The 129062-nt window shown below is 43.2% G+C and overlaps 2 protein-coding genes and 1 long non-coding RNA gene across 5 annotated transcripts; 2 read left to right on the forward strand and 1 right to left on the reverse strand.

Annotated features, from left to right (window-relative positions):
- Positions 1-47513: 47513 nt before the first annotated feature.
- LOC118357509 (neurogenic differentiation factor 2-like) lies at positions 47514-48424 on the forward strand. The gene has a single exon (XM_035734666.2). The coding sequence runs from the start codon at positions 47600-47602 to the stop codon at positions 48260-48262; it is 663 nt and encodes a 220-aa protein (XP_035590559.1). The 5' UTR covers positions 47514-47599; the 3' UTR covers positions 48263-48424.
- An 82-nt stretch (positions 48425-48506) lies between these two features.
- Positions 48507-101345, reverse strand: LOC118357508 (wings apart-like protein homolog). 3 transcript variants are annotated; one of them, XM_035734662.2, is made up of 20 exons: positions 99890-101345; positions 98645-99129; positions 76679-77396; positions 76225-76586; positions 75201-75334; positions 70737-70829; positions 67731-67898; positions 64986-65122; positions 64295-64406; positions 63833-64066; positions 62406-62517; positions 60272-60369; positions 57625-57701; positions 55003-55181; positions 53957-54072; positions 53263-53427; positions 52853-53072; positions 52582-52670; positions 50974-51069; positions 48507-50742 (listed from the first exon to the last, which is right to left on the reverse strand). In XM_035734662.2, the coding sequence occupies exons 2-20, from the start codon at positions 99105-99107 to the stop codon at positions 50677-50679; spliced, it is 3639 nt and encodes a 1212-aa protein (XP_035590555.1). In that variant the 5' UTR covers positions 99108-99129; positions 99890-101345; the 3' UTR covers positions 48507-50676. The 3 variants fall into 3 exon arrangements, with proteins under 3 accessions (XP_035590555.1, XP_035590556.1, XP_035590557.1); XM_035734663.2 differs by having other exon boundaries at positions 76249-76586; positions 99890-101344; XM_035734664.2 differs by lacking the exons at positions 98645-99129; positions 99890-101345 and adding an exon at positions 83277-83298.
- A 2037-nt stretch (positions 101346-103382) lies between these two features.
- Positions 103383-106452, forward strand: LOC127911457 (uncharacterized). Its single transcript, XR_008078614.1, has 2 exons — positions 103383-103505; positions 104227-106452. It is a non-coding gene; the product is annotated as an uncharacterized LOC127911457 (long non-coding RNA).
- Positions 106453-129062: the final 22610 nt, after the last annotated feature.

A 129062-nucleotide genomic window follows, 5' to 3' on the forward strand; every position in this document is an offset into this window, starting at 1 on the left:
AACCAACCGGGAACACTGCAGCAGATCATTAGAAGACTCCCCAGGCAGAATCTGACTGTGAGCCCAGGTTTCCCAGATAGCAAGCATGCGCACAGATAGGACTGTGGCGAGCACACACATCGAAGTAGCCTAGCACCCAATACCATGTGATGTATAGGCAACTACTTAGGCAGTCAGGATAACGAGGTTCTGGAAAAGACCATCTCTGGTCCATTCGGATCCAGGTCTAATGAGTCAATTAGCTCCAGAATTAGCCTGATTAAATACTAAAGTGACTAATCAAGCTGGTAGCGCCTAGCAGACCCGGAGTTTGCCAAGGGAGGTGATAGGTGGAATCCCATGGTTGTAGAAAAACTGTACTTGAATTTATTGCAGTTGAAGAATTTCAGGATTACATGGCTTGTCCTGAAAACAGTTGTCCATAGCAGCAATATCCAGGTTACAACTCCGCCCCCACAAAAATGGCGGATGACAGCGGGTCTGAAGCTCAGTCCTTCAATAGGGTTCCTGCTGCAGCTTAGACCCCATTTACACCTTGCATGATCCCTATCCGAACAACTGTGATAAGATAACATTGCGAACATGGGCCTTGTATTTTCTTGCAATTGCACCTCGTGTTAAAAATACGTGCACTCTGGATTGTATTCGGATCTCACTCTTCCCTCCCATTTAACATTTGTTTTGTGGTCATAATTCAAGTCGTGAATGAAATCTTGCATGACATGAGGCTATTTCAATGCATTTTCCCATTTCCATCTTATTTTTATTTTACTAGGCAAGTCAGTTAAGAACAAATTCTTATTTTCAATGACAGCCTAGGAACAGTGGGTTAACTGCCTGTTTAGGGGCAGAACGATAGATTTGTACCTTGTCAGCTCGGGGATTTGAACTTGCAACCTTTCGGTTACTAGTCCAACGCTCTAACCACTAGGCTACCCCGACGCCCCATAAGACAAATGATTGACTACCACTGTTTCATTTTTGACACTTTTGTCAAACAAAATCACTTGGCGAATTGCTTCATAGGCCTAATACATGATATGAAATGTATTCATACATGATATTTAAGATACTATTAACATTGACTATCCAGCTATTTGGATGTCTGGTTCTCTATTTAGGACACTTGGGTGTGTCAGAAACAAATATGTTAAAAGGATGTTATGAACCTTTTGAATCTGACCTTATTGCCATTATCTTAGTAAAAGTTATGGCACAAAGATATGCCAAATCAGGTAATGGCATATTCCAGTCTGAAGGAAGTATGCTTTGGGGTGATTGAAATGCATCAGAAAGGTATTGGAAAACTCGGGAACACATCAGGGATCAGGGCCATGCACAGACCTTTCAGGGGGACAGGTGCTCCATTTTTTTTTTTAAAGGACACCCTACTTGAATAAAAAAGTTCTCATTATTCATATCTCATAATTCATAACATACCATTTGCATAGGCCTAGTTATTTCTGCAACAACACAGTCCCTCATTAACATAAATTGTAAGCAAGTCAGGGGCTGGCTCTCTCCAGCATCCAGCAGTATTGTTGGATGCAGAGAAAGCTTTTGATAGGATATAATGGCCTTATCTGTTTTGCACACTCTCTAAATTTGGTTTTGGGCCTGTTATTATGCAGTGGATTAGGACACTCTATCGTCAACCTATTGCTTCAGTTAAAACTAATGGCATAATATCTGACCTTTCAGCTTTTCCTTTCTACAAGACAGGGCTGACTGGCCTCCCCAAGCATATTCATTTTGGCACTAGAGCCCCTTGCCTGCACTATTAGAGCTAAGGAAGATATAAGTGGTATCATTTTGAGTGGTCATGACTTCAAAACCAACCTATATGCACCAACCATCTCCGTGGCTGACGTGAGTAAGACATTCAAACCCTTGCAAGGCTGCCTGACTTGTTAACCCTTGCAAGGCTGCCGGCCAAGACAGCATCCCTAACCTCAGAGCATGCACAGACCAGCTGGCTGGTGTGTTTACGGACATATTCAATCTCTCCCTATCCCAAAGATGGCCATCATTGTCCCTGTTCCCAAGAATGCAAAGGTTACTGAACTAAATGACTATTGCCCCGTAGCACTCACTTCTGTCATCATGAAGTGCTCTGAGAGACAAGAATCAAATCACCTCCACCTTACCTGTCACCCACTCCAATTTGCTTGCTGCCCCAATAAGTCCACAGACGATGCAATCGCCATCACACTGCACACTGCCCTATCCCATCTGGGATAGAGGAATGCCTATGTAAGAATGCTGTTCATTGACTACAGCTCAGCATTCAACACCATAGTACCCTCCAAGCTCATCACTAAGCTCAAGGCCCTGGGTCTGAACCCTGCCCTGAGCAAATGGGTCCTGGACCTTCTGACGGACCGCCCTCAGGTGGTGAAAGTAGGAAACAACACCTCCACTTTTCTGATCCTCAACACTGGGACCCCACAAGGGTGTATATTCAGCCCCCTTCTGTACTCACTGTTCACCCATGACTGCGTGGCCAACTCAATCATCAAGTTTTCAGACGACACAACAGTAGTAGGCTTGATTACCAACAACGATGAGACAGACTACAGAGAGGAGGTGAGTGCTCTGAAAATAACCTCTCGCTCAATGTCAACAAAACAAAGGAGATGATCGTGGACTTCAGAAAACAGCAGAGGGAGCACCCTCCGATCCACATCGACGGGACACAAGTGAAGTTCCTTGGCGTACACATCACAGACAAACTGAAATGGTCCACCCACACAGACAGTGTGGTGGAGAAGGCGCAACAGCACCTCTTCAACCTCAGGAGGCTGAAGAAATTTGGCTTGTCACCTAAAACCCTCACAAACATGTATAGATGCGCAATTGAGAGCATCCTGTCAGGCTATATCACCGCCTGGTATGGAAACTGCACCACCCACAACCGCAGGGCTCTTCAGAGGGTGGTGCATTCTGCACAATGCATCACAGGGGGCAAACTACCTGCCCTCCAGGACACCTACAGCACCCGATGTCACAGGAAGGCCAAAAAGATAATCAAGGACAACAACCACCCAAGCCACTGCCTGTTCACCCCGCTATCATCCAGAAGGCGAGATCAGTACAAGTGCATCAAAGCTGGGAACGAGAGCCTGAAAAACAGCTTCTATCTCAAGGACATCACATCATTAAATAGCCGTCACGAGCACAGAGAGGCTGCAGCCTACATACACAGACTTCAAATCATTTCCACTTTAATAAACAAATCACTTGTCACTTTACTAACGTCACTTTAATAATGTTTACATATACTCATCTCATATGTATATACTGTATTCTATACAATCTACTGTATCTCAGTCTATGCCTCTCTGACATTGCTCGTCCATATATGTATATATTATTCATTCCATTCCTTTACTTAGATTTATGTGTATTAGGTATTTGTTGTGAAATTGTTAGACATTACTTGTTAGATATTGCTGCACTGTCGGAACTAGAAGCACAAGCATTTCGCTACACCCACAATAACATTTGCTAAACACGTGTATGGGACAAATAACACTTGATTTGATTTGATATGCTGATGATATCTTACTAACACTGTCAAATTCCAGCTGTTCGATACCAAGTGTGCTACAGCTCATAAGAGCATTTGGCCAATTTTCTGGATATAAAGTGAGTTGTAAGAGTGAGGCTTTTCCTCTGAACCATCACACCTTTCCAACCCACCTTGGTACTGCTCCCTTCATATGGAAACCACAAGATAAATATCAGGTCACCGATCAATAAGATATTTGATCTAAATGGACCCGGTCTCCTAAAAACCATTAGGGATGACATTAACCTCTTAAGAGATGGATAGTTCTACCTTTATCACTATGGGGACGAGCAGAAGTGATAAAGATGAACATACTCCCTAGACTCTCGTTCCTTATGTCAACTATACCACTTCAGTTCCCTCAGTACTGGTTTAAAGAGATACTTCGTTTATTTTCTGGCTTCTTTTGGAAAGATAAGAAACCAAGAATTAACTATAAAAACACAACATCAATATCCAACTGCGTAAGGTATGAAATGATTCCAATTAAGGTCTTGCATAGGGGCTTACGTTACACCTCACAGACAGAAAAAGAAAATGATCAAAGCCTTTCAGATTTGTGTTAGCATGGCTGCGGTGAGGTTGGTACACTAATGTGTCTGTTATAGAAATGTCCAGCCGTCAAACAATTTGGACTGAGGTAGATGATATGTTGTCTGGAATTTTGAATGTATGTATCCCACTTGGTAGGGAGACATACATATGATTTACATCTGTTCTGATAATGTCCCAGAGACCCTCTAGACCATTGTCGTAGTCCTGGAGTCGCTGATGCCACCTGTAAACATGTTTGTAAGTGACAGTCATTCCCCATTCAAATATTTTTGTTCAACAAAGAGTTCAGTAATAGACACATGTAATACCAGTTCATATTGCAAGGTTTGTTTTGTTTGCGGAAAGGACTGTCTGTTCGTCAGCAGATTGTCTAAAAAAAAGTGGCTCTTCGTGATTCAATTTCCTTCCTCTAAAGACCATACAATAAAATACTTCAAATGGTAGGATAACCGCTGAGTCAGTCTCTCTCTCTCTCTCTCTCTTTGTGGTAACTTAAAGGAGAGTAAAGTTAAGGCCTCAACATCTTGCTGAATTTCTCTGAACTAACATCTATCAGAATTTCTGTCGCTGTCCATTTCAAAAGTGCTGAACGAATAGGCCTACCTCGTTGCAGCTCATTTCCTTGCACTTGCTTATACTTAGAGCTAAGTGTTAATGATATAAGAACAAAGCAGTGTTCATTATGACATTCTTTTTAAGATTTAGTCCAGTCTTAGTCATTTTGACAAAAATACCATTAAGTCTTAGTCACATTTTTGTCATTTGAATATTGATTTAGTCTAGCTACTGTCAAAATAACGAATACAGTGGGCCATTTTAGTCAACTAAATACCCTTTCATTTTTCAGGCACATCACATTTCTATTGCCTCATAAATCTATAGTAAACATAAATCACTGACTTTCATGTGCACAAACAAACACAGCCTTGTCCTACCAACATATTTTCTGCATAACATCCTATTCTCTTCCCAACAGAAGAAATGTTATGTTATAATATAGAAGAATATTCTAGCCATGTAAATTGTCACATCCTGATTGGTTTCACCTTTCTTTGTGCCTGTTTCCACCCCCCTCCAGGTGTCGCCCATCTTCCCCATTATCCCCTGTGTATTTATACCTGTGTTCTCTGTTTGTCTATTGCCAGTTAGTTTTGTTTGTGAAACCTACCAGCGTTTGTTCCCCTGCACCTCTCTGTTTCTTGCTCCTGTTTCCTAGTCCTTCCCGGTTTTGACCCTTCTGCCTGCCTGCCGTTCTATACCTTGCCCCACCTCTGGATTATTGACCCCTGCCTGCCCTGACTCTGCGACTGCCTGCTGTTCTGGACCCTTTGCCCCTTCTCTGGATTACTGACCCCTGCCTGCCTTTGACCTGTCGTTTGCCTGCCCTTGTATTAGTAATCAACTTTTGCTTCTTCGACACGGTCTGCATCTGGGTCATACCTGAAACGTGATATAAATTCCTAATTCAGCCTACATAGATATGGCACACTACTTACAAAACAGACAGGCACACACGAGTGCAGAGAGAGAAAGAGAGAGAGAGTAGCACAGTATTGACAAAGTACTATGGGTTGCACCTCCATCACTTGGTCGCGTCATTGCCATTGTTATCAATGTTCCACAGACACCGCAGCCAAATTGATGTCTAAAAGTGGAATGGGGGCTAATGACTGAACAGGAGCTCATTTTATACAACAAAGCTTTCTTAGAGTCCAACAAGCTTTTCCTGCCCTAACCTTGTTCTGAACACCTCCAAAACAAAGTGATGACTACCTCCGAGGGTCCCTGTGGCTAATGTCCCAGCGCTCAAATCTGAGTCTATGGGTCCACATTAACTCAAAATAAAGTTCATTTACCCAGTCAGATATAGCATAGTGGCAAGATTCATTTTTTTCAATAAATTGTTTGCTATCCAGTTTCCTTACTTTCTGTTTGCATATAGGCTACTTGTAATGTTAGCAGGGCCACGCTCAACAACCCTGCGTTTGGGCACTTAAATATTTGGAGGTTGTTACGTTCCCCAGTTTATGTGTTGTAGTTTGTGTATTTGCATGTGTATATTTCAGGAAATGGCTTCCTGAAATCCCTCAAGCAGCTGATTGGTCGACTCCATGGCTAATTGGAGAGCTGACCCCGCCCCCTCGTCAAAACGCAGCTGTCTCCAATTACCCATTCCTTCAGAAGCTATATAAAAGCCAGTGTTCTGTTCAGGAGAGAGAGATTTTTTGGGAGGTCATTGCAGAGATTTTGCTGGGAGTTCATTGCTGAGAGTTGGTATGTTTTGTGAGTTTGTTGCTCAGATGGAGCTTATTTGATGTCCTTTGTTTCTTAGTTTGTTTGTGAGAATGGTTTAATATTCTGTTTCATTTGTTCCCAGGGGAGAAGGGGAAGGCACCTAGGGAGTGCTTAGGCAAGAGGCCCGCGGGCATACATATACCCGTAGCATATTCGCTGTCTAGGCACACTAGGTAAGACCTGGGTCTTACCCCCTGTATTTTGGTTAGGGCACCAGGTGGTGCTAAATTAGGTAAGTAGTGGGTAGGCAGGTAAGATAGGAGAGGGGGGGGGCTTTGAGATCTTTCTTTGCTTTGGTTCCGTCCAGCCCCTTTCCCCCATATTACCGTGTGAAGGAATAAAGTCCTTGTAAACGGTACCACATTCTGTCTGTTGTCATCCTTACTCGCACCTACAGTCCATACCTTTTTCACTTCACGGAGAGTTTAGTTGTAGCAGGGTGTTTCATTCCCTCTTCATAGAGGTGTGCGTAACAGAGGTGCAACCTTTGATGTGCAATTATCAGAACATAGGTTGCGATATAGCTTTTATACTGGCTTAGCTCTCCTAGTGATTTTACTGCTTTCAAAACGCAGGGCTAAAGGTTATTCAAATAACTCTACAAATTCACTGCAGTTTACAGCCTAGTGGGGTGTACTCACTTGAAAACAAAACAAAAATGTGTTATTGCATTATATTGTTGGAGGAAGATGGGTAGAATAACTGTCTTGTCCCTAAAAACATAGGCCTAATAAATAGGGGTGCTGTGTCAGGGTCATTTCATAATCTGATTTTAAAAAATTACAGAACATTTGGAATACCTGCTCTTTCCATGGCATAGACTGACCAGGTGAAAGCTTGTGTCACTTAAAGTAAAATCCACTTCAACCATTATAGATGAAGGGGAGGAGACAGGTTAAAGAAGGATTTGTAAGCCTTGAGAAAATTGAGACATGGATTGTATGTGTGCAGAGGGTAAATGGGCAAGACAAAAGATTTAAGTGCTTTTGAACGGGGTATGGTATTAGGGCATCCAGCCAACTTGACAGAACTGTTGGAAGCATTGGAGTCAACATGTGCCAGCATCCCTGTGGAATGCTTTGGACCCCTTATAGAGTCCATGCCCTGACGAATTAAGGCCGTTCTGAGGGAAAAAGACTGTGCGACTCAATATTGGGAAAGTGTTCCTAATGTTTTGTACACTCAGTGTATGTACACTGAACAAAAATATAAACTTAACATGTAAAGTGTTGGTCACATGCTTCATGAGTTGAAATAAAATATCCCAGAAATGTTCCATATGCACTAAAAGCTTATTTCTCTGAAATTCTGTGCACTCTAAAATGGTCAGTTTTGTCACAAAACACAATGCCACAGCTGCCTCAAGTTTTGTGAGTGTAAAGTTGGCAGGCTGACTGCAGAAATGTCCATAAATTTGGCGTTGTCGGCGACTTCCGTGAACAAATGCTTAGCTTCGATGGACACTGGCATGCTGTGCTCTTAACAGACGAATCCCTGTTTCAACTGTACCGGGCAGATGGCAGACGTTGTGAACAGAGTACCACATGGAGGCGGTGGGGTTATGGTATTGTCAGGCATAAGCTATGGACAACGAACACAATTGCATTTTATCAACGGCAATTTGAATGAACAGAGATATTGTGACGAGATCCTGAGGCTCATTGTCGTGGAATTAATCCGCCGCGATCACCTCGTGTTTCCGCATGATAATGCATGGCCCAGTGTCGCAAGGATCTGTACACTATTCTCGGAAGCTGAAAATGTCCCAGTTCATCCATGACCTGCATACTCACCAGAAATGTTTGGGATGCTCTAGATCGACATATACGACAGGGGGTTCCAGTTTCCGCCAATATACAGCAACTTCACACACCTATTGAAGAGCAGTGGGACAACGCTCCACAATCAACAGCCTGATAAACTCTATGCGAAGGAGATGTGTCGCACTGCATGAGGCAAATGGTGGTCACATCAGTTTTCTGATCTACACCCTAACTTTTTGGGGGGGTATCTGTGACCAAAAGATGCATATTCCCAGTCATGTGAAACCCATAGATTAGTGTATATGTACAGGTGAAGACGGAAGTTTACATAGACCTTAGCCAAATACTTTTAAACTCAGTTTTTCACAATTTCTGACATTTAATCCTAGTAAAAGTTCCCTGTTTTAGGTCAGTTAGGATCACCACTTTATTTGAAGAATGTGAAATGGCAGAATAATAGTAGAGAGAATAATTTATTTCAGCATTTATTAATTTCATAACATTCCCAGTGGGTAGGAAGTTTACATACACTCAATTAGTATTTGGTAGCATTGGCTTTAAATTGTTTAGCTTGGGTCAAATGTTTTGGGTAGTCTTCCACAAGCTTCCCACAAAAAGTTGGGTGAATTATGGCCCATTCCTCCTGACAGAGCTTGTGTAACTGAGATAGGTGTAACGCTTTTCAGTTCTGCCCACACATTTTCTATAGGATTGAGGTCAGGGCTTTGTGATGGCCCCTCCAATACCTTGACTTTGTTGTCCTTAAGCCATTTTGCCACAACTTTGGAAGTATGCTTGGGGTCATTGTCCATTCAGAAGACCCATTTGCGACCAAGCCATAACTTCCTGACTGATGTCTTGAGATGTTGCTTTAATATATCCACATAATATTCCGTTCCTCATGATGCCATCTATTTTGTGTTGTGCACCAGTCCCTCCTGCAGCAAAGCACCCCCACAACATGATGCTGCCATCCCTGTGCTTTATGGTTGGGATGGTGTTCTTCGGCTTGCAAGCCACCCTCTTTTTCCTCCAAACATAACAATGGTCATTATAGCCAAACAGTTCTATTTTTGTTTCATCACACCAGAGGACATTTCGCCAAAAAGTACAAACTTTGTCCCTATGTGCAGTAGTGCACCGTAGTCAGTTTTTTAAAATGGTGGTTTTGGAGAAGTGGCTTCTTCCTTGCTGAGCGGCCTTTCAGGTTATGTCGATATAGGACTCGTTTTACTCTGGATATAGATACTCTAGGAGACAGAACGCCTCTCTTTCCTGAGCGGTATGACAGCTGCGTGGTCCCATGGTGTTTAGACTTGCATACTATTGTTTGTACAGATGAATGTGGTACCTTCAGGAGTTTGGAAATTGCTCCCAAGGATGAAACAGACTTGTGGAGGTCTACAATTTTCTTCTGAGGTCTTGGCTGATTTCTTCATGATTTTCTCATGATGTCAAGCAGAGTTTGAAGGTGGGCCTTGATATACATCCCCAGGTACACCTCGATATACATCCCCAGGTACACCTCCTATTGACTCAAATTATGTCAATTAGCCTATCGGAAGCTTCTGAAGCCATGACATCATTTTCTGGAATTTTCCAAGCTGTGTAAAGGCACAGTCAACTTAGTGTATGTAAACTTCTGACCCACTGGAATTGTGTTACTGTGAATTTTAAGAGAAATAATGTCTGTAAACAATTGTTGGAAAAATTACTTGTGTCATGAACAAAGTAGATGTCCTAACCGACTTGCTAAAACTATAGTTTGTTGACAAGAAATTAGTGGAGTGATTGAAAAAACGAGTTTTAATGATTCCAACCTACGTGTATGTAAACTTCCGACTTCAACTGTATATATACACTGCCGGTCATAAGTTTTAAAACACCTATTCATTCAAGGCTTTTTCTTTATTTTGACTATTTCCTACATTGTAGAATAGTGAAGTAATAATAGTGATAGTAATAATAGTAATAATAGTGAAGACATCAAAACACACATGGAATCGAGTAGTAACCAAAAAAGTGTTAAACAAATAAAAATACATAGTTAATATTTGAGATTCTTCAAATAGCCACCCTTTGCCTTGATGACAGCTTTGCACACTCTTGGCATGCCCTCAACCAGCTTCACCGGAAATGCTTTTCCGACTTCTGGTGAAGTCGGTCCCTCTCCTTGTTCGGGCGGTGTTCGGCGGTTGATGTCACCGGCCTTCTGGACATCACTGATCCATTTTTCATTTTCCATTGGTTTTGTCTTGTCTTCCTTCACACCTGGTTTCAATCCCATCAATTACATGTTGTGTATTTAACCCTCTGTTTTCCCTCATGTCCTTGTCGGAGATTGTTTGATTGTATGTTTGTGTATTATGTGTTGGCGTGTGACGTGTTTTGTACCCACTTTGTATTATTTTGTAATTTTGGTTTTGGAGTTTTGTGAAGCATTGATTAAACAACAACGTTTTTACCAAGTTCCGATTCTCCTACGCCTGACTTCCCTGCCACCAACACGCACCCATTACAGAATCTCCGACCACCTATGGAGTCAGCAGGAGAAGGTACCCCGGCCATGGAGGTGGAGAAGTTCGTCCAGGAGCATGCGGTTATGCTTCACCATCTGGGCCCCGCCATGGATTGCGTTGTCCAGATAATGGACCGCTGGGAGAGACGAGGAGATCTTCCAGCGCCTCCACCAGAACAACCGGGGTCTCTCCTGAGCGCCCCTTTCCCGCCTGAGCCCAGTGGGATCCGTCTCTCCTTGCCACATGAGTACGACGGGAGTGCTGCCAACTGCCAGGGGTTCCTCCTTCATCTAAACCTCTATCTGGCCATGGTCCCCCCAGCTCCATCGGAACATGAGAGGGTGTACGCCCTCGTCTCGTGGCTCACCGGGAAAGCCCTGGAGTGGGCCAATGCCGTGTGGAGAGAGGGAGATGCGGCGTTGGACCAGGTTGAGGAGTTCACCCGCCATTTCCGGGCAGTCTTCGACCACCCACCCGAGGGCAGAGCGGCGGGTGAGCACCTCTACCATCTGAGGCAGGAGACGAGGAGTGCCCAGGAATTTGCCCTGGAGTTTAGAACCCTGGCTGCCGGCGTGGGATGGAACAACAGGGCCCTGATCGACCACGACCACTGCAGTCTGCGCGAGGACGTCCGTCGGGAGCTGGCCTGCAGAGACACCACTGTCACTTTCGACCAGCTGGTGGACCTGTCCATCCGGCTGAACAACCTGCTGGCTACTCGCGGACGTCCAGATCGGGGTCTGGTGGTTCCATCCTCCCGCACCCCCTCTCCAATACCCATGGAGCTGGGAGGGGCGGTGCGCAGGGAGACAGGAGGGCGTTTCCGCTCATGCACCATCTGTGGCCGCAGAGGTCACACTGCTGGTCGGTGCCGGGTTGGTTCCTCTGGGAATCAAGGCAGCAGGCAGGGCGCTCTGGCGTCACCTAGAGTCCTCTGTTACACATATGTTTGTGTCTGTCACTTTTCCTGAGTTTTCCCCGCACTCCCAGCATAAGGCACTCATAGATTCAGGCGTGGCTGGGAATTTTATTGATAGAGTGTTAGCTCATTGTTTAGGGACCCCCATTGTTCCCGTGGATGTGCCCTTCCCCGTTCACGCCTTAGATAGTCGACCATTAGGGTCAGGGTTAATTAGGGAGGTCACCGCTCCTTTGGGCATGGTGACGCAGGGGGGGGATCACACAGAGAAAATGAGTATTTTCCTTATTGACTCTCCTGTGTATCCGTAGTGCTGGGCCTACCCTGGTTAGCTTGCCATAACCCCACTGTTTCTTGGCCACAGAGGACTCTCACGGGGTGGTCGCGAAAGTGCTCAGGTAGTTGTTTAGGGGTTTCCGTTGGTGCTACTATGGTGGAGTCCAGGCCAGGTCTCCACCGTGCGCATTCCCCCTGAATATGCCAATTTGGCTCTCGCCTTCTCTAAAAAGAAGGCGACTCAATTACCACCTCATCGACTGGGCGATTGTGCGATAGATCTCCTGGTAGACGCTGCACTTCCCAGGAGTCACGTGTATCCCCTCTCACAGGCGGAGACGGAGGCTATGAAAACATATGTCTCCGAATCCCTGCGTCAGGGGTACATTCGGTCCACCACTTCACCCGTCTCCTTGAATTTCGTTTTTGTGAAGAAGATGGAGGGAGGTCTGCGTCCGTGTGACTACCGGGGTCTAAATCAGATCATGGTGAGGTATAGTTACCCGCTACCGCTCATAGCCACAGCGATAGAGTCAATGCACGGGGCGCGCTTCTTCACCAAACTAGATCTCAGGAGCGCTTACACTCATTATACAGTCTTGGAGGAGTTCCCACATATGCTGAGCACTGGTTGGCTGCTTTTCCTTCACTCTGCAGTCCAACTCATCCCAAACCATCTCAATTGGGTTGAGGTCGGGTTATTTGGACTCCAGACCAAAGGACACATTTCCACCAGTCTAATGTCCATTGCTCGTGCTTCTTGGCCTAAACAAATCTCTTCTTATTATTGTTGTCCTTTAGTAGTGGTTTCGTTGCAGCAATTTTACCCTGAGGCCTGATTCACACAGTCTCCTCTGAACAGTTGACGTTGACGTGTCTGTTACTTGAACTCTGTTACTGTCTGTCTGTTACTGCTGCTCTTTAATTACTTGTTACTTTTATCTCTTATTCTTATCCATATTTTCTTAAACTGCACTGTTGGTTAGGGGCTCGTAAGTAAGCATTTCACTGTCGGGCACGTGACTAATACAATTTAATTTGATTTGGGCTGCAATTTCAGGCAGGTAACTTATCTTCTGCAGCAGAGGTAACTCTGGGTCTTCCATTCCTTCCATTCCTGAACTCATGAGCCAGTTTCATCATAATGCTTGATGGTTTTTGCGTCTGCACTTTAAGAAACTTTCAAAGTTCTTGAAATTTTCCGTATTGACTGACCTTCATGTCTTAAAGCAATGACGGACTGTCATTTCTCTTTGCTTATTTGAGCAATTCTTGCCATAATATGGATTTGGTCTTTTACAAAATTGGGCTATCTTCTGTATACCACCTCTACCTTGTCACACACAACTGATTGGCTCAATTGCATTAAGGGAATAAATTCCACACATTCACTTTTAAGAAAGCACACCTGTTAATTGAAATGCATTCCAGGGTGTGGAAGGCACACCTCACGAAGCTGGTTAAGAGAATGCAAAGAGTGTGCAAAGCTGTAAAGACAAAGGGAGGCTATTTGAAGAATCTCAAATATAAAATATATTTTGATATGTTTAACACTTGTTTGATTAGTACCTGATGAAAATAGTAAAAATAAAGAAAAACCCTTGGATTAGTAGGTGTTCTAAAACATTTGACCGGTGTGTATTAATATATATATATATATGCATTCGGAAAGTATTCAGACCCCGTCCCTTTCCCCACGTTTTGTTACGCTAGTCTTTTTCAAAAATGGATAAATGAAAATAAAAACTCATAAAAAAATATTTCAAATCAAATTGTATTTGTCATATGGGCGTGTAGATCTTACAGTGAAATGCTTACTTACAAGCCTTTAACAAACAATGCAGTTTTAAGAAAATACCTAAAAAAAAAAAACATTTAAAGAGCAGCATTAAAATATCAATAACAGGGCTATATATAGGGGGTACCGGAACAGTCAATGTGCGGGGGCACCGGTGTCGAGGTAATTGAGGTAATATGTACATGTATGCAGAGTTATTAAAGTGACTATGTATAGATAATAATAGAGAGTAGCAGCAGCATAGAAGTGTGGGGGGGGCAATGCAAATAGTCTGGGTAGCCATTTGATTAGATGTTCATGAGTCTTATGGCTTGGGGGTAGAAGCTGTTTAGAAGCCTCTTGGACCTAGACTTGGAGCTCTGTTACCGCTTATCATGTGGTAGCAAAGAGAACAGTCTATGACTAGGGTGGCTGGAGTCTTTGACCATTTTTAGGGCCTTCCTGGATGGCAGGAAGCTTGGCCCCGGTGATGTACTGGGCCATTCACACTACCCTCTGTAGTGTCTTTGGAGTCTGTAATAGTTTGCAAGCCCTGCCACATCCGACGAGCGTCAGAGCCGATGTAGTACGCTTTGAGCTTCATCCTGTAATAACACTTTGCCTGTTTGATAGTTCATCGGAGGGCATAGCGGGATTTCTTATAAGCTTCCGGATTAGAGTCCCGCTCCTTTAAAGCGGCAGCTCTAACCTTTAGCTCAGTGTGAATGTTGCCTGTAATCCATGGTTTCTGGTTGGGGTATGTACGTACAGTCACTGTGGGAGCGACGTCATTGATGCACTTATTGATGAAGCCAGTGACTGATGTGGTGTACTCCTCAAAGCCATCGGAAGAATCCCGGAACATATTCCAGTCTTTGCTAGCAACAGTCCTGTAGTTTAGCATCTGCTTCATCTGACCACTTTTTTACAGACCGAGTCACTGGTGCTTCCTACTTTAATTTTTGCTTGTAAGCAGGAATCAGGGGGATAGAATTATGGTCAGACTTGCCAAATGGAGAGTAAGGGAGAGTTTTGTAAGCGTGTCTGTGTGTTGAGTAAAGGTAGTGTAGTTTTTTCCCCCTCTGATTGCATATTTAACATACTGATAGAAATGAGGTCAAACTGATTTAAGTTTCCCTGCAATAATGTCCCCGGCCACTAGGTGCGCCACCTCTGGATGAGCATTTTCCTGTTTGCCCATGGCAGTATACAGCTCATTGAGTGCAGTTTTAGTGCCAGCATCGGTCTGTGGTGGTATTTAGACAGCTACGAAAAATACAGACAAACTCTCTAGGTAGATAGTGTGGTCTACAGCTTATCATGAGATACTCAACTCAGCCGAGCAAAACCTTTAGACTTCCTTAGATATCGTGTCTTACCAGAGGATGCTGTTCTATCCTGCCGATAGTGTATAACCCGTCAGCTGTATGTTATTAATGTTGTCGTTCATGTCAAGACTTCCGCCGAAGTCGGTGCCTCTCCTTGTTCAGGCGGCGCTCGGCATCGCCGGTCTACTAGCAATCGCCGATCCACTTTTCTTTTTCCTTTGGTTTTGTCTTTGTTTTCACACACCCATTTTCGATTTCACAATTATTTGTTTCTGTATTTAAACCCTGTTTCCCCCATGCTGTTGTGCAGGATTATTACATGTTCAGTTAGGTTTATTTTGATGGCTGGTTTTGTGATGGGTTCTGTGTTCACCCGTGCATTATCTTTACCGTCTTGTTTTGGTCAAGTGTAATTGTTAACTTGTGCCTTGTTGAGTAAAGTACGTTGCTCACTGATTCTGCTCTCCTGCGCCTGACTTCATGCACCAGCTACACTCACCTTCTGACAGTTCAGCCACGACTCGGTGAAACATAAGATACTACAGTTTTTAATGTCCCATTGGTAGGATATACGTGCTTTTAGTTCAAACCATTTATTTTCCAGCAATTGAATGTTGGCTAACAGTACGGATGGCAAAGGCAGATTATCCACTCGTCGCCTGATCCTCACAAGGTACCCCGATCTCTTTCTGCGAAATCCCAGTTTCTTTCTCTAGCGAATAACGGGATGAGGGCCTGTTCGGGTGTTTGTATATCCTTCCCATCCGACTCATTAAAGAAAAATTATTAGTCCAATTTGAGGTGAGTAATCACTGTTCTGATGTCCAGAAGCTCTTTTCGGTCATAAGAGACGGTAGCAGCAACATTATGTACAAAATAAGTTACAAACAATGCAAAAAAACGAACAAAATAGCACGGTTAGTTCAGAGCCAATAAAACAGCAGCCATCCTCTCCGGCGCCAGTGAGATCGAGACAAAGATGAACGGAGTACAGAGAGATCCTTGATGAAACCTGCTCCAGTGCGCTCAGGACCAGGCGATGGTTCACCTTCCAACAAGACAACGACCCTAAGCACACAGCTAAGACACCTTGAGTGGCCCAGCCAGTGCCCGGACTTGAACCCGATCAAACATCTCTGGAGAGACCTGAACATCAAATCAAATCAAATCGTATTGGTCACATACACATGGTTAGCAGATGTGTAAGTAAATGATTGTTCTTCTAGTTCCAACAATGCAGTAATATCTAACAAGTAATATAACAAATTATAACAAATACAACAACTACTTTATACACACAAATGTAAAGGGATGAATAAGAATATGTACATATACTGTAAATATATGGATGAGCGATGGCCGTGAGGCATAGGCAAGATTCAGTAGATGGTATAGAATACAGTATATACATATGAGATGTGTAACATAATATGTAAACATGATTAAAGTGGTGTTATTTAAAGTGACTAGTGATACCTTAATTAAGTAAATGTATTAAAGTGGCCAGAGATTTGAGTCTGTATGTTGGTAGCAGCCTCTCTATGTTAGTGATGGCCGTTCACCAGTCTGATGGCCTTGAGATAGAAGCTGTTTTTCTGTCTCTCGGTCCTGGCTTTGATGCACCTGTACTGACCTCGCCTTCTGGATGGTAGCGGGGTGAACAGGCAGTGGCTCGGGTGGTTCTTGTCCTTGGTGATCTTTATGGCCTTCCTGTGACATCGGGTGGTGTAGGTGTCCTGGAGGGCAGGTATACCCCCGGTTATGCATTGTGCAGATCGCACTACCCTCTGGAGAGCTTTGCGGTTGAGGCCTGTGCAGTTACCGTACCAGGCGGTGATACAGCCCGACAGGATGCTCTCGATTGTGAATCTGTAAACGTTTGTGAGTGTTTTAGGTGACAAATCAAATTTCTTCAGAAAATAGCTGTGCAGCAACGCTTCCCATCCAACCTGACAGAGCTTGAGAGGATCTGCTGAGAAGAATGGGAGAAACTCCCCAAATACTGATTTGCCAAGCTTGTAGCATCACACTACTGAGTGAAGGGTCTTAAATACTTATGTAAATGTAATATTTTTTATTTATCAATTTGCAAACAAATCTAAAAACTTGTTTTCGCTGTCATTATGGGGTATTCTTTGTATATTGGTGAGGAAAATAAACAATTTAATCCATTTGGCAATTAAGCTGTAACTTAACAAAAAGTGGAATAAGTCAACGGGTCTGAATACTTTCTGAATGCACTGTATATGTAGAAATACTGTCTCAAAAAGACCTAGCAAAATAGCCTTTCAGAAATAACCTTACCTGTAGCCTATCGGACAATGTAAAGACACGTGTATGAAATTAATTGATGGGGAAAGAGACACTGTTAGGCCTTATAGTGTGATAGTGATGATGAAGACGAAATTGAAAACCATTAAACAGAAATGGTATGCCACCTGTCCTGTAGCCTATAAATAACGAGCCGCCGTCGATACATTTGAGTAAATCTGGTGGTTAAGCGCTGACACCACATTTTCATTTGCGACAGTCTGCGCTGCCCTTGTGCTCTTTTTCAATAGGTGGAACACTGAGGCGGAGTTTGAATAACGCTGGAATATTTTTAGGCGAGGCACTGATGACGCTAACCACTGAACGTGGTCAGGCTGGTCTGATTGCATTTACACTGAGCTCATATAGGAAAACAATGCGAGCTCGTTCACTTCTGGCGTTGGTAGGCAAATCTGTTTACATTCCAAACATACAGTATATGCATATGCAATGCAATATAATGCAATGCAATATGCATTGTGGGCATTTAGACTTTGCATTAACATGAGTTTCCTGTCATGCGAATACAAATGTAGATACAGTTAATGGGGTTTAAGACCAGGTCTAAATGCTAAACAGTTTACCTAGGGATTACTCTTTTGCCAGCTCTAAACCGAGCCTAACTCTCCCGCTTGGCAGGACTAAGGAGAGTCACCCAGGAAAGCTAGCATAAACTGCCTGTACATACAGGACACAACAAACTGCTAGGGAACGAGTTGTAAATACTATTCAACACTACGCTTTACTTTGTGAATTAGACCAGGCAATACAATGGAAACCGTGATATGAGTTAATTGCATTCATTTGTTTAAATGTGCACATTTTAGTCAAGTACGCTTTAGTTTAAAAGACAAGAGCTGCATCAAATAGGCTGCATTTACACAGGCAGACCAATTCTCATCTTTGTTTCACTAATTGGTCTTTTGACCAATTAGATCAGCTCTGAAAAAGACGTGATGTGAAAAGATTGGGTCCAAAAAAACATCAGAATTGGGCTGCCTGTCTAAACGCAGCCATTGATAGATACTTTTAAGCATGGTAGATGATCATATTGTTAGAAAGTACATTTTAAACACATTTTAAAATGGTAATGAGGCCAGGCTATAGGCTGCATCATCACACTTAGACAGCCACTGAAATTGATTTCAGGAAATGGAGTTGGCAGGGCTGTGGCACGGCATGATGGGAAGGGGGGGGGGGTTGGGTCTGATGGAAGTGGAATCACAGTGGCACAATCCAATACCAGAGCTGTTGAATACTGAGTGAGACATCATCATCACAGAGCCTGTGCCTTTGAATGCTTGCTCGCTTGTCAAATATTCTGAGTGCACTGCCTTTTCAAATAGCCTGCCTGCCCCCAAATGTAATGAAAATAATGATCACATCCCTGTATTGATGGAGAGAGAGCGATGGAAATATTGCTCTCTCCTTTGAGGAGAGTGCATCTCCTTCCCTTGTGTGTTGAACCTTTCCTTTGACATACACAACATCCGTCACACATTAGTTGCAGATGGAAATTATGGGTCTAACGTGTGACGGAACCTCCGACACTCACACACTTAAAACAACTCTTCAAACAACCAAACGCACATGCAAGCACACAAAGGACACACACACGCACACGTAGACACACACGCAAACCTAGCCCTCACCAACTCAAGGCATGTTTACTTCCTGAAATCCTGCAAAAACATCCTCGGGGGCAGGCATTTGGTTGTGAGACGATCACCAAGAGGTATAGTCTATAGTGGACCATCTACTCATTGGATAGTACAGTGCTGTAATCTATCTCTCCATGATCCTGTCCGGATTGAATATGTATGGGAATCTAATCTATATGAGTACGATGAGACAGAGATCCAACAAGACCATTGTGAGCGAGGAGCCAACTCCTCCTTCTTTGGAGCTGTGGAGCACTACTGCCTGTGGGGATATAGTGCCCACTACTGGCCCCAAAGAGCAATTCAGGAACAACTGGTCCATACCCAGAGGTCTTCTGAATGAGAGGATGACAAATCCAAAAGGGTGGAAAGAGTGTGCACTCGCAAACCTCCCCATCATGGATTTAAAAGCATAGGATTGATGTAAGCATTGGCCTGAGGGAGTTTCCACCATTGTTACATCAATGTGAGAAAGTGTGCAAGTGCACACTTCAGAAGGAAGGTGGACAATGGGGGCTCAGACCCAGAAAGAGGTCTGTTGTTGTTGGAAAGTGGTTCAAATCAAATGTATTTATATAGCCCTTCTTACATCAGCTGATATATCAAAGCGCTGTGCAGAAACCCAGCCTAAAACCCCAAACAGCAAGCAATGCAGGTGTAGAAGCACGGTGGCTAGGAAAAACTCACCAGAAAGGAAGTAGTGAATGTACACAACAGGTTAGGAGTATGTATTCATGTATTCTTTGATCCACATCAATTCCTACTGAAGGTCTTCATTGAGGGGAACCAGTGCACACACACATTGTGAGATGAATAGCAGTTGAAATGTAATGATGGTTTGAGCAGAGCCTTTCTACGGTCTTCACATCACTTCACAGACCTCTAAGGACTTACTCGGCTACAGTGGTGGAAAAAATACCCAGTTGTCATACTTGAGTAAAAGTAGGACACCTTAATAGAAAAACATTACATTACATTTACATTTAAGTCATTTAGCAGACGCTCTTATCCAGAGCGACTTACAAATATTTGTGCATAAAGGCGTTTACACCACCATTCCTCGCACAAGTGGAACTGACAGTGGTTTAACTACTTTGCAGATATGTAACAAACAGACAATCATTATAAATCAGTAAAAAAATATCAAATTCCCATTTTATGCTTCAAAACCAACTTCATAAGAGGTTTTAAAAATAGGTTATATTTGACTCAAAATTACATGACAAGGAATTGTTGGCAGAATAGATGGATAGAGTTCAATGCATGATTAATGTAATTCACCAATACATTTCTTGGTAGTCCAAGAAAATATAGCTTTCAGGTTGTAAATCCCTGCTGGCCTGGTACATTGTTTGCTGGACTGTAACTAAGGTTGGGAATGTAAAAGAAATCTAACTAGCAAGGGCAATGATCACAAGGCCCGCGGCCCAAATAGGACACAAAAGAGAGTATAAATTAGTCTACAGCAACAACAAAAAAGTAAAACATGTTTTAAGTTTAAAAATTACAACAAACCTATAGCTACATTTTTGTTACTTTGAATTATTCACATCTGCAAGCATAACAGCAGAGGCTGGACAAATATATATATCTCTTATTTGTTCTAATATGTTAAAACGCTATATACAACATTCTATGTACATACGTGGGCATTATAAAGGGCCATATTTGGATCGCCAGTTTGGATCGCAGTTGTACTTTTTTGTATGTCTGGCCCGTGAATCCATTGCGTTTTTTCAATATTGCCCATGCGCTGATTGAGTTTGACTCCACTGGGATAGGCGTGTCTATTTATGCAACTAGCTATTTATTTAGCAAGCTAAAAACACGGAGCCTAATGTTAGCAAGCTGCTGGGAGGATGTCATATCATTGGAGGAGTGGATGAGTGACCGACTCTTCCCCTTATATATATCTTCCCCCTTATAAAAACATTTGTTTTTTTACATATGCTTAAGTATCTAAAGTAAATGTAATTGCTAAAATATACTTAAGTATCAAAAGTAAAAGTATAAATCTTTTCAAAATCCTTAAATTAAGCGAACCAGATGGCACCATTTGTTTTGAATGGATCGTCACGGGCAACAGTCAGAAACAATTTACAAGGGAAGGAATTACGTCAAAGAAATTGCACCATCTTCCAGTCCTGCTAATAATTCTAAATGTGACTAGTACTTTTGGGTGTCAGGGAAAGTGTATGGAGTAAAAAGTACATTCTTTTTTTAGGAATGTAGTGAAGTAAGAGTAAAAGCGTAAATAGTAAAGTAAAGTACAGATACTCAAAAAACCTACATAAGTACTACTATAAAGTGTTGTTACTTACAGTTGAAGACGGAAGTTTACATACTCTTCGGTTGGAGTCATTAAAATGTTTCAAGGCCTCCCTTCAAACTTCAAACTCAGTGCCTCTTTGCTTGACATCTTGGGAAAATCAAAAGGATACAGGCAAGACCTCGGAAAAAAGTGTGGACCTCCACAAGTCTGGTTCATCCTTGGGAGCCATTTCCAAATGCCTGAAGGTACCACGTTCATCTGTACAAACAATAGTACGCAAGTATAAACACCATGGGACCACGCAGCTGTCATACCGCTCAGGAAGGAGACACATTCTGTCTCCTAGTGATGAACGTACTTTGGTGTGAAAAGTGCAAATCAATCCCAGAACAACAGCAAAGGACCTTGTGAAGATGCTGGAGGAAACAGGTACAAAAGTATCTATATCCACAGAAAAATGAGTCCTATATCAACATAACCTGAAAGGCTGCTCAGCAAGGAAGAAGCCACTGCTCCAAACCGCCATAAAAAAGCCAGACTACGGTTTGCAACTGCACATGGGGACAAAGATCGTACTTTATGGAGGAATGTCCTCTGGACTGATGAAACAAAAATAGAACTGTTTGGCCATAATGACCATAGTTATGTTTGGAGGAAAAAGGGCGATGCTTGCAAGCCGAAGAACACCATCCCAAACGTGAAGCATGGGGGTGGCAGCATCATGTAGTGGGGGTGCTTTGCTGCAGGAGGCACTTGTGCACTTCACAAACTAGATGGCATCATGAGGAAGCAAAATTATGCGGATATAAGTGAAGCAACATCTCAAGACATCAGTCAGGAAGTTAAAGCTTGGGCGCAAATGGGTCTTCCAAATGGACAATGACCCCAAGCATACTTCCAAAGTTGTGGCAAAATGGCTCAAGGACAACAAAGTCAAGGTATTGGAGTGGCCATCACAAAGCCCTGACCTCAATCCCATAGAAAATGTGTGGGCAGAACAGAAAAAGCGTGTGCGAGCAAGGAGTCCTACAAACCATTTAAACGTGTTAACCCTCGCAAGGCTGCAGGCCCAGACGGCAACCCCATCCGCACCCATAGAGCATGCGCAGACCAGCTGGCCGGTGTGTTTACGGACATATTCAATCAATCCCTATACCAGTCTGCTGTTCCCACATGCTTCAAGAGGGCCATCATTGTTCCTGTTCCCAAGAAAGCTAAGGTAACTGAGCTAAACGACTACCGCCCCGTAGCACTCACTTCCGTCATCATGAAGTGCTTTGAGAGACTAGTCAAGGACCATATCACCTCCACCCTACCTGACACCCTAGACCCACTCCAATTTGCTTACCGCCCAAATAGGTCCACAGACGATGCAATCTCAACCACACTGCACACTGCCCTAACCCACCTGGACAAGAGGAATACCTATGTGAGAATGCTGTTCATCGACTACAGCTCGGCATTCAACACCATAGTACCCTCCAAGCTCGTCATCAAGCTCGAGACCCTGGGTCTCGACCCCGCCCTGTGCAACTGGGTACTGGACTTCCTGACGGGCCGCCCCCAGGTGGTGAGGGTAGGCAACAACATCTCCTCCCGCTGATCCTCAACACGGGGCCCCACAAGGGTGCGTTCTGAGCCCTCTCCTGTACTCCCTGTTCACCCACGACTGCGTGGCCACGCACGCCTCCAACTCAATCATCAAGTTTGCGGACGACACAACAGTGGTAGGCTTGATTACCAACAACGACGAGACGGCCTACAGGGAGGAGGTGAGGGCCCTCGGAGTGTGGTGTCAGGAAAATAACCTCACACTCAATGTCAACAAAACGAAGGAGATGATTGTGGACTTCAGGAAACAGCAGAGGGAACACCTCCCTATCCACATCGATGGAACAGTAGTGGAGAGGGTAGCAAGTTTTAAGTTCCTCGGCATACAGATCACAGACAAACTGAATTGGTCCACTCACACAGACAGCATCGTGAAGAAGGCGCAGCAGCGCCTCTTCAACCTCAGGAGGCTGAAGAAATTTGGCTTGTCACCAAAAGCACTCACAAACTTCTACAGATGCACAATCGAGAGCATCCTGGCGGGCTGTATCACCGCCTGGTACGGCAACTGCTCCGCCCTCAACCGTAAGGCTCTCCAGAGGGTAGTGAGGTCTGCACAACGCATCACCGGGGGCAAACTACCTGCCCTCCAGGACACCTACACCACCCGATGTTACAGGAAGGCCATAAAGATCATCAAGGACATCAACCACCCGAACCACTGCCTGTTCACCCCACTATCATCCAGAAGGCGAGGTCAGTACAGGTGCATCAAAGCTGGGACCGAGAGACTGAAAAACAGCTTCTATCTCAAGGCCATCAGACTGTTAAACAGCCACCACTAACATTGAGTGGCTGCTGCCAACACACTGTCATTGACACTGACCCAACTCCAGCCACTTTAATAATGGGAATTGATGGGAAATATGTAAATATATCACTAGCCACTTTAAACAATGCTACCTTATATAATGTTACTTACCCTACATTATTCATCTCATATGCCTACGTATATACTGTACTCTACATCATCGACTGCATCCTTATGTAATACATGTATCACTAGCCACTTTAACTATGCCACTTTGTTTACTTTGTCTACATACTCATCTCATATGTATATACTGTACTCAATACCATCTACTGTATGCTGCTCTGTACCATCACTCATTCATATATCCTTATGTACATATTCTTTATCCCCTTACACTGTGTATAAGACAGTAGTTTTGGAATTGTTAGTTAGATTACTTGTTGGTTATCACTGCATTGTCGGAACTAGAAGCACAAGCATTTCGCTACACTCGCATTAACATCTGCTAACCATGTGTATGTGACAAATAAAATTTGATTTGATTTGATTTTGACCTGACGCAGTTACACCAGCTCTGTCAGGAGGAATGGGCCAAAATTCCCCCAACTTATTGTGGGAAGCTTGTGGAAGGCTACACAAAACGTTTGACCCAAGTTAAACAATTTAAAGGCAATGCTACCAAATACAAATTGAGTGTATGTAAACTTCTGACCCACTGGGAATGTGATGAAAGAAAGAAATGCTGAAATGAATCACTCTCTACTATTATTCTGACATTCTTAAAATAAAGTGGTGATCCTAACAGATATTTTTACTAGGATTATGTCGGAAGTTTTGAAAAAGTTTCAATGTACTTGGCTAAGGTGTATGTCAACTTCTGACTTCAACTGTAAGTACTTTATACCACTGTTCAGCTCAATGATGGGGAAGTCAGTCAATCAAATGAACCTTGAAAAAGAACACTGTGGTAAATATATTGTCAGGATATTTCTTATGAGTCACCTGAAAAGAATAGACATCCTGGCATTCACTAGCTCTTATCCCCCTGTGTTTGGTGGGCCCGGCTTCTGTGATTTTACGCAGTTTCCCAGGGACACAGCACCATCCAATGGATAATTGATGAAATCATCCCAGAGATCCCCAAAATGGAGTCAGCCTGTCCTGGGTGTGCCCCAATACACACAACAAGTGCCATCATAGGAAAAAAGTATGAAAATGTATACTCTCACTACTGCAAATCACTCTGGATTAGAGCGTCTGCTAAATGACTAAAATGTAAATGTAAATCATAGCTCGTGGGCCAGTGACACGCTTGGGCTAAAATTTGACAATGGCATCCATGGGGTGCCGGTTTTGCCTGACGGCCACACACTGGGGAGTCTAGGATGATGGAGAGGGTGATTACAACACAACGGAGCCCTGTTAATACTGTATGAGGATGAGTGAGAGGGAGGGAGAGAAAGCTGGAGCTTGGCTCTAAATTGGACGGTATACACAACATGACCAAAAGCATGTGGACTTGTGCCCATCGAACATCTCATTCCAAAAATCATGGGCATTAATATGGAGTTGGTCCCCCTTTGCTGCTACAACAGCCTCCCCTCTTCTGGGAAGGCTGTTGGAACATTGCTGCGGGGACTTGCTTCAAGTTAGCCAAGAGCATTAGTGAGGTCGGGCACTGATGTTGGGCAATTAGGCCTGGCTCGCAGTTGGAGTTCCAATTCATCCCAAATGTGTTCAATGGGGTTGAGGTCAGGGCTCTGTGCAGGCCAGTCAAGTTCTTCCACACCAATTTCGACAAACCACTTCTGTATGGACCTCGCTGTTGGATGTACAGAATCATCTAGAATGTCATTGTATGCTGTAGCATTAAGATTTCCCTTCATTGGAAGTAACCTGAAGCATGAAAAACAGCCCCAGATCATTATTCGTCCTCCACCAAACTGTACAGTTGGCACTATGCATTGGGGCAGGTAGCGTTCTCCTGGCATCTGCCAAATCCAGATTCTTCCGTTGGACTGCCAGGTGGTGAAGCGTGATTCATCACTCCAGAGAATGCTTTTCCACTGCTCTGGATCCCAAAGGTGGCAAGCTTTGCACCACTTCCACCGACGCTTGGCATTGCACATGGTGATCTTAGGCTTGTGTGCGGCTGCTCGGCCATGAAAACCCATTGCATGAAGTTCCCAACGAACACCTCTTGTGCTGACGTTGCTTCCAGAGGCAGTTTAGAACTTAGTAATGAGTGTTGCAGACTATTTTTACGTGTTACATGCTTCAGCACTCGGCATACCCGAACTGTGAGCTTCTGTGTCCTACCACTTGGTGGCTGAGCCGTTGCTGCTTCTAGATGTTTCCACTTTACAATAACAGCACTTAAAGTTGACCGTGGCAGCTCTAGCAGGGCAGAAATTCTACGAACTGACTTGTCGGAAAGGTGGCATCCTATGACGGTGCCACGTTGAAAGTCACTGAGCTCTTCAGTAAGGCCATTCTACAGCCAATGTTTGTCTATGGCGATTGCATGGCTGTGTGCTTGATTTTATACACCTGTCAGCAACGGGTGTGGCTGAAATAGCCGAATCCACTCATTCGAAGGGGTGGCCACCTACTTTTGTATATGTATTGTATCTCTGGTCTTCCCGTCACCCCGCTTGTGACAGATGTGGGAAGCACTGGAACTTCTTCAGCATCGGCAGAGCCCACTGAAGGAATATCCCTTGTCCTATCATACAGTGTCTCCATGGATTATTTATTGAAATATAGTACAGGGATATGCTGGGAGAGAGATTTAAGAACTATTAAAAGTTCTATAGAGTATTCCTTTAAAATCAAACAAAAAATGCCAGCTTTAGATTATTTAGAGGTTGGTAGAAAATACTACCGGGGTTAGTATAGAAATGCTACTATTTGATCGAGACTGGACATTTTCTACTTCAAAAGATTCACAGATACCTTGGAAATCTGACTGACTGAATGTCTGACTTTCCTGTAATATTGGTATTCTCCCCTGTCTGAACATTTTTGGTCGACACCCTGAACAGCAAACCACGTTTTTATGAGAAAGAAAAAGGTGGAGATGAATTTCAAATGAACCCTTCTCCCATGTTCACTGGAGTGAAATCGGCAAGAAAACTGGAGAATGAGTCTGGAGGACAGACACACAGACAGGCAGACATATGGGACGGACGGACAGACTGCCTGACTGACTGAAGGACGGACAGACGGACGGACAAACGGAAGGATGGACAGAGAGGTTCACAGAGAAGGGTGTGTTGCTGAGCATGTTTCCTGCTCTTTGGAAGCCAGTGTACCCGTCTCCCTGCTCAACAGGAGTGGTCGAGTCCTCCTCTCACACCAGACAGGGTTGATAATAGGACTTGACGTATATGAGGCGCCAGCTCTGAACTCTCTCCCATCTGCCCTAGCAACTGCTGTCACCAAACTATTTTTTATGCAACAGCTCACTGCATATAGGCAGAGGAATTAAGCAGCGAGTCTATGACCTCTCTGTTTCTACCACCTACATCCCTGTATTGGAGTTCTACTCTATCCGTCCTACACTAAGAACCCGTGTTCCACCACGCATACATAGCTCAGTATGGTGCATCCATCTATTCAAAACGATTTACCAACCACACTTCTACCCAAAGCACAATCCAACCATTCATTCTGAATGGCTCATCCATCTGCCCTAAACAACAGTCCCCTTTATTGCAATTCATCTATGAACACAGTCAAGTATCCATATATCCATCCACAGCCCAGTCCATCCATCTATCCTTCCACACTTAGTGGTATTGTTCATCTGTCTAGTACCATTAATATAGTCCATCTCTGCCACAGACATACAGTGATCGATGGTACAGGGAAAATAATGCACTCCTCAAAAAAATGGATCTGAGTGAATTGTCCAGGAGGATGCAAATAGGGGTCCTTGGTGTTCCGGCCTCCTTTTGGAAATGATCTGTGGTGGGGGACGCTGCAGAGGCTTGGTTTGCTCTGAAATGAATTGTCCTCTTGTGGGAATATGCTAGAGGTGTGCTGCTGATGAAATGTGGGTAGAATAGTGTGTTGTGTCTCCTTATCAACCCGAGATGAGGATTTCACAGCTTTCCCAGTAATTTACGTTACATTGCTGTAGGAATCCTCTATATTGAGCCCTCTGCATATGAGGAGATAATGAGAGCAGAATTTGTTAACCAGGTAGGTGTTGATTCTACCCCAAGGCTGAAGACCGTATACTATTTAAACAGCTAGTAGTTTGAAATGAATTACAACATGGAATCTACTCTACTGTAAGGCCTTCCAACACTGAATAGCACATGAGAAACATGAAAATGCAGAATTCAATGAAGTCTGTTCTGTGAATTGGAGAAGGGATTCGAAGCATTTGCATTAACGCCTGAAGGTGTTGAACATGGATTCATTTGTTCTGCCCATGACCTGCTTTCATCTGCTTTCCTGCCTGTCTGAATGGCTAACCTACCTTGCTAATTGTAATGATACGGCTAATGTAAATAGTTCCTCTGCCTGTCTGAATGGCTAGCCTCCCCTATTAATGTCAGTAGTTTTCCTGCCTGTCTGGATGGATAGCCTCCACTGCTAATGTCAGTAGTTTTCCTGCCTGTCTGAATGGCTAGCCTCCCCTGCTAATGTCAGTGGTTTTCCTGCCTGTCTGAATGGATAGCCTCCCCTGCTAATGTCAGTGGTTTTCCTGCCTGTCTGAATGGCTAGCCTCCCCTGCTAATGTCAGTAGTTTTCTTGCCTGTCTGAATGGCTAGCCTCCCTGCTAATGTCAGTAGTTTAACTGCCTGTTTGAATAGCTAGCTTCCCCTGCTAATATCATTAGTTGTGCAGATGTGTCTGAGGTCTACTAATGGCCTACTAAACACATTGAACCCAGCTGTACCGGGGCTTCACTGTGAGCTGTCAGAAACACACACATGGCTTCCCATCACTTCCTCCCGGTAGAATAGCACTGTACTGCACCACTGGAGGGGAGTGAGAGTGAGAGCGAGAGTGAGAGACATACCAATTAGGAACTGCCTAAAAAAAATACTTGAATCAGTTATAGAACCCATTGCCCTTAAATGGTGGTTGTGAGGTCTGGGGTCTGTTCACCAACCAAGAATTCACAAAATGGGACAAACACCAAATTGAGATTCTGCATGCAGAATTCTGCAAAAATATCCTCAGTGTACAATGTAAAACAATGCATGCTGAGCAGAATTAGGCCGATACCCGCTAATTATCAAAATCCAGAAAAGAGCTGTTAAATTCTACAACCACTTAAAGGGAAGTGATTCCTAAACCTTCCATAACAAAGCCAACCAAATCATGAGAAAACAGAAAGTACCACAGTGTGCAATCCCAGCAGCAATATATATGACCTGTTGCCACAAGAAAAAGGGCAACCAATGAAGAACAAACACCATTGTAAATAAAACCTTGATTTGTGTGTATTAATTTTAACTATTTGCACATCATTACAACACTGTATATAGACATAATGACATTTGAAATATCTTTATTCTTTTGGAACTTTAAGTGTAATGTTTACTATACATGTTTTATTGTAAATTTCACTTTTGCTTATTAACTATTTAACTTGCCTTGGCAATATAAACATATGTTTCCCATGCCAATAAAGCCCTACCTGTAGTTTTTACCTTTTAAATCAAATCAAATTTTATTTGTCACATACACATGGTTAGCAGATGTTAATGTGAGTGTAGCGAAATGCTTGTGCTTCTAGTTCCGACAATACAGTGATAACCAACAAGTAATCTAACAATTCCAAAACTACTGTCTTATACACAGTGTAAGGGGATAAAGAATATGTACATAAGGATATATGAATGAGTGATGGTACAGAGCAGCATACAGTAGATGGTATCGAGTACAGTATATACATATGAGATGAGTATGTAGACAAAGTAAACAAAGTGGCATAGTTAAAGTGGCTAGTGATACACGTATTACATAAGGATGCAGTCGATGATGTAGAGTACAGTATATACGTATGCATATGAGATGAATAATGTAGGGTAAGTAACATTATATAAGGTAGCATTGTTTAAAGTGGCTAGTGATATATTTACATAATTTCCCATCAATTCCCATTATTAAAGTGGCTGGAGTTGGGTCAGTGTCAATGACAGTGTGTTGGCAGCAGCCACTCAATGTTAGTGGTGGCTGTTTAACAGTCTGATGGCCTTGAGATAGAAGCTGTTTTTCAGTCTCTCGGTCCCAGCTTTGATGCACCTGTACTGACCTCGCCTTCTGGATGATAGCGGGGTGAACAGGCAGTGGTTCGGGTGGTTGATGTCCTTGATGATCTTTATGGCCTTCCTGTAACATCGGGTGGTGTAGGTGTCCTGGAGGGCAGGTAGTTTGCCCCCGGTGATGCGTTGTGCAGACCTCACTACCCTCTGGTTGACGGGAGGAGCAGTTGCCGTACCAGGCGGTGATACAGCCCGCCAGGATGCTCTCGATTGTGCATCTGTAGAAGTTTGTGAGTGCTTTTGGTGACAAGCCAAATTTCTTCAGCCTCCTGAGGTTGAAGAGGCGCTGCTGCGCCTTCTTCACGACACTGTCAGTGTGAGTGGACCAATTCAGTTTGTCTGTGATGTGTATGCCGAGGAACTTAAAACTTGCTACCCTCTCCACTACTGTTCCATCGATGTGGATAGGGGGGTGTTCCCTCTGCTGTTTCCCTGAAGTCCACAATCATCTCCTTAGTTTTGTTGACGTTGAGTGTGAGGTTATTTTCCTGACACCACACTCCGAGGGCCCTCACCTCCTCCCTGTAGGCCGTCTCGTCGTTGTTGGTAGTCAAGCCTACCACTGTTGTGTCGTCCGCAAACTTGATGATTGAGTTGGAGGCGTGCGTGGCCACGCAGTCGTGGGTGAACAGGGAGTACAGGAGAGGGCTCAGAACGCACCCTTGTGGGGCCCCCGTGTTGAGGATCAGCGGGGAGGAGATGTTGTTGCTTACCCTCACCACCTGGGGGCGGCCCGTCAGGAAGTCCAGTACCCAGTTGCACAGGGTGGGGTCGAGACCCAGGGTCTCGAGGTTGATGACGAGCTTGGAGGGTACTATGGTGTTGAATGCCGAGCTGTAGTCGATGAACAGCATTCTCACATAGGTATTCCTCTTGTCCAGGTGGGTTAGGGCAGTGTGCAGTGTGGTTGAGATTGCATCGTCTGTGGACCTATTTGGGCGGTAAGCAAATTGGAGTGGGTCTAGGGTGTCAGGTAGGGTGGAGGTGATATGGTCTGTAGTCAATCTAGTAAAAAAAAACAACATTGTATTATACTCCTGTGAATTCTATCATAAAACAGGAAATTAAAAACATTGACAGGTCATGAAATCAGTCTCAAAATCCTTCATCGATGATTTAAAACACCAATCGGGACAAGTTCTTCCAGTTTAAAAGTACTTTGTAAGGCATACCAAGCCGACGGCGCAGAGTACTTATAATCCCTTTTTACCTAATTCTGTTCGGCATCTTTCCTCGCAATTCATTTAATGACACACAAACACACACACACACACACACACACACACACACACACACACACACACACACACACACACAAAGACTTCTTCATCCCCACACACCAAACTCCAAAGAAGAGTAAGGATTGTACTTTTACACATTTTGCATTTGTAAAGAACACATGCTCACATTAACACGAGCAATTCATGTAATCTGGAGGATTAGTCACCCTCCATGTGCGCTCTGAAAGGAAAGGCTTGGCTAGCTATCCTGGTGTGTTAACATGGTAGGCCGGCACCCACCGTGCTCCACAGTCCGCAGGCACCAAAAGAGCAGTGTGTACTGTGTGTATCCCTCCCCCCTTCACTCACTCAGCTTCAGATTAGAGCCGAGTGAGATTTGTTGGTGAGCAGAACAGGAGACAGCCCTCCAGTTTAGTATCGGTTTCATACAGCACAGCCTCATGCATATTTAATGCGTCAGTGAGTAGAGCTCAGCTTCGGCGCTGTGAAAATGGGATCGCAGTGAGTCCAATCTCTCTCTTCAACCTAGACAGATCCAGCCTCACAGGGATGCGTGGGCCCTCTTACTCATATGTACCTGCCTGTGGGTGCGCTCCAGATTTAGTGTGTGTGTGTGTGCGCGCGTGTGTGAGAGCACGTGAGTGCGTATGGGTATGAATTTGCGTGTAAGTGAGAGTGGATGTGCGAGTGGACAGTGTGTGTCTGTGTATGATTCCGTGATTAAAGATTGCCATTAGGGAAAGACCCAGATGAAGCTGACTCTTCATTCATTTTTAAACAGCCTCCAGAGACCTCGTCGTGAAGCACTTGCATTTATCTGCACAAGACAAATTCCCAAACCTTACTGGGGAACAGAGGCCAGCACATTACTGATACACTGTGGACAAAGCATTAAGAACACCTTCCTAATATTGAGTTGCTCTCCCCCCAGAACACTTTGCTTCAGAACAGCCTCAATTCATTGGGGGCATAGACTCTACAAGGTGTCCAGAGCGTTCCACAGGGATGCTGGCCCATGTTGATTCCAATGCTTCCCACGGTTGTGTGAAGTTGGCTGGATGTCTGTTGGGTGGTGGACCATTCTTGATACACACGGGAAACAGTTGGAAGTGGATTTAACAACTGGTATCAAGGGATCATAGCTTTCAACTGGATTCACCTGGTCAGTCTAATGTTTTGTACACAGTGCATACTTCCATTCATGTCCTTAACTGGTAACGGGCTACCTGGTAACGGGCTACCTTCAGAAGAGTCTTGTGAGGTGTGTTAGAGAAAAATATGTTTGTGAGAGTCTCCCCTTTCCATAGACGGGTCATATTAGTGTTTATCCCAAACAGTTCTGACGCTAAAGACAGATGTTGGCAGATCGGCAGTGCTGACTTAAGACAAGTCCCGTGATGCTTGTGGGGGTCGTAGAGCAAAACTCAGAACACCAGAATGTTTTGCGCACTCGGTGTGCATTTCCAGGAATAACGTTGACCAATTCTACGAGATTCAGCTCAGTACCCAGCACACTATTTGGAGAAAGCAATAATGTGATTCTTATATTCCAGTGCCAGGCTTAAGCACAACACAGGCAAAATGCTCAAGTGTGAAGATAAGAATATTTCCCAAGGTATTGTAACTCGATCCATTTTGTGCTCACTCACTGACTGAGTTACCTCACATGATTACTAAGATGACTGCACTCAGAACCCACATGCAGTCAGCCATGATCACACTGTCTGCACCCACACAAACACACAGAAATAAGGCTACACACCCACACACAAATAAACACGTGTACACTCACATGTCTCCTCCACACTTTTAATAATAATAATAATGCCATCGATCCACGTTGTTACTAATACATGGTCACTGCCATAATAATAGTTGGAAAGCAAGCAGAAATGTGATCCTGCGGATGATATACAGACTTGAAAAGTGCTTTGCAAATTAGCGACTTCTTGATGCATCCTAAAGCAGATATGTTACAGTAATCATGTACGTCTCTCAGGAGTAGATGCGGCGAGAGAGAGGGAAAGTAAAAAATGAAGAAAAAAAAGAGATAGGTGGAGAGATGTGAGGAAAAGAGAGAGAGGGGGGGGAAGTAAAAAATGAAAAAAGAGGAGAGAGAGAGATGCTTATTTATTTTATCTTGTCCTTTAACCATTTGTACATTGTTAAAACACTGTATATATATATATATATATATATATATATATATATATATATATGACATTTGTAATGTCTTTATTGTTTTTAAACTTCTGTATGTGTAATGTTTACTGTTCATTTTTATAGTTTATTTCACTTTATATATTCACTTTATATATTATCCACCTCACTTGCTTTGGCAATGTTAACACATGTTTCCCATGCCAATAAAGCCCTTGAATTGAATTGAGAGAGAAGAGAGAGAGAGCAGTGGGGAGACAGAATAAAAGAGAAGAGAGAGAGAGGGAGCAGTGGGGAGACAGAATAAAAGAGACGAGAGAGAGAGAGAGCATTGGGGAGACAGAATAAAAGAGACGAGAGAGAGAGAGAGCAGTGAGGAGACAGAATAAAAGAGAAGAGAGAGAGAGAGAGCAGTGGGGAGACAGAATAAAAGAGACGAGAGAGAGAGAGCAGTGGGAAGACAGAATGAAAGAGAAGAGAGAGAGAGAGAGCAGTGGGGAGACAGAATAAAAGAGAAGAGAGAGAGAGAGCAGTGGGGAGACAGAATAAAAGAGACGAGAGAGAGAGAGAAGTGGGGAGACAGAATAAAAGAGACGAGAGAGAGAGCAGTGGGGAGACAGAATAAAAGAGACAGAGAGAGAGAGCAGTGGGGAGACAGAATAAAAGAGACGAGAGAGAGAGAGCAGTGGGAAGACAGAATGAAAGAGACGAGAGAGAGAGAGAGAGAGAGAGAGAGAGAGAGAGAGAGCAGTTGGGAGACAGAATAAAAGAGAAGAGAGAGAGAGAGAGCAGTGGGGAGACAGAATAAAAGAGAAGAGAGAGAGCAGTTGGGAGACAGAATAAAAGAGAAGAGAGAGAGAGAGAGCAGTGGGGAGACAGAATAAAAGAGAGAGAGAGAGCAGTTGGGAGACAGAATAAAAGAGAAGAGAGAGAGAGAGAGCAGTGGGGAGACGGAATAAAAGAGGAGAGAGAGGAGAGAGCAGTGGGGAGACAGAATAAAAGAGGAGAGAGAGAGAGAGAGAGAGAGAGAGAGAGAGAGAGAGAGAGAGAGAGAGAGAGAGAGAGAGAGAGAGAGAGAGAGCAGTGGGGAGACAGAATAAAAGAGGAGAGAGAGAGAGAGAGCAGTGGGGAGACGGAATAAACGAGAGAGAGAGAGAGCAGTGGGGAGACAGAATAAACGAGAGAGAGAGAGCAGTTGGGAGACAGAATAAAAGAGAGAGAGAGAGACGGCAGTGGGGAGACAGAATAAAAGAGAGAGAGAGAGAGAGAGCAGTGGGGAGACAGAATAAAAGAGAAGAGAGAGAGAGAGAGCAGTGGGGAGACAGAATAAAAGAGGAGAGAGAGAGAGAGAGAGAGAGAGAGAGAGAGAGAGAGAGCAGTGGGGAGACAGAATAAACGAGAGAGAGAGAGCAGTTGGGAGACAGAATAAAAGAGAAGAGAGAGAGACGGCAGTGGGGAGACAGAATAAAAGAGAGAGAGAGCAGTGGGGAGACAGAATAAAAGAGAAGAGAGAGCAGTTGGGAGACAGAATAAAAGAGAGAGAGAGAGCAGTTGGGAGACAGAATAAAAGAGAAGAGAGAGAGAGGGAGCAGTGGGGAGACAGAATAAAAGAGAAGAGAGAGAGAGCAGTGGGGAGACAGAATAAAAGAGGAGAGAGAGAGAGAGCAGTGGGGAGACAGAATAAAAGAGAAGAGAGAGAGAGGGAGCAGTGGGGAGACAGAATAAAAGAGAAGAGAGAGAGAGCAGTGGGGAGACAGAATAAAAGAGGAGAGAGAGAGAGCAGTGGGGAGACAGAAAAAGAAGAGAGAGAGAGAGAGAGAGAGAGAGAGAGAGAGAGCAGTGGGGAGACAGAATAAAAGAGAAGAGAATGAGAGAGAGAGAGAGAGAGAGAGCAGAGCAGTGGGGAGACAGAAAAAAAGAGAAGAGAGAGAGAGCAGTGGGGAGACAGAATAAAAGAGGAGAGAGAGAGAGAGAGAGAGAGAGAGAGAGAGAGAGAGAGAGAGAGAGAGAGAGAGAGAGAGAGAGAGAGAGGAGAGAGCAGTGGGGAGACAGAATAAAAGAGAAGAGAATGAGAGAGAGAGAGAGAGAGAGAGCAGTGGGGAGACAGAATAAAAGAGAAGAGAGAGAGCAGTTGGGAGACAGAATAAAAGAGAAGAGAGAGAGAGAGAGCAGTGGGGAGACAGAATAAAAGAGAAGAGAGAGAGCAGTTGGGAGACAGAATAAAAGAGAAGAGAGAGAGAGAGCAGTGGGGAGACAGAATAAAAGAGAAGAGAGAGAGAGAGAGCAGTGGGGAGACAGAATAAAAGAGAGAGAGAGAGCAGTGGGGAGACAGAATAAAAGAGAGAGAGAGAGCAGTTGGGAGACAGAATAAAAGAGAAGAGAGAGAGAGAGAGCAGTGGGGAGACAGAATAAAAGAGGAGAGAGAGAGAGAGAGAGAGAGCAGTGGGGAGACAGAATAAACGAGAGAGAGAGAGAGCAGTTGGGAGACAGAATAAAAGAGAGAGAGAGACGGCAGTGGGGAGACATAATAAAAGAGAGAGAGAGAGCAGTGGGGAGACAGAATAAAAGAGAAGAGAGAGAGAGAGAGCAGTGGGGAGACAGAATAAAAGAGAGAGAGAGAGCAGTTGGGAGACAGAATAAAAAGAGAGAGAGAGAGACGGCAGTGGGGAGACAGAATAAAAGAGAAGAGAGAGAGAGACGGCAGTGGGGAGACAGAATAAAAGAGAGAGAGAGCAGTGGGGAGACAGAATAAAAGAGAAGAGAGAGCAGTTGGGAGACAGAATAAAAGAGAAGAGAGAGAGAGAGAGAGCAGTGGGGAGGGAGACAGAAAGAGGAGAGAGAGAGAGAGAGAGAGAGAGAGAGCAGTGGGGAGACAGAATAAAAGAGGAGAGAGAGAGAGAGAGAGCAGTGGGGAGACAGAATAAAAGAGGAGAGAGAGAGAGCAGTGGGGAGACAGAATAAAAGAGAAGAGAGAGAGAGCAGTGGGGAGACAGAATAAAAGAGGAGAGAGAGAGAGAGAGAGAGAGAGAGAGAGAGAAAGAGCAGTGGGGAGACAGAATAAAAGAGGAGAGAGAGGGAGCAGTGGGGAGACAGAATAAAGGAGAGAGAGAGAGAGAGAGAGAGAGAGAGAGAGAGAGCAGAGCAGTGGGGAGACAGAATAAAAGAGGAGAGAGAGAGAGGGAGCAGTGGGGAGACAGAAAAAAAGAGAAGAGAATGAGAGAGAGAGAGAGAGAGAGAGAGAGAGAGAGAGAGAGAGAGAGCGAGCAGTGGGGAGACAGGATAAAAGAGAAGAGAATGAGAGAGAGAGAGAGAGAGAGAGAGAGAGCGAGCAGTGGGGAGACAGGATAAAAGAGAAGAGAATGAGAGAGAGAGAGAGAGAGAGAGAGAGAGAGAGAGAGAGAGAGAGAGAGAGAGAGAGAGAGAGAGAGAGAGCAGAGCAGAAGAGAGCAGAGCAGAGAGAGCACAGAATGAAAGAGGAGAGAGAGAGAGAGGGAGCAGGGGGAGACAGGATAAGAGAGAGAGAGAGAGAGAGAGAGAGAGAGAGAGCAGAGAGTTGGGGAGATATAATAAAAGAGAAGAGAGAGAGAGAGGGAGCAGTGGGGAGACAGAATAAAAGAGAAGAGAATGAGAGAGAGAGAGAGAGAGAGAGAGAGCAGTGGGAGCGAGCAGTGGGGAGACAGGATAAAGAGAAGAGAATGAGAGAGAGAGAGAGAGAGAGAGAGAGAGAGAGAGAGAGAGAGAGATAAAGAGGAGAGAGAGAGAGAGAGAGAGAGAGAGAGAAGAGAGAGAGGAGCAGTGGGGAGCAGTGGGGAGACAGGATAAAGAGAGAGAGAGAGAGAGGGAGATAAGAGAGAGAGAGAGAGAGAGAGAGCAGATAAAGAGAGAGAGAGAGAGAGAGAGAGAGAGAGAGAGAGAGAGAGAGAGAAAGAGAAGAGGAGAGAGAGAGAGAGAGAGAGAGAGAGAGAGAGCAGTGGGGAGACAGGATAAAAGAGAAGAGAATGAGAGAGAGAGAGAGAGAGAGAGAGAGAGAGCAGTGGGGAGACAGGATAAAAAGAGAGAGAGAGAGAGAGAGAGCAGAGCAGTGGGGAGACATAATAAAAGAGAAGAGAGAGAGAGAGGGAGCAGTGGGGAGACAGAATAAAAGAGAAGAGAATGAGAGAGAGAGAGAGAGAGAGAGAGCGAGCAGTGGGGAGACAGGATAAAAGAGAAGAGAATGAGAGAGAGAGAGAGAGAGAGAGAGAGAGAGAGAGAGAGAGAGAGAGAGAGAGAGAGAGAGAGAGAGAGAGAGAGACAGTGGGGAGACAGGAGAGAGAAGAGAGAGAGAGAGAGAGAGAGAGAGAGAGAGAGAGAGAGAGAGAGAGAGAGAGAGACCAACCAGTGCATGCGGCAGAAAGAAAGAAGCAGCAGAGCTCTGGCGGAAAGAGGAAATATTGATCCCAAATCTAATTGGCTCCCCACCATCAGTGAGCAGCAGCCTTATGCCCACAGGCTGGTAAATAAACCCTCCAATCTGGCAACCTCTAGCTCTCAATATGCAGTGTTCCCCATTTATAATAAATCATGTTATTTCCATTTTAAATACAAGTATCTTCTTTAAACTGCAACAGAAATGTGTATTCAAAGTAGCCTTGACTTCTTTGTGCATAACAGTATGAAAGCCTTCAAACGTAAAATGCCTCTTGGGCTTCGTTATTTGTGTTTTCAAAGAAAATCTACTTTCGGGACAATAAATGGTATTTGATAAATGCACGCAAGCGGAAACAAGAGATCCAGCCATCATGAAGTCTCATTTCTGTGTAAGTAAGACCTTCTGGTCATGTCCTTTTTGGTTCTCTCTTTCTCTCTACCCTCTCTCTCTGTCTTTTTCTCCCTCTTTCCCCAAAGGTGCAATAACAGTTGCGGTTCATGATGTTCTGAGAGATAACAGAGATGTTCATCTAGCTTCTGAGTACTCTCTGCCTCACCACTACTGTTAAAATAATCATGCCCTTCGAATCGTGCAGAAATCACATTTCTTCATGCAAGTATACCAGTTCTTGGAACTAAAACAACAATACTGAGAAAAATCTCCAGTGTTCTGATTCGAAACCCTGTATCCAAGCCATTGTCTACATCCCAAATGGCAGTATATTCCCTATTTAGTGCACTACTTTTGACAAGGGACCATTGGGAATAGGGTGCCATTTGCAACAAAGACATTTTTCATCATGTACTTGGAAGAAATCCCAATGCCTATTTCTTTGGCACACTGATAACTCAGTAGTTGGTAATTGTTAGAGGTGTGATTCACACATCATGCTCACATGTTATCAAACACCTGTTGCTCACAGATAGCAACAGGATAGACCGCCGTGCCTGTGTGTCCTCTGCTTAGTCTAGTGTACTACAGTCACCAAAGCGTTCCTGGGCTGTATTGAACTCTGTAGTGCTAGAATGAGACAGTGCCAAAATTCAGAAAGGGAAATGATAGAAATGATAAGAAAAGCCTTCCGTAAAACGTTATTGGATCGTCTCTCATCTCTACCAGTCGGATTTGGCTTTATTCACTGTGGTGACGGCGGATAAAAACACATCTTAATATCCCAGAGCTTGAGGACTTGGCCCGGCCAGCTAAACTGTTTCTCATTTTCTGTACACAACATATAAATACTACAATAGCACACCATAGAATCCATACAGACATTACACAACCACTCGTTGAGAGGGTAAATATTACCACCATGTTATTACCTGGGGTTAGAACAAAACAGGCAAAGCTGAAATAACAGCTAAGAACAACCTGCCTGCCTTGCTGCGTCAACCCGAAAGGGCCTATGTCACCATGAATGGGAAAAGTAATTATCTTTCCCCAGAACAGGGCTGCTGTGTGCTGGGAAGGACAGTTGTGAGGACCAGGGGATAGGAGGGTTGGTCCTCCCCTGGTCACCCAGGCACAGTCTCAAAGATCAATCAGGAATGCATCACTGCTAAGCAACACAATAGCACTGCATGGCAGGCGTCGCTAAGCAAGCTGCTCATATAGGCTGTGCCTTCTACTGGTTTGGCATGCACTGGATGGCCGTCCACACGCATGTACAAACACACAGTCACACATACAGACTAGACGCATGCTCATACTCTCTCTTTCTCTCTCTGTCACTCTCTAGCTGTCTCTCTCGCTCTCCCTCTCTCTGTCTTGCTCACACATACGCACGCACACTCGCTCACTCACAGACACACACATTCCTATGTGAGACCAGCTGGAGCCCTGAGGAGGCGATAGGGGAGGCAGCTCTTTTCATTAGAGGAGTGGCACGGCTGATTAAGCGTTCCCCAGCCCACATGCCTGGTTGGCCTAATCGATGATTGGTAATTGGACCTGTAGGGAGGCGACCACCGAGGCGACCAAAGGCGGAGAAAGGAAGGCCCTCTGGTGTGAAATGAAACAAATGACACCAGCAGAGGGGGGGGTTGGTTGGTTGAGGATGACCACTCACGTCACTATAGACCTACTGGTCTGGTACTGTTTCAACACATCAACGTCTTTGGGCTGTTTTGGTTCACAATGACCCAGATGCTAAACGGGCCTTTGTGTTTTTCTTTTTTTTTGACAGGGTACCAAGGACGAGCGGTGGCGATGTACAGGTCCAATAGAAAGGAGATCCATATACAATTGCTATGTGCAGTTACATTGTATGTCCTCATGGAAAGGGTTCACCAATTAGTTACAAGCGACAGAAGTGTGAAACATTGTGTAAAAAGCTATTTCAAAATAGCCTCCTCACCTCAGTGTAGAATGGAGAAAGTGGTTATTTACTCATGTAAGTGAAGAATTTGGAAATGAGACAGAATATCCACAGTCCACGATTATGATCAAATTGGAAGGATAAACATTTTACGTGATAGCCAGACATGTTCTGTACCCACATAGCCTATGGGCCACCCCTCCTTCAGTGACCATAGCCTAATCTGATAATAATTTAATAAGATCCATAATTACCTCCACGAAGCCAACAGATTGGGTGTCGCAAAATAACAGTAAGCCTTCAGGTCATGTCCATAGTTGAATAGGCCTTACGATTTCATATTCTATGGGAACTTGACTTTGAACGGTCTTCTCAAACTTTCCTCATCATGAAACATAACTCTTGAAACATCCAGACGTATCAGGGTGACTGATCTTTATCGATTATGTGGTCTACTTCTGTCTATGCCTAGGATGATGGAAAGGGCTCGCTATCGCCATCTCTAGGCATGGTAGTCACAAGCACCGACAAGATTAAGCTATTAATGAAGTGGGCTCATAGAGAATGATAGAGGCTTCGAGAGGTCAAAGGGCAGTATTGACATAGGGAGAGCCATTGAGGGTTTCCACCATTTTATGGAAGTAAACTGGGTGGGCCTTCCAACTAAGAGGCCAGGGTTCCGGCCTAAAAACACAGTTTCAACTGCTCCTACAGTTTTGCGTCGGTACTGCAGTTTAACTGACGCCCGGCCCAGAAAGGCAATTTCTATAGACGGCCACATAGAGAAGTCCAATTTGAACATTTCTAATAAGACACTTTAACTCATCACCTCTGTGCACAAAACATCCATTCAATTATTAGAATAACTGTCGCTGAGGCCAATTTTTTCCCCCCAACACTCACAGCCGAAGATAGTAAAATTTTATATTCCTCCAATGTCGGCCATGTTTTTGGAAGACATGATGACGTTGTCGCTGCTCGCGCTGCTCACCGAATGCTAGTGCACATGTTATTTTGGTCCGTATAAACCGAATGCAACCCAGATAGAGAAGGTCCATAAATTGGCGTATGAGAAGATTTAGTAGATTACCTTGAAAACAACAGTCGACATCTTCGGTGCAGTCTCCAGTTCGTATTATACCTCAATGCGTCCCAACTTCATTGGGTGATCCCGCTCTGGTGACCCTGTTGAAATCATGTCCAACCGAGTCATCAGGAGGGAACAGTCAATCTTGAAGAAGAAAATTGACTACTTCAAAATAGAGATTGCATTAATGGCGTGGCCGATGTGGTCACAGACGCTATAATGGCACAGGTACAAAGATGGCTCCTCTATCTATCTCTATAAGTGGGCCCCGGATTATAGACAGAATCCAATTTACAACATTTTGACCCTATACAAATGATCAGGTAATAGCCTGGCAAGTTTATATTTTATAAAAGGTGCCATATAACCAATGCTCATTCTAAACGGTGCACGTGCGCGGCCGTGTACTTCCTCCAGGACTGCGCCACAGAAGAAATGCCATGCCGCGCAGGGGCAAGTTATTGAACTTCACTGAGTTCGCCCCATTAGTTTGCAATATCAACGTTTTTCAGGGATCGAATCAACATTATATCAGCCCCTTTTCAATGCAACAAACCAAAACAAATCTAACTTTGCAAGACTGACTCTGTGATTTTGTTGTAGGTAGAGCCAGAGCTCAACAGAGTAGAATTCTATTGGCCGGGGCAGAGCACCAGCGGTCTTTCAATCGCCCATGAGTGACTTTTCAGATCAGATCAGAGCTTTGCATGTGCACATTTGCTGATATTCTTTGCTATTTAGCTATTTATTAGCCCGGTTATAGATAAGTATAGGTCAGCAATGGGGAGTTACTGCTTCCTACAAGAGCACAAAACATGTAGGCTACATTTCAAGATGTATTTTAAAAGCCAGTCAGGTAAAAAGATTCTAGCTGTGTTCGAATACCCATACTAACATATTGTGTACTACATACAAATTAGTATATACACTACATACTATATACTATTAGTTCATTTTAGTATACTGTAAACTAAATGTATCGTTTCAGTTGAGCTTACTAGAAATTTGCCTGTCTACCAGAAGTTGATGCTGTTGCTATGCAACCTCTTGCTAGCTTCTTAGCATAACAAATGACTAGCTAAACATTTTATGATTTTGGGTGTGTTTGTCAATTCAATCTGGAGTTCCAGAGTACGCTCTGGAGGTTTGTAAATCCAGAACGTTGTCAGATTGTCCATTCCTAAATTCAGAGCGCATACTCTGCTCTGGCCGAGGAGTAGGGTTGATTTTGTAGTCTATCACAGTGCCATCCGTTTTGTCACCAAAGCACCACATACTACCCACCACTGCGACCTGCCTGCTCTCGTTGGCTGTCCCTCGCTTCATATTCGTTGCCAAACCCAATGGCTCCAGGTCATCTATAAGTCTTTGCTAGGTAAAGCCCCGCCTTATCTCAGCTCACTGGTCACCATAGCAGCACTCACCTGTAGCACGGGCTCCAGCAGGTACTGGTCATCCCCAAAGCCAACTCCTCTTTGGCCACCTTTTCTTCCAGTTCTCTGCTGCCAATGACTGGAACAAATTGCAAAAATCACTGAAGCTGGAGACTTAATTTTAAGCATCAGCTGTCAGAGCAGCTTACCAATCATTGCACCTGTACATAGCCCATCTGTAAATGGCCCACCCAACTACCTCATCCCCATGTTGTTATTATTATTTATTTTTTGCTGCTTTGATCCCCAGTATCTCTACTTGCACATTCATCTTCTGCACATCTATCACTCCAGTGTTTAATTGTTAAATTGTCATTATTTTTCTACTATGGCCTATTTATTGCCTTACGTCCCTAATCTTACTATATATGTATATAGACTTTTCTATTGTGTATTGACTGTACGTTTGTTTATCCCATATGTAACTCTGTGTTGTTTGTGTCGCACTGCTTTGCTTTATCTTGGCCAGGTCGCAGTTGTAAATGAGAACTTGTTCTCAACTGGCCTACCTGGTTAAATAAAAGGTGAAATAAAAATAAAATAAATAAAAAATCTGAGCGTTCAACGATAGTCAATCACCCAAGCTAACTGGCTAACTTTGGCTAGCAACTTCCAGACACAAACGAGAGAAATCCTCACTCTGACCATTTTACTCGCCCTAGCAGATCTGGTTAGGCTGTTTTCATGTTATCCAGAGGGTTGGTGGCTGTAACTGTGCTGCTGGCAATAATTTAATTACGCCTTTTTTTGCCAACGTTTACACCGGCCATATTCAACGGGTGTTGAGCGTTTGTAAATTCATCAGTTATTCTGCGCGAATATGCTCTGAAATCTGAATAGATTAACAATGTCCATTGAAACACACAACGATTATACCATTTAGCTAAAAATGATGTGAATAATCAAGTCAATAAACGTTGGGTAGTTAGTTAGATAGCAGATAGCTAGTTACCTATCGTATGTTAACTAACACACCGGTACATACCCAAGTAGCATAAAATGTTCCTGGAACCTAAACCAATGTTGGACTTAGGGAGGGTAGGGTAGGGAAAGGTTGTATATTGGTGTTGCAAAACCAAACGCTGTACCAACGTTCTCTCAACAAACCTAAATAAACGTTAAAAAAAATAATGTATTTGAAACATATTCCAAAGGTGCCAATTGGTTGAGATTTGGTACTGTTTGACACGTATGAAAGGGAACTATTGGCCAACATTTATAAACGTTGTCAGTAGTTTTCAAAATAAACGTTTCAAAATGAATGTATTTGAAACTTAGTCCAACGTCAACATAGCCAATAGGTAGGGATTTGGTACTGTTTGACACGTACGAAAGGGAACTCTTGGCCAACGTTTATAAACATTGTCACTAGGTTTCAAAATGAACTTTTGCTTGCACTCCACTCCCATTGCCATAAAAACGCACAGTTCCATCAACTTGTCTGTGGAATGCTGATATGCGCGACCACTTGAGACGCGCTTTTCTTACTGCCCCTTAAGTGAATTCACTGCAGTAACGTCTTCGGGTCACTTGGTAATTTGTATATGTGATAACATGTAACATTAGCTTTTCATTATGCAATCAGTGCTGGTGTTAAATTATTAAACAAATGAATGCCTGGAGTTAGCTAGCTAACGTTAAGTTTGTTAACGTTTTAGTACAAGGTAACGTTAACTTACCTAACTCAGTTGACTCACTTAACGTAACGTTAACGTTCGCTAAGTAGACTAACGTTAGAGTAAACTAGGCTTATCAACACTAACTTTACCGTTATGCTAGTTAACCAGCCAGCTGACCAGCCGTAACATTACGTTACCTCCTTGCCTTGTGTTCTTCGGATCATAATTCTCCTTTTGCCAAGTAAATTACTGCTGCTTCGGATTTCTCAAGCCAAGCCCAGGGTGTGTTCGCTGACACAGATGTTTCAAAGTAACATAGACCAAGTCACCTTGCATTGAAATACAAATAAATGTTACTAGTCCAATGATGAGTTTTAACACTCAGTTACTTTGTTTCAGACCACAGCACCGGAAATAATAGAGAGACAGAAGCCCAACAAACAAAAGGAGCACAAGCATGGAGTCCAGGGAAATAGTAATGTAATTAGTTGCTTATCCAATTATAGTTCATCAAAAGTTAGTAATTAACAGTTTTATATTGTATTTTGTATTTCCTTGTTGGTTAAATAAATAAAAGGTTATGTATTATTATAGTCCCCTTTTCAGTCATGTAAATAGTTATCAATCCAATCATAGTTAATCAAGAGTTAGTAATTAACACGTTTATATTGTTTATTGTATTTCCTTGTTGGTAAAAAAAAAATATATATATATATATATAGCTGAAATTTCCTCGCATATAACACCTATTACCATCGTTAACCAACGTTTGTTAAACATTGGTGAACGTTGGACGTTTGAAACCCAACCAAACCAACGTTGTAAAATCACCATTATAAACGTTTGCCAATGTTCATTAACATTTAAAAGGGAACTAATAGCCAACGCTGTAAATTACACGAATTACCAACGTTTACCAAACGCTGATGACACCTATGACAAACGTTTACATAATGTAATCTGTCCCCTACACTTTAACCAAAACTGAATATGTATCTGAATGCATTCAGAATGTTTAGACAACCAATCCAACACCTTAATTTTTTTTAAATAAAATCTGTTTTTGCTACCTGGGTACTGCTATAATGCTATGCGGTTCGTAACGTTACTTATTTCTTTATTACATTGCTCAACATTTCGTTAAAATGTATCATAATTAGTTAGAGCAACGAATTTTTATCCGCTCTCTTCGGACTTCAGTTGCATATTTTCAGACATTTTCTTCAAATCTGAAAACGTTGAAGCCACGCCCATTTATGAAGAATTGTATTATGGGCTCTAAAAGTACGGAAAAAGTGTCCACTGTATGTACACTTCATATTTTGGCGAATTTAGTACGTGAATGTGTAAATAAGCCAATATGCAGAGGGGTCTATTTCTCTAATTCTCTGTATGGTAATAATAATTAATTGTATGATGCAAGAAACCACTTTACAAAATACAACACAATACCGTACAATTTACAGTCATCTACTTGGCCCATGGTGTTACAGACCAAGTTTTAAAAAGTATGAATAATTGTCAAGCCCATGCAATGTACTGTACACCACTTATAGGCTACTGAAGGCTATATCATATAAATCAAAAGTTATGTCCATGTGAAAATGTTATGGGATTTGCTCCATTAGTTTTGTTGGTAGGCCTACATTATGCTCAAATAGCCGCAATAGCCCATTGACTACTGTCTAAAACTGTATGGGTACAGCCTCTGTGTTCACTGACGAGCAAAGGAAGTTGCACAAAATTCTCACAATGCTCAAATTTCCGCTCACAAGATCTAAAATTGACTCAGTTCCCTCCAAAATTTGAGGGAACATTGCGTGTAACCTCTAATGTATATAGCAACGACAATGGGTTCTGTTTCCTCTGTTATTATGAACTACATTTTTGTCCAATAGGCCTAGATGAATGCTCCCCTTTTCTTCTCCCAGTAAAATACTAATTTGTTTGAAGATTAGGCTAATTTGTGAAAATGAAACAAATCAGTTTGAAGAATATAGTGATGTTTTAATTATTCTTTGCTAAAAGCAGTGGCTTATTAGCCTGCTCTATCATGAATAATCAAATCATCATCACAAAATTATTTTTCAGACTCTTGATCCGTTTTAATCCAATAGGAAAGGAATACATTTTCTCAAATCAATTGTTTGTCTTGGCCTATTCAAATTCATATTTTGGGATTAAATCGAGTAGAGTTTGACAATTTACGGTTAAATCATTTGTTCATTTGAATGCGTTTGTTTTATTAGATCTACTTTACTTGACGCGCCGCCCAAGTTAATGATTTCTAACAAGCGTGTGCCTCTCCTTTCAATTTGGCTCGTGCGTCCGGTTTTAGTTTTATGTCGTCGATGGCAAACACTGAAAAGAAAAAAAATGCCCGTTATACCCTCCACCTTTAATCCCGTCAGTGAAATTTGGTCTCGTTTCTTCTTGTCTTGCTCTGACAGGCATGCATGCACCCCAATTTACCCTCGTGACGGGGGGGCTCTAATCTACCCATCCGGCAGGGTTTGATCGCAGGCCCGTGTCCTCGGTTCAATGAGACGCTTCATTAATTTTAATATGCGGAGTGTGCCAACAACTGTCAGGACCTCCTAGGCCTATACCCAACCTCACCACGTGTTACTGAAGCTCTCCAACTTGCAGACCAGTCTTCAATATATGTGTAGCCTGTTATTGGTTTATATGATGTTTTTTTGGAGAGGCTGTGGTATGAAAAGCATTACGGCAGTTACAATGTGCGCGGAGAAGAGGGTCACATCTCTTTAGTGGGCACCGGTAAACGGATTAGTTTAAGCACTGCGTATGTGGCAAGTCAATTAGCCTGCTGTTAATGTCGCGTTTTAGGCACATTTATGTATCATTATTTCACCTAAGGTTTTCCTCTCTTCTGTGAGCGTGAGGCGAGACCCTTGATTTCAAATATCAGGCCTGCAAATCACTTTGTGAAGATGTGTTTGTAGTCAGGATCTCATAAAGGCCTATATTATTTGATTACAATTTATATTATTCCATGGTTGCAATGATCAAAAAGGTATGTTTTAATTCAGTTATTTTTTTTGCAGAAATAACAAGACATTCATAGCCTATGCTCTGCCATTAGCCTAAATCTTAATAAAATAATGAATAGACAACGAGCTCTAAAAGTGGCCCGATCACACGCCTCCCCAGAGCCAAGCCCCGTGCACCCAGTAATCACTCAGATGGACCTAATCCACTTTTGATGAACTTGGTTAATAGACTTCCTGCTGACATTATCAAAGGGATCCAACTCTATTCATTAAGTGCACACGACCCTCGCCACGCCCATAGCATCCTCACAAGCTCTGGCGTTTGTCAATAAATGCTCCCCTTCACACCCAAAACTTTAAGGGACGGGTCTAGAAGTTCAGTTACACGTCTGCACCGTTGAATCTACACCCTACTCAGGACAATGCCACGACGCAAAAGTCTCTTTGTGCCATTTATTTCCAGAGACGCAGACACTGGTGCGGATTTGAAAGTGCAAGCGCATCGTATAGACGGTCCACATGGAGCTCTTATGCAGACCAGTTGGATAGAAGAGAGGGCAGAGCGCAGGGGAAAGTGTGACCCGTGCGCTATTGTGGAGCTCAGATTGCCAGGGCTCAGATACATTGAGCAGGACCGGAGCACCATCGATAGAGCGCAAAGGCGTCGGCGTATGGCTGCAAACTCCCGCGAGAGGAGGAGGATGCTCGGGCTCAATGTCGCATTCGACCGCCTCAGGAGCGTCATCCCCAACCTGGAGAGCGACAAGAAGCTGTCCAAGTCAGAGACTCTTCAGATGGCGCAGATATATATATCGACGCTCAGCGAGTTGTTGCAGGACAGGCCCTGCGGCACGGATTTCAGCACCACTGAACTTGAGAGCACCGAGCAAGTGCGCACGTCCCCAACTGGCATGCCAACAGTGAACGATACAGCAGAAGACTCAACTGTTGAGCTACCTGGGCCAGGTGCATACGATACCGCATGTAGAGACAGTGGGAACGTGATGCGTGCGCCCTGCGAAGACCAGAAGGCAGAGCTTAGAGGGTTTATGAACCTGTGGGAGAGAACTAGTGGAACAAAATAACTGGTTTTATTTGTTTGTGCTTCGTAATTGTTTATTTTATTTTCATAAAAAAACATGTTGATTCGTGTTTGATACCCTATGTAGATTATCTGGCTCAAGTAAAAACACATTTTAACAATTTGGCATCTGACTTTTTCTCCCCCTCACACTTTTGCACGTCTGAAAGTTATAGGGGCAGTTTATGCTGCATAAAAGAGCAATATATTATTCCAAAACATGGACACAAAAGTATCAGACACAGATGTACTGAAAGTAGCAATTTTTATTCAAGTTAAAATTATATACAAGTAACCAAAGACATTCTTGAAATTGGTACAAAGAGCATGTTCCTGCATTTGGCTTTTTACACCTTTTTAAATCTGTCTTTCAAATAACACAACTGAAAATGCTGTATAAAATAAATTGGATTGGATTCAGAAAAGTAGTCTACCATTTCTAAATTTCCAATAGGCAATATTTACAAAAGTATTTACATTGTTCCATCCATTTCCAGATTTGTGAATAAAGCTCTTGTAAACTTCAGAAGTGTTAATTAAGCTAAAGAAACGAGACAAAAAAAAAGACTGGTGTGGCTCCCGACTACAGCGTACATCAGATTGAAATACAAGAGGCTTAACAGCTTAGAAAGTATTGATGAGGGTGTGTGCATGGAGATGGCTGAAGCTTTAATGTCTGCATGGCTGTGGGTGGGTGTGCGTGCGCGTCTTTGAAGAGAAACAAAAACATGTCGGAAATATACAAAGGGGAACGAATGCAACTTTAGGAAATAAAATGGGGAAACTTCATCTCCCCAATTCTGTACATCTTAACCCCAAACAGCCCCACGACCGACTAACCTCCGCATTCAAGCTGGGATAAGAGGATTGTACAGGAGAAAACTATGGGAAACAGCATATAACCAATGAATTAGCTGACAACGTCATGCAGCACATAGCAGTCCCAATCAAGCCTGAGTTGAACAACTGAGAACACTGGCTATTAAACAGGTTGGTTATATAATGGGCATCACATTATGAAACTCAGAACGGAGAGTATGGATACAGCAACCGTTAAACCGAGAGGCTAAGGTCATGAACAACAGCGCTCTTATCAATTCAAGTGCTGAAATTAAAAAGCAAAAAATATATACTGTATCCTTTTAATCCAGTTTATTTTTTGGAGAAAAGCTTAAAAAGAAATTGAAGCATTGAAGAGAGGAATAAGAATATAACTTAATGCCAGACTGGCATGTATTTATTCAGAAACAGAAAACCAACACTTGTGTGTTCTACAGCCTTTAACAGCTCGCTGAAGCACTGTGGTCATGCAGACCCAATAGTCTCTGCAGTACAAATTAAAGACAAACATCCATACTTTCCTGTTGGCCATAACCAATAATGATAGGGGGGCTCCATGTGTTATGTATGTAGTTCTCTCACGTTAGTGAAAACTACAGATGAGGACCATTTCAGGTTTGTCCTTGAAGAACTACAATCTCCGAAAGTATCGACTTGGACAGAGGTGAGGTGCTCACCAAACTAGCAATTCTCTCATCCTCGCCACTCCATGTACTTCGAAACGGAAATAAAATCGATTTGTTCATTTCTAAAACCTTTTTACACTCTCCACTCAACGGCAGAGGTTTTTAGAACACACACACACACAAAAAGGACAGTTGTGAAGGCAATAAAAGCGCTTCAGTGCAGTGGGGCCATTGGGCTCTGGGGGCTTTCAGCATTTCAAAACGGGCTGAGAGCTTTTGATTTGCGTTCCTATTCCAGTTGTGTGGGTCATTGCTGAATGCTTTCTATGGTTTCAGGGGGGATTCAGGCACACAGGCACTTTGATGACAAATTGGAAGTATACAGAGGGAGGGAGGCAGGGGGAGAGACATCTTTTACAACAGGCAGAAAAAACAATGGTGGATGTGGAAGATGTAGCAAGAAGGCAACATATCGATTTGGGATACAAGGAGTTTATATAAAATGTACAACCTGAATAGCACAATTGGGGGTATCGAATGAAGAAAAAGGGTCACAAACCCCGCCCCAAAAAAATCTGCATTTAATGAATATTCTGAGAATCATAAATTACAATTTCGTGAGGGAACAGAAAAAAATATTTAAAAAACAGTGTTTGGAACACAGAACGTCTAGAATATAAACGGAAGGTTGTCCTTATTTTATGTTATCGGCTCAGAGTTCTCCTGTTCCAAACAGACGTCACAATAGGAGCGGTGGAATGCTGAAACAGTGCTTCAGGCCTTGCGTGTTTGAAGGGAGGCCTGAAACAGTATGTATAGTGAACATGGTGTTGACGATGATGAAGATAGGTGGTTGTTATTAGCAGGCTGTGTGTGTGTCTGGACTTGGTCTCTGTGTGAGGCGAGCGAGCGGTCAGCCCCCAGTGTAGTCCCTCCCCACAGAGTCAGGCCTCTAACAGTGCTCCAGATAGTCAATGACCCGAGAGATGGACTTCTGCCCTGCGGTGCCCACATCACACTGTGGAGAGAGCGATGAGAGGGAGGGAGGGATAGAACGATAGAGCAAAGGTCAGTTACCACACACTCTCTCCACACAAATCCCTATTCAGATATAAGGCTACAGGGGCCAGACTGGGATATTAGTCATTAGCCTGTACAAGCTCAATGACACAAAGAGGCCACAATAAAAGACCTTTAAGCAGACACTTTTAGGCAGACATTTTATCTTTTAAAATGTGAGAGAACTTACAGTAAGATTCATGAAATTTAGGAACTTCTTGAGCATTTCTGTCATTATTGAGAAATCTCCTTTGGGCAGGTTTTCCCTCACAGTAGTCACATTCATCTGAAAGAAAAGACAAATGAATCAACACAGAATCCTTTGTTAGTTCTACTCACATTTCCAATCTCTGATGAAATAAACCACAACAGAGAGATGCATAATGTGTCAGATAACAGTAATTCTAGTGATAAACAAATGTCCGTATCATCTCAGAGGGAAAACAAGCCGTCACTGTAACCATCAAATCAGAGGTTGACCGTGTGCAGTAGATTACATGCTGGGTGTCGACGAACAGCGGTGATGCATGTAGAATTGTTGGGGAATTTAAAATAAAATTATTTCCAAATGTTCTGTGGTCAGAGGCGCTAGGACGGCCGATCCACTGCTTTTAAGTACACTCACCCGTCCATTGCGCTGGTGTTTCCTCTTGAAAGCACTATTCAGGCAAGTTAAGGCTAAAACTTCTGAATTCATTTCATTGAAAAAATATCCAGTCCTATAGTGAAGCTAAACAGTTTTTGGTTTAATTTTAAAGGAGTGGGGCACCCTACTCCCCACATGTTTTTGTGTTTTATTGGGGAGGACAGTGGTAGAGAGTTAACGTAGGAGAGAGCGCTACAAGAGCCGGAATCGAATCTATGCTGGAAGCTGTATGTGTTTCATAGGCAGATGCTTAGACCGCTAGACCAGGCAGTCCACAACCATTTTGTTTTACACAAAATAGAAGTCTGAGGTGTGACCTTCGAGTTAAAACACAGAGCCCCTGTCCAGATTAAAACTACAGCCTGGGATCGGTAGAGGTTTATCAGAGAGAGAGAGAGAGATAATGACCGTGGCACAATCAATCACAACCTAACGGCCCATTGGGAGAGACCGTGAGAGAGAGTCCATTACTAGAGATGCACTAAACTCTCAAGGCATCATTGAATCGCTAATAACAATCTTCAAAAGAGAAAAAGGCCATTAAAGCAGGGATAAAAATCAACTCCGCTTTTATTTTCCTCTCGACAGTGGGCCGTGAAACTTTTAAGACCGCAATTCTGAAGGAAAACATTGATGGTCCCTGAAAGGCTTTTAAAATGACGGATGTTCACTGCCCATGTTTGAACGAGGCGTCGCTGTCGAGTGTCTTAATGATGATGTGGGTATTTGAAGTTCAGGTTGGGCACATTGGAAAAGAACAGAATATTCAGAAAGGTATACCTGAGGGCGACCTCAGCACTAGCCAAGTGCATCTGTATACAATGGATTCGTAAGCCTTCCCTACCTCTGGAAAAGAGCGTCTGCTAATGACCAAAATGGTACGGAAAACGTAGCCTAAATCTATGTGTCTAGTGAACTATCCCAAACTAGGTCCATGTCATCCATTATGTAATGATGGAACTTATTACAGAAAACTTTTTCGTTATATCTTTGATTCATCTCTTTTATTGCCTTCTGTTTTTGTGTTTTTTTTAAACATATTTTTTAATCTTCTTCATTTGAATGACCTTTTGAAATGCACTTTATATAAAAAATTTGATTTGATTATTTAGAGACGCTGTGGTGCTCAGAACGTCAGGAGAGTTGCCTTACCGGACTCCCCTGGCAGAGACAGCCCAGTAACAGAGCAGTGTAGGAGGCCACGATGCTGTCCTCCATATGCTTCCCAGCATGCTGCAGTGCTGCAGAGGGAGAAGAGAAAGAGTCGTCAATATTACTACAACATCCGATTCAGCAATGCCTCATTTATAATCCAAAACATAGGTTCTACTCAAGTTACCTAATGTCAGTATGGATCTATTACATTAGCCTTGGTTTGTTAGTTAAGCTTTGTTTTGATTTATTTAACCAGGTAGGTCATTACCTTTGGTAAGGTCTAGCTCTTCATTTTCCTCCTCTTTCTTGGCTTTCTCCTTCTCGCTGACTGCGTTGGTGTTGTTGTTCTCCGAGGCCACCCACTGGATCTCGCCACCAGACTCCTGCCACTCGCCGCTCTGGTCCAGCTTGGGTTTGGGCACGTCATTGATGAAGTCATCCGTCTCCGCCTCTGCCGCTATGGCCGCTTGCTCCCGCTGGAGGAAGAGCTGAGGGCGCAAAACGCATACGGCCAGAAAGGTTTGCGCTTGCATGCAATCAGTTCATCCACCCTTCCAGATCTATGCCTAAGAGATCGTATAACGCTCACCGAAAATGTACACGGTCTCTACACAACCTGACCTATGAACACGCCCACACGCTCGCCCGGACACACACCACATCGGCTCTCTAACCCACCTGCACCAGGGCAGCGATGGCAGTGAGCGATCCTTCCGTCTTGAGCTCCTCTTTGTCAGCCACCAGGACAGAGTTGAAGGGAGCTCCTCCGTCCATCTCCATCTCCATCAGACAGTGGCGGTTCCTGGCACTGTACTCCACCAGGTTGATCAGCAGACCCAGACCCTGCATGGAGAACCATCACACTTGAGACATACACACACCTAGAGTACCATTCTCTAAGACACAGACCCTGCAGACACCAGTTGTGTCCCAAATTACACCCTCTATGGGTCCAGTTCAAAAGTAGTGCACTTTAAAGGGAATAGAGTGCCATTTGGGAAGCAGAGACAATACCACCTCAAAATGGACATACACTTCAATATCATCCCCTACACTTAGACCCTTATCTATCAACTAGGTCGAGTTGAAACACATCCAAGTAAGTTCCTTACAGAGGAATGGTAATCGAACTGGGGACAAAAACAACAGGAAAAATCTAGGAAGTCGGGGCCCGTATTCATAAAGCGTCTCAGAGTTTGAGTGCTGATCTAGGATTAGTGACCTTCCAGATCACAATGAACACAATCACATGGACAGGAGAGACCTGGTCCTAGATCTCCTACTCCGAGACACTTTATAAATATGGGCCCTGGAAACCCATCTAACCTAAGCCATGGCTGCAATGTGATACATGGGTAATGATGATGCTCACCAGTACTCGGATGTCGAACCTCCTCTCCTGATGAAGGTACTGTGGGACGCGGAGCACACAGTTCAAAGCTGTCATGATCATGTCCGCCTGCTCGCCTGTCTTCGTGCTTCCCCACTCTACACACACACACAAGGGGTAGAACATACAGCTGTGACGATACCAGCACTGCGATATTTTCTCCATAGCATAAATGAAAACATGAAGTAGACCAAACCCTTTGGTCCTTTAAAAACCTGCTGTTAGTAAAATATTGTGTGCTATAGCTTGGAAAATAAATAAAATGTGAATCACGATGACAACAACATTCGTTTCATTAGAGCTGTTTTCCTAAAGAAGTTAAACCTGCTTTGTGTTAGGACTCCTTGCCATGAGGCTAACAAGTACGGCGATACTGGTATTGCCCCGACCCTAGTAAAACAAAGTTACGACGGGACCTCAACAGTTATGTGCATAACATTTTTGGGAAGCTGAATGTCTTTAGGTGTCATCTTAAAGCACTTCTATGAACGAGCGGCGTGTGCACAACGTAATGTAGGTATTAGAGATTTTGGGTTCGAGTCCAGGCTCTGTCGCGACCGGGAGACCCATGGGGCGGTGCACAATTGGCCCAGCGTCGTCCGGGTTAGGGGAGGGTTTGGCCAGCAGGGATATCCTTGTCCCAATGCGCACTAGCGACTCCTGTGGTGGGCCTGGCGCAGTGCACGCTGACACGGTCGCTAGGTGTTCCTCCGACACATTGGTGTGGCTGGCTTCCGGGTTAAGTGGGCATTGTGTCAAGAAGCAGTGCGGCTTGGTTGGGTTGTGTTTCGGAGGATGAACGGCTCTCAACTTTCACCTCTCCTGAGTCTGTACGGGAGTTGCAGCAATGAGACAATCGGATACCACGGAATTGAGAAAAAGGGATAAGAAAATAAAACAATTTTAAAAAAGATAGTCTAGGTATGCAAATTTATTCAATAACCATCATAATTTACAACCACCGCAGTGGCATTGGCCCGGTCAGGACAATCTATATCCAGATGATACAGTGTGTGTGTAGCGCTCACCATTGTCATGGGTGAGGTTGAGCAGCACGCCGATGATGGCCTTCATGCAGTCCTCCACGGCCTTACCCACATTGCTGTGGCTGGGGTGCGGCAGGGCGGGGCCCGCTGAGCACAGGGCATTGTTCACCCCAGTCTCCTGGCTGTAGCGCTGGATCATCTCCTCGCAGTGCCACAGGGCCCTGTCAACAACGCACAGGGGCAATGGGTTAGCAATGGGTTATAGCACGCCCGCATGCTTCCCATCCGAAACAGTTTGTGCATATGTTATAACGTCATTGTGACATTTTTGTTTGTTTTGGTCTACGGCAAGGGTTTTTTCGCCTGTTCGTGTACACTTTCTCTCGAGGCAAGCCAAAAGGTCAGTAGCCGAAGTGCACGCCCCTTTATCGGTGATTGGTCAACAACAGTAAGGATTCTTCAAATAGGCGTTTGTTGTCATTAAGCAAAATACTAATTGTTAATTTCATTAACATATTTCACTTGAGAAATACTGCACCAAACATCCTAGAAGCAAAAGTGCGTGACTAAGAGCTCTCAAAAATCAAATGACATTTTTCTTGAGTTATCTTAGATCAATTCTGAATATTTTAAAGCTTGGCGTCTCAAGATAGTATTTTGTCTATTGCCGCTTTTTAAAATGTGTTTTTCAAGTTAAGTTTTTTTAAAGGGAGTATATGCAAGCACACTCGATTGGTTAAAATGGCAACACCAATGAGTAATTAGTTTATGTATCAAGTCAAGCACAACATCAGTATTGAACTACAAGGTACTCGGCTATATAGCTAATTTCCATTTATGGCCCCTTATGCCAATGTCTATTCAAGCTTGATAGTTTCTCATTTTGGCATTGAACTTATAGCCTGCCGATGTTGTGCTGGGAAAGAATAGTCTTCATATTTGATGGGAGGATTGTTTGGTTGACAAAAGACTGGACTGAAAGTTTATGGATGCGGGCCCTGGAAGGACTTCACACGGAATTAAAACACTAAACAGAGTGCGTCTGGAAAATAAGCTTTTTAAAAAGTTCAAAAAGGGCAACAATTCTTCCTATGAGATTGTTGTATTGTTCAGAAACCGCGATCGTATACATGGGAAACAGGCCCGCAAAAGATACAAGAGCAATAACACGTCTCTAGTGTTTCTCTTCGCATATAGACACCATTAGTCAGACAGCATCCCAGCCAATACCTTTGAAAAAGGCAGTGTGCAGCGAGAGAGAACAGAGTGTAAATTTCACCTATAATAAAAAGGTTAGCAACAGCCGCGCACGCCGGCAGCATGGCTAACCAGAAGCAAAACAGCTTCATGCAAAATAGCAAAATAATGAGATTAGAGATAATGGGGGTCATTTATTATTAAGGCAGATAGGAGAGCGGAGGAGGAGTTCATTCATTAGAGGGGTGGGGGGGGGGGGCGGTTGTTAATGAGGGCATCTCAGCTGCTGTGTGGCTCGACCCCTCTGATCCCCCCGTAATTGAATTAGCGCAGCAGCGATCAATGCGGCTAGTGAATCCTCTGTGTAAAATCTGACAGCGGTTCTTTCTTTTACCCAGTCGGAGAGGCCTCCTGGCTGGGGGTGCAAGGGCAGTTCACCGAGGGTGAGGCAGGGGTTAGGAACCAGAGCAGGGCGGTCAGGGTCCCGGCTGCAGTCAACGCACCCTGCCTGGGACGAGGCTAATTCAGTTAAGGACGGAAGAGTTTAAACAGATAAGTGGCTGTGGTGGAACGAGGCGGGTGGGGGACTGGGACGCTTGGAGGGTGGCTGACCCTTACAAGGGGAGAGAAATGGGGGTATTGATGGAGGGCTGATGGGTCCGAGCGGAGGCACAGAAGTGGCAGAGTTTGCTTTACAGAGGGGAACACGGACAGGGCGAGGGCGGATGCTGTGATTGACAGTGTTAAAAATGTGGAAACTACAAAACAGAGCCCTGATGGAAATGGGCATTTCCCCATGTTTCTCATAGGGCTCTATACAGAAACGTTTGTGCATTAATTATCCTTGCGATATAATCTGTCAGTGAGGAGTCATGTGCATTTCAATCAATATAAAAAGGCAAAAATCTGTGAATTCTTGGATTGAGATGGAAAAAAAGTGGTGTAAACTTAAGACATTTGAAGTAAGTAGAAAAGATAATGGAACTATTTTTTAAATAAAATCTTTGAGCACTAACAATCACCAAAATAAAAGCTAGACAGTCAAATCAATTCATTTAGCAATATATATTTTGTTATTATTTTTGTTTGAGCAAAAGACCACGCATGGAAAAACACATAGGACATTTGCTTTAAAACTGCAAAACTCTCTCAGCTCTATTAACGTGGGCCTCAAATTCTCTAAAAATGCAGGCAAGGCGACAGGCTGACTGCGCACCCTGCCACAACGACCACCTACACCCCTGTTTGATCCAGAAAAAAACCTGATGGCAACAGTATTCTAAGTCTGCAGTTGTAAAGGCAGATAGAAGTCCGTGGCTCCTGACGCAGTCAACTGTGGAGGGTGGGGAAATTCACCAAACTGATGCATTGAATCAGCACTGCTACCAATCAAACTCAATGCTGCCGTCTGGTGATACAGGTGTGTGTGTGTGTGTGTGTTCGTTCTCGCTCATACAGGACACTCACTTGGCTGAGGAGCAGATAAGCTGAGAGTCCTTATAAGCAATCAGGTAGCCCTGGTTCTCTGGGTTGTGAACAGTTACCTGCGCAAATCAACAAGACAGAGGAAGTTAATTACACAGGGAATTCGATGTATTAACAGTTCCAACTCAAATCAAGAGCACACAGAGCCCCCCTATAGGAGACTCACATTGGATTCACAGACTTGAGTTGATCAGTAATCTAACCTCGGCAACCTGCTATCTAAATATACACTGTACTCGGTCTGAAAGTGAAAGAGAGCACAACTGCAGGGTTCGAGGGGCATGGGCAGCTGTTACTAAGATCAACATTTCCCATAAATACTTTAGAACTGATATTAAAGACGCGCTTCGGAATTTTTGCGACTAGTTATTATTGTTTTTTTACCTCCCGCTTTGGCCTGGATGCGTCAATGTGTAGTTCATACATGCATAATCTATGAGCAGAATTACTGATTTACCTCAAATCCGCCACGAAATCCCTAGTTTGAAAGCGACTTTACTGGAAGCTGTACGGCTCCATTTTCTCTACATTTCCCCTCGTGGGCCAGCCCCCTAGCAATTAAGAGTTCCAGCCAATGAGAATCAGCCATTCGTCATTTGTGTGACAGCTCGCAAGCTGCACACAGCAGAGCATGAGAGAGCAATGCACATATCTGCACATAACGTAGTACGCAGTTTGAGGATCACTTTTGACACGAGCGCTACTTTCAGAACTACTGGCTCAAAAGTACAAAATAGTACCGAAAATTATCTTTACATAAGTTATAGTAAGGGCTATGACTGGGGCTCCTGACCCTGATTATGAATTTTCATGTAATTTCAGCCTTCTAGTAGTCAGAAGTGTTGTCCAACACAGTAGTGTGTGTGTGTGTGTGTGTGTGTGTGTGTGTGTGTGTGTGTGTGTGTGCACACGTTTTCCTACCTCATCAGAACTACAATGTCATAACATGTCACCAGAATTTGGGCTGGGCGATATATCAAATTAATTTCAATTCATGTTTATGCACAACGTTTCAAATCTCCTTAACTCCTTCTGTGCTGTGTGCACCTTCCCACACAGACACCAAGCCCCTGCCACTCACAACAATTTGCATTTCACCCAAGCACGTTGAGACATTTCACTGTAATAGAGAAGTCAACCTTTTAAGGATATCGTTAGTCTCAACTCCCAAAAAGGTACAACAGAGCAGACCCTAACTAAGACAAGAGTATATATATTTTTTTCATCTGTTCAAAAAAAAAAAAACGATTTTCTTTTATAAACAATATAAAAACACATACAAAACGACTACGTCATACATACGTCAACAACATCACACCTGCCCCCCCATATCTAAATAACTCATTTGATTTTCCCATTGTTTTAATGATGGCGGATTGATTGATTAATACTTGTTGTTTTTTTAGTATAAGACGGGAGTATCAATTAACATGATTGTGGAAAATGCATGATCGGTTTGCCGCACACGCCGTTGCAAGTACCACTTACAGCTAGCAGCATTTTAGCCACAGACTTATGTGCTAAGCTATCCAGCCTGCGTTTTAGAAATGTGACATGAGCATCAAAAGATGTATTTGTATAAAGATCTGGCAACTCGTTCTCATTCTGAGAAGCAAAAGGTGTATTCATAAAATATCAACTGTTCTAACTTGTTGGCAAACAAATAGACCTAATTTGGCTAGACTTTAAATATAAAGATTAGCTGGCTACTGACTAGCAGTGGGCTTGAGAGATTTGTTTGAGACCTGTGTTAATGTTCTATAATGCCTGCAAACAGAAGTTGGTCATTATTAGTGGATGTGCATAGTCCTGGTTACATTTGTAATGAAAAGTGCATTTTCATATACAGACTTGAAAGCCAGATTAGTGATTATTGCCACAAAGCAGGTTCAAATGATTAAGTAAATGATTAGTGGGTCTTATGGTTAAAGGCTTACATTTTAGCCTAAGTAAAATTTTACAAGCCTCGAATTCATTATATTATTCCCAACTGTTTGAAATGCAGTGTATTGCTTCTGAAGCTAAGCAGGGTTGGTCCTGTTCAGTTCCTGGATGGGAAATCAGATGCTGCTGGAAGTGGTGTTGGAGGGCCAGTAGGAGGCACTCTTTCATCTGGTCTAAAAAACATATGCCAATGCCCCAGAGCAGTGAATGGGGACACTGCCTTGTGTAGGGTGCAGTCTTTCGGATGGGATGTTAAATGGGCGTCCTGACTCACTGAGGTATTAAAGATCCCATGGCACTTATCGTAAGAGTAGGGGTGTTAACCCCAGTGTCCTGGCTAAATTCCCAATCTGGCCATCAAACCATCAGTCACCTAATAATACCCAGTTTACAATTGGCTCATTCATCCCCCTCTTCTCCCCTGTAACTATTAAAAAATAAAATAAAAATTGACCTTTAACTGTGCAACAGAATATTATTAAAAAATAAATAGATTTTAGGCCATGTCGCCCAGCCCTAACCAGAATGTCCTGACAAGGTAGGACAACTAGAAATATAATTTTACGAAAGTACAGACTTTTAGGCTTAAGGGTCAGGGGAAATACGTTTTTGAATGGGAATACATTTTTACTCGCCAAAAAGTCCAGAAATTCATGAAAACAAGGCTGTGTGGGTGTGTACTCACGCTCTCCAGCACACGTAGACACCTCTCGGCTCCCCACAGCGATGCCACCAGCTTCTCCTTGTCATCCTCGTGGCTTAGGTTCTCCACACATTCTTTCACTGCAGGAAACAAGATGTTGTTTCAAACACTCAACCCCATCGATCAGGTTAGAGTATAAAACACCAAAAATGGAAACGCCATTGAAGAGCCATGACCTCAACCCCATTGAACACCTTTTGAATGAATTGGAACGCCGACTTCGGGCAAAGCCTAATCACCCAACATAAGTGCCTGACCTCACTTAATGCTCTTGGGGCTGAATGGGAAGTCCCCGCAGCAATTTCCAACATCTAGTGGAAAGCCTTCCCAGAAGAGTGGAGGCTGTTATAGCAGCAAAACGGGGGGGTACCAACTCCATATTAATGCCCAGGATTATGGAATGAGATGTTCGACGAGCAGGCGTCCACATACACTGCATGACCAAAAGTATATATTTGTTTGTTGTTGCGTCAGCTGCGTCTCAAACTGCCACATCTGCTGATGTCGGCCATCCACATTTGCAGTGAAAGGTGGCAGAGCTTTGGTGGTATTATTCAGACCATGAGACATCCAGAAAATCATTCTGACGAAAACATCCAGCGTTCAAACGGTTTGGTCTACAAACTAATATGACCACTAGGGAAAGATGACTGTCACGGACACAATGGTGTACTCCATTTTGCTCTACGACCCCCACATGCGTCATGGGACTTGTCTTAAGTTGGCACTGCCGATCTGCCAACATCTGTCTGTAGCGTCAGAACTGTTTGGGATACACACTAATATGACCCGTCTGTGGAAAGGGGAGACTGTCACAAACACATCTTGCTCGCTGAAAGTAGCTCTGTACCAGTTAAAATGTTTTATGGAAGTACAGTGTACAAAACATTAGGAACACCTGCTCTCTCCATGAGAATCCAGGTGAAAGCTATGATCCCTGATTGATGTCACCTTTTAAATCCACTTCAAATCATTGCAGGGCTCCCGAGTGGCGCAGCGGTCTAAGGCACTGCATCTTAGACAGTCTCTGGTTCGAATCCAGACTATCACATCCGGCCGTGATTGGGAGTCCCATAGGGCGGCGTCCGGGTTTGGCCGAGGTAGGCTGTCATTGTAAACGAGAACGTTCTTAACTGACTTGACTAGTAAAATAACAAAACGAATGTAGATGAATGGGAGGAGACTGGTATTTTAAACCTTGAGAGAATTGAGACATAGATTGTGTATGTGTGCCATTCAGTGGGTGAATGGGCAAGAAAATATTTAAGTGCCTTTGAACGAGGTATGGTAGTAGGTGCACGGGTTTGCGTGTGTTAAGAACGGCAACTCTGCTGGGGTTTTCACACTCAACAGTTTCCCCTGTGTATCAAGAATGGTCCACCCCCCAAAGGACATCCAGCCAACTTGACACACCTGTGGGAAGCATTGGAGCCAACATCCCTGTGGAAAGCTTTAGACACATTGTAGAGTCCATGCCCCAAGGAATTCAGGCTGTTCTGAGGGCAAAAAGGGTTGCAACTCAATATTAGGAAGGTGTTCCTAATGTTTTGTACACTCAGTGTATATGGAATTAGCTCAGTGCAAAAAAGGAAAAAAGGGTTAAATATGTTAAAATATAAAAAACAATGTCCTGGTCTTTCTTATCGCTCTCAAATATAGGATATAGCCTTTTGACTGTTTTGCCATGTATGAATCGGTTATTAAATGCATTTCTATGGGCAAGACAAATTCAATGTTTAATCAAATATATATATATTTTTTTTATACTGCAAACTAATTCCTTGGAGGGCCTAGCGTCTACAGGTGTTAGTTTCTTCCCATAGCAACCAGGAGTGGGGAGTTCCTTAATAATGAATAACCTTAATTCAATCAATCACGTACAAGGTAGGAGTGAAAACCCAGACACTCAACATGGAATGAGTTCGACACCTGAACTTCAAAACCAAAAATAGCTAAACGATCCTTGGTATCACCATCTTAAAATAATTCCATATGTTAGCTTAGTAGACCCCCCCCGCCAGCTTACAGTCTCGGGGGTTAACCTTGACTGCTCCTGTCGCTCTGGATAAGACCGCCTGCTAAATGACTCAAATGTAAATATCTAGGTCTAGCTTACCTTTATCCACTATGTGGTCCAGGCCTCCCAGGAGCCTGAGCTCCTCTTTAAACCAGTCCCCAGCCCGCTTGGAGGTCAGCGATAACAAGGTCTCCATGGCTAAATGCCCCGTCTAAGCACACAGGGAATAATGAAAATACACTTACTTCACACACACAGGGTATAAGTAGACATGAGCGACTCGGTGTGTTGTGATTCAAAGATGCTAACAGGGTGAGGAATTGGAAGAAAAAATATTTCCTTCCTCTCAGTGATGAGAGTCAGGAGAAATCTAGATTGCATGTAGGTAGAGTTCGGGTCCAACCACGACAATACTGACATCTTGAATTTCACTGTCAATAGATAGAGATATTAATTATGAAAGTGTTAGCTCCTAACATTAAACATTTTAAAACAAACTGAGCTCAAACGATAAGCGAACATTCAGTTCTTCCACCAACTTTCAATCAGATTCTCTAATGATTAACTCAACATGGAAGCTTACAGAAATATAAAAGAGTGAGTCCCTGTGATTATTCCAGAGAGAGACCGCTTGAATTCATGAAAACCAGTTGGGGGGCCTTGAGGCGAATGGTCACTCTGCTCTCTATGAAGAATAGGGCTTCATCCCAAATATCACCCTATTCCCTACATAGTGCACCACTTTTGACCAGAGCCCTATGGGTGACATTTGGGACACCAAATAGAAAATCAGTGGAGAGGATATTTATAAAAGCAAAGGAAACCAAAGGGCTAAAAAGCCAGATATCAAGGGCCCTGTCATCACGTCATCAGATTAAACCTGGTTTGAAATGCTGTGCAGTTTCGCCAGTCCCAATTCAAATACATTATTTCCATTGGCTCTAACGTGCAAAGCCATTGTGTGTCAGGGGCAACTGTTCTTCTCTCTCTACAAGGGGACGTGTTATCATTTCACAAACAAAAGTCATGTTTTTTTGGTGACAGTCAGAGACCTCTCATCGCATCAATCAAGCAGTGTTTTCCCCTAAAAAAAATGCTGAAATAATTATTCAAAACATGGCTTACAGCGGCGACGGCCATTAGAGGAGCCAAAGCAGGAAGATTATTAGTGTAAATCCAAGATTACATCTACACAACACCTGCTAATCCATAATGGTTTAAGGCCTACATTTAAACCTCTAGTTGTCCATCTGCCGCAGGACAGAGGGGGAGGAGAAGAGTTAAAGAGATAGACGGGGAGAAAACAAGGAGGAGGAAAGAGAGTCTAGAGGCTCTGAGCTACAGCTAGTCTCCATCCTGTAAGCATAGACCAGGGTTATATTCATTAGGCCCCCCCCCCAAAAAAAAATAACTGGCCTGAAACGGGGAGGGACTACCTGAACTTGCCCAACAGGAAACACTTTTGTTTTCCGTTGCATGCCCTACTGAATACGACCTAAGGAAGACTCTCTCTAGGGAACCCGTACCGTGATGTTCTCCAGGTCCAGGTGCTTGTTGTGCACCGTGTCGCACAGCTTGCGGATCTTCTCCTTGACCTTTGACATCTCCTTGGCAGTGAGCTGGTTGTCCTTGGCCACAGAGTGGTCTCCCTCCAGCTCCAGCAGGCGGATCATCAGGTCTAGACTGGCCCGGTCCAGGTCCATGTTGAGTCGGTCTCGGCTCAGGATGTACATCAGACTGGCCGTACACAGGGAGAGGTTCTGGGGTGGGGGGGTAATGGAGAGAGAGGAAAAAGGGAGGAGGAAAAAGGATACATGAACCTGATATCCAGATTTTAAGTTGTGTCACTAACAGCACAGGTTGTGTTACTAAGCGCCAATGCCTTTTGTAACTTGGCAGGCTCCAGTTAAAGGTTTGAGCTTCAATACTGCTCTGACAGAAACCAAGTCAAGTCAGGCACAATCTCTGGAGGAACAGCCTCAACTTACCGGGTGCTGTGGGGCATCGTTGAGTGTCTTGAAGACCTGGGCCACCTTCCCTCTGGCCCGCAGGTGCATTCTGAAGCTGGGCATGGCACACCTGGTGGCCAGGCTAATGATACTGCAGGAGAGGAGAGATTAATAAAGTTGAAGTGAACAGAGAAGAGGGGAGAGGAGGGTCACTCTTCTGCTAGATCATCGCCTAGTTTGCTATCGTCTGATGGGAAAGGCATGCTGCGAGGAAACTGTGCCATTAACCGCAGACCTAGGATCAGATGAACCTTCACTTAATCATTATTTTAAAGCTGGAATCCTTAAAGTGGAACTCTAGCCTCCGTTTCACCTCATTTACTTACAAAGGCACATCTCAATAGGTGGTCCAGGTATGTCATGACTGTAAAAGTTCAACAATCAATGTCAACGGATGTCTGATGGTGAAACTGCCACATCCGTTTGCAAACACCTTTTCCCCTGACATCATTGATAAAATAGCAGAATATGCACTCAAATTTTAATTCCCAAGTTGTGTGATGCTCCTCACCTCCACATTGTCCACAAAACAAAAACAATAAGTACGGCCATGGGGGCGGACAGTGGTGTCGTTTCCCCTACTGCGGATTCCATCTTTAACCATCAATGAGATGCCAAAGAATCTGACCCCGTATCAGTAGTTAGAGCATTAACTAGCAGCTAGTCTTACCTAAGGCAGCGTGTGTTGAGGGGCTGGCCACTCTTCAAGCCAGTGGCCAGGTACTCAAAGTCATCGGTGAACTCCTGGTTCTCGCCAAACTCCACCACGTCGTTGAAGTGCTTGACATGCTGGACTACTGTGTATAGCTGCAACAAAGTGTTGATGTCACGCCAATGCATGCTGGGCTCATTACATCACATGGTACAATGCATTCCTAAGGTATTCATACCCTTTCTCCACATTTTTTTGCGTTGCAGCCTTATTCTAAAATGGATTAAATAAGACATCCTCAATCTACACACAATACTCCATAAAAACAGTAAAAACTGGATTGTAGAAAAGTATTTAAAAATAATAAACAGAAATAACTTATTTACGTAAGTATTCAGACCCTTTGCTATGAGAGTCGAAATTGAGCTCAGGTGCATCCTGTTTTCATTGATCATCCTTGAGATTGGAGTCCACCTGTGGTAAATTCAATTGACGGAACATTATTTCAAAAAGCACATACCTGTCGATATAAGGTCCCACAGCTGACAGTGCATGTCAGAGCAAGCAATGAGGTTGAAGTAATTGGTCATAGACATCCGAGACCAGATTGTGTCGAGGTACAGATCTGGGGAAGGGTACCAAAACATTTCTGCAGCATTGAAGGTTCCCAAGAACACAGTGGCATCCATCATTCTTAAATGGAAGAAGTTTGGAACCACCAAGACTCTTCCTAGAGCTGCCCACGTTGCCAAACTGAGCAATCGGGGGAGAAGGCCCTTGGTCAGGGAGGTGACCAAGAATCCAATGGTCACTGACAGAGCTCCAGAGTTCCTCTGTGGAGATGGTAGAACCTTCCAGAAGGACAACCAGCACTACACCAATCACACCTTTCTGGTCGAATGGCCAGACGGATGCTATTCTTCAGTAAAAGGAACATGACAGCCAGCTTGGAGTTTGACAAAAGGCACCTAACGGAGTCTCAGACCATGAGAACAAGATTCTCTGGTCTGATGAAACCAATATTGAACTCTTTGGCCTGAATGCCAAGCGTCACATCTGGAGGAAACCTGGTACCATCCCTACTGTGAAGCATGGTGGTGGCAGCATCATGCTGTGTGGATGTTTTTCAGCAGCAGGGACTGGGAGACTAGTCAGGTTTGAGAGAAAGATGAACGGAGCAAAGTAGAGAAACGCTTGATGAAAACCTACTCCAGAGCGCTCAGGACCTCAGACTGGGGCAAACGTTCACCTTCCAACAGGACAACGGCCGTAAGCACACAAGCAAGACATGCAGGAGTGCCTTCGGGACAAGTCTCTGAATGTCCTTGAGTGGCCCAGCCATAGCCTGGAGTTGAATCTGATCAAAAATCTCTGGAGAGAACTGAAAATAGCTGTGCAGCGACACTCACTATCCAACCTGACAGTTTGAGAGGATCTGACGAGAAAAATGGGAGAAACTCCCCAAATACAGGCGTGCTAAGTCATACCCAAGAAGAATCGAGGCTGAAATTGCTGCCAAATGAGTTTTAACAAAGTACTGAGTAAAGGGTCTAAACACTTCTGTAATGACAAAGTAAAAAACAGTTTTTGCTTTGTCATTATGGGGTAGTTTGTGTAGATTGACGAGGGGATGTGTAGATTTATTTTAGAATAAAGCTGTAACGTAAAAATGTGGAAAAAGTCAAGGGGTCTGAATACTTTCCGAATTAACAGTATTTGTCCCAAATGGCACTCTATTCAATATATAGTTGTGCTCTGGTTAAAGTATAAGTGAATCAGGTGCAATTTCAGACATAGCCAAAGTCCCCCTAATACAATGTAACAAACCATAAGGAACCATGTCATCACCATGTTTCTCACATACTAATTGCGTAACACATTTCCCTTAGTTACACAACACACTTCAATTCTTAGCATGCTAATGACAAATTCTGATGTGTGCGTGTGTGTGTGTGTGTGTGTGTGTGTGTGTGTGTGTGTGGAGTAGGGTAAGAGTTTGTGGATTCGCAGTGAATTGTGGAGCAGGGATGAGGTAGATACTAGATCGAGCTAGAGAGCTCAGTCCTGCTATTCTTAACATGAGAGCTATGCGCCCGCAGCCTGCCAAGCGTACAAGCACAAAAACAGCAAATGTTAACTGCAGGTGGAGTTTAAGGACGTGGGATGCCCATTACGCTGTTCCTGCTTACGCGATTGCCCACACTGCAGTTTCTAGGGGAGATAATACTGCTTAGCATACAGACATAAAATAACCAACTGCAGATGGTTACATGAACCATTGTTTAGGGATTGAGGGATCCTGCAGTATATGGTCTTATAGGAAGGTGGAGTAATTGATGCACGGCCTCAGAATTCACTGTGGTTTGTTTCAAGAGTCTATATTTAAATAAGATGATCTACACCTGATCAAACCAGGTAGGTATGATCAGGACTAAATGATGGATCATCCATGAAATTGGTGCCAATTGTTCAAATCCATTTTTAAAACATTGTAGACCAGGGCCCATATTCATAAAGTAATCAAGGATCAGGTCCACCTGTCCATAAACATATTCATTATTATCTGGAAGGAAAAACTCATCCTAAAATCAGCACTCCTCCTGAGGCTTGATCGACAGTTTCAGGGCAATATCTTGTGGTTTTATTTTATTCAACCTTCATTTAAGCATGGAGTCACTTACAGGCTGAGCTTTATAGATGCCAAGTTGCAGACCACAGTGATGGGTTGATGGCTAGAACAGAGAGTGTTGCGTTGGTGCTCACCTCCTTGTGCTCTTTCCTGCATTTCAGTGCAGTGACAATGTCCTGGTAGGGCTCGGTGGGGAACGACACAGACTTGATGACTTTGGGCGGCGGGCATGGCGGCGCTTTGAACAGGCCGTCGTCTTTGTGAGAGTTGGCATCCTTGCTGCTGCCGCTCGACTGGTTGGCCTGACAGAGAGAGAGAGAGGAAGATATGGGGGGGGGTTAAAAGGAGGAAGGGGGGGAGGCAGAGTAGGAGAGACAGGGAAAGGGCAGAAAGAGAGTGTGTCAGAGGGAGAAAAGCAAAAGCAAACACCTGCTCAGCACACAGCCCTGCTGCTGCTGCTGGCAATTCATGTTGTTGAACGCCAGCCAAAAGCCTCCTGCCCCTTACGTAAGAGATAAGGCGCAGTAAAAACTCACGTGTGCCCCCCCCAACACACACACACACACACAGGAACCAAGTCCCTTCTAGCAGTCTGAGGGCATTATAGCGCCCTGTAAAACATGACTAACATTATTTGTAAGACTGAGAATTCAACATTCAGAGCAGTGTATTTTTAACAGGCTAATGAATTCCAGGGATGGCAAGGTGCCACAATGGCTTCTAATGACATTTGGTGAATTAATCAGACAGTGTGCATGCCAATTGGTACCCTAGTGCACTACAAAAGGAAAAAAGGGTGCCATTTGGGACATCGATTGGAGTAGAGTGGCCTTTCCAGAGTGAACACATGCTCGTATTGGTCTCTTTGCCAAACCATGGTTGAGAGACCAATACGAGCATGCGTTTAGTCTGCGTTTACTCTGGGAAAATGTGTAGCAGTGTGTGTGGCAGTGTGTACTCCAAAAGTAATGAAAATAAAATGATGCTGACACCATCTAAAATATCATTTTAAACTCCAGAAATTAGACAAATAATAATTTAACATATTGCACCGTGTATATAGACTAGTTTACGGGATATCCGCTGAAAAGCAACGATACCCACTATAAAAACAACAGTAAGGTAAACCTGTTTAAGGTAAACTTGTTTAGTTTAACTTCTTAGGTACAAATTAAAGATGTGTCCATCTATAGCAGTGGATAAGAAGTATGCAAAAGTGGTTGCATTAAACCACCACAAGGGGTGAATGAGTTCAACATAGTCAATCTGAAATGGCACTGTTCACAAATTGAGAGCTTAAAATTCCTTGGTATCCACATCACAAAACAAACTAGAATGGTCCAAACACACCAAGACAGTCGTGAAGAGGGCACGACAAAGCCTATTCCCCCTCAGGAAACTAAAAAGATTTGGCATGGGTCCCGAGATCCTCAAAAGGTTCTACAGCTCACTACTGTATATAGCCTCGCTACTGTTATTTTTCACTGTTGTTTTTAGTTCTTTACTTACCCATTGTTCACCTAATACCCTTTTTGCACTATTGGTTAGAGCCTGTAAGTAAGCATTTCACTGTAAGGTGTAACCTGTAGTATTGGGCGCACGTGACAAACTTTGATGTTCACAAAGAAGCATTGAAATGCAGTAACATGCCATTCGTAATGTCACCACTAGGTGTCAGCACCAGCATTTGTTTTGAGTTGATTTACTACAGTGTTTACAACAGTCAAAGGTCATATAAACAATGGCAACCTTGTAATGAGAGTATGTTATGACAAGCACAAGTTAGCTGTTCATTAAGACAATGTCTTCTTACAGGTACCATATTTACAATATACTGTTATTCAATACAAAATGTATTGGCTATACATTTCAACGACAATAGCATAAACTGCTGACTAAAAACGTTTATGCAGGCAAATGCTTGCCACACTGGTTTTTGTCCCATGTTCTAATTTAGCTAGCTACGGATCTCATCATGAATGCAAGAACATTGCCTGAATGATAGACATGTGACAACTGTCTTGCAGATAAAATATTTAGGAAAACAACCTAAATAAGCCCACTAGCTAACATAATAGGCCCAGACAGTAACAGTGTCACTTTTGTATCAAAGACGAGTGCTCACTTTGCCAGCAATCGAGTGTTAGCACATACGTAGCACAGATAGCTTAGCTAGCTAGCTAGTCAGCCAACGTTAACCCAGTTAGAATGTGATGAGGACAGGGCTGCTTGCTTAGTGAAGTGTACTTTTCATCATTTACTTATTCAAATACGCTGGCTGTGGCAAGCTTCTCACCATCAAACCACCAGCCTTACTCTCTCTATCTCCACCCGTTGTAACCTAGGGCTGAATGATGTTCAATGAGCAGCTTGTAGAACACCCTCTTCAGGAAACTATTAACATTGCTCACTTGCGGTCATTTTTTTGACAGATGCATTTGTTTATTCTATGTTTCTAATATCAGCACTTTATCTGTTGAATAAAGGCCGCTAAAAATGACATTATTTAAAAATATAAGAAACTCGGCCGATATTAGCCTGTCAACCAATTTAATGGTCGGGCTCCACAGTTAATTATTGCATTAATTCAGGCTTTCGTTCATTAGACCGTACACGCAGGCCATATAAAATGTAAACATGTGTGGCTGGTAAAAGTTTGAGCAGCCTACTAAATAAAATGTAGCCTGTTTTTGCAGCCTATAATAGAGTTTGGCAATTCCCTCCCTATGGCATTCGTAATTGGAATATTTATCTCCATAGAACACACAAGCAGACTAGGTAAATAGATAACCCCATAGTATAATAGTTTCAGATTATTCTATTAATTAGTCGTTTTGTTTTCTGAGTAATTATGGACTGTTCCAGAATCTTCAAAGTGCACCTCGGCAGAAACCGTTTAATATTTTGTGGACCGTGGCAGAAATGATTTTGCTGTGTCGCAGCACCCCAGCTAAAGGACTGCAGCGGAAACACTGATGAACATCACTGGTGGTGGAGGGGGGGTGTGAGTGAAGCTGGGGAGAATGGGCAAGGTGCAGTGTCCACGAGCTGCAAAAAGCTCATACCTCTAGCTAGCTTGGAGGGGGGGGTAGAGTCTGTGGTGAGCAACACCCCTTAGTGTTGCCTAGGAGGTAACTTACGGGTGCAGTGGTTGATCGGGGTACGGGTGGCGGGGGCAGCTCCTCTGGCTCTCTGTTCCAGTGTCTGGCGTTGTACACAGCTTTAGTGGGAGACTGCAGGGGGAAACAGAAAAACAACTCAACTCACACCGTGATGAGGTAAGTCCATGAAGTTACTTCACATTTAAAAATCACACAAAAACCCATCAGCCCTTTCTACTAGAACAGTGTTAAAACAAAAGAGACCCATTGAGCAACACATACTCCAAACAGCTGCAACAGACAATTTAAAGTTTATTCAATTTCTCCTAATTCAAGGTGATTTTTTTATACTGGGAATGATCAGTGTCTTGGAACAGAGCACATTTTATTTCATTAGTCAGAGGGAGATGTAACAGAGAGATAGAGTGCAGATGGGGTAGAAAATATTGGTCTTTGTTGGTTTGCGTAACAAAACAAGCCCTGTTGGGAGGGAGCGCGCGTCTAAATGAACGCCTATTAAACCACGAGGCGGCCAGGGCAGCTCAAACAGCTGGACTGATTGGAGACAACTGCCAGCACCCACCGTATACAGACACAGGAGTGTACAGAGAAAAAAAAAAACTTGGCTCCTCTCCACTCTGCTTTTTAAAAAAAATCCCTCTCCACTCTGCTTTTTAAAAAAAATCCCTCTCCACTCTGCTTTTTAAAAAAAATCCCATTGGCTGAATCTGTTGCTGGGATATTAATAATGAAAAGAAAATAAGAAAAAAAGAAAAAACCGTTGCTGGCACAGGATAGAGCACTGTAGGAAACAATGAACCGAGTGTAGCTCAACTTTCAACCATGATCCAACTCTAATCAAGTGGACACAGACCGGCAGGTTCACCGCACCCACGGCAGTGAGTCTTGAGAAGCAAGGCATTTTCTGTAAACATGGGCACTCGCTCTCATGCAAACACACACTGTGCACACCAAGGTTTCAAACTCATTCCATGGAGGTGCTAGTGTCTGCAGGGTTTTGTTTTTCTTTCAATTAAGACCTAGACAACCAGGTGAGGGGAGTTCTTTATTAATTGGTGACCTTAATACAAACAAGCACAAGGGAGGAGCGAAAAGCCGCAGACACTCGGCCCTGCGTTGGATGAGTTTGACACATACGTTAGCCAATAAATACCAACTTTTGGCCATTAAAAAAAAAAAAGTAAAACTGATAAATAGCATTTCTACAAGCCAAATTGTCCAGGAGAAAAAACAACGATCCATTGAAAAAATTATGGTTTTTATTCATTGATGGAAATACTCCTAACTTCAAAAGGCAAATATATCCTCAAGTTAAATGGAAATTAGTGTGGGGGTGTGCGTTTCTATTTTTACTCACGCAAAAGATACGAGGTCCTAATAAGGGATTTCAGCTAAGTGTACTGGGCAAAATTGGCGAAGATTGTGTTGCTTATTCCGTCAAGAGGGGATTGTTTCTCCACAACAGAGTAAAGATAGCTTCGAGATCGCACCTTGAGGAAAAAGTAACGAGGCTAATGCGCATCGCAAGCTGCTCCAAGGAGTTGGACAGTTTTGACTTCCCAACAGCAGCAGCTCATTTTGAGCAGGCCAAGGTCCACTGCAAATGCAAGTAAATTAGAGGCAAATTGTGTTGGTCAGGCCCAGTCCTAGCAGTTCGGCTGCAGCCCTAGGCAAGATCAAGATGTGGCGCACCTCTGTCATGTATAGTAGAAAGATTTGGAATGGATAAAAATACTATGGTACAGTAATGATGTGTAATGGTGCGCAATTGGTGCATTTCAGTTTGTTTATGCAGTAGCACTTGTAAACTAAAAACTGTTGCCAACTATTCACATCGGAGAGTTGATGTTGCAAATCACTAGGCAGCCAACTGCCTATAGTAGGAAACAGTTATCAATAAGCTCTCTCAAATGAACCAACGTTAACGAATTGTTTATTTACATATCGGATATTTAATTGATACATTAATGTTTACCCAAGGCCCTCTTCATAAGTTAGAGACGAGTACAAGCAAGTACACACACACACACAACACTTTTGACCACTAGAAGGCTGAAAGAGAAAGAGGCTGAGTGCGAGATAGACACACTCAGCAGAAGATTGAGGATCATTTACAGCTGCAGACAGGGGGAGGGGACTCACTGGTGAAACCACACTGGTGAAACCAAACCACTCAACCAGCCATCAGCTGATGTGGTCCAACACCACCCGAGACAGTAACAAGAGCCCTGCTCTGGCCTTAGACAAGCAAACATTTTATGACGCATGTCTACACCATCTTACACACACACACACACACACACCACACACACACACACACACACCCACCACACACACACACACACACACCCACCACACACACCCCCAGGGTTTCCTTTAGCCAGTAATTGCTGGCTTTGGTCCGCACTCCTTGTGCGCTGCGAGAGAGAGGGGCCTAGGCTACTGTTGATTGCAAAGATGGAGGCCTTTTTCATTGACGTAAAACAAAAGTTAGAGGAAAACGAGTATACCTATAGAGTAAAGTCTACAAGGGGGATTTAATACTGTAGTGGACAAAGATGAAAAGAACACTGGCGCGGCCAAATGCAGGCTAATGCTAACTAGCGTTAGGGCAACGACTGGAAGTCTATGCATTCTAGCAGACACCCATAGACAAATTCTGGGGACGATGACTAATGCTAGACTGCCGTTTGACAACAACAACCAAAAATATTGCTCTTTTGTCCATAATAATCTTGTCATGTAGGAATTACCCACAGTACATCTGCAAGCTGTTCTGCAGACCATAACGCACATGCCAATTCCAGAATGGTCACACTTACATAACGCAACATTTGTGACAAAACAATCAGAGTTGAAAAACGAGGGGACACGTGTGAGAGAGCGCGACATGAATTAGTCAAATGTCATAATAATGAAGGCCATTAAATCAACCTCTAACATCTGACAGCCAACATCAAAAGACAGGCATATCCAGGCATATCCAGTGCACACAGAGGGCCAGAACGTACACACACAAATAATGCATGAAGCACAACTGGTTATGCAGAATGAAAAAAAATGGGAAAAAAACAGGATTTTTGGATTATCATGCAAAACAGCCACATTAAAAAAAGCCATTTGTAAACAAACTGCAAGAGAAGAACATTCATTGTTAAGCATCAAATTTAATTGGTTTTTCGGAGGGTTCTTACAGACTGCTTCCCAAATGGCACCCTATTTCCTACAGTACGTAGTTCACTACAGGCCCTGGTCAAAAGTAGTGCACTATATAGGGAATAGGGTGCAATATGGAACTAACCTAAACCGGCACAATTATGCATTACCACTGCATGCGTCAGACTGCCACTTCACTACCCCTGCAGTTAGCCCAGTCACAATCGAAAGCGCTACCTTTTGACAACTCATGAATACCCAGGTCATTTTGGAGGGCTATTGTTTTTTTGGGTTTTTTTTATGTGTTCAGCTCGCCCATTATGTTATCTGCATGGAGGACATTACAGGGCAAGAGATGAGGACTGTGGAGAAAGCCTCTCGGAAGACTTGGAAGGCACCTTGGCACTCTACAGGTTTGTAGTAACCCAAATGCAAAGAAAAACAATTCATGACAAGCTGCCTTCAAACTATCATTATACGAATCATTGTATAAACTATAACCTGCACCTAACAACTAGGGTTGTGACGGAAAATAATATTGCAATATTAGGATCATGGCAACAATGAAAACAAAGCACATCACACTCTTTGGTCTACAAAAATAATTTGTCCTATAGCTTGGAAAACTTGATGTTTCCAACATCGGGGCTGTTTCCCACTTTGTGTTTTGTTTCCTTGCCACAATACTAATGAGTACCGCAATACTGGTATCATCCCAGCCCCTACTAACAAACCCAACTCATATAATGTGTCTGGCTTTCCCACAATATGATTTCAAATCGCATTCTTAACAAGGCTTTGCTCTTAACTTTAAGTCTAAGCCCTGTCTAAGCTAGCGTTTGTTCTGAAGTACATTTGAGAGATAAGAAAGATCAGGAAACACATTTTATATGTATTAAACTATTTATATTGGGAACTAAACCATCTCCATATATACATTCAATGGTGGAGCTCTTCAAGATCAAGTCCATCAAAGCGATAGGAGAACAGGCATTACTGGTTCTTTTGATAAATGAGAACCATCTGACACTACAATGACCGTTCATCCCTTCATTCATCCACATATAAATAATCCAACAGCCGTTTCAGCCTGGCATCTCTTCAGCTCATACAGAGTGTAGTCTACTCATCCTCTGCTGAAAGTTCCGGGTCTAGTTCATTAGGCACCAAACGGACTGAAACAGGGAGGGACTACCTGACCGTGTCCAATGAAAAGTGCTCTTTTTTTGTTTTCCGTTGCAAAGTGTTTCGCTATGATGTGCCGTTGTGGCCTGGTTAACGCGACCCTGGACGAGTGTTCTATAGGAACTCACCCCGCACGCTTACCTTTTTGGGGCCACTGAAGATCTTCCTATTGGTCTCCCTGCTCTCCTTGGATTTCTCCACCTGTTTTGCCTGAGGTCTCCTGGGCATCTCTAGGCCCACAGAGGCAGAGTTGTCCTCTGGGAAGTCCATCACATCTACAGGGGACATGCCAAATGTAAACGTGTGTTAAGACTAGGGCAGATCATCACAGTTCATTGCCAAGTCTATATAATTACATATAGAATTGTGAATCTTTGTGACCAAGTCATTAATAGCCAAAAGTATTTCATTAGAATAGATTATTGAACATCTATATTCAGATCTACACTGGCATGTATGTACGCATGCGGCGAAATACACAAACACATAATATTCTGAAAGTATTCAGACCCCTTGTTAAATTAGCTTATTCTAAAATTGATTGATTTAAAAAATTTAAAAAATCATCTTTCAATCTACACACAATACCTCATAATGACAAAGTGAATACAGGTTTTTTGAAATTTGAGTATTCATTAAAAATAAATACCTTATTTACAAAAGTATTCAGACCCTTTGCTATGTGACTTGAAATTGAGTTCAGGTGCATCCCGTTTCCATTGATCATGCAACTTCATTGGATTCCACCGGTCGAAATTAAATTGATTGGACATGATTTGGAAAGGAGAGCTCCAAGACAGGATTGTGTCTGTCTTGTATAGGAAAGAGCTGTGTGTGGATGAGTCTCAGTTTTCTTATCAGGACTTATCAGTTTTGTTTGTTTGTGCTCATCCAAACCACTGCCCCCCCAGAAATTGCCCCCGCTAATGGCCTTACAGACCTACCATGAAGGTTGAAACAAAACGTTACTCGCTTTCCTAAATAGCTTTTGAGGAATGTAATAATATAACATTAGCATTTAGTGAGGATCCTGTGAAGAGATCTCAAAGTCCGTGTTATTGACCTCGCCTGAGGCCTAAGTATGCCCTGTACTGATGCCGGTCTGAGGCCTAAGTATGCCCTGTACTGATGCTGTGTATTCCCAAGTGGGTTTGGTAGTACTGACCACGCCTGAGGTCCTGTCCCTGACCTGTGTTGCTGCTGGTCTGACTGTCCAGCTCCTCACTGCTGGACAGGGGGCTGTCCACCCTCATCTCCATGGCAGCAAGGGAGGCTGTGGCTGCAGCAGCGGTGGCTACAGCCCTCTTAGCCTTCCTCTCTTTGGCGTGGGAGCCCTCGTCTTCGTCGCTGTCACTGCCGCTCATATCGTCAAAGCCAAAGTACTTAATCTTGTAATTGGAGCTGCCAGATGCCACAGAGTCAGAACTGCCGCCCTCCTGGTTGGCACCACGGCCTGCCTCATTTTCCTCGAAGCCAAAGAAGTCCAGCTTGGTGTCTTTCTTGGCCTTGCTCTGTGTAGGTCTGAACCTGGGAGAGAGAGAGAGAGAGAGAAAGGATAGAATATTGTCCAAAATAATATTGCAATATATAACAATCACTAGTACGTAGCAGGTCGTCACCTGATGGCCTTGGCCGGTGCTGGTTCATTCTTTTTTTTCAGGCGGCCAGCCTCTCCCGGGTCTGTCAGGGGGGCAGCCACGGCGGAAGCGGGGGTGTATTCCTCCATGATCCGGTCCTGAATGGTGACGTTAAACATTGACAGGCAGGACGGGTGCAGCACTGTGTAGTCTCTCGTCCTCCCACGGCCCGCCGGCTTGTTGCTGTTCTCCGTATTGTTGGTCTTGAGTGGGCCAGATCCGGGCCCACTACTGAAGGATGTGCTGGTACTGGTGCTAGTACTACTGGTGCTGTCAGAGTCCCCAGCCTGCTTGCCTTTGTTGGGCCGGTGGTAGGTCCGGCAGTTGGTGCTAGCCCTGAGGAGAGACTGGGAGTGGTCCTGGAACTCTGAGGGCTCAATGGGGACTTCGAAGTCCCCCTGGCCCAATACGTAACTGGAGGTCGGCTCTGGGGATGGCTTGTCCTCCCTGGCCAGACCCAGGCCATAGCTGCCCGCGCCACCCCACATTGAGGGGTTTCTAGTGGGCTCTGGGGTGGGCGAGGTAGGCCCCAGAAGCATCACAGCATCCCAGTTGTCGTAAGAGTCCTTGGCCTCGCTCTTTAGGGTGGTGGTCTGAGCGATGGGCTTCTTGTCGCTCTCCGAGGCGTTGCTGTACCATGAGTAGCTATGTTTCTCTGCAGTCGCACCCTCATTAGACCAACTCGGTTGGCTTGGCTTGGCTGGAGGAGGAAAAACAATGTATTAGCACCACATAAGTCTTGGCAGTTACCGTCTCTGACAGAGATGTAGAATAGAGCAGCTGAAGTACTCTAAAAAGAAAGTTGATGCCTGTCACAATGCCGCATGGGTGCCATTTTCACAGCAGAAATTGGAGATAACCATGTATTAGGGAGTGTTTACTGCTAGGGCTGTGAGAGGAGCAGCACACCCTCGAAGCTTTTAGCAAAGCTGGAGAAAAATCTCAATGCCGAGTCAGGTAAACATCTCCAACTTAATTGGTCTCATTCACCACAACAGGAGCAGACCGGGTTAGCCTACATGTGAAGACAGGGTGTGGACATTGAAAACACGGGCACCTGTTATTATTTATTTGGGACAGCAATGACTTCCTAAACAACTATACTTGAAGTTGATTTTGAATAAGCTGCTTACATACCACTTGCATGCAGGCATGCACATTCTGGTGAATCCCCCTCAAAAGCAATAACACACCCCCAAAAAAACATTCATATGATTTACGGCGTTAAATAACAGTGTTCAACGGTGTTAACTAACAACATGTGCCAACAACATTTTTTCCCGGTATAATAAGGTTGGGAGCAACATGTGAAAATAGTTTAGGAAATATTTTGCAGCTCAAGTTGAATACAAAACTCACAATGCAATGCTCTCTCTGGGCATACTGGCTGGCCAGCTAGAAAGCAAATGTAGCTACACACAATACTACCAAAGTCAATATGAGCATGTGATTGTAGCTAGCTAGCTGTAAAATAACCTAAATAAAACAGCAGTATCAATTTAGGAGTGTATAATCTCACCATGGTCAACCTGGTACAGGTAACTGCCAAAATAAAAGATAGCCCTTTGAGTAAATGAGGGATACAAAGTAGGTTTGTGTTGGAATAGTAACCGTAAGGTAGCGAGATCGAGTCCCCAAGCTGACAAGGTAGGTAAAAAATCTGTTGTTCTGCCCCTGAACAAGGCAGTTAACCCACACTGTTCCGTCATCGAAAAGGCCGTCATCGAAAATAAGAATTAGTTCTAAACTGACTTGTTTAGTTAAATAAAAGGTTAAAAAATAATAAATGTTGAAAGCAAGTGCTTCCACATAGGTGTGATTCCTGAATTAAATTAAGCAATGAACATCACATCATGAGCTTAGGCTCATGCATTAAAAAAAATGCCCAGTCACTCATTATTTTGGCTACCACAGCTAGAAGAGATCTCCGTGACTTTGAAAAGGGGTGTCAAAAGGAGCATAGGGGTTTAAAGTGTGTCTCTCAGTCACCCAATCTCAACCAAATTGAACACTTACGGGAGATTCTGGAGCAGCGCCTGACAGCGTTTGCCACCGTTGCAAAAAATTGTAATATTTATTTCTGCTGAGATGCGTTTTAAAATGGATAGTTGTAGGCTCAATGACTGGAAGTCTAAGGGAACAGCTAGCATTTCATTGTGTTGCCTGGCCAGTGTTGCACTGTATACCGAAACGTCTGTACTTTTTCAATAGTTATTTATCATGAAGAAACAAAGGATTCTTCCTGGCTAGCCTTGATTGGCTGAGATAATGGAGAGGCTGGTCATGCTGAGAGATGAGTCCTGATTGGTCTGCCATGCCATAGGCTACTGCCTATAACATAAAATGGGGGCATCCCTAAATCAGTAGTCTAACACAGATTTGTTTTTAAAGATAATAGCAATGTCATTGAACCAGAAATTGCTGCGTTTTCTGATGACCGTGATGGGGAAGAAACTGAGCTCAAATGTTTTCAGAGAAGAAGTGGACTGAGTTTTGAACTCAGTGGAATGCCTGGTAGAAGCAGAGTATGAGAAGGACATCCATTTAGAAGTTTGATTGAAAATGCGCAGAGTTGAAGAGAACTCAGAAGGCTCGTATAAAACAACTCACTCGATTACATGTACAAGGAGTTTGTCTGCCATGAAGCATTCATCCATATTAGTATCTAATTTAAACGGGAAGCGTTTAGTTCCTGTAATTGATTCTGTTGGAAAGGGGAGAAATTGTGCTTTACAATGGTATTGACATTACAGTTGATCTGGAAGTATTGTGTTTTTGGGGAGCTAAAATAAGGTAAATTGTACAGACCAAGGCAATGTACAAAAGTGAGTGAGTTTACATTAGATGTCTAAACAAAATACTCCACTTTGCCAGATGATTACATGACCCATAAACTTAGCCAGGTGTGTCTGGGGGTGATGTGGCAATCTATTTTAGTTCATGAACGTGTGAACAGGTCTAGACAATGGCGACCCATCCACTTAGCGAGATGTGTCTGGGGGCTGATTTGATATATAGTAAATGTAAAGAACATGTTCAGATATAGGCCAATGACTATATAGCGTATTTTTTACCTGGATATGTTCCTTATTGTAGGCTACTACTTTCACCCCTTGTTTCCTACACTACCTTAAAACCACAAAATGTAGCATATGGCCTCACATGAATACTTAGAGCTGGGTGGCGCTAAGGCTTAAGAGGGTGTGAACATCTACAATCGAAAATCAAATCAAGAGTCGGCTTTCTATTCCGCAACAAAGCCTCCTTCACTCACACTGCCAAGCTTACCCTAGTAAAACTCACTATCCTACCGATCCTCGACTTCGGCGATGTCTTCTACAAAATTGCTTCCAACACTCTACTCAGCAAACTGGATGCAGTCTATCACAGTGCCATCCGTTGTCACTAAAGCACCTTATACTACCCACCACTGCGACTTGTATGCATGCTCTAGTCGGCTGGCCCTCGCTACATATTCGTCGCCAGACCCACTGGCTCCAGGTCATCTACAAGGCCATGCTAGGTAAAGCTCCGCCTTATCTCAGTTCACTGGTCACGATGGCAACACCCATCCGTAGCACGCGCTCCAGCAGGTGTATCTCACTGATCATCCCTAAAGCCAACACCTCATTCGGCCGCCTTTCGTTCCAGTACTCTGCTGCCTGTGACTGGAACGAATTGCAAAAATCGCTGAAGTTGGAGACTTATCTCCCTCACCAACTTCAAACATCAGCTATCTGAGCAGCGAACCGATCGCTGCAGCTGTACATAGTCTATTGGTAAATAGCCCACCCATTTTCACCTACCTCATCCCCACAGTTTTTATTTAATTACTTTTCTGCTCTTTTGCACACCAATATCTCTCTACCTGATCATTTATCACTCCAGTGTTAATCTGCAATATTGTAATTATTCGCCTACCTCCTCATGCCTTTTGCACACATTGTATATAGACTCCCCTTTTTTCTACTGTGTTATTGACTTGTTAATTGTTTACTCCATGTGTAACTCTGTGGTGTCTGTTCACACTGCTATGCTTTATCTTGGCCAGGTCGCAGTTGCAAATGAGAACTTGTTCTCAACTAGCCTACCTGGTTAAATAAAGGTGAAATAAAATAAAATAAAAACATGAATGGGCATACTAAAAAAAGATGCCAGTGTGAAACACATTTGAAATAAGCACAACTTTCCCATGTTTCCCCCAATTGCAGTGTATACTTTTTTTTAAACTTCATCTTTAATTTAACTCGGCAAGTCAGTTAAGAACAAATGTATATTTACAATGACGGCCTACACCCGGGAGCCCACGACTATAATATACCATTTTGATGCTGAGTCCGTACTTTAATAAAAATGTACAAAGCCAATCTTGTAAATGGTACATAAAAATGAAATTGAGAGATGTAGTCACAAAATGTGTCTCACGGATCAAGCCTGTATCAGCACAGCCTTCCCCTTATCCAGTGATGCCAATTTAGCAATTTTGTTGCTAGATTAAGCAACTTTTCAGACTACCCTGGCAACCTTTTTTCCAAAACAGCACCTAAGCAACAAATTGAGCTACTTTTAAAAATGTATTTTGAACTTTTAGCAACTTTTGAAAAGTGACAAACGCTAGAATGCACGCATTTTTCCCTCTAAATGACAAACGATTTCCTCTGTCACACACTCAATCAACACACGTGCCTGGCTGCAAACGTGCATTGTGAGTGACGTCTGCAGCAAGCGCTCAGCTCGTGCACAGGCAGGAGCCGGCCAGCAGAAATTTCCGCAAATTGCAAATCATTGTTGGCTGACTGCAGCTGCCTGTGCACGAGCTGAGCGTCTGCTGGTGACGTCACTCACAATGCACTTTTGCAGCCAGGCATGATAACTACCAATACACTGCTTAAAACTATAATTGTTCAGAATGTGTAGGTTTACTAGATAAAAAAAATATATAAAAAATGTATGTAACTGTTAAATAATGTGTATTGTTAAATAATTAAATGTGTTGTTTAAAAATTAAAAATATCTGATCATATAAAATGTGTTGTTTATATTACTTTTACAAGTAAAAATGTCATAAATCTAAACAAACGAATGTCAAATCGTATTTTTCACCGAAACGGCCAGCCAATTTGAATAACGTTAGTGTATTCTACGTAATGACGCAGTTTTACGTTACTACGCAATGATATCACAACGTCATTTAGCAACTTTTAGCAACAAATCGACCTGCCTAATCATCCCAAATTTCTCTTAAATGCAACTCACATCTAATCCACTATTTGTCATGCGTGTGTATTCTGATCTTTAATCTGAATATACTTCTAAGGATTTGGGTGACTTGAGGTATCCCTTCCCCAATTTTAGAGTTACAAGGAATAAACCAGTATACATACTGTTTATAGGCAGATGTAATATATATTTTTTAATTGTTATACGTACTATTAAAAAATAAATAAATTAAAAAATAGACCTGCCTCTAGCAACTTCCCCTAAAAATTAGTTGGCAACACTGCCTGCACGCACCGTACATGCTCCACTTATACTCATTGCTAGCTTGAATTGGGAGTCTGGGCTGCATTATGTTAGCTCCCCACTCATGCTGCACAGAAATTAACGCACTTGAATAATCTGACAGCGTGTAAAAATGTTTCAACTTAATTCCTAGTCGCAAAACAACGTCCATAGAGTCTAGAACACTTTATAATGCAAGATGATACTGGTAGCGTTCAGCTTTGTAGTAGGTCAACTTTTCTTCTAGCTGACGCTAAATCTAACACTAAAGCTAACATCAATTCACTATCCCTAGTACTTTGGTTGTGATAGCCACAATGCAAAATACGCTGATTTCAAAACTGATTGCAACAAAAAACATATTCACTTTGATTATCCATTACCTCAGCTAACTGACTACTCCAACTCAGCGCAGGTCTGACAATTAGGCTACCATTAATTCAACATGTCTCGTCAATGGTGAGCTGACCATCACATGGCAACCTACAGCTATATCAAGATGACATATCAATAACTGATTAATTAACATAGGCCTACTAATATTTAACAGTCTAACAACTTTCTGTGAAGGGCAGTATTAGCGAAACTTCTCTGCCATGTCAGTTACCATCTATGCTAGCGCACGTTTCCTTTGCTAGTCATAACGCCCCCGACTACTACCGGTGCGAAAATCAAAGCACGGGTGGGGATCGGAATCGGAGACCATCCTCTCTGGAATTAATGTTGTCTAATATTTGCTTTGTGAATGCCGCAAACTGCGTTTTGAGATGCATAACTTTATGAGCTGGGTTGTCGGTCTTAGTAGTAAATCCGCTACGGAGATTCCTTAGTACTTCTGGTAAGTGACGTTTGGGGCTTACCAGAAGGTTTAATACAGTATATCTTGGAATGGCAAAGACACCGTAAGGAAATCTGGATACCGCCCAACCCTAGCTGATGCGATCGGGAGTGCAGGTAATGCTTCAAAAAGCGTTATGAAGTGTGATAGGGAATATGATTAAGCACCGTGATGACATGGCATACCACACTTTCCTAGACATAGAAGTTAAATCATGGTGAAAATATATGCTTTACCTACTCATAGAACATAGACCAGTCGTCACCAACTGGTTGATTGCGATCGACTGCTCATTCTCCCAGGCATTCCTAGTCGATCTCCAAGCATTTGTCAAAACCAAAGATAAAGCTTTCCTATTTTTATTTATTCGTCTCGCGCTATTCCCTGTAGGTGCACCCGATTCAGCTGCCCTGTACGCCAGGTAGGCGAAGTGTTCACATTTAATTTGTCTGAAGGTACAAACTGCCTTCCCGGCAGACCCGGAGAGAAAATCAAGTGCACTATGGGCCTACCCCTGGCCAATCGGATTGCTCACATTACCATGTCTGCAGTAGCGTAGCAAGCGAAAGCAAAGTTGATACTGTGAGATTTTAAAAAATATTTTAAAACCATGACTAGAGAGAACTGTTAACGAATACAGCAAAGAGCTGCTGTTTTTATGAGCGAGCTCATGTTTAAGTTCTTACTCAGCACAGACTTTTATTCAACATTTTATAAGCCATAAAATGCAGTTGTTTTCCTACCCTTGCGCTATAACCAGCACTGCAATGAATGAGTAGGAAAGCAAATGATTTCAAATGTATTCTCACTTAGCTGTGCCTCACAAGAACTACAACAGATGCTCTATTACCGGTGTGATTATATAGCCTACCTCAAATTCTCATACAATTTTTTTCTGAATTGTTATATAAATACAAATGTATGGTCCTTAAAACATGTGCAGGGCAATTCAAGCAAAGCCAAAATGCAGTGATATTGTATTGGGCCAATAGCCTACAGCACAAACCTCATTGCTAAGGTACTGTTTTTAATAGGTTCATGTTGCATATGCTTACATTTTTGAAGTCATGTTAAAAACAAATCTAAACGATAGATCTCGGCTTGCATTTTGACTCGGTGAGCTTGACAGAAAATGGTTGTGACCACTGACGCATCACCAAATTGACAGGAGTTTCATTCTGGATTGGACTATCCCTTTAACCCTTACACAGATTGAAAAATGGCAGATTTGGAAACTGATTAGTGCCTAAATTGGAACACAGTGGCTGTACAGTAACATTATATAAATTACATCAGAGCTCAGGCTCTGCGCTTCAAAGCTCTGACTGGATTTTTACTGACAGCTATTCTGAGCACCCCATGCGACAAGCCCCCATCCCTCCCTCTAATTGGGCAACTTTTGCAAATGTTTTATTGTCTGAATGAGGCAAATGCTGTAAATTAAGAGAACTCAATATATTTTGAAAGATGAGACATTGAGGATTATAATAAATACTGCTTTGATGTCATTCAAGCAAGCCAAACACCCGTTAGTCCAAATGTGCACTTTACATTTCCATATCAGTGTCAACGTTCATGATCACGACACCATCATTAAGTTTGCCGACTATGCAACAGTGGTAGGCCTGATCACCGACAACGATGAGAGCCTATAGGGAGGAGGTCGGAGACCTGGCAGTGTGATGCCAGGATAACAACCTCTCCCTCAACAAGACAAAAAGGAGATGATTGTGGACTACAGGAAAATGAGGAACGAGCTCGCCCCCATTCTCATCGACGGGGCTGTAGTGGAGCAGGTTGAAAGTTGCTACTCATGCGTAGTCAGTCACTATACCTATATGTACATATTACCTCAATTACCTTGACTAACCTGTGCACCGCACATTGACTCTGTACCAGTACCCCCTGTATATAGCCTCACTAATGTTATTATTAATATTTTAAAACATTTTTCTTAACTGCATTGTTGGTTAAGGGCTTGTAAGTCAGCATTTCACTGTAAGGTCTACCTGTTGTATTCGGCGCATGTAACTACATCAAACAAATCAAATTGTATTTGTCACAAGTATAGGTTGACCGATTGGAGGACCAAAAAAAAAGATACAAATTAATCTGAGGTTTTTTATATATTTGTAATAAGGACAATTACAACAATACTGAATGAACACTTATTTTTACTTAAAATACATAAATCAAATCTATTTAGTCATACTTATGAGCCTGCTGCTGCCTACCAACGCTCAGACAGACTGCTCTATCAAATCATAGACTTAATTATAATAAACACAGAAATAGGAGCAGTTGGTCATTAATTAATATGGTAAATTCCAGAAACTATCATTTAGAAAACAACATGTTTATTCTTTCAGTGAAATACGGAACCATTCTGTATTTTATCGAACGGGTGGCAACCAAGTCTAAATATTACTGTTACATTGCACAACCTTCAATGTTGTCATAATTATGTAAAATTCTGGCAAATGAATTACGGTCTTTACAGTTTGCAACGAGCCAGGCGGCCCAAACAGTTGCATATACCCCGACTCTGCTTGCAGCGAATGCAAGAGAAGTGACAATTTCCCTAGTTAATATTGCCTGCTAACATGAATTTATTTGAACTAAATAGGCAAGTTTAAAATATATACTTCTGTGTATTGATGTTTATGGTTAGGAACATTTGTTTAACGATTGTGCTTTTTTCACGAATGCATTTTTGTTAAATCACCCATTTGGCAAAATGGAAGTACGCTGTGATTCGATGAGAAATTAATAGGCACCGCATTGATTACATTAATCTTTTTTAGTCATGAAAGTGTATTGAAATTACTTAGGAACTGTGCACACTTTGGAGAGGTGCACCTAGATGTTTCATCACCGACAGGTCCAAAATGGAATTTAAGCTTTTCATCCAAGGGAATTCAGCGAAGTTTGGATGGATATCATACAAAGCAGCTAGTTATTTGCATTTCTGACAAAAGCTGTGTCACAAATAATCCTGACCTTAACTGAGCTTGGTTAGACCTACTCTATGAGAAAAACCATATCACAAGAGAGATGGTACATCCTCGCTCTTTACATTTATGACTTCAAAATAACTAGTTATTTCATGGTGTTGTGGTTTTTGCTGAGAATGCCAAGCCATTTAATGAACGGGCTGTGTTTGGCATTTCCCTACCTCCTATGTAAATTATTTTAATGGGAACGTTTTATTATTTCCAAATCCTTTGCACTTGAGAAATCTGACAGAGAAAATGCCTGATTAGAATCCAACCAGAGCTGTAACAGACCTTGTTCATTATGCAGTCGGTCCTTTGGAGGGATTGAAACTACCCTCAGTGTCTGGGCACTCAACGCAGAGACGATCACACCTTCGTCACCATCACTGAGCGCTTCAGTTATCCTTTTTTGTGGTCAAATTAAGCTTATAAACGATTAGCCACATTAAAAAAGGGCAGAACACTAAGCTTGATGAATCCTTAATGGAGCTCAATAAGTATTACCATCATTACCAAGTTCTGGCTCTGAAAAATGTCCTATAATCTCTGGTCTGCTCGGATTGACTTCCCCGCCAGCCAAACAATGAGTTTCTACGGGTGGACAAGTGAACACTGGGCCTTAGAGGATATCCTGGGTTTGTGTAGGAACGTGGCAGTGTTGCTAAATGTTCAAATGATTGATACTTTCAGTTCTTATAGACTGAAAGAATATACACTCAGTGGCCAGTTTATTAGGTATGCCCCATTCACAGAGTGAGTCACGTGGCTTGCTTTATAAAGCAGGCAGATAGAGGCATTCAGTTACTGATTGATTGAACATTGGATTGGGCAAAACTAGTGACCTAAGAGACTTTGAGCATGCTGTGTTTGTCGGTGTCAGGCGCATCAGAAACAGACGGCCTCCTGGGCTTTTCACACATGACAGTGTCTAGAGTTTACCGAGAATGGTGCAACAAATGTGTCAGCGGCAGTCCTGTGGGCGAAAACAGCGCGTTGGTGAGAGAAGTCGAAGGACAATGGCAAGAATCGTGCAAGCTAACAGGCGAAGTAGGCAAATAGCGGCGCAGTACAAGTGGTGTGCAGAACAGCATCTCTGTATATGCACAACCCGCCCACGTCATGGATGGGCTATTGCAGCAGGCGACCACACCGGGTTCCACTACTATCAGCTAAAAGAAAAGGCGGGCACACGATCACCAACACTGGACAATTTCATATGATACAGGTAACTGCCAAAATAAAGGAAACAAAGTGTATATACAATAAAAATAGTGTACCGGTTCTTTTAAGTGATAGCCTACATTCCAGTTTAAAAAAGTGATGTGCTTGCGAGACAGAGGAAGAGCAGTTCTTACATCTTTGTTCAAAATTCAAATCACCCTTCATCATTCAGTTCCTTCAAACTCAAGTGCACAATTATCAGTTTTTATCTGGTTTCAATTACCCATTCACGTCATTAATTTAGTGAGGAAAGAAACATTAGCACCTGGCACCAAAAGTTAACACCGAACACAGAAGCATTATCAGTTGAACTCCCCCTTGCGATGACGCAATGTGCCAAACATGTACCTTAATGCGCTGCAGTATAAACTTGATTGAGGAACCACTGTACATAGTTTATGCTCATCAAACCCTTCAGTGACCACTGTGGATTAGGACATTGGCTATGCCGCCAAAGGGTAGCCAAAAATAATGGCCTGTCCAGCATTTTTATACATGACCCTAAGCATGATGGGATGTTAATTGCTTAATGTACCCCTAAATTACTTAAGACACCACACTGGGGTCAATCTCACAACTGTTTTTCTCAAGTGTAATTTTTCACTGAGATTACAATATATACTCTTATTTAATTACTTTTTTTTTTTTTATCAGATACTATACATTAAGAACATTCACAAAATTCTCATTACCGTAACAGTTCTCGCAGTCCAAAAAAGTAACATTGATCCCCTAATGAAAAAGGCCAAAGTTAAACATAACACTGAAAATAAAAAATATTTTAAATGAAATTATAGAAATTCTAAAATAAAAACATTGACTTTCCTCCCCAATTTGACAATGTTGGTAATGAGAAGGCCAAGTGAGGTAAAGGGAGTGTTGGAGAACATAATTCTGAATGCATTTAAGCAAATAAATTAACGTAACATCCTCTAGATCAGTGATTCCCAAACTTTTTATAGTCCTATACCCCTTCAAATATTCAACCTCCAGCTGCGTAACCCCACCAGGGTCAGCGCACTCTCAGATGTTTTTTCCCCATCATTGTAAGCCTGCCATGAGTTTGTCACTTCCCACGAGCCAGGTTGTGGCAAAAAGCTCTTATAGGACCAGGGCACGAACAATAATAAATACGTTTCCTCTTTATTTAGCCATCTTACACATGAAACTTAATTTGTTTATCAAAAATAGTGAATACGGCACCTTGCAAAAGTATTCACCCCCTTGGGAATTGTCACTATGTTGCATTACAACATTTCATTTAAGTAGATTTTTTATTTGGTTTCATGTAATGGACACAAAAGTCAAATTGGTGAAGTGAAAAAAATAAAAACTTTCAAAATCAAAAACAGACAAGTGGTGCCCCCTTTGCTATGAAGCCCCTAAATAAGACCTTGTGCAACCAATTACCTTCAGAAGTCACATAATTAGTTAAATGAAGTCCACTTGTGTGCAATCTAGGTGTCACATGATCTCAGGATATATACACGTGTTCTGAAAGGTCCCAGATTCTGCAACACCACCAAGCAAGCGGCACCATGAAGAACAAGGACCTCTCCAAACAGGTCAGGGACAAAATTGTGGAGAAGTACAGATCAGGGTTGGGTTATTAAAAAAATATCATAAACTTTGAACATCCCAAGGAGCAATATTAAATCCATTATTTAAAAAATGTAAAGAATATGGCACCACAACAAACCTGCCAAGAGAGGGCCCCCACCAAAACTAACAGACCAGTTAAGGAGGGCATTAATCAGACCAAAGATAATCCTGAAGGAGCCGCAAAGCTCCACATCGGAGATTGGAGTATCTGTCCATAGGACCACATTAAGTCATACACGCCACAGAGCTGAGCTTTATGGAAGTGTCCAGAAAAAAAGCCATTTGCTCAAAGAAAAAAAATAAGCAAACACATAGTGGGGCAAAAAAAAATATTTAGTCAGCCACCAATTGTGCAAGTTATCCCACTTTTAAAAAATGAGGCCTGTAATTTATCATAGGTACACTTCAACTATGACAGACAAAATAAGAAGAAAAAAAATCTAGAGAATCACATTGTAGGCTTTTTAATGATTTAATTTGCAAATTATGGTGGAAAATAAGTATTTGGTCACCTACAAACAAGCAAGATTTCTGGTTCTCACAGACCTGTAACTTCTTTAAGAGGCTCCTCTGTCCTCCACTTGTTACCTGTATTAATGGCACCTATTTGAACTTGTTATCAGTATAAAAGACACCTGTCCACAACCTCAAACAGTCACACTCCAAACTCCACAATGGCCAAGACCAAAGAGCTGTCAAAGGACACCAGAAACAAAATTGTAGACCTGCAACAGGCTGGGAAGACTGAACCTGCAATAGGTAAGCAACTTGGTTTGAAGAAATCAACTGTGGGAGCAATTATTAGGAAATGGAAGACATACAAGATAATAATCTCCCTTGATCTGGGGCTCCACGCAAGATCTCACCCCGTGGGGTCAAAATGATCACAAGAACGGTGAGCAAAAATCCCAGAACCACACGGGGGGACCTAGTGAATGACCTGCAGAGAGCTGGAACCAAAATAACAAAGCCTACCATCAGTAACACACTACGCTGCCAGGGACTCAAATCCTGCAGTGCCAGACGTGTTCCCCTGCTTAAGCCAGTAAATGTCCAGGCCCGTCTGAAGTTTGCTAGAGAGCATTTGGATGATCCAGAAGAAGATTGGAAGAATGTCATATGGTCAGATGAAACCAAAATAGAACTTTTTGGTAAAAACTCAACTTGTAGTGTTTGGAGGACAAAGAATGCTGAGTTGCATCCAAAGAACACCATACCTACTGTGAAGCGTGTGGGTGGAAACATTATGCTTTCGGGCTGTTTTTCTGCAAAGGGACCAGGACGACTGATCCGTGTAAAGCAAAGAATGAATGGGGCCATGTATCGTGAGATTTTTGAGTGAAAACCTTCCATCAGCAAGGGCATTGAAGATGAAACGTGGCTGGGTCTTTCAGCATTACAATGATCCCAAACACACCGCCCGGGCAACGAAGGAGTGGCTTCGTAAGAAGCATTTCAAGGTCCTGGAGTGGCCTAGCCAGTCTCCAGATCTCAACCCCATAGAAAATCTTTGGAGGAGTTGAAATCCGTGTTGCCCAGCAACAGCCCCAAAACATCACTGCTCTAGAGGAGATCTGCATGGAGGACTGGGCGAAAATACCAGCAACAGTGTGTGAAAACCTTGAAGACTTACAGAAAACGTTTGACCACTGGCAATGCTAACAAAGTATTGAGATCAACTTTTGTTATTGACCAAATACTTATTTTCCACCATAATTTGCAAATAAATTCATTAAAAATCCTACAATGTGATTTTCTGGATTTTTTTTCTAATTTTGTCTGTCATAGTTGAAGTGTACCTATGATGGAAATTACAGGCCTCTCATCTTTTTATGTGGGAGAACTTGCACAATTGGTGGCTGACTAAATACTTTTTTGGCCCACTGTATGTGTTTGCCAAAAGGCACGTGGGAGACTCCCCAAACATATGGAAGAAGGTACTCTGGTTAGATGAGACTAAAATTGAGCTTTTTGGCCATCAAGGAAAGCGCTACTGTAATTGCTGGACTATTAAGCGCACCTGAATATAAACCGCACCCACTGAATTATTTATTTTTTTAAATGTATTTTGTACATAAATAAGCCGCACATGTCTATAGGCCGCAGGTGCCTACCGGTACATTGAAACAAATTAACATTACACAGCCTTTAAACGAAACACGGCTTGTAACAAAAATTTAAACAGTAGCCTACCAAGAAAGTCATTGGTCACCATCTTCCTCCTCCTGTGCACTGAAACCACTGAAGTCATCTCCTTCGGTGTCGGAGTTGAAACGCCTCAGAATTGCTTCATCCGATGTTGGATCGTTCTCATTGTTGCTCATCACTTTCATCCGGAGGCAAATACCCCGCTGAGCTCATGCTGCCCCTTCAACACGCAGCAGTCCAGCCTTTCGAAACCCGTTGATGATAGTGGATTTTTGACAATGCTCCACGCTGTCAGGACCCACTGGCAGACTTGACCATAAGATGCTCTTCGCCTGCGGCCCGTTTTAGTGAAGGATTTCTCCCCACTTGTCATCCAAGCCTCCCACTGACCAAGGAGCGCCACCTTAAATGCACGATTTACACTGATGTCGAGTGGCTGCAAATACTTTGGGCCATCTGCTTTTCTTCCCTCTGAAAGCTTTTGTTGTATTTTTGCACTGAGTCAGTTCCTCACGCTGCTGTTTCCAACGTCTTATCGACTCATTAAGGCCAAGCTCCCATGCAGCAGCTCTATTTCCTTTTCCAACAGCCAAATCGATCGCCTTCAACTTGAAAGCTGCATCATATGCATTTCTCCGTGTCTTTGCCATGATGAGGGTGACAAAATTACTACCGTAATCAGAATGATGGGAAGTTTGAGCGCACTCGATTTACGTCACATTATGTGACGGTGCTCAGTTTTTTGGCGGCATGAAGCGAGAAAAATCCATAAATTAGCCACGTCATTGTATAAACCGCAAGGTTCAAAGCGTGAGAATAAAGTAGCGGCTTATAGTCCGGAAATTACGGTATGTATGGCGCAAACCCAACACCTCTCATAAACCCAAGAACATCATCCCCACAGTGAAGAATGGTGGTGGTAGCATTATGCTGTGGGAATGTTTTCCCATCAGCAGGGACTGGGAAACTGGTCAGAATTGAAGGAATGATGGATGGCGCTAAATACACGGAAACCTGTTTCAGTCTTCCAGAGATTTGAGACTGGGACGGAGGTTCACCTTCCAGCAGGACAATGACCCTAAGCATACTGCTAAAGCAAGACTCGAGGTGTTTATGGGGAAATGTCTTGGAATTGCCTAGTCAAAGCCCAGAACTCAATCCAATTGAGAATCTGTGGTATGACTTAGACTGCTGTACACCAGCGGAACCCATCCGATTTGAAGGAGCTGGAGCCGTTTTGCCTTGAAGAATGGGCAAGACCCCCAGGGGCTAGATGTGCCAAGCTTATAGAGACATACCCCAAGAGATTTGCAGCTGTCATTGCTGCAAAAGGTGGCTCTACAAAGTATTGACTCTGGGGTGGTGAATAGTTATGCGTGCTCAAGTTCAGAAGTCTTATTTCTTGTGTCACAAAAAATATTTTGCATCTTCAAAGTGGTAGGCATGTTCTGTAAATCAAAAGATACAAACCCCCTAAAACATATATTTTAATTCCAGGTTGTAAGGAAACAAAATAGGAAAAATGCCAAGAGGGGTGAATACTTTCAGAAGCCACTGTAACTCACCACAGGTTAATGGACTTGAAAGGATGCACATAACTCTGCAATGTTGTATTGGAGAGTCTGTCTTAAATCATTTTCCACACAGCCTGTGCCTGTATTTAGTTTTCATGCTAGTGAGGGCCGAGAATCCTCTCACATAGGTACATGGTTGCAAAGGGCATCAGTGTTTTAACGGCGCGATTTGCCAAGGCAGGATACTCTGATCGCAACCCTATCCAGAAATCTGGCACTGGCTTCTGATTCAATTAAATTCCCACATAACCGCTTGCTGCAATTTCGATGAGAATCTCTTGTTCAGATATCAGTAAGTGGACTGGAGGCAAGGCATGATAGAGAACAAATCCGGTTTGTGTCATCCATTTCGGGAAAGTACCTGTGCACACAAAAGAAATCATACAATGATGGAAAGACCTGTGTGTTGTCCTTGTTAATGCAGACAAAGAGCTCCAAATTCTTAATTATAGCCTCAATTTTGTCCCGCGCTTTCAACCGTTCGCTGCCTGCACCCACACGCCCGACTAGCATCATCACCCTAGATGGTTCCGACCTAGAATATGTGGACATCTATAAGTACCTAGGTGTCTGGCTAGACTGTAAACTCTCCTTCCAGACTCATATCAAACATCTCCTATCCAAAATCAAATCTAGAGCCGGCTTTCTATTTTGCAACAACGCCTCCACTGACGCCGCCAAACTTACCCTAGTAAAACTGACTATCCTACCGATCCTTGACTTCGGCGATGTCATCTACAAAATAGCTTCCAATACTCTACTCAGCAAACTAGATGCAGTTTATCACAGTGCCATCCATTTTGTTACTAAAGCACCTTATACCACCCACCACTGCGACCTGTATGCTCTAGTCGGCTGGCCCTCGCTACATATTCATTGCCAGACCCACTGGCTCCAGGTCATCTACAAGTCCATGCTAGGTAAAGCTCCGCCTTATCTCAGTTCACTGGTCACGATGGCAACACCCACCCGTAGCACGCGCTCCAGCAGGTGTATCTCACTGATCATCCCTAAAGCCAACACCTCATTTGGCCGCCTTTCCTTCCAGTTCTCTGCTGCCTGTGACTAGAACGAATTGCAAAAATCGCTGAAGTTGGAGACTTATTTCCCTCACCAACTTTAAACATCTGCCATCTGAGCAGCTAACCGATCGCTGCAGCTGTACATAGTCCATCTGTAAATAGCCCACCCAATTTAGCTACCTCATCCCCATACTGTTTTTATTTATTTACTTTTCTGATCTTTTGCACACCAGTAGCTCTACTTGCACATGATCATCTGATCATGTATCACTCCAGCGTTAATCTGCTAAATTGTAATTATTCGCTCCTGAGGCCTATTTATTGCCTACCTCCTCATGCCTTTTGCACACAATGTATATAGACTTTTTTTCTACTGTGTTATTGACTTGTTTATTGTTTACTCCATGTGTAACTCTGTGTTGTCTGTTCACACTGCTATGCTTTATCTTGGCCAGGTCGCAGTTGTAAATGAGAACTTGTTCTCAACTAGCCTACCTGGTAAAATAAAGGTGAAATAAAAAATATATATAGTTTCTGATATTTAATCCATTTAATCCTAGATTCAGATCATTTAGGTGAAAAAAAACATCACCCAGATAGGCCAGTTGTGTGAGAAACGCATCATCATGCAAGCGGTCAGACAAGTGAAAATTATGGTCAGCAAAAAAACTTTAAGCTCGTCTCAATTCAAAACTTGATAACCAGCGCACTTCTGTATGTTGTAAAAGCGTTACATGGTCGTTGCCCATATCATTGCAAAGTGCAGAAAATACACGAGTTCAGGGGCCTTGCTTTAACAAAGGTAACCATTTTCACTGTCGTGTCCAAAACATCTTTCAAGCTGTCAGGCATTCCTTTGGCAGCAAGAGCCTCTCGGTGGATGCTGCAGTGTACCAAAGTGGCGTCGGAAGCAACTGCTTGCATGTGCGTTACCACTCCACTATATCTCCCTGTCATGGCTTTTGAACCATCAGTACAGATACCAACACATCTTTACCACCAAAGGCCATTTGATGTCACAAAGCTGTCCAGTACTTTAAAAAAAAAATCATGTCCTGAAGAGGTCTTCCTTAATTGACCCCCCATAAATGTGACAGACATACCAGGAGCTGTGCCCACCACGTCTCACTCTTCAGCTGTAACGCATAGAATTCACTGGCTTGTATGTGAAGCAGTAATTGTTTCAAAACATCTCCTGCCATGTCACGTATGTATCATGGAACAGTGTTGTTTGATGAAGGCATTGTCTGTATAGATTTTTTGGCCTTTTCCACCAGCATGGTCCCAGCCATATCTGCAGCAGCAGGAAGAATTAAGTCCTCCACAATAGTATGGGGCTTGCCTGTCCTAGCCACTCGGTAGCTCACCATGTAAGATGCTTCTAGCCCCATCTCATTAAATAGTATCTGTTGCCTTTATACATGTCGACTACTCAAGTCTTAATTCTCGCATGTTTTGTTTCTAAAATGTCTGCGCAAGAGTGAAGGTTTTGGTGAGTTGTGAGATAGTACTTTTGCACATAAACACACCGTGGCTGAAGAAAGGCACTACTCCTAATAAGTGAACCCCAAATCAATCAATGTAGTTCATCATATTTGCCCCTCTTCGATGGTCCAACGTCCCTGTCTGTTGTTCTGTGCTTTCCCGGGTAAGGGGGCAGTAGCTCTTCGGGCTGCATCAGATTCACAACTGTCAGTGTCCATGCTAGCTGGGCTAACAACGAATGTAGAATTACTGATGATAGCATTGGATGTACTCATGGAAGCTGAACTTGTCGCCGACAGGTGCAGTACTGCTGGTAGTAGCAGAACTACCAGTAACACTGGTATGTCTCTTACTTTTTAAAAACCATTTATCCATTTTTAAAGCTAACGGAATGAGCAGCAGCTCGGCTACGTTCGGCTACATACGGACTATTAGTGGAATTCCCATGAGAGAGTAACGGTTAACGTAATTGGATGTTAATTATTTGACTAGGCTACCTGTAATTTACATTGTTATTTCACTGAACACTAGATGGTTAATTTTATTTTTGGCAGGGGGACGAGGCTACCTCACCCAAATGTATAGCACCGTTGGAAAATATAAATGACTGTTTGAAAAAAATACTATTTCTATTTTATTTGGCGTACCGCCGACAGCATTGCGCATACCCCAGTTTTGGAATACTTGATCTAGACGTTGCATCATAGGTGAATAAAAATATATATTTTTTAACTGACTGGAGTTTACAGGAATGGGAGAAAGTGTTACTTAATTACATGTCCACAAACACTATGTAATTAATATTAGAGTTTAAATGTAAACTTCAACTAGTATACCATTTTTATGATTTATGGACAAACTATAGCAACATTGTGTTTTATTCAAAAATTGTTTTGCTAAAGGATTTTGACCCATTTCGGTAATGAGAATGGGGTGAAAATGTACAGAGTCAGGTGTAAAATGTATTTAAAATTAGACACTTCCAAAACCTACATCTCAGTCCTGAATGATGACAGTTGATTTTTTTAAACGAATCATGGTTTTGCAACTCAATCTGACAGACATTTTAAAAACTGGTTTCATGAGAAGCACCCGCTTTCAATATACTTTGTATCCCTTATTATTTTGGGAATTAACTGTAGGGCATACAGCAAATATGCTATTATTTTGGAAATTAACTGTAGGGCATACAGCAAATATGCTATTATTTTGGAAATTACCTGTAGGGAATACAGCAAATATGCTATTATTTTGGAAATTAACTGTAGGGCATACAGCAAATATGCTATTATTTTGGAAATTAACTGTAGGGCATACAGCAAATATGCTATTATTTTGGAAATTACCTGTAGGGCATACAGCAAATATGCTATTATTTTGGAAATTAACTGTAGGGCATACAGCAAATATGCTATTATTTTGGGAATTAACTGTAGGGCATACAGCAAATATGCTATTATTTTGGAAATTAACTGTAGGGCATACAGCAAATATGCTATTATTTTGGAAATTACCTGTAGGGCATACAGCAAATATGCTATTATTTTGGAGATTAACTGTAGGGCATACAGCAAATATGCTATTATTTTGGAAATTAACTGTAGGGCATACAGCAAATATGCTATTATTTTGGAAATTAACTGTAGGGCATACAGCAAATATGCTATTATTTAGGGAATTAACTGTAGGGCATACAGCAAATATGCAGGGATGTAAAATTATGCGATACTGTTTTGTGGTGGACAAGGCACACAACAGCAAGCATCATTGCATTGAAGAGGGCCCGTAACTAGAGCAACAAGTTGCTGCGTTGATGCAGTAAATTACATTCAGCGTGTCTACTTAAGCCTGTTCCATGCGTCCAAGTCGAAACAGTTGGCGCATATATTACGACGAAATTTGAAGTTGTCGTCCGTTGGTGTTCAGCAGGTTTTATTTAGAAGTTTGGTAGGCGAAGCCTGCATCCCTACGTCTATGATTGGCCAACAGTACTACGGCGCCTAGTAGGAGTGGGAACTATGTACGGGATTCTTCAGTGAAGCGGTTGTTGTCATCCAACGAGAGACATTTTCTCACTTGAGAAATACTGTACCAAACATCTTAGGTAGATGTAAAATTGCACGACTAAGACCTCAGCAAAAACATAAAAATTACAGATTTCTTGATTTATCTTGGATTCATTTTGAGGAAGGGTTTCTGGCTGTTGTTGCTATGGTTGCTCAAGAGGGACAAACGGCAATATCGCCCCTTTTTGTTTCTCAAGTGAAAGGTCTTTAGGGAGTATGCGAGGCACAGACGTTTGTGTCGCCTAGCAGAGTTCTGCTAGGGGCAAACAACCTAATATGCGGGCGCCTTTAGCAATCCTGAATACAATCATAACCACCTGCCACAGAGAAGCTAGCCTCCTAAAAACGAGGCTACCCCTGTCAGGTGGACTAGTTTTATATTAGTGAAGCAAGTCAACATAAAGACTGCACATTCTGATGGGTTTGCATCTCCCCAGCAAACGCACTTTGGAAGTAATCCACGAGAGCCTGCCAGGCTGACAGTTTGTCCCCAATATTCCAGTCCAAAGGGTGAGCTAAACTCACTCATGGGAGCCTGTTGAAGCCTGCTCCAAAGACACAGTGACAGATTAGAGGTTTGTCTGTTCCAAGAGTTGGGAAACTTTTCCAAAGTCAAGGTAGGGTGTTGCATTAAAAAATGTCCAATCGTCTGAATCATGAGGTCAGCTACCAATCTGATGACTAAATCAGATGGGTGGATGACATATGGTCTGAAATGAATAGAGACAATTGCATCCTAAATTAATAATTATGCATATTATTTGGTAACCTCACTAGAAAAACTGTCTTCTTTACTGCTCAGGATTGGATCACTAAATCTAAGGAAATCAAAATATGTAGTACCTATAATTACCTTTTATTCATTCGCATTTAATGAATTACAGGAAATCAATCTGTTTCAATAATTGTAACTAGGGATGGCTGACTTGGCACACAATATTTCATCTTAAAGACATGCTCCAGAACTTGTGACAACTCAGTATTTGGGCTCGGTGTGTCAATGTGTAGTTCATACATGCATAACCTATGAGCAGAATTACTGTCTTCTGAATTTGCTGCAATTATCCCTTTTTGAAAGTGGCTTTTTCTGGAAGCTGTGCCATTTTCCCCCTCGTGGGCCAACCCCTAGCAATTTGAGGTTCTTGCTAATGAGCATCAGCCCCTTGTCATTTGAGTGACAACTAGCAAGATGCACACGTCAGAGGGAGAGACAGCAATGACTTGGGGCACATATGAGACTTTCTAAGCAATTTTCAGGGACCACTTTTGGCAGGTAAACACTACTTTCACTAATGGCTAAAAAGTCTACAAAAGCACCAGAGAATCTCTAACAAATACAAAACTGCCAAATCGCAAGGCAGAGGAAAATTCCATGCATGCACAATATTTACATGTGTTCGACCCTACAACCTCTGGAAGCCAAAGTCTTCTGTCCCCATCGAACATTCTACAATGTATTATTAGTCCTACTTTGCAACATGAGTGTCCTCCTACCTGTTGTGGGGGTGGTGTTGAAGAACCTGGCTGTGTCCTCTGTGACCCTCAGTTGGGTTCTATCAATCCCCAGACTAGAGGTTGCTCTACTTGGAGCAAGGCTGGTTCTGCTGCTGGACTCCAGGGACAAGCCTGGCCTCCCTGTCAGGGGCAGTTCTGTGGATGCCGGCTTGACTGGGGAGGCTTTTGCCTGTGGGACGCGAGAGGTGACCGTCTTGGACTCCTCATCGCTGTCAAACCCAAAGGGGTCCTCGGAGCTCTCGTTGGAGAGTTTGGGCCTCTTGGGCTGCTCTGCCACCTCAGTCTTCGGGCCGGGGCGCTTGGAACTCACCTTGGCCTTGTATGTCGTCTCGCCCCATTTGGTGCTGAGCGTGGCTCTCTTGTTGGACAGGACCTCGTCGAACTTGGATGATGAGCCGTCGCCTCCCTTACGGCTGTAGGTTTTACCAAATCTGGACGTCATCGTGACACCTGTTTCATATTCTCTGCGATGAGTACAAAATATGAAATGCATTATTTGCAGTCATCATTATGCCATTTCTCATCAAAACAATGACGTCTACTGTAATGTTTTCATGTAATAAATCTGGACTAAGGGGGTTATTCGGAAGCTGTCATTTCACCAGTTTTTTTTCTACCGTGTGATCCTTCATTTTCAGGTTCAGCAAACTGAGGCTCCGACTGCTCTGGAAGTGGCTAACGCAATGTGCAGTTAAGTACAATTACATCCCCATTAACTTAAGACACTATAACATTAGGTAAACATCAACTAAATCAATCAGCTAACGGTATTAAAGAAACAATAGTGTGTCTAACGTTAAGTTGGGATAATATAGTAACTACATACTACTAGCTAACGTTAGTATTTCAGTGTTCAACAACCAAAACAGACCCATGGCTAGCTAGTTACGATGTTAGCCCCCTAGATCAATTAGCTAGATAGCTAATGTTCACTAACTAACTAGCTTCGGGTGACAGTCGAGGCTGGCTACCTAACTTGCCACATAACGTAAACAATTCTCGCAAAAAAATCTAAAATAATGCAGCCAGTTACAGTAAATAGCTAGCTTACGTTAACTACTTGGCTAGTAGCTAGCTAGCTTACGTTAGCTAGCTGGCTCAGGCTAAAAGACGCAACATGATTAGATGACATCCAATTCTCACATTGATTTTAAGGTTTCAAGTGGTTTGAAAATCTGTGTATATTTCACAAAATTGCATTGAATATACAACTGCCTCACTTACTTGGTGCGCGAAAAGACCGAACCACTCAACAACACAATCCGAAGAAGGCGGCCGCTTCCCGCACCAGACTGGGCCTCCCGACCCTGTTCAAAGCTCGCTTGCAAAACAATATAAACAAGGCTCAACTGCCTGTAGTAATGACATATATGGGACAGTCAAATACTGTAAAAAGTCCCGTGTATCCTGGGTAACAATGTTATTTTGATAATGTTGGTTTTACGTCTGATATATTCATTTTTTTAAGCTCTATCAAACTCGATTGTCTCCTCTGTGTTGCACCGACGCCTTCCATTCGAGTTCCCCCTCCCTCGTCTTTTTGCTTCCAACGGTATTGAGGGAGTTATTTTACCCTGTCTCAGCTTGAACCGGTCAATGGCCCGTCATGTCATCGGGTTTAAACTGGGAAATAGGAGCGCCACCTTAAATCAAACAGTAATCTGCGCCACTCCGTCATGTTGTCAACACGCCAGCATGGAATTTTCAAACATTTTTTTATTTGGAAAGCAGACAAAGCGTTTTTGTCTAAGAAAATCCATTTTGCGTGAGAAAACACAGAATCATACTGATTACTACACGTACTTAATTACGTCACTTTTGTTTTGAGCCCAATTCACCGTCGTACAGAGCGGTGTACCTGGTTCACGGCCGGGAGGCAGCCCATTTCCAAATCGAATGCAATCAACTTTCAGCCGGTGCAAACCAAGCCAACACGCACGCCTGGACGAGATTAATCGAACCCTCTCACTGTCACGTCACTGCAAGTACAGTGTGGTCCAATCAGGAAGAGAGATCTTTGAATGTGACGGAGAACTATCGCTGCGAAGCACTATTCTTCCTTGTGATTGGTTCGAAAGCCGAGAACACCTGAACAACTTTTTATTTCATTGGACTATGGAAAGTGCTCTCCGGGATCCTTGGGACGTCCCTACCCTAAACACTAACTCCTGCCCTAACCCTTTCCCTTACCTAACCCGAACCTTAAAGGCCCAGTGCAGTCAAAAACGTGATTTTTCTGTGTTTTATATTTCCACACAGTGAGTTTGGAATCATAGGCTACTGTGGAAATGATAATGCCATTCATAAGAGATGTTTGAAAATACCACCTTAAATGTTTGCCTGTTTTGGTGACGACATAGTTTTGGCCTGCCTGGTACATCACAGAGGAGTCCCCAATAACTGGATGTTCTGATTTTCAGGAGAAATGGAAAGAGAGCCTGTGACACAACTTCTGCTTTTGGAAAAAGACAACACTCCATCTTAGCTCCTCCTCCACATTTACTGGATTGGTTGAATAGCGCAGAAGGTCAAGACCAGTATGTAGGGGATAAAGTTTCAGACATTTATTTTTTGACTACCACATTAGGTTATCCCCAGACAGACCAAGCAAAATTGTTGCTTCAGAAATTACTCTTTGCTAAGAAGCTATTTTTGACCATTTGAATTGCAAACAATCACATTAAGTTACTTAATTGTTACCCAGAAATTATTTGATATTGATTTGATATTTTATATAGCATTGGACCTTTAACCCTTACCCTAACCATTTTAAATTTGAACTTCAATGGGGTAGGGATGTCCCAACGATTCTGGATAGCAAGGACCATTGGACTGTTGGTGAGAGGTGTCCTCTTTGGGGGGTGTCATCGACGCTAGTGGATTGAAATAAGTATGGGAACTGTAGTGAAATTTGGTACTGAAATAAATTATCAAATTACATTTATATGGCACTTTTGACTAGGTGCTGGCCTAGATCCCAAAGTAACAATTAGCCTACAGTGACAAGGAGGGGAACACCTGAAGACCCTGTCAATAGCCTCAAATTAGCCCCAAATAAAGTACATTCTAACGTGAAAGACAGTCTACCATAAAGTATATGAAAATGTGTCCACCTGTCCTAGAGAAGTCTATAGGCCTACCATGAAATAAGTGATGGTTTTATGGAGAGGCATAGTTTGATGGACCAGTTCCATTAAATTACGCATCCCACCAGAACATACGTCCCCAGATACCTTGTCAGAGTATCATTCCTCTGGAGAGAAAAAAAAAACAGTCAGTGTCATTTTTAAAAATGTTTGTTTATGGTCATGTGGGCAGCTGAGTATGTTTTAAACAGAAATATTTACTGTTGTAGGTTCCCATTCACCGGATGGCTGAATATTCTGTGGTTCATACATGTAGCCTGCACATTATATTATGTCTTACATCTTTGATGTGTGAAGTACATTTTGTATACAGTAACTACGCTGTATTGGAGGCCTATCCATGTGAATATATTTGGGTACGTGTACACTTCTGTTTGACCTGATCAAAGTTTCAGCTAGATAGGTGGTAATTCTGTTCTTTTCAAATGGATTGATACCCAGCTGTGAATTACTTGGAGATAATATCCCTCCCTTCATTTCTGTCCTGACTGAAGTTGTTGGGCCCACATAGTCTTGTGACATGAAGTTGAGAGTCAAATCATTTCACTGCCATCTACTGGAAAGGCTTTTTGACAAGGGGCCTAATGTGTAGTCCTAGACATGATCCCTATGATAATAATATGGTTACACAGATTAATTACATTTCATGGAACAGTGTGCCAATCCTTTTGTGTGTAATAATCACCTGTTGCTAGTAGAATAATAATATAATAATATATGCCATTTAGCAGACGCTTTTATCCAAAGCGACTTACAGTCATGTGTGCATACATTCTACGTATGGGTGGTCCCGGGAATCGAACCCACTACCCTGGCGTTACAAGCGCCATGCTCTACCAACTGAGCTACAGAAGGACCACATCTCGACTCTCTGTCCATATCGGAGAGAGTTTGCCGGGGGGGGGGGTTGTCATCCAAGTCACACTTTCCAAACAGTCCTTTTTTTCCTGTCGCTGGTGTGAAGGGGAATCCTTAGGGCGACGACGATGACACATATATTGCCAAATGGGTGTGTGTGTGTGTGTGTGTGTGTATGCAGCTCGTGCATACACACACAAAAATCTTTGGAAACCCTTTATCTCATAAGGATGTAACGTATGGTTTCAATCCACGTAAATCCGGGGACGGGGGGGGGGGCGACACACACACACCCACACACAGAACCCTGTGATTGGATGTTATTAACGTTACGTTACTGAATACACATTCCTGATCATGTTGTTCATAAGGTCAGTGTTGAAGGCTCCTCTCCAGGCATTCTGCGGCGGTCTGTCCCCGGAGGGAACAGTAAGAGATGTAAGGATAACGCGGTGCTACAACACCAGTGCTGATAGTTACTTCTGTAATTTTTTTTGGGGGGGGGACTCCTAAGTAGGACTACAGGGGTAGCTAGTTGTCGGACTGGGGGTGAATAGGGATGAGGTGAGCATGGATGTGCGTGCGGCCTAACATTTCTATCATAACCATGTGGTCCTCATTTTTTTTCTTCTTCTTCTATCCATCTAAATCGATTTTGACTGGTTACGTGTGTCCAACCGTCTGCCTTGTTACATACGGGTTGTCAGAGACGAGCAGGCCACACAAGCCGCCGGCAAACTGTGTCACCCTCTTGGCAGTGACCTGCTGGGGCAAGCGATAAGCTGAGAGAGCCGTGAGAGTCGACATCGACATATCCATCACGACCATAAGGACAGGTGTGTATGTCTGTGGCGGTCACCAATGTCTGTGTGACAGAAGTGTTGGCATTTCTTATCCTAAGGTGGTTTTGAAGGGCACAGTATGGAGATTAGTTCAGGTTGGCAGAGGGCCCAGGGTTCTTCGAGGTACTCCTCCTATGTTATCCCAGAGTTCTTAGCCAGCAGAAATCTGTACGTAGCATGCTGTGTCCGGGAGGGCCAAAGTCAGTGTACCCCAGCCAAGAGTCGTGCGTACCAGGAGGGATGCTAGACACGATCGGTGCCAACCACGCCAACCTGGTGTTGAGAAACTGGCAAAGTTGTGTGGAGATTGGCACCTGGAGAGATCTGACAGCAGTCTTTTTCCAACGAGACTGGCAGTGCCATCCCAGAGACAACTAGGCCTTTGACCAGTTCCAGATACGCTGTGCGAATCTGTGAGGAGCAGAGAAGAGTCACAGGGGAAACGATTGGAAACTATTATGAATACGTTGCAAAAGGTTCCATTGGGATACAGAATACCAGATCAAGTTGAAATGAGAAGTTTTTAAACACGGGTAATTCGGGGGCTTTTACATTATCACAATTTCAATGCAAATCCATAATTTCACCTCTGAACTTAAAATGAAAGTTTGCCATTGTTACGGTCACAGTAGCAATGTTACTGTTGAGTCCAAACCCCACTGTGCATCACCACCCTCCTCACCACACCTCCTCCTCCTTCTGTCTGTTTTTCCAGCTGACTCTTCACAGTCCCGCACGCATGATGAGCCCCCCCTACCACAGCTTACCCTCCCAGCGGGCACCAGCCTGCCCAGCAGCCCCAGACGCTGGTACGCTGCCAGGCCCACACACTGACAACCATAGAGAAGCAGAGACAGAGGGAGGACAGTTGATCAGACATTTGGGACACATCTCCCACCACGGGCCTGCTGCCAGCTGCATGCAACCAGTATGGAGCAGGCTGCTTGCCACATTGGAACATGATTATCTTTCATTTGGTCTGCTTTTGTGTGGAGTACAATGGCCACCATAAAAGGGGGCAGAGCCACCTGTAGAGTTAATGAGATGGTCACGCTTGGAGCATTTGGGCTGGACAGGAGGGGGGATTTACGATGGTTGTGTTCTGAAGTGCTCACCTTGTTTGTTTGTTTTTTCAAGTCACAGACAAGAGTTCACACACACACGGTGTTTACATGAAATAAGTGTCTACAGTTTTGAGTTTTCAATTAGCATGTGTGTGCTTATGTTTCTTTCTTTGTATGTGTAGTGTGCCGGGTCATCCCAGCAAGGCTACTCCAGAGGACCTGTTCTACCTCCTGTCGCGAAGGGTTGTCCATAACAACCAACCAGGTTTTTATTTGTCCGTCCATCCTTCTGTTCTCTCTTTCTACTCTCTCTGGCTCTCTCTCTCCCAGTCTCCTCTCCACGAATGCGGTTTTCATTTATTAGGCTCACCTTTTGCTCCTTTTAATGAAGTTAAATATTTACAGTGTTGAAAGTCCAGCAACAGAATGCTTGGAGGGTGCTGCCTCACTGAAAGGTTGACGACCCCCAGTGGAAAAATTTGCGATGAAAGGTCATGATACCGTAGCAGTGGGAGCTGTCAGGAAACGTAAACAACAACTCGCCTGGCTCAGTGTGTTGTCTGTCTTTTTATGGTCAATGGGTTGTCTGGCGTGTTGTTGGAGTGCCTGGGGAGCCAGTGGGAGCTGCACTGCCCTCATCTCACCGAGTCAGGCACCCTGAGTCACCTCTACATGTCAGCCAGGCAGAAGAGGGCAAGGAGCCTTCAGGACAGTGCAGGTGTGGCACTTAAATGCCTGCCCCCCAGCACAACTGTAAGTCATTTCTCAGGTTTCACACACAATGCACATTTTTGCAAAACAGTAAACACAACACTCTACAAAAGGTGCGAAGTTCAGTTGAGTAAATCACAAAAAAAAAAATCGACATTAAAAAATTGTCACAGCTGATACAAATTACTCCCATGAATGTGAACCTCTTCCGCACGTGTGCTATACTTCTTTGCACAATTGTTCAATCAGCAATCAGTCCTTATTCATGCATAAAAAGAGGTCACCTCTGAGATTGCCGTTTGCAAGAATGGACCAAGTAAGAGGCAGAGGGAAAGGAGAGGGAGAGAGGGGCCCGTAGAGGAAGATTGTCAATAGTTCAGCTCTGTTGCAAAGGTCAACTAAAGCCTTTTGTTGACAGATATTCATGCTCTTGAGTGACATTCCTTCTGCATTGGTCATCTTTGGTCAAATAATTTTAGGTAAAAATAATACAGCTCATGCTGTGATATGTTTACTTGCCCTTTTATGGTGCATAATTATAGTATCAACAAAATGCCACAGACGTTGCTCGGGTATATTGATAGCTGTAGCTAGTATTTATTGGGACATTGTGTACCGATTGATTGAAATAGCTTTTCATTAGATAACAAGATGTATATTCTGGTGGAGGTAGTTGATTTTGTGTGATGTTTTTAATGTTGAGAGTTTTAATGCATTTTGCAAATTAAATGTGTCATTTTGACCATTGTGTTTCAGTTCAGGGCTGCGCATTACTTGTTTTGAAAAAGTTGATTCTGTTTGGACAAATCAAGCAATCGAGGAAAAAAAACTATCTGCGCTGGAGCGTTGGAGATAACAGTATTAGAGTCCGAATGTCTCTGCATCCTATCATTGGGCCTATCTGGTGTGGGAGACAGACATGGCCCGAGTCACAGGAGTTAGTGCCAAATACTTATCCTCTGATAACATTTGGAGGAAATGTGTGTTATAGTGACAATCCGGAATTCATTTTCTATGAGGATAGACAATTGTCAGTCCCTTCTGCAAGGACAGAGGTGATTAGGTTATTGGCTTTGTTCTCCTCCAGTATATTGGTTTCATTTTCTCATTCAGTAAATCCAACCAATAAGTGTTGTCTTGTTAAATATATAAAGGGTTATTTTTCATCACTGCCTTAACGCAATATTTGTATCTTTGTTGTATGTCTTTGTTGTGTGCATATCTATATCCTCTGATTACTTCTGCCATAATTGTAGCATGTGTTTGTTCTTGCATGGACCAGACAGTGGTAAGAGTGGGAGTGACAAATCACACAGTCGACCAGGCAGCAGCAACTCGAGCATGGACAAACCCGAATTGGAGGGGGGACAGGAATCTGTGAAAGATGCCACCAGCACCCATAACATGCATTTTTCATTGGGGACATTAACACTCCTGTTGTGTTCGTTTCATTTTAATTCCTTCTGTGTTCCCGGTCCAAAATTTGACCGCCCCATTATGGCTGATTATATATCCATAATAATACATATTATCACCTAATGTTGTGTTAGATCTTTTTATCAACTTAAGTTCTTGAGAACATTACAAGTTTTGAACTTCTATTTGTAATTTATGGCCTGTAGGCCTCCTTGACCTGAGCTCATGCAACTCATGAGAGTAAAAAAAAAAGCATAATGTATAATGATTCATTATTTTGACGATAACAAATACTCAGATGAGACATTGTGCTAATTTATCAGACTACTTTGTGTCAAAGTTTATCAAGGACTCTCTCCTCCTCACCAGTGTCATGATCAAAGATATGATCAAGAGCCTCACATACAGTATATCATTTGGTCATTGTGCTGCCACAGAATGAGTTGTGAGCAAGGCCTCACAAAAGCTTCATGTACCAGAGCTTTGAAAAAAGTTATATATATTATTGAAACATTGTTGCGATTGTTTGAGAAAGCCAACAGGTGTGGTTCCCGTGGGGGATTCTATTGGGTTAAGGTTCCTGTGGGGGATGCCATGGAAGCTAAGAAGGGGAGTGAGGTGTGTGTGCTCAAACACATGCATGTATGTGGGGGTCTGGGAGAGGAAGTGTGTCCACCTGATGAATGGGCATGTGCCTGAACTCAATTTTATACACTAATTGTAGTCTCACCCATTAATTTCTAATGACCGGTCATTTTTGACCGGGAACGCCACAAGTGTACAACCTGTTATGAAAATCATCAAAATATATTTTGTGTGTTCAGATCCCCTGTGTGGACAAAGTCATGGAACCTTATGACAGATTCAATTAACTACATTTTTCAGAGAGAACTTGTAAATCAGTCCAAATCATTCCAATTCAACCGGAACACAGCAGGAGGGTTAAATTAAATCCTAACTCCTATTGACAACCCATACAGGTTTCCCATTTGGTTCAATTTCAGTTCATGTACCCATAAATCGATCAAACAGTACACTGATAACCAATGAATGGTCAGACTGTTAAGCTTGTGGTTTTCCCCAGCCCTCTCCTTGGCCGTCGGGACCAAGAACCCAGAGGCATTTCCTGAACACCGGGGAGAGGGGGTGCTCTCTGCCATGGCCCTGCCACACCTCTCCCAGAGGAGCCAGACTACCACAACACACTATTCCTGGTAAACCCCTAGGAGTGACAGTGGTAAGAGTGGGAGTGACAAATCACACATTCACACTGAATCACCTGATTCAACTAATCAAGTGCTTGATGAGAGTTGAATCTGACGAGCTAGTACTGGGTTAGAACAAATATGTGCACCCGTGTGGGTCACCAAGTTACATGTTTGATCTTCACTATACTTGACTGTCCAGCAACACTGTTTGGGAGGAACTCCGCACTGTAAACAATGCTGTGGCTTGTAAACACAGGCTCAACCAAAACCAATAAATCCTATTTTCAACAAAAACAAGGTCAAGGAGGTACAGGGATGAACTTTTCCCCTGCTTGTATAAAGTGATGTCAGATTGGATAACTCATTTTGTAACTTATACTATGATGCCTCCAGAATACACCCCATCTCTTGTGGGACTGACCTCAGTTGGATGAATCCAACTTTAGGATAAATAAAGGGGGTATGTATATAAGCAGACAATGAAAGCTCTTACAATAGTCAATGATTGCATTTCTCCAAAACAGGTTATAGGCTACATGTGCAACACCAAGTCAGAACAGTGGGATAAATTATTAGGGTGAGGCACACGGGCTACTAACAGCTTACTACACAACATGCACTTATTATTACTTTCTTAGCTACAGTATACATACTGTATCTCCCTAGCATATTACATCATTTATGCAGCAGCATACAATACATTTTTTTGGAATCACCTTGTTGTGCTGTGCTCATTTGAACAGGAAGGTGGCACGGAGGTCCTTGTGGGCAAATTTTGTAATCAAACTTTGTCATCAAAGTCTGGCATTCTCTGGATTCATGCTGCTTTCAAGACAGCTGGGAACTCTGAAAAAACAAGGTTGAATCATGACGTCAGTGATCTTCAGGTCGGAGCTCTAGAAAGAGGCCAGAGTTCCCAACTTGGAATTCCGAGTTGAATGACTGTTTAAAACGTATTTTCCCAGTCGGAGCTTCTGAGTTTTTCCCCCCCAGTTGTCTTGAACTCACTGAAGTATGAGATTTCCCAGTTCAGAGTTTCCAGTTGTTTTGAACGTGGCAGAAGTCATGCTGGATTGACAGCAAGAATGTTTATCCTTTTAAGCTTGGAAAAGAGACCCTTAAACCCAGACTTGGACCGGACACCCACTCCTCTGTATAGCAGGCTAGTGATTGCTTTGCAACGCCTGCAGTTAGCCATTCATTCCTTCCAAACCACTCATTGTTGAATTTGCAATTTACAACTTGTTGTGCAATGTTCATGTCCAATTGCCAATGAGTACCGATACTCTTTATCTATAATTTCTCTTCATATGACAAGGATTGAAAAGGATTTGCCAGTAGATTGTCGACGTGATTCATGATGACTGCTTGCTAAGATTTTGAAAGTTTGATGTTGACATGAACAGTCCAATCTAAGCTATGGTAGATATAACGTGATTAGACGTAATTTTATCTGTGGTCAATTACCTTGAGCCTTCTTGGATGGGCACTTCTAACGTAACTCTATGTCAGCACCCAATGAGATTTTGCGGTGAGACACTGACCCATGAGTGACAGAACACTGAGCCAATCACGGCGCAACTGGAGAACATGACGAACCCTTACGCTTCGTATTTTCCGCTGGCTGCCCCACCACCACAGAAAGCACGGAGCTAGGCTGAAACACCTGCAGTTTGGAGCTGCCTTACTCAGGAAAGCAAACAAATAGACCATAGCTGTGTTCGACAGGTCGCCACTGTAATATTATGTAAAAAGCCCCAGTTTCAAACGATTAATGAACAGGAAAAATATTGAGATGCTAATGATAGGCCTCACCGTACTCTGGTAGATACCCTTCTCAATCAAATTTGAACTAGCTACAAAGTAGCCTATGCCTACTTGGCTGAATTATATCATTATTATTTGCATCAATCCAGTGACCATTTTGTTTTGCTCCACCTCAAATGCTACAGAAACACCTCTAACTAAACAACAGTGCTTCGTGCATGTGCGCTTGAATTAAAGGGTAACTACACACAAAAAAATATATATACACATTCTGTTCAAAAGTTTGGGGTTGCTTAGAAATTTCCTTGTTTTTGAAAGAAAAGCAATTTTTTGGTCCATTGAAATAACTTCAAACTGATCAGAAATATCGTGTAGACATTGTTAATATTGACTATTGTAGCTGGAAATGGCAGATTTTTAATGGAATATCTATATGGAGCCGTACTCAGTCTCAACGTCAACAGTGAAAAGGTGACTCCGGGATGCTGGCCTTCTAGGAAGAGTTGCAAAGAAAAAGCCATACCTCAGACTGGTCTATAAAAATAAAAGATTAAGATGGGAAAAAGAACACAGACACTGAACAGTGGAACTCTGCCAAGAAGGCCAGCATCCTGGAGTCGCATCTTCACTGTAGACATTGAGACTGGTGTTTTGCGGGTACTATGTAATGAAGCTGCCACTTGAGGACTTGAAAGGCATCTGTTTCTCAAACTAGACACTCTAAAGTACTTGTCCTCTTGCTCAGTTGTGCACCGGGGCCTCCCACTCCTCTTTCTATTCTGGTTAGAAGGTTTGCACTGTTCTGTGAAGGGAGTAGTACACAGAGTTGTACGAGATCTTCAGTTTCTTGGCAATTTCGCGCATGGAATTGCCCTTATTTCTCAGAACAAGAATAGATTGACGAGTATCAGAAGAAAGTACTTTGTTTCTGGTCAGTTTGCACCTTTAATCAAACCCACAAATGCTGATGCTCCAGATACTCAACTAGTCTAAAGAAGGCCAGTTTTATTACTTCTTTAATCAGCACAACAGTTTTCAGCTGTGCTAACATAATTACAAAAGGGTTTTCTAATGATCAATTAGCCTTTTAAAATGATCAGCTTGGATTAGCTAACACAACGTGCCATTGGAACACAAGAGTGATGGTTGCTGATAATGGGCCTCTGTACAACTACAGTGGGGCAAAAAAGTATTAAGTCAGCCACCAATTGTGCAATTTCTCCTACTTAAAAAGATGAGAGAGGCCTGTCATTTTCATCATAGGTACACTTCAACTATGACAGACAAAATGAGAAAAAAAATCCAGAAAATCTAACCATAGGATTTAAAAAAAATGTATTTGCAAATTGTGGTGGAAAATAAGTATTTGGTCACCTACAAACAAGCAAGATTTCTGGCTCTCACAGACCTGTAACTTCTTCTTTAAGAGGCTCCTCTGTCCTCCACTCGTTACCTGTATTAATGGCACCTGTTTGAACTTGTTATCAGTATAAAAGACACCTGTCCACAACCTCAAACAGTCACACTCCAAACTCCACTATGGCCATGACCAAAGAGCTGTCAAAGGACACCAGAAACAAAATTGTAGACCTGCAACAGGCTGGGAAGACTGAATCTGCAATAGGTAAGCAGCTTGGTTTGAAGAAATCAACTGTGGGAGCAATTATTAGGAAATGGAAGACATACAAGACCACTGATAATCTCCCTCGATCTGGGGCTCCACGCAAGATCTCACCCCGTGGGGTCAAAATGATCACAAGAACGGTGAGCAAAAATCCTAGAACCACACGGGGGGACCTAGTGAATGACCTGCAGAGTGCTGGGACCAAAGTAACAAAGCCTACCATCAGTAACACACTACGCCGCCAGGAACTTAAATTCTGCAGTGCCAGACGTGTCCCCCTGCTTAAGCAGGCCCGTCTGAAGTTTGCTAGAGAGCATTTGAATGATCCAGAAGAAGATTGGGAGAATGTCATATGGTCAGATGAAACCAAAATATAACTTTTTGGTAAAACTCAACTCGTCGTGTTTGGAGGACAAAGAATGCTGAGTTGCATCCAAAGAACACCATACCTACTGTGAAGCATGGGGTGGAAACATCATGTTTTGGGGCTGTTTTTCTGCAAAGGGACCAGGACGACTGATCCGTGTAAAGGAAAGAATGAATGGGGCCATGTATCGTGAGTGAAAACCTCCTTCCATCAGCAAGGGCATTGAAGATGAAACGTAGCTGGGTCTTTCAGCATGACAATGATCCCAAACACACCGCCCACGCAAAGAAGGAGTTGCTTCGTAAGAAGCATTTCAAGGTCCTGGAGTGGCCTAGCCAGTTTCCAGATCTCAACCCCATAGAAAATCTTTGGAGGAGTTGAAATCCGTGTTGCCCAGCAACAGCCCCAAAATAAATCACTGCTCTAGAGGAGATCTGCATGGAGGAATGGGCCAAAATACCAGCAACAGTGTGTGAAAACCTCGTAAAGACTTACAGAAAACGTTTGACCTCTGTCATTGCCAACAAAGGGTATATAACAAAGTATTGAGATAAACTTTTGTTATTGACCAAATACTTATTTTCCACCATCATTTGCAAATAAATTCATAAAAAATCCTACAATGTGATTGTCTGATTTTTTTCCCTCATTTTGTCTGTCATAGTTGAAGTGTACCTATGATGAAAATTAAAGGCCTCTCTCATCTTTCCAAGTGGGAGAACTTGCACAATTGGTGGCTGACTAAATACTTTTTTGCCCCACTGTATGTAGATATTCCATAAAAATCATCCGTTTCCAGCTTCATTAGTCATTTACAACATTAACAATGTCTACACGATATTTCTGATCAGTTTGATGTTATTTTAATGGACCAAAAAATTAGCTTTTCTTTCAAAAACAAGGACATTTCTAAGTGACCCCAAACTTTTGAACGTGAGTGTATATATACATATATATATATATATACACTGCTCAAAAAAATAAAGGGAACACTAAAATAACACATCCTAGATCTGAATGAATGAAATATTCTTATTAAATACTTTTTTCTTTACGTACTTGAATGTGCTGACAACAAAATCACACAAAAACTATCAATGGAAATCAAATTTATCAACCCATGGAGGTCTGGATTTGGAGTCACACTCAAAATTAAAGTGGAAAACCAAACTACAGGCTGATCCAACTTTGATGTAATGTCCTTAAACAAGTCAAAATGAGGCTCAGTAGTGTGTGTGGCCTCCACGTGCCTGTATGACCTCCCTACAATGCCTGGGCATGCTCCTGATGAGGTGGCGGATGGTCTCCTGAGGGATCTCCTCCCAGACCTGCACTAATGCATCCACCAACTTCTGGACAGTCTGTGGTGCAACGTGGCGTTGGTGGATGGAGCGAGACATGATGTCCCAGATGTGCTCAATTGGATTCAGGTCTTGGAGAACGGGCGGGCCAGTCCATAGCATCAATGCCTTCCTCTTGCAGGGAAGCCTAGTGGTTAGAGCGTTGGACTAGTAACCGGAAGGTTGCAAGTTCAAACCCCCGAGCTGACAAGGTATAAATCTGTCGTTCTGCCCCTGAACAGGCAGTTAACCCGCTGTTCCTAGGAGGAACCCAGGGCCAACCACACCAGCATATGGTCTCACAAGGGGTCTGAGGATCACATCTCAGTACCTAATGGCAGTCAGGCTACCTCTGGCGAGCACATGGAGGGCTGTGCGGCCCCCCAAAGAAATGCCACCACACACCATGACTGACCCACCGCCAAACCGGTCATGCTAGAGGATGTTGCAGGCAGCAGAACGTTCTCCACGGCATCTCCAGACTGTCACGTCTGTCACATGTGCTCAGTGTGAACCTGCTTTCATCTGTGAAGAGCACAGGGCACCAGTGGCAAATTTGCCAATCTTGGTGTTCTCTGGCTTATGCCGAACGTCCTGCACGGTGTTGGGCTGTAAGCACAACCCCCACCTGTGGACGTCGGGCCCTCATACCACCCTCATGGAGTCTGTTTCTGACCGTTTGAGCAGACACATGCACATTTGTGGCATACTGGAGTTCATTTTGTAGGGCTCTGGCAGTGCTCCTCCTTGCACAAAGGCGGAGGTAGTGGTCCTGCTGCTGGGTTATTGCCCTCCTACGGCCTCCTCCACGTCTCCTGATGTACTGGCCTGTCTCCTGGTAGCGCCTCCATGCTCTGAACACTACGCTGACAGACACAGCAAACTTTCTTGCCACATCTCGCATTGATGTGCCATCCTGGATGAGCTGCATTACCTGAGCCACTTGTGTGGGTTGTAGACTCCGTCTCATGCTACCACTAGAGTGAAAGCACCGCCAGCATTCAAAAGTGACCAAAACATCAGCCAGGAAGCATAGGAACTGAGAAGTGGTCTGTGGTTCCCACCTGCAGAACCACTCCTTGATTGGTGGTGTCTTGCTAAATGCCTATAATTTCCATCTGTTGTCTATTCCATTTGCACAACAGCATGTGAAATGTATTGTCAATCAGTGTTGCTTCCTAAGTGGACAGTTTGATTTCACAGAAGTGTGATTGACTTGGAGTTACATTGTGTTGTTTAAGTGTTCCCTTTATTTTTTTGAGCAGTATATATATATATATATATATATATATTCGATTTTCCCAGAACTTTAAAGTGGTCTCATGATGTGGTTTAAGCATTGTTATGGATTTACAATATCCAGTTTTGTTGTTCTATTAACAAAGTGTGACTTTGAGAGCAAAACCCAGAAAAATCTAAAACCTGTGAATTTCTGGCTCGGTTGACAGCCTCGTTTACCTGTTCCAATAGTAGGCCTACTATTAGTCTACTTGCACAGTACCGCTTGGGTTGGCCTAACTGTGAAAGACCAATATGGGATTTATAATTTCAAGTCATTCAGAGTGTCACTGTTACTCATAGAATGTTTGTTTTTTTGTGCAAAATTATAGTATACCCACTTTTCCAGGCCCCACTGCACCCGGTCACTTAAAGACCCTGGCCTGTATCGTAAATAGAGCAGACATGTATTATGGTCTATAACCGAGGTGACAGACAATACATGTGTGATTGACAGGTGCCTAACAGAGATGATAAATAAGATCAGCTCTTCCACTGTGACTTTCGTCGGGTACCTGCAAGGTAAGCTGGGGTAGATAGCGCCTGCTTTGTGTGTGGGTGGGTAAACAAGTTGCTTCTCAAAAATATACAGTAGGGGGAGCCAGATCTCCTCAAACACATGTCCATTGCTTGAAAAGTAAAAAAGGAAAGATTATAACCGTAAACAGGTGCTAAGTGACATTAGGACCCATTTGTGGTCATAATTTTTGCTTTTCAAATACGATTCTCCATCAAGAGTACTTGTGGTTGTTGTGGAATACCTGAAGAGCTCCTGCTACTTTTCCTCAGCGTGTACACATCTGTCAGAATTGTGTGTCTGTCCATGTTTGTCTGTTGTTGTTTCTGTGACATTTTGTTTGTGTGCATGTTGATATATGTTTTTGTGCACATCTGTGTGAGTGTGTGTTCGCTTATTTTTCAGTGTGGTTCAGGGTAACGAAACCAGTCTTCAGAGAGCATGTGAACGATGGCTGGAGCTTTACCCAGGTGACTGCGTTGACATGTTTCATCTACCTTAGAGACTTACCCTTTGAACTCCTCCACGAGACCTTAAGCTCACCCAGGTAGCTGCTAGGTGCTAGTACCACCCTTAGAATAATGTCAAACTTAAATGACACCCTATTCGAGTCATAACTCACACAGTTGGTTGTCTACGGCCTTCTCTGGCTCCCGAGTGGCGCAGCGCTCTAAGGCACTGCATCTGAGTACTAGAGGCATTACTACAGACCCTGGTTTAATTCCAGGCTGTATCACAACCGGCTGTGATTGGGAGTCCCATAGGGCAGCGCACAATTGGCCCAGCGTCATCTGGGTTAGGGTTTGGCCGGGGTAAGCCATCATTGTAAATAATAATTTGTTCTTAACTGACTTGCCTAGTTAAATAAAGGTAAAATAAAAATATTCGCCAGGGTCTTTGCTGCCTGTGAGTACCAGCTCCTGAAGACAGTGCTGTACTGGGTATTGCTACAGTGCAACTAAGCTCCTGCTCAGATCCTTCCCTACCATAGATTTGTTATGACCTTTTTCAACAGGTAAAGAATACATAGGGCTCAAAGTTGGAGTCTTCAGGCGTAAGTTTCGGTTTATGTCCATTCAAGTGGAGGGAATTCATAGTACTTAAGAAAAATCATATAAATTACTACTTTAGTAGTTTTTTAAAATATATGTGCTTTACTATTTATATTTGTGACAACTTTTACTTCACTACATTCCTAAGTAAAATAATGTACTTTTTTTACTCCATACATTTTCCCTGACAACCAAAAGTACTCGTTACATGTTGACAGGAAAATGGTCCAATTCACACACGTATCAAGAGAACATCCCTGGTCATCACTACTGCCTCTGAACTGGCAGACTCACTAAACACAAGTGCTTTGTTTGTAAATTATGTCTGAGTGTAGCAGAGTGCCCCAGGTTATTCATCAATAAAAAAATAAACGATAAATGTGATGTTTGTTTGCTTCATTATAAGGAATTTGAAATTATTTATAATTTTGATACTTAAGTACAGTTTAGCAATTCAATTTACCTTTGATGCTTAAGTATATTTTAAACCAAATACTTTTACTCAAGTAGTATTTTATTGGTTCTTTTCTATTACGGTATCCTTACTTTTACTCAAGTATGACAATTGAGTACTTATCCACCATTGTTTGTAGGCAACTGTCCATGGAGAACGTGTTCGTTCTGTTTGAACAGTAATTCTGGTAGACATGTAATATCTCTCTCTCTCTCTCTCTCTCTCTCTCTCTCTCTCTCTCTCTCTCTCTCTCTCTCTCTCTCTCTCTCTCTCTCTCTCTCTCTCTCTCTCTCTCTCTCTCATTGGCCGAGGGCTGGCGTCTTCCTTCTTTTGCTCTTGTTAACTTAGCGTATTCATTCATGTTCAAAAGGCCTTTCATAGTGCAATGTGTTCATTATTACTATGTCGCAATGGTGTAAGGAGAAGGACTTAACTAAAGACAGACCTGTTGGCCGTGGCCTCTGTACGTGACTACAACAATCTGGAGCCCGTGTCCGTCCCATCGTGCAGCTGGAGACACATGCAATGTGTTGTTGCAGGGGCCGGCGGACTAGTGGTCCTTAGGCAAGCAGACAGTTTTAATATCAGCTTGATATTAAAGAACCACACAACGTGACTAGCCTCCCAGTGTAATTCTGATAAACAGCCTCCTCTACGGTGAAAACCAAGCACAGTACACACCTTGGCAAATGCCTAAGTGGGCAAGATCCCAGGCAAATAACAAGCTCTCAGCCTCTGCTTAGATTCCTGGAATCATGGTGCGATTCATTCTGAAACTCTGCAGATGTCTTTTCTTTTCATTGACTTGAGGCACTGAATGTATTCGTCAACATTACATGAATCTCAGACCACTGGCGCCAGCCATAGATTATCACTGGCGAGTTGTGATTGTTTAGGTGTTACATGGTAACTGTCTCCACGTAGTTGCTTTTTAGTTGTTTGGCATTCATCAGAGGTGGTGTTGTGTGCGTGTGTGTGTGTGTGAAAGGGTAAATGTGAGTAACGTTATGGTGAGTGTTCGCTCGATGATGAACCCTTAACTTCGATCCCCACCTCTCTTGTCCCAGCTCCACAGTGGGGGAGACATGCAAGGAACAGATTGCTCCCGACAGGCAGTGCGCCTCAGTACGGTCATTAAGAGGGCAAGTCTAAATTACTGTTACGCACCTTGGTAAAAATGGCAAAAGGTGAAAACATTTTTTTTTTAAGTCACTTGTGCTATTGTTTTGGCGTCATCCTACAGGAGCCTCAGTACTGCACTCAAAACCATTGAACTGTATGGCTTCTACTTCCTGCCCAAAGCAGCCGACGTGAGAAAGCCAGACTCGCATGGCTTCTCTTTACAGGTCAGGGTGCATCGACACTGTGTCTGCGTCTAAAATGGAATACCATTCACTATGGGCCCTGGTCAAATGTGGTGCACCATCAGTGATGATTTTAGCATGTAAATCTTGGTGGGGCAAACTCCCCCCAAATTTCTTTTGATGCATGCCAGCAAAGCCACTACTAGTGGTGACAAATGGTGCTCACAAACTGTTAGGGTCCACATAAAACTGTCCCGACAGCAGAGCTTTCTTTTCAGCACCATGGAGTGAATCCTTACCACTGCTACACCTGGCTATCAGCGGGAGCCTTGTCAGGCAGCGAAACAGTTAATTCAGCCTCCTTTACTGACTTTCAAAAATATATATTGCTGATATGGCTGACTTGCTTAAACAAATGTTGTTTCTAATGACAATTGAGTTGTACAAGCTATGGCATAAGGGAACGATGAGTGGATAAGAGGAAATCCGTCATTTCGATTAAGACATAAATGAGCGCGCTAAGACGGACATAGTCAATATAACGATTTGTTCAGCACTTTGGAAATGTACAGTGACAGAATTCAGAACATGAGGCTTTTCACAATATTCTCCCTGAACACCAAATCAGAACCGTAGGATAAATAAAGGGTGCATATAAGCAGACAAGAAAAGCTCTCCATATTCAATTACATTTCTCTAAAACAGGCTATAGGCTACATGTGCACCACCAAGTCAGAACAGTAGTCTCAGTTATGAGAGGAAAACGGACCAAATTATAAGGGTGAGGCACATGGGATACTAACAGCTTACTACACAACATACACTAAGTATTACTTTCTTAGCTACAGTATACATATCGTTTTTGGACTTACCTTGTTGTGCTGTGCTCACTTGAACAGGAAAGTGGCGTGGCGGTTCTTCTTATGGCAAAAATTTGTCTGGCATTCTCTGGATTTATGCTGCTTTCAAGACAACTGGGAACTCTGGAAAAAAAAACAAGGTTGAATCATGACGTCAGTGATCTTCAGGTCTGAGAGGCTTGAGTTCCCGAGTTGGATGACCGTTCAAATGCATTTTCCAGTCTTAGCATTTTCCAGTCTTAATATTTTGAAAGTATGATGCTGACATGATCAGTCCAATCAAAGCTATGGTAGATATAACGTGATTTGACTTAATGTTATCTGTGGCCAATGACCTTGAGCCTTCTTGGCTGGGCACTTCTAATGTTAATCTATGGCAGCACCCAAGGGGCTTGAATTTTAGAGCTCTCCCTGTAGATTTAGCAGTGACGTAGTGTCCCCATGAGTGACAGAACACTGAGCCAATCACGGCGCAGCTAGAGAACATTACCAACCCCTACGCTCTGTATTTTCCGCTGGCTGCCCCACCACCACAGAAAGCACTGAGCTAGGCTGAAACACCGGCATTTTAGAGCTGCCTTAATCAAGAAAGCTAAAAGGAGACCATGTTTGTATGAGGCTTTATTAAATTAACATGGTTTGCAAACTGATAGATATGTGACCTATATTAATCGCAAATTAACATGCAAAACAGGGGGGGAAAAAATGTTTTTGCTTGACAGGTGGGGCTCAAAACAGGTGGGACTCAGCCCCACCGGCCCTGAATGATGGGTCGCCACTGTGCACTATAAAGGGAATAGAATGCTATTTGGAACACAACCTGTGTCATCGTGGTCCTTCTGTAGCTCAGTTGGTAGAGCATGGCGCTTGTAACGCCAGGGTAGTGGGTTCGATTCCCGGGACCACCCATACGTAGAATGTATGCACACATGACTGTAAGTCGCTTTGGATAAAAGCGTCTGCTAAATGGCATATATTATTATATTATATATTATCAATAAATGCTTAAACACATGTGTCAGACAGACAGCTACTCACAAAGAATAATCTACCGATCACTGTCCATGGTTCTGAAATTGCGACATGTCTATGCGAATCGATGATAGACTTTCCGTGGTGCCAGAGCATGGAGCCTACAGCTTTGCTTTAGCTAATGGATAAATGTTTATTGGTCGGCCTATCTGGTCGTCATTGTCTTATGTTAAGCCTAACATTTCACGAAAATATACACGGTGTCGCAAGGCTGCCGGCAATAATGTTGTTACTTGTTCAGTAATTAAAGTTGGAAATTGAAACGTTGCAGATTGCAAAATGTATCTCTCTACAACAGCATACCAATTAGCAACCAATAGATTATTTTGTTATTATACAAACATGAACTGTTCTCGCTAGAAAGCTGTGCGTAAAACCAGTCTGTTTATGCCAGATAACACAGTCAGTCCACCCTCCACACTTGCATACTATGGATTGTTTCATTATGCGGGTCTAGCCTGCCATCTATATACAGTATTTACATTCTATTTATAATATTATTTTTTTAAATGACACATCAAATAGCCTAAGAATGAGGGAAAAAGTAGTCAGCTGGATGACAAATGAATCCATTATTGTTGAACTCAGCAGGTTTTGTCTGGCTAATAGCCTACACAAATGGGCTGCAATCTCTGGTAACATCAATTGAATCCAATTAAATCCAATTTTAGAGACTCTCACCTGGTCTTCTGAGGTCCTGCTTCTGCTTCGCTCTTTCTTTCTTTTAGAAAAACGTCCCCTTGTTTGTACTACATACAGTAGAGGCCTATAGTAGTCAAATGTTTTCACAACGGCCTGTAGGTCCAGGTTGCGGGCCCGTTTTCCTCACTGAGAAGAAACATACTTGGCTTCCTAGTAAATATGGATATTATGGTTTATGAATGACTTTTTGGAGGGTTAATGTCAAAATGCTTTTCAAACTAACACCACTAGGTGTCACTAGGACTATTATAACCATAAATCAGGATATTTGCCCTCAAAGGTGGAAAAAGGGGGATACAACAGAATGCCTTCAACTGAAATGTGTCTTCCGCATTTAACCCAACCCCTCTGAATCGGGTGCAGGGGGATGCCTTAATCGACATCTACGTCTTCAGCGCCCAGGGAATATTTGGTTAACTGTCTTGCTCAGGGCAGAACCACAAATATTTACCTTGTCAGCTCGGGGATTCAATCCAGCAAACTTTTGGTTACTGGCCCAACGCTCTAACCACTAGGCTCCCTGCTCAAGTGCATATGGAAAGGTTAAAAGCAATAAGCAGCAGATAAATTACACAAAGTAAACACAGTATTGAACGAGAAGTGAATGGCTGTGTACCTGTGGTGCACTGCAAAGACTGAGACACTGGGACCTTGCCATGTCTGTGCGGGCGTGAGAGGCACCCCTTCAGTATGATAACAGAGCTGGCCGTGTCCTATCAGATCAATATGCAGGCCCGTGTGCACGGCCAGTTCAAAAGTAGTCCCATCAACCAGGAGTTTGGGCTGAGTAAGCGCACCTGCAAGAGCCAGGTATGGAGGGATGAGAAGGGATGATGCAGGAAAAGGGAGGGTGGAGAAAGTGTTTCTGAGATTTCAGGACAGGAGATAGGGTCTAGTACTTTCAGGATATGAGTACTGCAATGTTGTGGTTTAGTTGGATAAAAGTAAATTGATAATTTGGGTAGCCGTGGAGGCAGAGTAGCCTAGTGGTTAGAGCGTTGGACTAGTAACCGAAAGGTTGCAAGTTCAAATCCCTGAGCGACAAGGTACAAATCTGCTGTTCTACCCCTGAACAGGCAGTTAACCCACTGTTCTGAGGCCGTCATTGAAAATAAGAATTTGTTCTTAACCGACTTGCTTAGTCAAATACGTCAAGATGATTGACTCAGATACTAGCTAACAGGGCATTGTATTCAAATTGATGTTGTCTTTAGAGGGTTCTGATACTGCTTTACCTCTTCTTTCCTCTGTGTGCAGTTGTTCAAGGCCACAGCTTGCCCATCTTCATGACCTTTGCCCTTGCCTTCCCTGCAGTCTGATCCCCTGCCAGACAGTCTCCATGGTGCTCATTATCACACTTCCTGTCTGATTTAAAGTATACAGACATATCCAGGCAGGAGGACTTTTCTCAGTGGTGTAGCCTTGATAGAAAAGAAGATGTGGTTATCTGTTAGGCAAACAACCTGTTTTAACCCAAGCCAAGCTCAACCAAGCTATGCCCATTGACAAAACCAGTTAAAAGAGACAGGTCATTTACTCTGTCGAAGTAAAAGGGACACAATTACAGTAATTAGACAAGCACTTGGCAGTAGCGCACTATACAGTGCACTACTTTTGACCAGAACTTTATGGGCCCTGGTCAAAAGTAGTGCACTATAAAGGGAATATGGTGCCACTTGGGATGCAAACTGTGCTGGCTGCAATGTATCCTAACCACACAACCTGGTCTCAGAGCATTTTGTATTATTATCTATATGTAAATCCGAGACATTCCATTTAGTATGATATGTTAAGTTTCGTATGGTATGTATTAATTTGTGGATGTATGATAAGTTACGACTTACAATTAGTATGATATGTTACAAATTTGCAAAAAGTACAATATTTTAAGATTTTGCAAAATGTATGATATGTTAAGAATTCCAATTTGTTGTTGCTAACATTGGGTAGGCAGCTAATGTTAGCTAGATGGCTAACATTAGCTAGGCTAGGGGAATGGTTAGCTAACATGCTAAGTAGTTGCAAAGTAGCTAATTAGTTAAAGTTGTCTTTGATGAGATCCAAACACGCAACCTTCGGTTTGATAGACATTCACACTACATGCCTACCCATCCACCCACTCTCCTTTCATGTTTGCTTCAAGTAACCTTGTCTTATGTAACCGCAAACTATGGTGTTGAACGCTGAGATGTAGTCAATGAATAGCATTCTCACATAAGAGTTCCTTTTATCCAGGTGGGAAAGGGCCGTGTGGAGTGCAATAGAGATTGCATCATCTGTGGATCTGTTTGGGCGGTATGCAAATTGGAGTGGGTCTAGGGTTTCTGGGATAATAGTGTTGATGTGAGCCATTACAAATCTTTCAAAGCACTTCATGGCTACGGACGTGAGTGCTACGGATCTGTAGTCATTTAGGCAGGTTGCCTTTGTGTTCTTGGGCACAGGGACTATGGTGGTCTGCTTGAAACATGTTGGTATTACAGACTTAATTAGTGACATGTTGAAAATGTCAGTGAAGACACCTGCCAGTTGGTCAGCTTAAATAATTGCCGCCATTGATTTCAATTAATTTTACGTAATTTTTTACTTGGTTTGCATCATATTTCTTTGCATACTTTCTGTTGAAGTTTGCATCGATGCATGCTTCAAAATATGTACAAATGGAGTACGCATTCGAGAAGTGCCCTCCGCTTCGTATACTTTGATTTGGACTCATACTCTGACCAACTCATGCTCGGAGCATGGTAGTATGCATTTTGAGAAACACCCATAGTTTCACCTGACTGGTATCTTAACAGGTAGAGTAGGGAACTATGGAACATTCAGGAACATGAGAGTATGCTGTTGAATCCCATTAAAGGAACACTATTTTGAAAATAGTTTTATGTGAAATGACACTTTCTGTACTGGTTTTTAAATTTAGTTAAGTACACACTTCTGTCTTACGCATCCTAAACAATGCCATATATTCTGTTTTCAAAAAAATCGTCAACCTGAAAGCAAAAAAGAGAAGCCTGATGTGAGAACCTGGTATTCCAACTTATTTTAGACTGTGCCACGGAGTTTTGATGAAAACAGTGGAGAAAATAAAATATCTATCTGATAATCACACACTGCTATTTATTGCTGACAAGCAGATGTCATTAGTGTGCAATGTAAACCGGATAAGGAAGCTGTGTGTAATTAACTGTTTTTCCGCACAATTTGATAAAAGCCCTGAAGCCTTCAGAAAGCCTCGGCCTCCAATCACTGCCGTTTACTATGTTACATCTAGTGTATGAGACCAGGCTGAACCACAAGGGGCATTGCACACCCTCTCTGGGGAGATAGCTCTTTGAAGGCAGTTGCTGGCCTTGTGGTGAGCAGTTGTCTGGAGGCTTTATAAATGTTGATCCATGAGGTTCAGGCCCCTGCTCTACCAGGAAGCAGAGTAATAAGTCTCTCTGTGTCTAAAAAATGCTGACTGTCAGTGGGTAAAATTCTGACCAGTGGAGTTATGTACTGTAGGGTCAGGTACAGCTGAGAAAACACAAATGTAGAGCCGCCCAGGAAAACAGAGGTTTAATGGCAAACTCATGAGTGAATGCAGTGGCGGTCTGTGACATTTAAGATGAGGGAGGATAAAAAATGTTATGAGCATGGCCTTATTTCTATTACAGCATATTGGATGACTTTCATTCATTTTCCATTCACCCACCTCAATGTAACATTGACTGGTTTAGGCTACTACATGATACAAAATGTTGTCAAATACCCATCACGAGGTTACTACAACCTAGCCTATGAATGAAAGTTTACAACGTAGGTGCACAGGTCCACAGAATTGTTTTAGTAATCAAGGTGACAGTGACACATTCAATATAGCAAACTCTTGCCTGCATCTAGCTGATCTTGCGCGTTAGTAAACCTGCTACAATCATACAGTACAGTGTACAGTCAGCAAGCAGTTATACTGGCGGGCCCCAGTGATAATTAATAAAACCAATAAAGCTTACCTTAACTTGGAAGAGTTCCAGTGTTGGATAACTATAGCCAGCTAGCTAACATGACATCCCTCTGTTTGAGCTGGGGGTTTGAGTAGGATAAACTATCTAGCTGTATTCCCTAGCGAAGTGAAAGCGAAGCAAAATGCTCCCTCTTTCTTATTTCTCCATCATTTTTAAAGGAATCAATTTCTTCAAAACTGTTCAACTATTGTCTTTCTCTCTCTTTGAGTCAACTACTCACCACATTGTATGTACTGCAGTGCAAGCTAGCTGTATCTTATGCTTTCAGTACTAGATTCATGATCTAATCCTTTATTGGGTTGTCAACATGTCAGTTCATGCTGCAAAAGCTCTGAAGTTGTCACAATTACTGTGCATATGGAAGGGGGTCAAAATCATGAGCCTCCTAAGTTTTATGTGTAAATTAATGTCCTCCGGCTACACCATGGCGCTACCCTACAGAGTGCTGTTGAGGCTACTGTAGACCATTGCAAAACGGTGTGTTTTAATCAATTATTTGGTGCTGTTAATATATTTAGTCTAGTTTAATCTAAAAAGGATAACTTTTTTAAATGTTTCACAATTTAAATGTTTATGAAATTCACTGAGGAAGATGTTCATCCCCTTCCACCTCTGAGGATCCTCCTTGAGTGACTGATAAACATGGTTCGTATTTATATACACCTGGCAGGAGCACTTCATGTGGATTGGCTGTTCATTAGATGTACAGTTTTCGTCAGCAGGTCATTTGCAGGGCCTGCCTGTAACGGTTTTCTAGGTGTGGTGAAGGAGAGTAGGACCAAAACGCAGCGTGTAGATTGCGATCCATGTTTAATGAACAAAAAAACGTAACACGAATCTAAAATACAAACACTACAAAACAAAGAACGTAACAAAAACCGAAACAGCCTATACTAGTGAAAACTAACACAGACACAAGGACACTAAGGACAATCACCCACGACAAACTCAAAGAATATAGCTGCCTAAATATGGTTCCCAATCAGAGACAACGATAAACACCTGCCTCTGATTGAGAACCACTCCAGACAGCCATAGACTTTGCTAGATAACCCACTAAGCTACAATCCCAATCCCACCACCAAAACCCCAAGACAAACACACCACAATAGAAACACCCCATGCCACACCCTGGCCTGACCCAATACATGAAGATAAATACAAAATACTTCGACCAGGGCGTGACAGAACCCCACCCCCCCTAAGGTGCGGACTCCCGAACGCACCTCAAAATAATAGGGAGGGTCCGGGTGGGCGTCTGTCCATGGTGGTGGCTCCGGCGCGGAACGTGGACCCCACTCAGTCAATGTCTTAGTCCCCTCTCCTCACGTCCCTGGATAGTCCACCCTCGCCGCCGACCATGGCCTAGTAGTCCTCACCCAGAAACCCACTGTACTGAAGAGCAGATCGGGACTGAGGCAGCTCGGGACTGAGGGAAAGCTCGGGAGTGAGAGAAAGCTCGGGAGTGAGAGAAAGCTCGGGAGTGAGAGAAAGCTCGGGAGTGAGAAGAAGCTCGGGAGTGAGAGGAAGCTCGGGAGTGAGAGGAAGCTCGGGAGTGAGAGGGCTCGGGAGTGAGAGGAAGCTCAGGCGTGAGAGGAAGCTCAGGCAGGTAGATAGATCTACCAGATCCTGGCTGGCTGGTGGTTTCAGCAGATCCTGGCTGACTGGCAGATCCTGGCTGACTGGCGACTGGCAGTTCTGGCAGATCCCGGCTGACTGGCGGATCTGGAAGAGTCTGGTTGACTGGCGGATCCTGGCAGACTGAAAGATCTGGCTGCTCCATGCTGACTGGCGGCTCTGACTGCTCCACGCTGACTGGCGGCTCTGGCTGCTCCCTGTAGGCTGACAGCTCTGGCGGCTTCTTACAGACTAGCAGCTCTGGCGGCTCCGTGCAAACTGGCAGCTCCTTGCAGACTGACAGCTCCTTACAGACTGACAGCTCCTTGCAGACTGGCAGCTCCTTGCAGACTGGCAGCTCCTTGCAGACTGGCAGCTCCTTGCAGACTGGCAGCTCTGGCTGCTTCATGCAGACTGACAGCTCTGACTGCTCCATGCAGACTGACAGCTCTGACTGCTCCATGCAGACTGACAGCTCTGACTGCTCCATGCAGGCTGGTAGCTCTGGCTGCTCCATGCAGGCTGGCAGCACCTTGCAGACTGGCAGCTCCTTGCAGACTGGCAGCTCCTTGCAGACTGGCATCTCTGGCTGCTTCATGCAGACTGACAGCTCTGGCTGCTTCATGCAGACTGACAGCTCTGACTGCTCCATGCAGGCTGGCAGCTCTGGCTGCTCCATGCAGGCTGGCAGCACCTTGCAGACTGGCAGCTCCTTGCAGACTGACAGCTCTGACTGCTCCATGCAGGCTGACAGTTCTGGCTGCGCTGAACAGACAGGAGACTCCAGCAGCGCTGTAGAGGAAGAAGGCTCTCGCTGCGCTGAACAGGCGGGAGACTCCGGTAGCGCAGGAGAGGAGAAAGGCTCTGGCTGCGCTGAACAGGCAGGAGTCTCCGGCAGCGCTGGAGAGGAGGAAGGCTCTGATAGCGCTAGACAGGCGGGAGACTCCGACAGCGCTGGAGAGGCGAGGCGCACTGTAGGCCTGATGCGTGGTGCTGGCACTGGTGGAACTGAACCGAGGACACGCACAGGAAGCCTAGTGCGCGGAGCTGCTACCGGCGGGCTGGGGTGTGGAGTTGGCACCAACTTCACCAGCCGACTAACACGCACCTCAGGATGATTATGGAGTGCTAACTCAGGTGCCATCAAATCCCCGACACGTTCCGTCGGGCGAATTCCATGCTTAAAGCACCAAAACAGCAACTCCCTCATTTCTCTCTCCTCCAATTTCCCCATTAACTCCTTCACAGTCTCTGCTTCGCTCACCTCCAACACCGGCTCTGGTTCTGGTCTCCTCCTTGGCTCCTCACGATAAACAGGGAGAGTTGGCTCAGGTCTGACTCCTGACTCTGCCACACTCTCCCTGAGCCCCCGCCCCCCCCCCCCCCAATACATTTTTGGGGCTGACTCTCAGGCTTCCATCCGCGTCGCCGTGCTGCCTCCTCATACCAGCGCCTCTCCGCTTTCTCCGCCTCCAGTTCTTCCTTGGGGCGGCGATATTCTCCAGGCTAAGCCCAGGGTCCTTTACCGTCCAGTTCGTCCTCCCATGTCCATCTCTCCTGTGGCTCCTGCCTGTTGACACGCTGCTTGGTCCGTTGGTGGTGGGTGATTCTGTAACGGTTTTCTAGGTGTGGTGAAGGAGAGTCGGACCAAAACGCAGCGTGTAGATTGCGATCCATGTTTAATGAACAAAAAAAGTAACACGAATCTAAAATACAAACACTACAAAACAAAGAACGTAACGAAAACCGAAACAGCCTATACTAGTGAAAACTAACACAAGACAGTAACAAGGACACTAAGGACAATCACCCACGACAAACTCAAAGAATATGGCTGCCTAAATATGGTTCCCAATCAGAGACAACGATAAACACCTGCCTCTTGAGAACCACTCCAGACAGCCATAGACTTTGCTAGATAACCCACTAATCTACAATCCCAATACCACCACCAAAACCCCAAGACAAACACACCACAATACAAAAACCCCATGCCACACCATGGCCTGACCGAATACATGAAGATAAATACAAAATACTTCGACCAGGGCGTGACACTGCCAAGACTCAACATTTCTAATTTCTGTTACCACGGATCTATCTAACCTTTTTATGCGATAAAAAAAAAAAAACATTCAAGACAGGCCTAATGGAAACAGCAAATTTGTGTAAACTTCCACAGGGATGCTGGCCCATACTGACGCCAATGATTTCCATAGTTGTGTCAAGTTGGCTGGATGTCCTTTTGGGTGGTGGACTATTCTTGATACAAACGGGAAGCTGTTGAGCGTGAAAACCTTGTCAGCGTTGCAGTTCTTGACAGACTCAAACCGGTGTGCCTGGCACCTACTACCATACCCTGTTCAAAGTACTTAAATATTTTGTCTTGCCCAATCACCTTCTGAATGGCAAACATACACAATCCATGTCTCAAGGCTTAAAAACCTTCTTTAACCTGTTTCCTCCCCTTAATCTACACTGATTTAAGTGGATTTAACAAGTGACATCAATAAGGGATGATTGATTTCACCTGGATTCACCTGGTCAGTGTATGTCATGAAAAGAGCAGGTGTTTCTAATGTTCTGTATGCTCAGTGTATGTTGCATGCATGGCTAATGTTTAAGAGAGCTTCAATTATAGGAAAAAAGGGGGCATGGTTTCTCTGTAGTTGATGTATTTTCACATCTATATTCCGATCTCTCCTTTGAGCCTATGAGCCTATGATCTCCTTTTTTTAGGTTAGAGAGACTGAAAATGCACTGTAGTGGAAATGCAGTGCACAGCTCCCACAGTGAGTGGGTACGAGAGGATTCTAGGTCACACTGTCTGCCTGTTTTAGCGCTCGTGTGCATCTTGCTCACGTCTTTAAACTTGGTTAAACTCACATCTTCACAAAGACCCTACTGTCTAAACACAGAAATGCACTCCATCCGAGAGCAACTCGCTGCATATTAAGGAACGGTTGAGGGCTGGGAAGTCCCCCTGTCAAATGTAAAATGGTAAACCAGATGTTGTTTCCTTGTTATGCATTCATCCAGTCCCAGGTTGCGCCCTGATAGAGAGCGAGACATGGTACATATTTCAGTCAATGTACAATTATCAGGAAGGTATTTGTCAGGAAGTAACTGGGATGCTCTGACTAAAGACCAAAATATTTTGTACCCAAGAAAGTGAATGTAACTGAACTAAATGACTATTTCCGCGTAGCACTCACTTCTGTCATCATGAAG

This window comes from Oncorhynchus keta, chromosome 24 (genome assembly GCF_023373465.1).
Source record: "Oncorhynchus keta strain PuntledgeMale-10-30-2019 chromosome 24, Oket_V2, whole genome shotgun sequence".
In the NCBI taxonomy this organism is placed as follows: domain Eukaryota; kingdom Metazoa; phylum Chordata; class Actinopteri; order Salmoniformes; family Salmonidae; genus Oncorhynchus; species Oncorhynchus keta.

What these genes read in the sequence shown, in the direction of transcription:
- LOC118357509 (XM_035734666.2), top strand. Translation starts at nt 47,600, where the DNA reads ATGCCACGACGCAAAAGTCTCTTTGTGCCATTTATTTCCAGAGACGCA.
- LOC118357508 (XM_035734662.2), bottom strand. Translation starts at nt 99,107, where the DNA reads ATGACGTCCAGATTTGGTAAAACCTACAGCCGTAAGGGAGGCGACGGC. An exon ending in GGTTCGACATCCGAGTACTG is followed by an intron (nt 53,428 to 53,956) that starts GTGAGCATCATC and finishes TTCTCCATGCAG; the next exon opens with GGTCTGGGTCTGCTGATCAA. An exon ending in AGAGCTAGACCTTACCAAAG is followed by an intron (nt 52,671 to 52,852) that starts GTAATGACCTAC and finishes CTCCCTCTGCAG; the next exon opens with CACTGCAGCATGCTGGGAAG.